Source organism: Zeus faber (assembly GCF_960531495.2).
Source record: "Zeus faber genome assembly, chromosome: 5".
Taxonomy (NCBI): domain Eukaryota; kingdom Metazoa; phylum Chordata; class Actinopteri; order Zeiformes; family Zeidae; genus Zeus; species Zeus faber.
The window spans coordinates 10,208,907-10,351,846 of NC_137192.1; the positions used below are offsets into that span (position 1 = coordinate 10,208,907).

At 44.7% G+C, this 142,940-nt stretch overlaps 9 protein-coding genes across 13 annotated transcripts; 2 read left to right on the forward strand and 7 right to left on the reverse strand.

Annotated features, from left to right (window-relative positions):
* Positions 1-11,820: 11,820 nt before the first annotated feature.
* tada3l (transcriptional adaptor 3-like) lies at positions 11,821-20,335 on the reverse strand. Its single transcript, XM_080000330.1, has 9 exons — positions 20,316-20,335; positions 19,322-19,558; positions 18,965-19,212; positions 18,568-18,673; positions 17,667-17,802; positions 17,465-17,568; positions 17,255-17,361; positions 12,685-12,876; positions 11,821-12,345 (listed from the first exon to the last, which is right to left on the reverse strand). The coding sequence occupies exons 2-9, from the start codon at positions 19,529-19,531 to the stop codon at positions 12,153-12,155; spliced, it is 1,296 nt and encodes a 431-aa protein (XP_079856456.1). The 5' UTR covers positions 19,532-19,558; positions 20,316-20,335; the 3' UTR covers positions 11,821-12,152.
* Positions 20,336-20,803: 468 nt separating this feature from the next.
* LOC307230831 (actin-related protein 2/3 complex subunit 4-like) lies at positions 20,804-24,710 on the forward strand. The gene is made up of 6 exons (XM_080001281.1): positions 20,804-20,943; positions 21,778-21,896; positions 23,011-23,122; positions 23,236-23,331; positions 23,453-23,623; positions 24,181-24,710. Exons 1-6 carry the CDS (start codon positions 20,941-20,943, stop codon positions 24,184-24,186), a joined length of 507 nt encoding a protein of 168 aa, XP_079857407.1. The 5' UTR covers positions 20,804-20,940; the 3' UTR covers positions 24,187-24,710.
* Positions 24,711-25,319: 609 nt separating this feature from the next.
* On the reverse strand, positions 25,320-41,014 carry pfkfb4a (6-phosphofructo-2-kinase/fructose-2,6-biphosphatase 4a). Of its 4 annotated transcripts, none has more exons than XM_080001270.1 (14): positions 40,740-41,014; positions 34,147-34,263; positions 32,988-33,084; positions 32,821-32,887; positions 32,630-32,704; positions 32,490-32,546; positions 32,263-32,384; positions 31,712-31,919; positions 31,410-31,556; positions 31,209-31,313; positions 30,384-30,513; positions 29,670-29,732; positions 29,514-29,578; positions 25,320-26,015 (listed from the first exon to the last, which is right to left on the reverse strand). In XM_080001270.1, exons 1-14 carry the CDS (start codon positions 40,789-40,791, stop codon positions 25,956-25,958), a joined length of 1,365 nt encoding a protein of 454 aa, XP_079857396.1. In that variant the 5' UTR covers positions 40,792-41,014; the 3' UTR covers positions 25,320-25,955. The 4 variants fall into 4 exon arrangements, with proteins under 4 accessions (XP_079857396.1, XP_079857398.1, XP_079857397.1 ...); XM_080001272.1 differs by lacking the exon at positions 40,740-41,014 and adding an exon at positions 35,952-36,433; XM_080001271.1 differs by lacking the exons at positions 25,320-26,015; positions 40,740-41,014 and adding exons at positions 26,522-27,504; positions 35,952-36,433.
* A 2,067-nt stretch (positions 41,015-43,081) lies between these two features.
* Positions 43,082-55,358, reverse strand: mapkapk3 (MAPK activated protein kinase 3). 2 transcript variants are annotated; one of them, XM_080001265.1, is made up of 10 exons: positions 54,683-55,358; positions 49,882-50,021; positions 48,309-48,373; positions 48,011-48,090; positions 47,042-47,168; positions 46,764-46,839; positions 46,517-46,693; positions 45,031-45,116; positions 44,669-44,749; positions 43,082-43,962 (listed from the first exon to the last, which is right to left on the reverse strand). In XM_080001265.1, the coding sequence occupies exons 1-10, from the start codon at positions 54,980-54,982 to the stop codon at positions 43,637-43,639; spliced, it is 1,458 nt and encodes a 485-aa protein (XP_079857391.1). In that variant the 5' UTR covers positions 54,983-55,358; the 3' UTR covers positions 43,082-43,636. The 2 variants fall into 2 exon arrangements, with proteins under 2 accessions (XP_079857391.1, XP_079857392.1); XM_080001266.1 differs by having other exon boundaries at positions 43,654-43,962; positions 46,569-46,693.
* A 556-nt stretch (positions 55,359-55,914) lies between these two features.
* On the reverse strand, positions 55,915-90,284 carry dnah1 (dynein, axonemal, heavy chain 1; the record flags this gene model as incomplete). Its single annotated transcript, XM_080000448.1, has 77 exons — positions 55,915-56,036; positions 57,274-57,508; positions 57,645-57,851; positions 58,175-58,319; positions 58,804-58,934; positions 59,186-59,356; positions 59,648-59,824; positions 59,901-60,080; positions 60,547-60,717; positions 60,927-61,058; positions 61,636-61,794; positions 61,916-62,060; positions 62,138-62,334; positions 62,951-63,102; positions 63,209-63,404; positions 64,051-64,276; positions 64,430-64,590; positions 64,740-64,889; positions 65,110-65,229; positions 65,335-65,460; positions 65,594-65,725; positions 66,416-66,607; positions 66,719-66,886; positions 67,091-67,282; positions 67,404-67,589; positions 68,162-68,272; positions 68,393-68,584; positions 69,386-69,557; positions 69,648-69,856; positions 69,956-70,091; positions 70,276-70,472; positions 70,555-70,785; positions 71,405-71,583; positions 72,880-73,053; positions 73,146-73,303; positions 73,403-73,563; positions 73,736-73,876; positions 73,967-74,068; positions 74,145-74,303; positions 74,395-74,514; positions 74,617-74,811; positions 74,906-75,083; positions 75,171-75,325; positions 75,725-75,816; positions 75,899-76,085; positions 76,207-76,293; positions 76,458-76,607; positions 76,715-76,828; positions 77,146-77,251; positions 78,667-78,855; positions 78,944-79,057; positions 80,131-80,294; positions 80,558-80,698; positions 80,838-81,017; positions 81,131-81,236; positions 82,021-82,142; positions 82,305-82,469; positions 82,877-83,089; positions 83,203-83,456; positions 83,591-83,789; positions 83,892-84,047; positions 84,137-84,278; positions 84,407-84,489; positions 84,596-84,715; positions 84,894-85,119; positions 85,748-85,941; positions 86,092-86,242; positions 86,343-86,641; positions 86,767-86,978; positions 87,090-87,247; positions 87,389-87,638; positions 88,288-88,416; positions 88,544-88,676; positions 88,794-88,953; positions 89,247-89,421; positions 89,943-90,015; positions 90,096-90,284. The coding sequence occupies 77 exons, from the start codon at positions 90,282-90,284 to the stop codon at positions 55,915-55,917; spliced, it is 12,576 nt and encodes a 4,191-aa protein (XP_079856574.1).
* A 21,458-nt stretch (positions 90,285-111,742) lies between these two features.
* Positions 111,743-116,017, forward strand: LOC307230216 (netrin-4; the record flags this gene model as incomplete). The annotated part of the gene is made up of 10 exons (XM_080000451.1): positions 111,743-111,818; positions 112,238-112,734; positions 112,825-113,124; positions 113,300-113,426; positions 114,081-114,269; positions 114,826-115,042; positions 115,207-115,334; positions 115,455-115,520; positions 115,604-115,774; positions 115,881-116,017. The coding sequence occupies 10 exons, from the start codon at positions 111,743-111,745 to the stop codon at positions 116,015-116,017; spliced, it is 1,908 nt and encodes a 635-aa protein (XP_079856577.1).
* Positions 116,018-116,546: 529 nt separating this feature from the next.
* chchd4a (coiled-coil-helix-coiled-coil-helix domain containing 4a) lies at positions 116,547-118,675 on the reverse strand. The gene is made up of 3 exons (XM_080001282.1): positions 118,511-118,675; positions 117,900-117,998; positions 116,547-117,790 (listed from the first exon to the last, which is right to left on the reverse strand). Exons 1-3 carry the CDS (start codon positions 118,530-118,532, stop codon positions 117,435-117,437), a joined length of 477 nt encoding a protein of 158 aa, XP_079857408.1. The 5' UTR covers positions 118,533-118,675; the 3' UTR covers positions 116,547-117,434.
* Positions 118,676-118,810: 135 nt separating this feature from the next.
* LOC307230823 (protein transport protein Sec61 subunit alpha) lies at positions 118,811-124,817 on the reverse strand. The gene is made up of 12 exons (XM_080001268.1): positions 124,729-124,817; positions 123,827-123,894; positions 123,658-123,723; positions 123,448-123,526; positions 122,893-123,024; positions 122,693-122,802; positions 122,421-122,574; positions 122,159-122,319; positions 121,362-121,559; positions 120,553-120,744; positions 120,324-120,400; positions 118,811-120,241 (listed from the first exon to the last, which is right to left on the reverse strand). The coding sequence occupies exons 1-12, from the start codon at positions 124,733-124,735 to the stop codon at positions 120,055-120,057; spliced, it is 1,431 nt and encodes a 476-aa protein (XP_079857394.1). The 5' UTR covers positions 124,736-124,817; the 3' UTR covers positions 118,811-120,054.
* Positions 124,818-132,348: 7,531 nt separating this feature from the next.
* Positions 132,349-138,703, reverse strand: LOC307230820 (inositol hexakisphosphate kinase 2-like). The gene is made up of 5 exons (XM_080001264.1): positions 137,936-138,703; positions 135,875-136,109; positions 135,027-135,211; positions 134,551-134,726; positions 132,349-133,758 (listed from the first exon to the last, which is right to left on the reverse strand). Exons 1-5 carry the CDS (start codon positions 138,198-138,200, stop codon positions 133,093-133,095), a joined length of 1,527 nt encoding a protein of 508 aa, XP_079857390.1. The 5' UTR covers positions 138,201-138,703; the 3' UTR covers positions 132,349-133,092.
* Between the last annotated feature and the right edge of the window lie 4,237 nt (positions 138,704-142,940).

Below are 142,940 nucleotides of genomic sequence, written 5' to 3' on the forward strand. Positions count from 1 at the left end.
AGCTAAAGCCATGTTTCTGGAAAGCTTTGACCTCTGCCGTCCAGATTTACAGCGCCGCTTTTCGCCTATCAGCTTTATCTCCCTCCCTCGGCGCTGCGCGACGACTAGGGAAATGCGACCAAGGGCGCCGTGCCAAGGGGCGGAGGCCTCGAACAATGTCAATAAAGTTCAGACGATAGGGCCGATCAAAAAATAGGTTTCGAAAAATAAAAAGGCATAAAAAAAATAAACAAACGTTAAACACGGAGGTCCGGCAGCCGACGTTGGTCCCGCGTAGCGGGGGGCTCCGCGTCACGTCGCATCGACAGCCTTTAATGACTCCGCAGTTTTGAGAGCAGGGCATGTGTTGCCTTGATGGGACGCCAACGTCTGCTGCGAGCGATTGGCTGGGCTGGGGGCCGACCGCTGGTGCTTATCTCTTCCAAACGCTCCTCGTGTGCGACATCAAAAGGGTTAAACAAAAATAAAATAAATAAATAAATATAAAATTGATTCCCTCACGTCTTGAACCAAACAAACAACAAATTGAGGTTAAAAAACAGAAAACCAAAAAAAAAAAAAAGATTTGCATGCGAGTTGTACAGGGGGGCCATCAACTGCCATGCAAATTAGATGGAAATCACATTCAAACTCGGTTGGATCAAGAAAGGAGCAAAAGGCACGTGTGAGTTATGCCACTGAATAGTGGATTCCAAACCATAAAAAAAAAAATGTACACCTTTCTGTCGCTGATCTTGTTTTTTTATCCGGATACCCCCGCTGTTCACCCACAGGCCTGCTTGGCCACAAACAGAAGCGTCAGGCCTTGGGAGAATGACAAACTGTGACATCACAATAGGGGAAGCAGCGGCGAAGACAATGGCCGCCTGTTGCAGGAGCAGAGCCGGGGCGTGGACTGGACCGAGGAGCCACTCTCCGGGCTGAACCAGACCACAGCAGCCGTCTTAACCTCTCTCGCTCTCTCTCGCTCTCTCTCTCTCTCTCTCTCTCTCTATCTATCTCTCTCTCTCTCTCTCTCTCAACTGCAATTTCAATTCTAAAGTACTTTATTGGCACGATGATGGATCCATTCCTATTGCCAAAAACGGAAGAGATTCTCCAGGTGATTATCTGAATAGTGATGATAACAATAAGAGCAAAAAAAAACAACCAGTATTGAGCGTTCTCTCTCTATCTCGCTCTCTCTCGTTCCATCTTTCATTCTACCTCCGCTCATATCGCTGCCTGCCTTTTCAACTCTTCGACGTTCTTGTATCACGCTCTTTGTACGCCTGTGTTGGCGGCGTTGTTTTGCAACAACATATGTGTGTCCTCCTCCACCCCTCTTCTCTTTTTTCCTCAGCGCCGGCTCTCTGGAATGCAACGGACGGAGGTGGAGTAGGAGGAGAGCCCCGGAGAGATAGGGATAGAGAAAGACAGAGAGAGAGAGAGAGAGAGAGAGCGAGCGAGGGAGAGAGAGAAAGCGAGAGAAAGAGAAAGAGAAAGACGGTTCGTACAAACTGGCGAACAAAGGACCAATGGATGGTGAGGTCTCGACTGTGAGGAGATGGGGGGGGGTTGCGTGTACACATAAGCACATTCATTGGTGTGCGTTTGTGCACACGCACACACACGCACACACGGACACACGCACACACACACACGCACACACACGCACACACACACAAACACACACACACATGCTCTCTCAATGCAGATGATCACATTCTATTTAAACTGTGTTCACCCACTCATGTGATGCTGGGGAGTCTTCCACAGCCTCCGCACTCACTCACCTGCCGCTTTCTCTCTCGCACCCCTCTGACCCGCCAAACGCAGCGCAGAGGGCCGCCGTTATTAACCCTGACCCGAGTCTTCGGCAAACAACCGTCAAACTTTACAGGCCGTGGCGGCGAGGAGCGAAGAAGCTCACCGGCGAGTTGAATTTCACATCAGACGGGAGAGGGGGGCGCCGGGGGGGGGGGGGGCACACACCCGCGCGGTCCAAAAAGGAGGTCCGCCGAGCCGCCCGCCCGCCCGACACAGGTTTTTTTTTTTGCGGAATCGCGGACGAGCATCGCTGAGCATGTTTGAGCTTTGTATCAACATAAGCCCACCTGCTCTTCAGTTGAGGGACAGGTGAGGACACAAACAACAAAAGCAGAGCCCAGCCCGGAGGCGCCGCCGCATTCAGCTGTTCAGCATCCTGGCTGCCTTTGATGAGGACTCAAAGGTCCATCTGTTATCAAACCTAATAGCCCCAACGTTATAGATTTGCGTAGAAGACGCAGTCGCACCAGGTTTTACATACATCCACAGGCGGTCTTTTCCTATGGTAGTTAGGCAATTGCCCGTGAATTTGTGTAGATTTTATTTCTTTTTTCATAAAAACTCAGTTCTCTTTTGTCGGTCCAGCGATCGGTGCTGGGCAACACTCACATCCCATGAGCATCCCATTAAGAAGAATGAGAAAAAAAGTCCCATTTGAGAATGTAGAGAGTGGACACGGACATGGTGGTTGGAGGCGCCTAAACGCGCACTTGTCACGTTGGGACTTTAGCGATGAAAGGCTTGAAACTCACAGACCAAATGTTCCTCGTCTGTATTGATTATATAGGATAAATCAACCAGGTGAATAAGCAAAAGTAACACAGCACTCCAATGATTATCATCAGTACAAAAAACCTAGTCTGATAAATTACATTATTATACTGTTCAATTTATTTGGATATTATGAAATATTGTAATTTACATTGTATAAAATTACCCATAATTGCTGTGATAAAATATATTCCTCTATATCCGTTTTTAGGCAGGCAGACAGATAGCGGTGTTTGCAGGTAAGCACCCCAAGGGCACGTTTAAAAGAGCCCAGAGAACAGGGTGAAACGTGAAGTCCACCCGTTGGCGTGGTGATTCGGACGCTGCCGCCACATGTTCAAGACCTGCTTTTTCCATCCCAAGTACCGTTTCCTTTTAGCGAGTGATTGAAGGAGGTGACCTGGCCTCATGAGACTCAGTGGCCCCAAGAGGTAAGCCGCTACAGTAGGGCTTCAGGCGTAAAGGGGGCATGATGGACTTCCAGACTTCTATCCAAGGCGCGTTGCTTTATGACCGGAGGAGACCTGCGTTCGATACCGAGCGAGATTTTGAAAGGCGGCACCTCGGGGAAAAAAGCACCCGGAGACCCAAGGCCGAGCGCGAGGCCGTTTCGGTGGCACGATGTGTTTTCGGACGCTGTCGCCACGGGTTCGAGTCCGGACTTCTCCATCCCGGTCCTGTTCCGTTAATCAAATAATCGCAGCAGGCCAACCGAGCTCAGTGAGTCTCGGTGGCACAGGGAGATAAGCCGATGTCGGAGGGCTTGAGGGCTCAATGCCGAGTAAGCTTCTGCAAGCCAGCGTACGTATGGCTGCGACGTGTTTTCATGAAACCCACCTGCTCCTTCGGTTGAGGCACCAGTGAGGACAAAAAACATCAAAAGCAGAGACGCAGTATGTCCAGCCTGGAGGCGCCGCCACATTAACCTACAGTATATATATATATATATATATATATATATATATATATACAGTATACGCCTATGTTCACCAATAAATAGTCACAATTTACATATGATGGAGGTGACAGGATGGAGTCTGTGTACAATCTAGAACAAGAAGTTTAATTCTATTCGGAATGTATATTTATAAGGTAATGGAAAAAGTGTTCCAACTTTTTCTATTACAATAAATCAATGTGTATTTACACGTAGGAGTACGCACAGCATGGATAACATTTTTTATAAAACAGTTTGAACACTTTCTGTCCAGTTTAGAGATCCCATCAGCGGGTGTCACGGCCTTTCGTTTAGGACTCAGGACGCTCGGCTCTTTTCGTTCCGGATTGGAGTCTCAGTTCAGCCTGCGAGTCGCAAGCGACTTAACTTGCTGTTGTGACTCCTGAGCCATTTAATATTGTTTTTAAAATAGCATTTAATATTCATAATGATTTTCTCGTACCATCGTCGTCTTCTAACGGAATCAAGAGCGTTTGAATGGTTCCGTTAGAATTTTCATTTGACTTTACTCACTGAAAAGAGCTCTCTTTAAAGTTTTTGTGTACTAGCCATGCTTGCATTAAGCGAGGTGGAGTGAGGCCTCACATCGCTCTCGCCTGGGGCCTCCAAATCGCTGAGACCGCCCCTGCATACGTGTTCAGACGATATCATTTTCAGCAAAAAAGGTCATAACAGGCTTCTCCTGAATATGACGCAAATACGGATAGGGCTTGTTTAAATCCAGTGGTCAGTATTCTGGAGTAGAGTCCGTATGAAACACGTAGTGTCTTGGGGAGGGAACAATCTGGTTTGAAAGCTGGGTGATCCCTTCTGCGTCTGGCGAATGGCCGCGCTGGTTTCAGCCCTCGGAGAACGCGGCTCCTCCGCAGGGTTGAGGTCTCCAACCTCCCTGCGTTCGTCTTCCCACGGAGAGCCGTGGAATTCCCAGCCTGTTAAAGTGGTAATCCGTGAGATCGTCCGTGTTGGGTGGATCGCACTACGAGTCCCAGAATTCCATTTTCAAACGGCCGCCTCCAGCATCCAGGCTTACGCCTCGCGTGGACTCTTAAGACGGTGACTTTTCTTGGCTACTTTGAGGTGCTGGGGATATTTATTTCATCCGAGGGTACTGTTTGCTCCTTTTTGTGAACGTTCATCCATATCAAGCGGTTACTCAGGAAAGGCGGACCCCGCCACTGACAATAGAAACAGAGGAGTACATGCAAATAGAGGGGCACATGCACAATGCAAATACATGGAATGGCTGCGTTCATCTGGTGTTGCCGGTGCTTATACTGGCAAGTTTGAGCAGAAAGACTGCTCAGATTAATAACCCAGACAGGGAGACGCTCAAGCTCATAGCCTTCAGTTGTAGATGTTTACCGCCACCTAGCGGCGTGTCGGTACATCGCAGGGAATGTGTTATTTAAGTGACGTAAACGGAAACCAGGCACGCACGCACGCACACACACACACACACACACACACACACACACACACACACACACACACACACACACACACACACACACACACACACACACACACACACACAGACGTGATTTGCCTAATAACTAGACGAGTGGAAATCAATTGAAATTTTTCTAGATTATTAGTATTTATCAGAATGGCCGTGAATAAATTCAGTAGTACCAAAGCACATTGAAAAGGTAGAAAGAAAAGGGATTCCATTACGTCATTTATTAGACACTTGTCTAAAGCAAAGAAAGAAAAAGAATAATAACAGTGAACACATAACATGTGATGATAATGTGGAATGGCTAGAATAGTGAGCGCAACTGATAAACACCAGTAAATTATAAGAAACAGTAAAAAAACAGATGCATAGAAGAACACACATGACATGATGAAGTACAGTATCCTACTGCAAACATATGCACACATGCACATATACATGTACCCACACATGCACACGCATACAATGTACTTTCATGCACATAAACACGTACACACACATACAGTGTACTTACATGCACATATACGCATACACACATATACAGTGAACTTACAAGCACATATACACGTACACACGTATACAGTGTATTTACATGCACATACACACGTACATGCACACGCATACAGTGTACTTTCATGCACGTATACATGTGCACACATATACAGTGTATTTACATGCACATACACACGTACACACACATGCACACATACAGTGTACTTACATGCACATATACACGTACACACACATACAGTGTACTTACAGGCACGTATACATGTGCACACATATACAGTGTATTTACATGCACATATACACGTACAGACACATGCAAACATACAGCGTGCTTACATGCACATATACAGGTACACACACATACAGTGTGCTTATGTGTACATATACATGAACACACACATGCACATGCATACAGTGTACTTACATGCGCATATACATGTACACACACATGCACACGCATACAGCATACTTACATGCACATATACACGTACACACATATGCACACACACACAGTGTAGTTACATGCACATACACATGCACACACATACAGTGTACTTACATGCACATATACATGTACACACACATGCACACACATGCATACATATTCAGTATACATGCACATATACATGTACACACACATGCACACACATGCATACATATGCATACATATTCAGTATACATGCACATACAAACTTATACATACATTCATAATATGTATGAATGTACACATTGTTGCATGTACATTACGTAAAAATTATCTATCTATCTATCTGTCTATCTATCTGTCTTATCTGTCTATCTGTCTTATCTGTCTATCTGAGAAGTGTGTCGGCAGCTCTGCACACTGTCTATTATTACGCTTACTATTAGTAAAAATTCCCCACAATGTTTACATGTGTTTCCACAACGACTGGATTTCTCTTATGCTTGCTACGCTAACTATTACTATTAGTGTTAGAGCAAAGGTTTGCCGCGCTACTCCTCACACAGTTTTAGAGCCACATCGATGTAAAATATATCAAAACAACCGTCTCGATCAGGAATTGTGAGATATTTGTGGAAAGTTTCAGTCAGTTTTGGGAAATATTCCACTGTTTGTGCCTCAGTTTTCCCAATGAGCTTTTCCTCAAATAGTGTGGCAGAGAAATACGGTCGTCATGGAAACACGCATAAACACATCAGGGCAATTCCCGGAATTAGCCCAGCCTACCCTCGTTGAACGGGGTGCATCATCATGTGATGTCTTTGTGACGTCACAACTCTCTCCTATAAAACTCAACGTTTGGCGACGCACCGCCGGTTTACACCAAAGAAGAAGAAGGCACATACATGCACGCACCCACGCACGCACGCACATGAATGTACGTACACGCACATGGCCAGCACACCTTTAAAATTTCACCAGGAATTGTATTGTGGTTTTAGTGTATTTCTTATTTTAAGTGTCCCAGCGGGGCGACACACTTACTAATATTCCTCACTATCATTATTATTATAAGCAAAGTTCAGCGTGCTATTCCTCCCACAGTATTCTGGCCACATCACAAAATATATCAAAACGGCAAAAAAACACGATTCTGTCCTCTCGCTCGATATATATAATATTTGTAGTGTGAGAGAAGTTGATGAACAGTTTGATGTATCATTTGGCCAAAGTCGGTATGAATTGTGGAGGTATTCTTCATAATGGGCCTCATCAACAAACATGCGCGGAGAAATGTTCTTTGAGCACTGAGAACCTGCATACACCAGATTCAAGGCCACATTTGTTCCCCCATGTGTATGTCAATGAATATGAACCATTCCAAAGTGATAGGCTTCGATCAAAAAACACGCCCTTATTTTTCCATATAAGGAAGTTCCTGACGCCGCTGCTCAGAGATGGAGAAGTGAGAGAGGCGACTCCTATAGTGCAGTGAACAAGCTTACCATGACCCCCAACGGTAAAAAACAAAGTCTACATTTCACTCAAATGGGAGTTCTTATTTCAGAAGTTGAATCCAGAAAAAAAAAAAACTTTTACATAGCGTCCCCTCTGAAGTGACTGATGTAGGGGGTTTGGAATGCACTAACGGAGGCAGTGGATGCTGCGTCCACTGATGTCAGCACCTTGGCTGAAATGTAAATATAAAAAAAGTAGATCGATATGATTTGATTTTTCTACTTGTAAATTGAATGACCGGACAGGTCCCACAGTGTTGCAAGCACATACACATGCAACTAAATGTAGACCACTTTGCCAGAGTTAATGAACAGTATGATGTATCATTTGGCTAAATTGGGTAAGAATTGTAAAAGGTAAAAAAAAGAAAAAAAAAAAAAGAAAAAGAAAAAGGGGTGAAAAATGCAAAAGTTGCGTTTAGATTTTGTTTAAAGTTCTGTAACAATATGTTATTTCTCCGTTCCGCCAGTCATGACCCGCTACAGCGCCCGCCTGGTGGAGAGTGGTTACTACCAGCCACTGGAAGACGGCTACCAGCGCAATATCACATATAAAGAAACAGCACCTGTAAAGTAAGTCTGTTTTTTATTTGACCTCACTGAAAAAATGATCTCTGGCTTGAGACGAGAAAGTACAAAGTGACTACTAAAGACAGGCTGTACATATAGGCAGGGCTCAGGTCCAGGTGAAGTCATTATGCAGGTGCATATATGGCTTCATGTAGGTTTTACACCAAACCCACACTCGGATCCATGAAATCTAGATTGAAAATAAAAGTTTTAGACATTTCAATTGAGATTGGTCAATAGTGGCAGCTTTTTCTGGGTAATGGTCGCTGTCTGGTAATAATGACCGTTGTCACGGGCAACCTCTTCTCTCTGGCGCTACATAGAAACGACAATATTATATCTTATTTTCTGTTCAATTCTCTAACTTTTTCTTATCCCCTCCCACACCCTGCTCTCAAGTGATTCATAATAAAGAACTTGACACCAAATCCAATCAAAAACCTTTGTAAAGTGTACAATACTTAAAAGAAATGTTCATGACAATGGTCCATTATCTATTTGTTTTTCGCTTTTCGGTTGAAATACAATCTGGCATTTGTCAAGGACATCATGGCTGTTGAGAAGGTGTACTAATCTTATGTCTCTATATTTGTAAATTGCCGTAAATGAGACCAGGTCCCAGTCCAACAAACAAAACAATCACACCATATTGGTTCAGAATTGCCTGTTTTTTTTCATTAGCCCGAATGTCTAATCATTTTAATTCATCCGTTTTTGTTTTTTTTCCCCCAGACTTTTTAATAAGCGGAGGACGGGATCGGAGAAAGGGAGGGAGTTCATGAACAGCTCTGGCGACTCCAGTGTCGAGGCCTCGGTGTCCGTAGTGCAGGGAGAGAAGGAGTACTACAACGAAGCCGCCGCTCCCGATCCCGGAGTCACCCCTCTGTTCCTGGTGAAGAAAGAGAGGGATTCCCTAACGGATGTCGCCGGCACCAGCTTCCAGCCCTTAGCCCCGGCAGTGAAGAAAGAGAGAGAGTCCTTCGCCGCCATAGCTGGTTACAGTGGTAAACCCTTTTCCTGCTTTATTCCTCGCGGAAAGTTGGCCTTCCCCGGGAGCAGAATTCGGTCCGAACGTCTCATTCTCCTTTTCTAAACTTCATTTGTCCGCCCTCCCTTTGCCGTCTAAGAAAGGGCGAGTGCAATTCAAGAGGCTCGAAGGATACAGACTCTCAGAGAGCTGCTGGAGCAACCGAGTTGCAGGACGCCCCCAATGCCGGCCATGGCCCCTGTACAGATGAAAGAATTTGCCATGCCCAGTCGCAGTGAGTGGAACGAGAGAGAGACGGAATGAGGGTGTACGCACGTCATAGTACACAAAAAAAGTTTGTTTCGTTTTTTCTCTGCAGCGATGACCCAACCGCCGGCTCCAGTGCCAGCCCCAGGTAAAATTTGAGAAGTTGTGAATGTCGAATGAAGTGACGTCGGATCGTGAGATAACCCGACCTGTGTATTGTCTAATCTGCAGCAGCAGAAGGACTGTCTCCTGCAATGAAGGTCTGTCTCTCTCTCGTCCTCTGCGTCATCTTGTTCACATGTGGTGAGTAGGGGAAATCAACACTTTAATGGATCCCACACCCATGCGCAGACATACGTTGGTATTTTGGCCATTCTAGGACTTGCGATTATAACCTTCCCCTCTCGTCTTGGGACACTGTGCTCCGTATCAGGAAGACACTTTGAGCTGTTTTCGTCCAGCGTCCAAAACGGTGTGACCCAGATCAGCATGGCCAGCAACAAGATGCCTGACACTCCGCCTGGGGCTCCTGTCGGCTCTCCTGCAATGGTAACTCCTGCCTGTCTTGCTCTCGTTTCTCCAGAATTCCCCATGGCCCACCATGTGTAATGGACAGCAGGTAGCATTTCCGGCGAAAATGCTACCTAAAGACTCCAAAGTGTTTTAAAATAATCACGTTGACGTAATGACATCAGCCAACTTGTGTTTGTGTTTGAACAGGAAAACACCATCAAATGTTGTCACCATGGGTGTACGACGCCAATGGCAAACATGATGCACGACTTTGCTTTGCAGAGTAAAGGTCTGTAGTGACCGTCCTAAACCTCATCCTGTACATCTCTAGTATCAGAACACTTCTAGATGTGGATGGATGTGTCTTTGTGTGTGCATAGGTGCCAGAGTGGTTATGTCTTCAGAGACCTACAGTTCAAGGCCGTACTCATTGTTTACAGTCCTTCTCTGGTACTTCGGCTGCAGCGCGAGGAACCCCGCACTTGTCATCCAGGTACCGCCTCCCTAATCCAACCTCTCCACTCAGTTTATATAATGTCATCCCTAAGGCCGCCGTTGTTGAAGGATTTCTCTCCTCTCCTCAGGAAGACCCAGTCATGCGACCTCGCAAATGCTGGCCCTTCTCTGGTTCGAGAGGCTTTCTGACCGTGGCGCTGTCCCATCCCATCAGGATAACCCACGTCACTGTAGATCACCTGGCCCATGGCCAAACACAGAACAGGCGCATGCCTTCCGCCCCAAAAGATTTTGCCGTTTATGTGAGTGATCCGCAAGGGAGTAACAATCTGTAAATCCAAGATAGTCACAAGAAATGCTGCTTAGAAGCGGTTCAGTGCTATAAATGTGTGGAAAGTTTTGGGCATCGGTTTACGAGTATTCCAAATATTCAAGTTTTGCCAAAGGGGTTTCCTGTGGCAAACAAATATAATTGCCATGAAAACATTACAGTACATTACATTTAGTCATTTAGCAGACGCTTTTATCCAAAGCGACTTACAATTGTTCAAACACCGACGGACGCAGCCATCAGGAGCAATTAGGGGTTACGTGTCTTGCTCAAGGACACTACAGCATGCTAGCAGGAGCCTGGGATCGAACCAGCAACCTTTGGATCACTAGACCACCAGCTCTACCTTCTGAGCTACCATCCCCTAAAAACATATGTAAACATAGAGTATAAGGGGAATTCCCCACATAACCCTACACATACATCCACGCAATTTCACCAGGAATTGTTTGGTCCCACTTATAATATTCATTAGTGAGTTATCTTTCCAACCAGCTTTAGATCTGTTATAGCCACAATCTATGGATTACACACTTACTCGCCAATTACTTTCTTATACACTCACAGGGCTTGATAAAAATGGACGGACAAAAAACTTTCCTGGGAGAATTCCAGTTTGACCAGGATGGAGGGCCCACTCAAACCTTCCAGATAGCTGTAAGTTTGAAGCACCATATTAACATACTGTAGATTATCCAGTGGTGACCCATTCATTCCATTTATAAGCACAGTCTCTCTCCCATCTATCCCAGAACCCCCTGGGGGTGCATCGGTTCCTGGAGCTGCAGGTGAAGAGCAACTGGGGTGAAAGTCAATACACCTGTCTGTATCGTCTCAGGGTCCACGGAGACCCCATGCATCACCGATAACCCATTCCAATGTGCCCTCCTCTCCTTCCCTTCTCCTAAACATAAGAACACTTTATTAGTCACCGGAGAGAACTTGAGGAATTCCTTGCATTCCTTATACTCTCACTTCCCGCACACCTTAGAATCAAGCCAACCAATGATAATTAAAAAAAAAAGAAAGAAAGTGATTATCCACTTGCAAAAGGTGTTTCTTATTCTTTTGTTTGTTGTCTATTCCGCAAAACTGCTTTTTCTTTTTTTCCCTCAATTGGGTACAACAATGTCAGAAAGCTGGGCAAGTATTACCAGGTGACCTAGTTGGTGAAGATCATTAAAATGCGGCGGTTGGAGGGAGACCGACAACCATACACTCCTCACGTGAAAATACGAAGCTTGTAAAGGATCCAACATATGTGCAAAACCTGTCTTTTCCTGACACTGATTTATTGGAACATTCAGTTACTGTTTTTCATTGTATTTCAAAACAAAGACATGGATATAAAAGTTCAAAAACAAAAACAGAAGAAAATACAAATGGTCCATGCTCTTATCTTTTTAAACTGAAAGGATCAAACCAGTCTTAAACGTCTTATAAACCACAAATGCTACAAATATTTCACTCAAAAATGTAATGAACCTTCCGTCCATTGGTATTGTTCTTATTTGTCTGGGTACAGTTCTTCGCCAATGTCACATTACCCATAATGGAGAACAGCAAATGTTTTCCTCCCGTCACCTTTTTGGCCATCACCCTCTTATCCGTCCAGCAACTTCAGGATGCTGTCCCTCTCCTTCAGTGCTTTCCACGCTTGGTCCTTCTCCTTCTTGGTGGGTGTTCGCTTCTTCTGCCTGGCCGCCATGATGCGGCGGAAGCCCTCCATGACCTCGTTGTCGGACACCCTGACTCTCTGTCTCAGCTCCTGCTTACGCATCTCCTCCTTGGCCATCCTGTGGAGCAGCGGTCACGCAGCTTGAAGATTCACGTCGACTCAAGCTTGGTACAACATGGAACATGTACAGCAAGCTATGCAATGAAATTACGAATTTAATCTGTACAGACTAAACTAGGGGAGGAATGTTTGTGTGTAGCAGGTGAATACATAGATATGAAACTGCTGTTTTTCAATTTATTTTACACTTTACAAAACACATGGGGCAACCTTAATTTGTTGACTATAGCTAAGCAGCTGTGAGTTAGTGGAAGCCAGGAAAACTGCATTTGTGTGTTGAAATTCAGCATTTCCATAGTGCCTCTACGTGACATTGTGGATCTTTCATTTTTAATACCTGAGCAGCTCCTGCTTGCGGGACCTGTTGTGGGCGCTCAGGGCTTTGAGCTCCGCTTGCCTCTTGTGAAGCTCGGCCAGAACTTCGTCCTCCGAGTCGCCCCCTGTACCTGGGCGCTCATCAGAGTCCAGCAGCCCCTGGGCCACCAGCTCCTCCTTGATCCGAGCTTCCAGGGAGCGTGTGTGGGGGACACTGGGAGGGTTGGAGAAAGGCGGGGAGTCGGCAGAGAGGAAGAGATGCAAAACAACGAGATAATTCTATTATATGCTATGGGAGAGAAACAACTACTAGAGGCAGTTAAAGCTAAAATAAGCCATTAAGATACTTTTACAAAGACGTGATCTAAAGTGTCTTAGTGTATCTAATCTGTATCCTGCATAAAGACTAGGTGTTAAAAGTACCTGAAAGAAGGGCAGTGACAGTATGAATTTTTTCTTACCAATGTGAAAAATAAACGTATTCCCGTGAGATCGCAGTTAACCGTCAGGGGGGGCACTTTTTTCTTTAATTTTTTTTAGTCAGTGTGCATTACAATAACGGGATTAAACAGAAGCTTATAAAAATACAAAGGGATAACCATTTCAATGAGGAATTAAAAATATAAGGGGAATCAAATATATTTTTATATGTGTGAATTGTCTGCGTCCCCGATGCGCCTCTCCATATGCCCCTGTCTCCCTCTGCAATCCTATATGGGCTTATTTTGATTTTCAACCGGCAAGCCGAAGGACGTAAAATAAGTAATTTGGCACCTTTGCAAACACGGCCCGGGATAAAGCACCGGTTCTCAGCGGCCACAGCACGGAGCTTCAGTTAAAACGTTTGCTTCATTTGCTTAATTAGGCGTTTTAAAACGATAGCAAAATATAAAAAAAAAAAAAAAAAAAAAAATGGCCAAAAAAAACAACCACTGATGAACTCAGCCAACAAACAAAGAACCCAAGGGGTTTGCTTTTAGGGTGGAACATCGTTCTGGGAAACTACACGGCAATGCAGATGCCCTGTCCCGGAGAGACGAGTGCCTCTGGGTGGACGCCCCCTGCCACGGTATGGAGCTGGGGAGAGGGATATGTGGGTGTTCCCTCAGGTCAAACCACCGGATGGAGCCATAGAGGAGGGCGGCACCCAACTAGGAAAGGCTGCCAGCTGGGGATTGTTGTGGCAAACAAGTATATCCACAAGTATATGGTGGCTGGAAACGTGGAGAAACCAAGCTGGGCCAGATCAGCAATCAAGGGGCCAGCGTACAAAGGGAGAAGGACTTACGTTTCGCGAGAGGAGAAGGTGACCAGAGAGGACACCGCAAACGGGACAGGAATGCTGCTGATTCCCCGGACCGGGAAGAACCTTAGTAGTTTCTGGTCCGCCACCCTTTCCCCCTCACGATATAAATAAGTGGACTTCAGTTGATTGACCCTGAAAACGCAACCCTCTGAGAGTCATTCCCCCCATGAGGTCAACACAATAGGACTATGTGTGCCACATACGGTGGAGAATGCAGGCATAAGGATCTCTGCCATCTTAGCCCGATATGGGTTCAGCCATCCCACTCGGGCGCAACGCTTCCATGCTTGGCAGTTTGATTCGACCAAACCGGCCCGGCCCCAACTTGTAGACCTGTGCCGCAGGGCCAGGACGTGGCTACCGGAGGGGAATGGCCCGTCTTTCGTGGAGAGGGTGGTCCTGGACGGCTGCCTCCGGTCCCTACTCACGGGAGCCAAAAGGTATGCTGTGCAGACGGCCCCTAACGCAGTAGAAGCCTTGACTGAGCTGCTGGAGAATCACCAGGTGACACAGGAGATGATGCAGCCAAAAAGAGAGGGCAAGTGAGGCACCAGCAGTCCCGCTGGAGGGGAACTGCGGCCCTCAAACCCCCGAAAACAAAACCCCCCATGCCGACAGACCCAACCCGGCGGCACCGGTCCCTAATCAATCCAGACCGCAGGAGATGCTACTCCTGTGGCCAGGGACACATCAGGGACACATCGCCTGGGACTGCCCAGAACAAGATGTTACCATGCCCACAGTGACCTCTGGTGGGGATGGTGTAAACCACTGTCTGCTTGTAACCTCTTGCTGGGCACATGAGGAAGTGGAGAAGCCCGGTATTCCGGTTAAAATAGGCAATAAGGACACAGAGGGTCTCCTAGACTACGGTAGTGGAGTCAGTTTAATTTGACCGGAATTTGCTGGTGAGCTGACCCAGGAAAGAGTCACGGTATCCTGTGTACATGGCGATTCTAGGTGTTATCCAACCATACTGCTACCAATCATTGAAACCCCCTATGAGCGCCTGGCCATGGACAGAGTGGGACCCTTGCCCCTCGGAGACACGGCTTCATCCTGGTCATTATGGGTTATGCCCCTATTTCAGAGGACATCCCCCTACGCACTGCCAGTACCCGGACTGTCACTAGAGAGGTTCTCTTGCTGTTTTCCTGTGGGGCCATAGCAAGGAGATTTTAACCGATCAGGGCTCATGTTTCATGTCATCAGTAATGCAGGAGCTCTGTAAAAACCTAAAGTTGAAGCAACTGCGTACAGCGGTGTACCACCTCCAGACAGACGGCTTAGTGGAGAGATTTAACAGAACCCTAAAAATTATGCTGCGTAAAGTAGCCCATAAAAATGTTAAGAACTGGGACCAGCTATTGCCACATGTGCTTTTTGCCTTCAGGGAAGTGCCCCAGAGCTCTGCAGGGTTCTCCTCCATCGAACTGCTGTATGATCGTAGACCTCGGGAATCCTCGACCTGGTCAAAGAAGCCTGGGAGAACCAACCGTCCCCCTACAGGTCAGTGATCAATCAAATGTCTAACATGTACCAGCAGATGTCGCGGGTCTGGCCTATAGTGCGGGCCAGCATGGAAGAATCCAAAACGGTCCAGGCCCAATCTACAACAGGGGAGCCAGAGTCAGAGAATTCCAGCCGGGGGAGAAGGTATTAGTCCTGGTCCCCACGAGTGAGTTGAAGTTCTTGGCCCGATGGCAAGAACCGTATGAGGTTATGGAGCACAAAGGCCCAGTGAACTACAGAGTGACACAGCCCAGTAGGTGAAAGTTGCACCAAATTTACCATGTGAATTTGTTTAAAAAGTGGGACGAACTACAAGAGCCCCCAAATGCTGTTGGTAATAAACTTGTCCTCCACAGAAGTGATACCATCCCCCTGGGGAAGCAAATGACTCCACACCAGAAACAGTTAAAGTATATCCCAATACAGGGACGTGTTTGGGAAATACTGGCATATGCCGGCAACATTTTAGCGAATGATGGACAGAATCCTGCGACCTCAGAAACTATGCGGCTGCGTATTTGGACGATACAGAAATTCACAGCTGGGACCGGGACAAAAGACAGTTACATGCGGTGCTCACTGCCCTGAGAGAGATGCAGGTTTGGTGGCAAACCCAAAGAAGTGCCACCTGGGACTAGAGGAAGCAGAGCACCTGGAGGACACCATCAGGAGAGGGTTAGTAAAGCCCCAGAAGAATAAACTGGAGAGCATCCGCTGCTGGCCACAACCAACTACCAAGAGGCAAGTCAAAACGTTCTTGGGGCTAATGGGTATTACAGTTTGTACCTGCTCTTTCGGCTTCTCTCCATGATCTGACCCAACATAGGCAACCACACCAGGTGAAATGGACAGAGGACACTGATCGGGCCTTCTGGACCCTTCGGGAGACCCTCTGTGCTGAACCCGTCCTGGTGGCACCGAACTTTACCAAGCACTTCATCCTACAAATGGACGCCTCGGACACAGGTTTGGGAGCGGTCCTTTCGCAAGTGGTAAATGGGGAAGAGCACCCAGTGACTTTAATCAGCCGAAAAAACTGCTGAAGCACGAAAATAATTACGCAGTGGTGGAGAAACAATGTCTTGCCATTAAATGGGCAATGGCAAAGCTGAAGTACTACCTGCTAGACAGAGAGTTCACTTTAGTAACAACCATGCACCCCTAAGATGGATGGCTACAAACAAAGAACCCAAGGCGTTTGCTTTTAGGGTGGAACATCATTCTGGGAAACTACACGGCAATGCAGATGCCCTGTCCCGGAGAGACGAGTGCCTCTGGGTGGCCCCCTGCCACGGTATGGAGCTGGGGAGAGGGATATGTGGTGTTCCCTCAGGTCAAACCACCGGATGGAGCCATAGAAGAGGGCGGCACCCAACTAGGAAAGGCTGCCAGCTGGGGATTGTTGTGGAAAACAAGTATATCCACAAGTATATGGTGGCTGGAAACGTGGAGAAACCAAGCTGGGCCGGATCAGCAATCAAGGGGCCAGCGTTACAAGGGAGCGAGGTCTCACATTTCGCGAGAGGAGGAGGCGACCAGAGAGGACAACGCCAGCACGATTTAAATAAATGGATTTCAGTTGATTAACCCGGAAAATGCTTATCTCTGAGCATCATTGCCCCACCGAGGTCAACACCATAGGACTAGGCGTGCCAAAATATAAATATATACTGTATATTTCATTAATCGCGGGTATGACGGTAATGAGCTCAACCCTGTGACGACATCATGTGGCTGCGGCATTGCGGTAACGTGGTTATCATCACAGCCCTACCTGAAAGCTTTGCCCTGGCTGCGAGGAGAGGTCCCAGCGCCGTCGTTGGTGTCCTTCCCACCAACGTCTGGAATGGGCGAATCCTCCATGGGGGATATAATATTCTCCTGTACAAAGCCATGGGAAAAAGTTAAGTCGCGACAGAGGAAAGATTAATTAAATCTGCTAGTGTTGATCTATGCAGCTTCTTTGTGGGGCCAGTTGTCTCACCTCAACTAAAGCCTGGAGCAGACGCTGCGTCAGGGGGCCGAAGGGACAGCCATCCTCTGGAGAGTCGTGCTGAGCTTCTGACTTCTTCAGCAGGGATTCCATGTCTACAAAGAACAGCAGATGCACCATCAGCAATGTGACCATTGTGTAACGAGACAAGTGTCCAGCACCTCGGGACTGGCTGCGGCCTCCCCTGCTTCACCCTTTGCATCCAGCTCGGAGAGGGGTCCTCCCATCAGGCTCTTCTTCTTGTCATTCGCTCTGGCTCCTTCCCTCTGCTCCTCCAGCAGATCCTCCTGAGCCCAGCGCTGGGAGTAGTGCTTCCCCAACGCTGGGATCTTGAAGGCAGAGTGGTCATCATAATACTGGTCACCTTCATTTCAATTCATTATTCAACTTTTTCCCGCAGTACAATAATGCTGAAAATATTGAAGATAATTTGAAGTATTATACCTAGGGCTGAATTATTAATCAAATTCAAACCGCTATCGCAATGTAATAGAACGCAATTAAAAAAATAAAAAATAAATTATGTTACACAATCTTACCAATCAGAGGGTGGGAAACACCTGGCCACGTGGGGTTCATGTACACACATGCTACCCTACACTCATGTCACATGCCAATGTCAGCAGCAGATAATGATGGAAACAACTTGCCATGCTACGCTCTGATATGGTGATATATTGTGAAAATGGATTCGATCAATCAATCAGTCAATATTCTACTGTGATTGAAGGTTTTTCTTTATAGAATTCAATAGTTAAATAAAAATAAATAATTCACATCAATTAATCTAATTTAATCATAACACGTAGGCCTGGCCTACAGAGAGAGCATGTGTTCACTGTATCCGATGTTGTGTTGGTCATACTATGATTTATTGCTTGTGTTTAGTGAATAATACATAAGGAACCTTAAAAACATTGCATACTAAATAGCAATCGCAATGTTGGTCCAAAAAAAAAAAAAAAAAAATCGCAATTAGATTATTTTCCCAAATCGTTCAGCCCTAATTATAACATACATCAAAAGTTATTAAGAAATACTAAATGGCCTTTATAAAGGGGGAAAAAAGGATGAAAAGCTTTGTTATGCCCTACTTTGTAATATTCAGCTTCATCCTCTGGGGGTTTCAGAAGCTCTTCTAGCAAGCGGATCTCCTCGTTTGTGATATCAGCACAGTAAGGCTCCACCGACGCCCAAAATCTAAAAAGGAAAAAAATAAAAATAAATATCACTTCATAAATAAATATACTAAATTACACTCAAAACATTTATATACACTGAAAAGAGCAGCGTATTTATGTGACTTCATCATGGATGTGCGATCCAGTCTCAGTAGTAACATTGTCTACATTACTTCAGGCATCTCTGCAAACTAATTCAGGGATAGCAGAAAAATAAATGAAGTAGCGAAGCCAGGTGTAAGTTCCACAATGAATATTAGGTACGTGTAACAGAACAATAGGAATGTCATGTGGTTGTAACGCTGCTAACCTGTTGGGCGCGTCGTTTTTAGGGGTGCGAGGAATGTCTTGAGGATCCTCTGTGAACTCATACTCCTGGACTTTGGGCTGCAGGTTTTTGGACTTGGGTCTTCCTGGACCGGGGCCTGGCCCGTGACCTCCTTTCCCGTCTAACTTCTGCTTCTTGGGTTTGTGTCGAGATGAGGCCGAGGGGTCCGGGTCCTTGCCCATCTTGAGGAAGCGCTTGTCTCCCTTCTTGTCCTGCCAGTCCGTGAGGATCTGAGGAGAAACACCAGGGGATCGGGGTCAGCGAAGACATCGGCATATTCCTGTCCACATAGCTGTGGATGGGGAACGCAAACAACACACAATCCCATTTAGTTCCCACCTGTCTCTGCTCCTCCAACGCTCTGAGGCGGCGGCTGGCCGAGGACAGGAGCGTCTCCAGCTCCAGTTGGAGTGTGTCCAGCTCCTCGATGCCGATGCCATCGTCCTCCGAGCGGCCGAGCACGGCGGTGTAGCGCGGACACACCTTGACGTGCTCCACCGGCTTGAAGTCATAGTACTTCAAGGGGGGGCAATCCTTCAGCTCACTCATGGTGCGGTCTAGTGAGCAGTGCAATATCTAAAGCAACAGACAAATAAGGAAAGGTGGGTGAGTGCCTCAAGTCATGTTCAATTTTAGATTTCTAAATTTAAATCTGTCTATTTAATTCTAGTGTATGTATGTATGAATATACATACATAGGTACACATATATACGTATACATATGTATATACATGCATACATATACATATGTTTATACATACATACATACATATGTATACAAACATCTATATGCATACATATGTATATGTATATACTGTACATATGTAAACATAATGTATATACATATGTAAACATAATGTATGTATATACATACATACATACATATGGACGTATTGTATATACATATGTATGTATATACATACATAAATACATACATTCATATGTATACATATATGCATACATTTGAATGTAAACAGGTTTCCCTTGTAAAAGAGATCATGAACTCGATGGGACTTAGGTTGTAAATAAGATTATAATGAGTTGATTTAACTTGACCAATTACACACACGCACGCACACACACATACACACAACGCATTCAATTACACTAACGTGCACGCAAATTCGCATACGCGCGTCAGAGCGGCCAGTCGGCTAGCTAGCCTCACTCGCTATCTAATGACAATAATTGATATAAAACGACGACACACAACTGGGTACGGACCCAAAAGGCAACGCTTAATTTATACTTATAATTTACTTATAATTTCAAAACAAATGGAGAAGTTGGTTGTTTTTAAGACGTTCGTTTTTTTTAGAGCAGCAATATTTACCTCTAGCGAGCAGCGTCCATTATGGGCGAAACCATCTCTGCGAGGTAAGTCAATGTCTTGTCAACTTAACACATTCGTGCTCAAATTTAGGAAGTTGCAAAACTTGAATTCATATTCATGCGTTTTTGTCGAATTGCGACGTTAGTGAAGCAAATACACCGACATTAAATACAGAAACGGCAAACCTATCGATAAAGTGGTATCCGCGGAAGAAACCATATCGCGCGTGGCGATATCATTTAGATTGACGGCAAGCGTTGCTGAAATATGATAATGTTTTTTATGCATTTCAAAATCCTTCCTTTTAGATATAACAGCTGATTTCTGTGAAGGATGCTGTACTTGGTCCTTGCGACCACTTTATTTTACAAATGTATTTCAACAGTGGGCGTCACCCCTATCGCAGTACGTGATGGAAACGTTCTGAGGGTACGCCTGCTTTGGCCCTCGACGTGAGCCCGACGCACGGGGTTGGTGTCAGAAGCCTGGTACGCCCGGTGGGCCGCTCTCCGTGTTCTACCGCGGTGCAAATCAAACGCCTCGTTGGTTGGACTCGGAGATGTAGAATTTACGGAAGAGGAGACCCAGGCGTGGCAGAGCGACTTCCGTCTTGTGCGACGACAAAATGGTAAGTCGATCCAGAAACAGAGCGGACTCATTTAATCATTGATTTCCACACAAAGCACGAGAAGAAGTAGTATTTCGTGTTTTATCCAAGGGGTCGGCTGCGTGTGTGCAAAGCCGTACGGGCGGTGCTGGGCATCCAATACCCCAGTGACTGGAGCTCGTCCGTCCCTGGCTCTTGCTGCTGAAATGAACACGAGACCTCACGACTTATGAGGCGATTCGAGAAACATTGTAATTGAAATGCCACTGTATTTACGTGATAGCGTCTTAGCGACATGATAATTGCATTACATTAACATGACAATCACATTATTCTCGTGATTAAATTGTAATTAGAGGATAATTGCGTGATTGCGTTGCAATTAAATGATAATTACATTGTTGTTACATGATCATCAATCATAGTGCCGTTACATTGCATTTGCCCTGAGGACGCCGGGGTAGCTCAGATGTGGAGAATCAGAATATATTGTCATAACATTGCACGAACTTATCTTCAGACATTTTAGTATTTTATTGTGATCCATACTCATTATTATTGTATACATATTCATTCATCCTGTACAGAAATAGCCCAGCTACTGTTTACAGTATTTATATGTATACCCACACCTGAAACCATACTGACTAAGCCTCAACCATTGGCATTATCCCGTGCATAGGACACATTTAGTATATTCTGTATATTTTTATATGTATTGTTTTTCTTTGTTCTGTACAACAATGCACCAAACCTTTCCAGGACTCTGATCTTGATGATGACCCTTGTCTGCGTGCATGCGGTCGGTTTTTAATGTCTAATGTGTGGCTTCTGCAAATGCCTTCGGCTTCCCAGACTGCGACTCTGCGTCCCTACTTGAACGCCGTCAGGGCCACCCTGCAGGCGGCGCTCTGTTTAGAGAACTTCTCCTCTCAGGTGGTGGAGCGCCATAATAAGCCCGAGGTGGAGGTTAGGTAAGTTCCTGACGGTGAGCTTCCGATTCCTGCGCTGTGCAAAGCAGTGTTACAGTAATGAAAATGAGATAATGCTCACAAATCTGGATGCGGACCCATAAGATTACGTTTCTTACAAATGTACATCTAAAGTCGTGTTAACTCTCCTGCTAGAACACAAGTGTCGACTTGCTGCAGCATGCGTTTGAAATCCCAGCATGCAAGGAATTATACAAGGAAGGGCAGGACGGCTGGGGGGAAATAGGCCAGTCGGGACTTGTGGAAAAGCCCCTTTATAGGCATGTTCGCTACGACAAACTACCCTCACAAGTTACTACAACTAACTAGTGATGAAAGGACTTTTTCTTTTTTGAGGGTCGTTTCTTGACGAGTCACTCAGTAAAAAGAGTCATTTAATTATCTGACCCTTCGTTCGTCGGATTCAGTGGTCGAAGGCTTCCGGGGAACGATGAACGAGTCAGAAGAGTCGGTTCAGCTCTGGGTTGTGAATGGAATCAATGAATCAATAGGGTGAAAAGTAAATTTTTTATTTTGGTTAAATGCAAAGTGCAAGTCAGTCACGTTTAATATGAATTGTACAAGGCCTTGGTCTTTTTTTCCAAACTAATTAAGTCCTCTGTAATTATTTTTGATTTTGAAGATTCAATCTTTTGTCAGTGAGTCCTTTCAAAGATTTGTATGAATCATCTGCGAGTCTTGCATCACTGCAAGTAACTTGGCGATAACTTTCTGCTTTTCAAGTTGCATTCAATGTGCCAAGAACCTTGTATTACCTTGTTTCATTTTCCTTTAAAATATCACTTATATTCTCATTATTATTCCTGAATATCACCCTGGGGATTAATAAAGTGTTAAATAAAGTCAGAGAAATCGAAAAGAAATTGTCCCCATATATATATATATATATATATATATATATATATATATATATATATATATATATATATATATAAAATAGAGAAAATTGGAAATAAACCTTAAAATATAGAAACCAATGAAGCTCTGTGTCGACAATTTAAAATGTAAAAGCAGGAAGTGCATGTATACATAAATACATACGTTGATAAAATGGTGGATTTCAGTCTTTTGAGTTGTAGTTGTTGTGTCCTCACAGAAGCAGTAAGGAGCTGCTGCTGCAGCCTGTGGTGATCAGCCGCAACGACAAGGAGAAGGTCCTGATCGAAGGATCCATCAACTCCGTCAGAGTCAGCATCGCCGTCAAGCAGGTCAGAGGCAAAGAAAATGGCAGCTTTCATTCTGCGTCCATCTCCCCAGATTATTTTCTATGACAGGGGAGTCGTTTATGACCCGCCCCCCACCCCCCCCCCCTACGCTTTAGGCGGATGAGATCGAGAAGATCCTGTGCCATAAGTTCATGCGTTTCATGATGATGAGGGCAGAGAACTTCTTCATCCTGAGGAGGAAACCGGTCGAGGTGAGACGGAAGGAGAAAAGCAACATCACAGTTATCAATTACAATTCAAATGGTTCATTTAAAAAAAAAAAAAAAAAACCTCCTTTCTTGCCCCCCACCCCACCCTCCTCCTGTGCTGAAGGGGTACGACATCAGCTTCCTGATCACCAACTTCCACACGGAGCAGATGTACAAGCACAAGCTGGTGGACTTTGTCATCAACTTCATGGAGGAGATCGACAAGGAGATCAGCGAGATGAAGCTGTCGGTCAACGCCAGGGCCCGCATCGTGGCCGAGGAATTCCTTAAAAATGTAGGACCTTCTCATGTATATTCTTCATATCCATGAACAGAGTTATCAAATCAGAGAATAGAAAAAGTCTGATTCAGCACAGTTGCTCGGCTTTACAGTGACACCTGCTTCACTGTAGAGGCATTAGGGATTGAAAGAAAAAAGTTTATTTTCTCAAGGTTTGCACCCGGCCCTTGAGATGCTTGAAGAGCATGAATTTCATCCTCAGAAATTCAAGTATTGGAATACCTGGAAAATAGCACCATTTTGTTCTGAAGTGCTTGAAAAGTCCTTGGAAAAAATATGCAATCATTGAAAACCTGGGATAGTCCCCATTTTTGTTATCAAAATTCTAACGTATTAAAATGTTTCCAAGATCAGAAAAGAGGGAGAGGACACTGAAAAAATGTTTTTCTCCTGAAATGGATAGATTTTTTTGATAATAAAAGCAGACGATTAGAGTAGGATTTTAATACATTTAAATCAATAAAGATCACAGTCCTTGAAAATGTTGAAAAATTGTTCTTAAAAGTCTTTGAAATACATTTTGTAACACAAACCCTGTGTTTTGTTTCCAGTTCTGAGAACGAGAGGTCCTCCCACGGTTCTGTAAAGAAGGAGGCGAGGCTCCCGAGGGCCCATTGGCACCCGAGGCGGCACCAATCAGCAGTGACGTGCTTTGCTGTCTCTCAGGCATCTCTATGTACTCATGAGTATCAACGGCTGTAAATAAGGAAATATTTAGCAGTTTAATTTCTCAGACAAATCCCTAAACCAAGGCGGGTCCTTAAAAGTATTAACGATAGTCATGGGTGCCGGGACACTGAGAGTGTGTTTGAATGAAGATGGCCATTGTTTCTTTTTCTTTTTTACATTTTATGTACATCTGTATGTGCCTGCTTCTCAGTGTCCCTTGTTTGAAATTTGCTTCTAAAATTTGCCCATGTTTCAAAGGAAAGTTAAAAAAAAAAAAAAAAAAAAAAGATCTGCAAGGGATTATATTGCATAGATGAAATATGAACTCTTTACAGAAACCATCATAAACATGACGTATTGAAATTATATGAATATGAATGGTGAACAATAAAACCCGTTGTTTATATTTTCATTTTCCGTTTATGTTATGTTTTATATTTTCATCATTTTTCATCAACTCAACCCCAACGCCATTTTGACTAAAACCAACACCTCTCATTTCCCATTCTCAACAAGAGACCTTGTGTTAAGATCAGCACTTCTGTCATGCATGTTCCTTATATACCAGAGTTTTGTTATTTCAGGTTTCATTGTGGGGCGAAGTCCACAGTATAACCCAAATAGTATGAGAACCACCATCCACGCAGTATTTTCTGTGGTGAATCATTTTTTAAAGGAAGCAGGCAACAGATGTTGCACTGTATGTGGGTGTTTGTGTTATTTACTAACAGCATTTTTGTTATGCACGCTTTATTACAGGATTTATAAACATGTGATTACTGCCCCCTTCTAGACTCCTAGCCATTGACATCTCAATAAGGTTCATTTATGTCTGCCTATCCCATTCAGAAGGGGACAGTATTTTTTCTTTTTTTTTTAGTTCTCTAGAAATGTTACTCAAAGGTTTTTCATAATGCATCAGTATTGCTGTGTTAAGGGTCCTGATAAGGCTGGAAAATAAGATGCAAAACATGGAAATCGGATTGGAACTAGGTCTGATGTGAATTTGTGAGAAGATAGGTCTGTGTACAAAAATAACTTTTATTTTTCAGAAATTGAAAACATGGAAACCCATACAAAACAGCCAACAGCTGTGCTGAATTTGTGCATTAAAAAATGCCTTATAAAACTGGATTTGTTCTTTAAATATCGATTATGCGTTCAAAAGTTCCAGTTGCATAACACCATAAAAAATACTTGATTTTTTCACTTCATTAATCAGTCCTTAAATCAACATTATAACGATTAACATTTTCACATTGGAATCACCGCTGGGAGGGAACAACAACCGCAGACCCATTATGGAACCAGTGAGTCAATCACCACCAAGAGGAAGTGTGAGCTTCAAAGCCTTAAAATTGCACGGGACATCTTCAAAAAAAACACACAACAGATTTGATTAATACAGTAAGGAGTGAAACATATTTAAATTAAATCACGTGCCAGGGCCACAGTTAAAAGACAATAAAAAACACGTGAACCTTCAATAAGAGTGCGCTAACCCTGACCCCTAGCACCAAACCATACTTCCATCCTTAAATGAGCGTAACGAGGCGAGTTCTGAGTCACTCTGCGTACCCCGTGGATCAGAAACACTGAGGCCAGAAGTGCGTCGTGGTCTTGAACGTCTTTAGGGGTCACGTTGCGCCTTCGGGGGTCAAAGGTGAGCGGGGACGGTCTGCAAGGCGTCCTTAGTGGTACGGTGCACGTTGACGTTCTGAAAAGAAGACAGCTGCCGTCAGATCCTCTGAACACCTGGGTGCGACCCAGATCGCGTAACCTCTGCAAAATTGGGCTTTTTGAGATTCATTAAAATGCACACGGAATAAATGTGTATATAACAGCCGCCATACACATTGGAAACTACCTGCCAAGACACAGTTGGAGGAACGATTTTGAGCTTTGCAGAAAGCTTCCATGCACCACATAAATAAGTAATTGCATCCCATTAAAAAGGCATGATGCACATCAGCCATACATGAATGTAGAGGTTTTTCTGAGTACCTGGCTGCCCAACACTGCCTTGTGCAGTTGGATATAAAAGCCAAACTGAGTGAAGGAGGGCATTTAATTCAAATTGTTGCACTGTAATATACGTTCATGCCTCACCATATACCTTTCACTCTCAAACGGACTTTCAAGGTGACCTGTACCTAAACTTATTGATGGTTCCGCTTCCACTTGTTCAAACAAAACAAAACCAAAAAGATAACTTCCATATGTAGACTGGACTTTTTTTAATTTTATTTTTATTGTGTGAATAAAACAAGTGTGATCCGGAGGCATGAAATGCAGCAGCACTGACCATGTTGAGTTTATTCAGAGACAGTAAACAGAAACGAAATGACTTCCTTTTTAGTCCAAACAAGAAAAAAAAATCAAATAATAACCCAGGTTAACAAAACTTTTCTGATTCGAGAGTCCTCCTCAGAAGGGACCGCCGCAGGAAATATCAGTCACCTCGACATTAACAAATCAACAGATTTAAAAAAATGAGTGAAAAAAAAAAAAAAAAAAAAAAAAAAAAAAAGTGCAAAATGTGACAAACGCACGACTTCCTGGACGCCGCACAACGCAACAGAAGACGCTTCAAAGTAGTTTTCTGATCCCCAATGTGCAAAGTGCAGAAAACAGTGACGCAACGTTGTGGAAAAACAGTTTTAAAGACTGAATCATTGACTGAAGAAAAATCACCATCTGTCAGTGTGAACACATCATCGTTTGGAAAAAAAAAAAAAAAAGGTGCTGGGGATGAATCCTTCACATTTTTTGGAAAGATCGCCGGCTCCCGGGGCCGCTCGGCCTTTTTCATAATTCTCAGAAAATGAGATTACAGGACGTCACACACACAATGCATGTCATAAGCTTGATTTCCAAAGCTGAACTGGATTCCAGTTAATTACCATCGTATACAAATCAACAGGTTTTCAAAAGGAAAGCAGGAGGAAGTGGAAAAACTAAAACACTAAAGACTTTAAAACAGTGGAATTTGTTTCAATGTAAATCCAATCGGAGGAAGCTGGTTGGGAACGCAAGGCGGTGGTTGGTTGGGCAGGAATCTGGCTGAGCGAGCTGGGGGAGGGGGGGTGTGTTAGGGGAGAGAGGCCGCAGTAGGTGGGGGGAGGAGGAGGAAGAGCAACGCGGTGTCACTGATGAGCTGGCACTGTTAGCAAAGCCTCCGCTGACATCCGCGACACGTGTACGTTCTGTTTCAACGATAGAAAGCACACACAGGGAGAGGGGTGAGGCGACGCACAGAGACGTGAACTCTCAACTATGGTGAAAAGGGTGGGGCATGGGGATGGTTATTGTTCACCGTTTTCTCCAACTGGCCGGTCAAACCGGTCGAAAAGGGATGACCCCAGACCAGAACCCCCCCACCCCCACCCTCATTGACTAAAATATTTTTTAGTGTGCATTACAATAACAGGATAACACTGAAGTGTAAAAAATAAAAATAAATGAAAATGCATGGGGAGAATATTTCAGCTGAAGTGACAAGCGGAGAGAGTTTTGTTTCTCCAGAAGCCCTTGAACATGCGGTGGAAGACGGTCAATGATAACTAAAGAATGATTGTTGTGTTTATATTTCACATCACACAACATATGTACGCATGTAACTTTTGCCGGCAAAAAAATTAAATACAAAAAAAGATATATATTTATATTTTATTTTTTGCGGTGATGACGGTAATGAGCTTAACCCGGCGGTGACATCACACGGCCGCAGTATTGCGGTTATCATCATAGCCCTAGTAAGCCGATAAGTGTTAAAAATATCATCATTAGCCCTATCATTTTCAAGTTCAAGCGATTATTTGTCACATACATATCAATAAAATAATACATCGCATATAAACATCATTTAGTTGCACATTAACTACAATGTTTCCAGGACATTTTGGCCAGTTTTGTCATATTCTTGAATCTATTCCATGACTAGATAACGACATTACAAAATCCCAGATATTCCAGGGCACAATTATATCTGTGATCACATCTTCCTCACCCTCCTCCCATTTCTAGATTAGATCACCTTTGACCTGAAACGCAAAGTTAGCTGGAGGATGAGAAGGTGGATATGAGAAATGAAAATCAGGGCTCGCTAGCTTTAGTAATGATAATCTGAACGCAAACAGAATTGAGGAAACGGAAGAAAAAGTAAAAAATAAAAACATGGGTCCATTTAAGTGTTGAAACCCATGATGTGTCTCACCGGCATCCATTCACCCAACATGCAATGAGTGGTGACCTCCTTACTTTTTGAAAATAAAAGGTCTAGATGTGTGCAAATTAGGGATGCAACAGTCCAGTGGGCTCGCGGCTACTGAAACAATCACGAATGTATCACAGTTTACCGTAACGGTATGTTTTCAGTATCTTTATATGTAAGATTTTATTGTTTTTATTAAAAAAAAGGTGCACATTTTTTTTTCTTTTTTTCATAGTAGTCTGCCACAAAGAACTAGTGACGCTCTGTGTGTATGACCGTGTGACTTTGCATCAAGTTCATCTGATTGGAGGGGATCCGGTGTCCAGGATCGTGGGTAATACAAATATACATTTTTGTTGCGCTCCTTTTATAGCATTGGCCATCTCTTACATAGAGGGGGGGGGACATCTGCCAGCGGCAGGAGACGGCAACTTAAACAAACGCAACATAAAACTTGACCAAAAAAAAAGGGCTCATCACCCAGCGAGAGTCTGTTCCCTTCGTTTATACAAAAGTGCCATTCAAAAGAAATGGATCGTTTGTGAACGCCCCCAACACTAGTGCAAGTGGAAGCGAGACAGAGAGTCTGAAGTGAAGTTCATAATAAAGAGGGACAAGGCCATCCTAGGGGTTATTTTACCACAGGACACATTGATTGATTGCACTCTTTACTAACACATTACCTTGTAGTTTTATCTAGCATTTCTTTGGAAAAGGCGGCGTAGCCGGGCGACGTCGAAATAAATAAATAAATAGGAATAGACCTCTCTCGCAAAAATAAGAGAAATGCTGCGTGGCCTTGCGTGGACCCTTCACAGATTTGGAGCTGCAACAGTGGATTCAATAGGAAGCAGCACTGACGGCGCTGCCGGAACGTGTCCGGTGGACTTCTCCCATGATACCGTAATACCACAGCTCACATGTGCGCTTTGAACCGAAGGGGGCGTTTGATAACATACTGTGTACCATTGCATCCCTAGCGCAAATGTTTTTAATACACACCTCTGGCTTTTCTCGGTGAGTGTTGACTGCGTCCACATTTAGGCAGATGGACTCCACCTTACAGCCTGAGGATGTAGAACATAGGATTAGCCTCTCCGTACAATAGAGGTGGATGTAGTTGTAGCGGTGGGAGCACACGGTGGCGGCCGCTCTTACCATAGGCCACTGGTGTTAGTTTGAGCACAGTGTGCAGGGGGCACTTCAGGTACGGCAGCTCCTCTGTTTCAAAACAAATCAAATGTCATCTGGTTAATCCTTCATGTCTGGGATGTCAGATTACCCGACGTTATATAACTGCCAACCATGTTAACGGATCGGGCAGCAAAAACCATTTGCTGTGCTGTCTGAATCCCGACACACCCATCTTGATTCAGACAGGTGTGGTTGCTAACACACTAACCCAACAAGTAAGTAAAAATAAAGAAAATGTATATTTTACATTATTTTACATTAAACTGTATCAAAGTAGTTAATATAAAAAGTGCAGACACATTCCAACCTAAATGTGTTCAACTCTAATACTTAAGGTGTTGATAGTCCAGTCTCTTATTGTTGGAAGGCTCCCGAAAGATTTAAAAGGGGAGAATTTTTAAGCCTTTCATAAACTGGTAGTGTTGCTCATATGAAAGCCACTTTAAACAAAAAAAAAGTACTTGCAGGTGTTATAGGTACAGGGAGCGGATTAAAAAGTAAAAGAGCAAATGTGGAAATTGCCCTATAAATACTCAAGTAAAGTAAAAATGCTGCAATAATGTACTAATAATTGGTTTTCAGTGCATCACTCGCTTTAAATAGATCCCAGAGGGAAGAGAAGGAAAAACAAAAACAAAAAATTGTTCCTTTATTTGCATACTACTAAATGTGTCCGACCTGCGGTTTTGTCCAGGAAGTAGGCCAGCAGGCAGCGCATGACCGCCTGGTGGCAGACGACCAGCACGTTCTCCTGCCGCTCCAGCTCCATGATGACCGGTTCGAGACGCTGGACAAGATCCTCGTATGACTGGGAGACATTGTGAGATAGTACTTACACGTCAACAACAACAACACACTTGCATTCAATATTAAATCGGTGAACGTGCCAAAGGGGAAACAGTCCTATCAAGAACAATTAAGAACAATCATGACATAATAAAAGTCAAAAAAAGTGATGAAACACCTTCCACCACATTGGGCTACATGCAGTGAGTGAGGAGTATTGCGACTAATGGCAACATTCATCTTCGTGTGTGTGTGTGTGTGTGTGTGTGTGTGTGTGTGTGTGTGTGTGTGTGTGTGTGTGTGTGTGTGTGTGTGTGTGTGTGTGTGTGTGTGTGAGAAATGGGGAGGTAATTGGATGGCTTAATGGTGGGAACATGCCACATGACACTCAGACCTGCAGTAAACTACCTGTACCCTGTTTTTTTTGGCAGAGACTGAGTGTGTCACTGAGTAGGCGTGCTCGTGTTTACAGCGCCCAAGCCAGGTGTCATATTGGTGGTTATCAGGTGGTTATCAGTGTGTTGAAGTGACAGTTTGCCATCTGGGCGCAGTCAAAATGTGTGTGTGGGGAAGAGGGTCATTACGTCCGGACCCAAAGAGCGGAGTGAGCGGGCATGAGGAATTTCAAAGTGTGAGACAAAAGAGAAGCGCACGCTGGATACAGGACATGGCGTTGCTCAAAAACACATTTCAATAAGAATAGTTATCGGTCCTCACCTCCCCCTTTGGGTAGCGGTAGCGGTATTTGTCCTGGTCCCTCAGGGCAAACTCGAGCGGATAGTGATCCTGAATCTCCTCGTACATCATCTCCTCACACACCCCCTGAGGAAAGACATACACAGACGTGAGTCTCCTACAGCCGGTCCCCGATCGACGGGATGGAAATTGCACCGCTTCATCCGCCCGTCTAGCACTCACGGCATCGATCTCGTTGAGGACCTTCCACTGCTCGTAGGGCACGTTGAGAGCCTCAGCCGTCTGGATGGTCCTCTTCATCTGGCTGGTCCACACCTTCAGGTCGCTGATGCCCTGGGCCTGGATGAACTGGCTCAAGTACTTGGCAAACTGCCGGGAGACAAAACGGAGACACGGCAGCGTTCAAGCACGCTGGCCAGGTAATTGTCGCGTAAAGAGCCGTTGCCACTGGGAGCGCCTGAGCATTTCGACAAATGCGGTTCACGCCGGCCGCTCTGCATTCCACTGGAGACTCTGCGACTGACCTCTTTGCCTCTGGCGGAGAGGCCGGAGTCGCCCCCGATGCGGCCCTTGACGTTGAGCTCGCTCTCGCCGTGGCGACACAGGTAGATGGAGCGCGGCGTGATGTGGATGTTCATGAGGTAGTAGACGATGCGGCTTTGCACGTGGTCCAAGACCCGGTTCACCAGGTAGCGTCGGCCCACGTCCATGATCTTGATATAGGACAGGTCTCTGGGACACAGGAGAGAGAGAGAAGGCAAACTCATTATTTGGATAGAGCCTCACATGTTGCTACTTTGCAAAGTGAGGAATAATGGTGTGTGTAATCCCTCCTTAGGGGGACACTGTGTTTGCTTTTCCTTTTAAAGTGGAAAGCCTGCTCTATGATGGATTGGGTTTTTAGGTCACAGGCGAGAAAAGCCATTATCCCTCCTCCGTGCCGTAAGCCAGCAAGGTGCATTTTTCTCACTTCTAAGCAAAGCAAATGAACGCTGAATTATTAACCACAAATGACCTTTTTGGCTACAGAGCCGCACATGTTCCCCTCCGTTGTACGATTCCTCCAAGCGCTCACCTGTCCAAAGCTTCATCTAGTGTCTCGTAGGAGTTCTCGTAGCACTGTATTCTCTTCATGAAATCTTCCACCGCCTCCTCCGTGTTGCAGTTGGTGTAGTCGGGGCTTCCCAGTTTCACTTGCTGGACAAGGAGAGCGATAAAGAAGGCAGTTAAAATGAGCCAGGGATGGAGGACGGCCTGGATTTTGCTTTCTGCCAAAACAAACAGGCGTGTTCAGCCACTCACCACGATGTTCTCCTGTATGACATCAGGGTCTTCACACACCGACTCCACAAAGAACACCTGAGGACAAAGGGCCAAATATCGGTCAATATGCAAGAGTGCACGACGGCGTCCACAAACTGCATAGTGATCCCAAGCAGTACCTTAAATCCATTGTGTTCAGCAAACTGGATGATTGTCTCTCTCCTTTCTCGGGTCGTGTTGGTTGCGTCAAATACCTGAACAACAGCGCGGAAGAGAGCAGAGACGCCGTCACTCAAAAAGACCATCGCGTCCATCACTTTGAAATGAGTCATGCAGCTTGGTTTGCAGTCGAGCGGCTCGTCCGACTCACCGCCACTTGTCCGCCTTCGTCGGTAAGGTACTGCCGCACGTCGTTCAGCGCTTCGGAGGCGCACTGTCTGCCGAGGGGGCGGGACAAAGGCGGTCAAGAGACGGCGGACACACAAATAAGACCCAGACCCCCTGAAGACTCTACAGAGACGACCCGGCGAGCCTTACTGTCTGATCTTCAGCCCCTCCTCGTTGTCCGGCCGGAAGAACTCGAAGGACTCGTAGATCTTCACATATTCCCTCCGGTACTGGCCCACGTTGAATTCTGTGGATTAAAGAAGAGCAAGAGGGCGATGATACAAACAACGCTCAAGGCCAAAATAGATTTGTTGCCTAACCTACACCGCTGAACCGATAACCAAACAACCAAACACTTTTCCCTCCACTCTCCCTCTCCGGCTGTCTCGACACACACACCCGGCACCAGAATGCTCACACGCTCATTTCCTCCAGCGAGACTTGTGAACCGCCCGCAGTAAAACCCATTATAACTGACAATTAACAATACTCCAACGCATCCAGGGTCATTAAAATATAACATGATATATATTACTATATCAGAATCACAATATTTTAGATATTATATTCAAATGCCATAAAGTAACTAAAGTACTCGGGATTCCCTGGTCTTTTACGAAATATACATATTTCAAGGTAAGCAATGCCACTTTTATAGAATTGGCTTTTTTCAAATTATAATGGAAAATGAACGTCTAATGTCTAATGGAAAAATGAATGTCTACATTAAACAAATGTTAATAACTGTATCAGATAGCCCCTAGTTAATAAGTCTCTACCAGTTAAGCACATCTAGACATTCTGGATGCCATTGCAAAAATACTCAGAAGTCAATAAAACAGCAAAAAACACCCTTTTAAGACAGTCCCTGTCATCGATGAAAATAATTAATATATAGATTAATTCCTGCGCTGACAGAGCCAAATCAGGAACCTGAACCTCCAGCTACCTTTGGTTCATTTATCTCATATTATAGAGTCTTGCCAAACTTGCAGAAAAAAAAAAAGAATATTTGTTCACATGGTATCTGGAAAAATCAGGTGAACATGCTTTGAAAGGTGATTGTATTCCATTTAATGTCAGATTTAATGTTGATTTTATTTACTTTTATGGCTTTAAGGGAAAGGTTTGTGAGGGTGTTTAAGATTTTCAATATCAAGTACAACTAACCGATGACAATAAAATATTGAAGGTAACTGAACAAATGATCACAAAATATTCTCATACAACGGTGTCTGTATAGAGTATGTATGTAGAAATGCAAACCGAGCAACACGTGCCCAGATCCACCAAACGTGGGAGCTCGTACCTCTGGTGGGAACTCCGATCCAGTTGAGATAGCGAGTCAGCTTCTTGGAGATGTAGGTCTTCCCTCTGGCAGGAAGACCCACGGTCACGATCAGAGTGGGACAGTTTGTCATACAAACTGGAACGAGAAGAGGATTGGGACGGGGGAGAAAGGGTTTGGGTCAAAGGTCGGTCATAACGCAAGATTGCTGCTGGGAATAAAGTCAGCCAGGAACAGAGGTTGTGTCACAGCAATTTGTCAAAGCTGCGAAACTGTGCTGGAGGCAACGTCTGTGGAGACCTCACAGCCAAGCTTCAAGCACTTTGGTACGAGCCACGATGTGCAGGGCACTCGGACAGAGGGTAAAATGCACTTGGTGGTTTGTAAGAAGACGACCCTCAAGAGACCTCCGAAGGGCCAGAAGAGGGAGGCGAGACTACAGACGGACCATTAGTCTATCCATATGAATCAAGGAAACACAGAAAAATAAAATCGGAAGATAATATTTTGGTTAGTTCATTCGCTTCAACGCGACCAAGGAAATTAAGAATAATAATAATAAGAAGAATTGGCCCCTTTATTGTGATATTTCTAATATTAGCTCATAAATCGGTTGGAAACACATGATTCAAGACTCTACTGAGTTTACAGAATGATCCCAATCAGCTCAAATAAATGCAATCAGACGATCATGTGACAATTGTGACGAGGAGTTGACATTAAATTATGTATAAAAAAAAAAACAACAACAACAACAACAGGCTATACAGATAGGTATTTCATATATAAACCAAATAAACAAATATGAAAAAATAAGTGCCTATTTCATGATGTGATGTCGGCCATTCCGTTCTCATATTTGTTGCCAATGTAATATTATTACATTGGCAGGGATTTGTTCGCATGACTGCAGGGAGACAATTCCTGTTTACCAACCAAGTGGTGATTGCTTTTGCACAGTGAGCCGGAACCCGACACTAGTCCTTTCTCAGCCCTGCGGGAAACCTTGGATTGTACCGAACATCCAACCATCCAAATGCTTCTTATATAAGCAGCTCAGGCAGATGGCCGCATCACAGAGACCATGAAACGGGGCTCATCTGCTCGGTGGTTTCATTATTAATAATTTGCTGGGGACACCATCCCTGGAAGCTCCTGAAGGACCCCCGAGGGGTCCCCGGACCCCAAGTTGAGAACCACCGCTCTAGAATTCAAATGGAAGAGATGTGGTTACAGTTTTCTACCACATTGTAGAAAATGTAACCATGGGTTTTTAGACAGATACTCTATTTATCCCTGGAGGGAACTCGCGATGTTACAGCAGGACCACAGCACACATCAAAACTATAGGCAATAACAATAAAGCAGTAAGAATACAAATATTAATTGGAAGTATACAATATAACAAAAAATGTAGTAAAATAGAAAACATGTAAATACGATAAGGGAAAATTGCAAAAAAAGGAAACATACAATAAACCTAAAATTTTACTTGGAAAATAAAAAATAGAAATATTCAATTAAGCTAAAATCAACCAAAAAAAAACCAAATTACAATAAAAACCCCAGAAAAATCGGGCCATAGAATAAACCTAAAAACAAACAAAAAAAACCCCCCTCTGTATCATAACTAACACTGTTAAAAATAGTAAATTGAGCAAGTTTGCATACACACTTAATAAATAAACACATGCGCTCAACCTGTACGTCTATTGTGGGCGGAAAACGACACATCAGTTGAAATCCCTAAATCCTATTCAACATTACAAATACACCGTAACAGCCCAAAGTCATCGCGGGCGTCGCTGCCACGTCGCGGTACGCACCCTTCCTCTGCGAAATGTAGTTTTCGGGAAGGCCATTTTTGCACGGCATCCAGATCTTCTTCAGCGGGTTTTGGGTGAGCTCCCGCGGCGTGGCGGGGCTCGCCTGGGCTTTGTCTTCCATTCCTGCTCCGGGTGGAGTCGAGGCGGAGGTGGATGAGGAGGAGGCGGCCGCGGCCGCGGCGGCGACGCTGGGCCTCTCCCCCCGGAGCTGAGCGGAGGGCGACGGGTCCTTCATCCGTGCGGCGCTGCGGCGTTCGTCCCCGGTCGCTCGGCTTGTCACATGGTCTGACTCCAGCAGCGGCGACACGAGAACCAAAAAAAGAAAAAGAACTACCGGCTAACTACCGGCTTTCCGTAGAAACGGCGCGCAGGCTCACTCCGCCCCCTAAAACAAATACGCGCGTACGTGTTCGCCCACGCGTAATTACGGTAAATGAACGGCGATCCACGCGGGCGCTCTAAACATTTGGAGCCGCTTTCAAAAAGTACAACTATAACGGACAGGATGTCAGTCATACTTATAGTTGCAGTGTCGTTGTAGTGTCACGTGTTGAAGGTCAAACAAAGGGCCTTGAAAACAGCGGCATCAGACGCTTGCACAGATGTACAGTTTTGTTTCTAACGACCTACGCAGGGTGTTTGCGGAAACGTGTCGAAATCGTGCAACGGCGCAACACGAGCCAAGATCCACGCAACTCAACAACTCGTTTTTTTTGTTTTTTTTTTCTCAACTTACCATTGAAATCTCCATTTCTCAATATGAAATCGCCAACAACAACAACAACAACAAAATACAAAGGTTTTGCAAAGTTGAAGCTTCTTTTTTTTGTAAATTGATCCCACGACTATTTTCTTTCAGTGTAAAGTCTTAGTTCAATCAATTCAATCTTCAGTTTTCCAGGTTGTACTTTCTTTACATTTACAACAACAGGAAAGAATTAAGTACCAACATAAACAAAAGTTGCATAAGCTTTTGCAGTGGTTAGTATATATATGTATTTAATTGCCAAAATTGTAATTGAATTCCGACAAGCATAAAAGTGCATGGCAGACTGATATTACAAAGGTAAAAGTAAAATTCAGCAGAATATTACTTAAGATTAACATTTTTAATCTCATTAGAAATACTACGTTTAACAGTAAAACCCATGGGTTTCGCCTATCAATATTTTCTAACCGAAAATTTCAAAAATATTTCCATTCGATTATATTTAGCTGACTCTAAAGTTAATATGACACCATTATTAGTTAATTGAGACTCCATTTTAATAATTATTTGACTTTGTATACAATGTATGCAAAAATGTTGCATCCAATTTGCAATGTGGTTTCGTCATGATTCTGGGCATTCTACTTTTTTTTTTTTTCATTCAATACCGTACCTCAAATCCTCCTTCTACCTTGGCTAAACTATCTAAGATTGTGTGTGTGTGTGTGTGTGTGTGTGTGTGTGTGTGTGTGTGTGTGTGTGTGTGTGTGTGTGTGTGTGTGTGTGTGTGTGTGTGTGTGTGTGTGTGTGTGTGTGTGTGTGTGTGTGTGTGTGTGTGTGTGTGTGTCGAAATGCTAAGCCTTATAGGGGAGAGTTGTGACATCACAAACACAGCACGTCCATGTTGGCCGCAGCAACCAGAGGTGTCACTTCCATTACCTCCCTCTTCTGTTCCTAAACGCTATACCCCTTGTATGTTTCCATGTGTTTCCATGATGACTGGACTTTTCTGCTGCACTGTATTTTCAACAAACACCTTTCACAATGGAAAACTATTTTAAATGTTAGTCTCACGTCTCACGCAGCTCTTTAGGTCTGAATAAACTTTGCAATAGTAACACTATACTTCTGCCTTAAGCAACAGATCCAAAGGGCCTGCATTAAAAGAATATGTTCAATAACATCAAATGCCTTGTAAAAGTTAAGGAATGCATTTACAGCATTTGAATCGATATCAATAAGAACTAACCTCACCTAACTAACCCTAACCATGTGATATTGGAACTGATGTGGTAGACTATTTAGTTCAATATAATTTGACTCTCACTGCTAAATTCAGGACCTTTCTTCAAATGTTTGCCACATACCTGAGATAAAATTGCATTATCTGTGAGATAGGTCTCCGATTTTCAATGGAGAAACCTTATCTGGTTTAGGTAATAAAGTATTCAAGCCCTGGTCCACTGTTTTCAACTTTTCTTTCCTATCTATGCGTTCTTTATACCAGCTTGGATTGTTTTTAGATTGCTAAGTTTTTTTTGTGCAACTTATCTGTGTCCGACTGCACAATAACACACGTACAACTCACTGTCTCGAACATGAACATGAATAGATTCTGACTCTGATTCTGGTTCTTTAATCATATCCCAAGAATCCCCAATTGATTGCAAAAGACAAAAATGAGTTCATTGAATTTGCAAACAATATACAGAAAAACAAAAACACACACTTGCACACTGCTTCACTTTAGCTGCCTGGTTGCAGTGGCACTTTCATCCCCATTCTACATCACTGCCCTCATTTACTTCATGTTGTTCTCATTTACCTCATGTTGTTTTCCTCATTTACCACATGTTCTTCTCACTCGCTCACTCGCATACACACACATTCACACAACTTGTGCAATCACACTGGTATTACAATGTACATACTGTTATAACTTGTACATAGTCATAATTCATGTTTATAATTTATGCCCTATACACCCATAACAATAATTCATCCTATGTATAGTATTGCATTTTGCATATTCTGTATATTTTTAAATATCTGACCATTTTTTATTTTATCTCCATTTTTTTTCACACTGGTAAGCTTTTGTAAATTCAAATCGTCTGTAGTGAAACGCATCAAACCTCACCAGAACCAATTCCTAGTATATGTAAATGTACATGGAGAAAGAGAATACTACTGATTCCCATTTAGATTGTACATATACCTGTTGGATACATTATACATTTTTTTATTGATATCTTGTTTTGCTTTAGAATGTTGTGACTGGCTCTTTATATAAGAATTTCTCAGACGGCAATACTGAACTATTTGCTTCCATACTGTTTTGTTGCGCTTACGACAATAAAAATCTTCAACACTGTCCATGAGATGGCAGCATTGCTTGAATATACAAGTGTCTGTGTGTGTGTGTGTGTGTGTGTGTGACTGCGTGTGTGTGTGTGTGTGTGTGTGTGTGTGTGTGTGTGTGTGTGTGTGTGTGTGTGTGTGACTGCGTGTGCGTGTGTGTGTGTGTGTGTGTGTGTATACAGTTGTTTACTTGTGTACTTATTAAAGTCTCAGTTTTCGCAGTGTACAGGAATGAGACTTTACTCATTAGGTCAGATCCAACATTAGAATGTAACGTGAGGGAGCAACAGGGCCTGTGACCCAAATTTGAGGAGATGAAGTTTTTCTAATTAAACACTCTCTCTTTCAAATTCCCAAACTGCTAATAGACTGGAATTATACCGGGCACATCATTTCCAAAAATAGATGACACGCTAAAGCATGCAAATGATTTCCTAGCATTTTCAGGGGACCGCAAATAGCCATAATTAAGAGCAACATAATGCCTTTTTTTGTGAACTATTTAACATCCAGGCAGAGAGGTACTTGAAAATATCAGCTTCTGCCAGGAGTCAAGTTTGTAAACTAAAAAAAAAAAAAGCACCGCAGACCCACACGATTAATCTCTGTTACACATTGCCCTGATTCAGCGCAAATAGATGTCTATGTTCATGTTGATGCATGAGATTAACTACACCGACTTCCTCATCAGTCTTGTGAATTAAAAACATATTCTCACACTCTGGAAATATTCTTAGAAAAAATATAATTAATAAAATATTTTCAATGGATTGCAAAGGACGCATAAGAATTCTACTCATATATAAGTAGTATAACTACTGTATATATACAGTATATATGTATGTATTTATGTATGTTTATATATATATATAAATATATATACAAAATGTAAAAAAAAAGCCGGATTCTGCTTCTTAATCATAGATCATCATTCTTTTTTTTTTTTTTTTCTTCCCTAAATAACATAAAGATATATGTTTTCATCTTGTAAAATCAGCAGGAAGCAGGTCTCGGTAGCCCCTCCTCCCTCTCCCTCACTCAGCGCCGAACCAACTGACGTTTATATTTATATTTATCTATGTCGTACTCTTCAGCATCTCCAATCAAACTGTTAGACCGCGTCGCGGGGCCACATCTGGCTCTGCATCCACATTGCACGAACAACACACACACACACACACACAAAAAAAAAAAAAAAGATACACAAAACAAATCACAAATACAATCACTGTTAAGAAGATCCCGACCACACACACACACACACACACACACACACACACACACACACAATAGTAAAGCGATGGATTAAGACTAGAGGCTGCAGACACCTTACAGCATGAATTCCTCGATTTCGACCGCGTACACAAAAGACGAACTAAACGCATGAATTATTCCCCATCCCGCGGTGATGAAACGGAAGAAGAGAAACCGCGACACGGCGCCGCTCTCATGCTCATGCTCGTTCTGGTTCAGTGTTATTGTTATTATATAGGGCAAAGGTCTCCACGTCGGCTGGATTGTTTACGTCTCAAAAAGCCTGCGCACCGCGGGGCTCTCATTTGCTGGGGGGGTCCGCACACACACACGTCGAACAAAACACGATGAAATACAATAATTGAAAGAAATACCATCACATAAAACACGAATGAAATCAAATCAAACAAAAATAAAATCAAACAAAATAAAAGAAAAGAAAAGAAAATGACGCCGTTCCTTACCGGTCAGATCCAGGTTCTGCGTGTGTTTGGATCGGCTGGAGCCCCTCATCATCTGTGCCCCGCTCTCTCTCGGTGTTGCGCTCGGGTAAAGCTCCTTCTCCTGCAACGGCGCCCAAGTCCTGAGCAGAATGATGCCGGCGCCGCACTGCACGCCGACTACACACCCACTTCTTTCTTTATTTATTTTCGCGACCCCACTCTCAAAAGGAGCATTTCTTCGCGGTTCCGGCCGGGGAGTGGACGGGTGGGGTGGCGGGGAGGGGGGGGGGGGGACGGACGGACGGACGGCGGTTTGACAGCAGCGAAACGTCACCGGTTTGTATTTTCCTTCTTGCCCTCCCTCAACACGCCTCCCCCCAGTGATATTTATAGCTTGGCTGACATTAGACCACATGTATCACCAACTATTCAAAAGGCCAAAGAAAATCATGAGGCGGTCATGCCATGTGGTGGAAGAAGTATTTCACAAGTACCCCGACGCCAAGAAATACATTAACATTTCTACTTTTCCATGTATACTTGCTCTTAAATTCACTCAAAGTATTAAAAGCAAAAGTCACATTGGTGTTACTGTCATCATCATTATGTTATAACCAGTGTCCTGGTATAATTAGTAGTATGGCGTGAAGTGCTGTATTTTCTTTTCGGAGTGCTCATGCAAATACTGATTAGAATATATCAAAACAAAAATAGACTATAGTAACATTCTGTGTGAGAAATGTAGTCTAATAAGAGATAAAGATATTAAATAATAGAGATAATGGAGATATTTGCCTTCAATTGTTGTACTGTAGTACTTGCACTTTGTGACTTTCCACCACTTCATTTCCTAATGATTAGCAGGTAGGTGTCACAATGTTTTGTGAGTCACTATAAACTGAGAATCATACATATACAGACAAACAATGTCACCCTTCCCAAGAAAACAGACCGCAATCTGTGCGGACCTGAGACTATTTTGGTGGCTCTGATGATACCCTCATGACCCCCTGTCCTGAATGACAATACCCCCCCGCCCCCACACACGTACACACACGTACACACACGTACACACACACACCCAAGCCTCGGGCAGTGTGAGACACTCACATAGGACACAAGTGCTACAGGTCGGACCAGTCTACAAGCCCTCGTATGGATGCCATGAATCATTGGTTTTGGGCCCCTAAACGTATAGCCTGACATACAATATGAAACAAACCTGGAATCTAGTCCTGTATGTTTGTCCGAGACAATAGTGAGAAAAAAAGATAAACATATCATAGCGATATATGCAAACCAGGTATTTTTTTGTTTCCGCTCTGCTTCAAACGTAATTTGGAAATAATGGGACAACCCACAGCTGTTGCCAGTTGAGATGAACTGCAGCCAGTGGAAAATGAAAAGAAGGAAGTACAAAAGGCTGGTTTGTCATTTGCAATACTGAGGTTGCGCCTGATCCGCGCCGGTGTCCTGTCAGGGCTTGACTCTGCTTGATCAATAGCTCAATCATAGCGGAAAAAACACAAGGGCGGATGCGATGTGTAACACGTTGTGCAAATTATGGCCACAGGAAGCCCTGTGTTTCATAGCTGTGTTCCCTTCTTGTGGACAAGACATTTTATAGTCAGGCCAAAGTAGCGTATGATACACACAGTCCCGAATGACAGCTGTGGGATCTATTTGGGCTACGTCTTTGCATTGCTGACATCCCGTATTTACAGTTGCAAAGCCAAATACAAGCTTAATGACCAGCTTCCCTTAACCCTTTGCCTAAATACTACACAGGGTGGTATGTGCCCAAAGTGGGGGAAAGGTCTCGCTATATAATCTATCCCCAATAATGGTGACCTTTTCAGCGAGAGTGCCAAGTCAAATGGCTCTGTCCCAAATTCGAGCTCTGCTGTCCCTATTTATAGCGATCCCGAGGAGCCTGAAAGCCACGATTAGATGAATACATAGAGGACGAAAGCAAAAACATCTTCAGCGGGATCGCTTTATTATGTTTCTGCGCTCAAGTCATGCAGGTCGGAGCAGCACACTGTATATACCTAAGGATCCGCTTTTCCATTGTTAAAGGCTGCAGTGTCCCACATCTGGCTTCACGTGAATTCACGCACACGTCGACTTGGATTCAATATCAACCGCGAGCGTGGATAGTAAACCGTGGAAAGGAAAGGGCAAAGTGGCGCAACTCCCACTGTGTCACATATACGCAACCTTCAACCGCCGCGGCTTACGTAAACTCTCAAAGTCTCAAAATTGTCAGTCGGTCGCCACAGGTTCCTTTTGGCCTCTCCTAGCAACATAAATAAGACCCAGATAAAATTAACAGCGATAAAAAAAAAATATATATATATATATAAAATAAAATAAAAAGTTGAATCGCGGTAATATCAAATAAATTCCTCCGTGGATTCAGGGTTCCATTTCGGAGGAAGTCATTCATAGTCAACAACAAGGTTTCAATGTTTGCTTTAATAACTGAAGTGGGGGAGCAAAGGAAAGCCAACACCGAGATAATACAGGTTATCTAGAGCGTGCTGCCTTCACCACATGGAGCACTTTACCCCAGCTACTGGGTTTGTTTGTGTTGTGTATTAGTGTGTGTGTGTGTGTGTGTCCCTGTGTGCATGTTTGTACGTGACACTCCACACATGCACTTTGCTGCATGGGTAGAATAAAGGAGCTGAAAGGGGTAATTCATAGTGAAGAGTTAGCTCTGACTGTATCTGCACACATACCTGCATACAGTACTAATACATCCACACGATCAGCTGCAACGGACCTAAAAATCACTCGCACCCGCATACGCACGTACGTACAAAACATCCTGTTAAAAAAGGGCCTCCAATAACGAAGCCTGCTGATTTGCATTGCATAGAGGAAACACATCGACCATCTTTTTTACACGGCTGCTAAAGCATCCTCGCTTTATGGTCGTTGCTCCCCAACCGCGCCCCCCTCCTGGCCGCTGGTCCCACGCTCCCAACCGGTCTCGACCGACTCCGTCTCCGACCGGGCCCGTCCCCCCGCTCGACAGAACCAGCAGGTGTTCTGGCCTCCCGGCGGCCTCTCTCTCCTCTCACTGGCTCTGGCAGACGGTGCCTCCGCCGCTCTTGCCTCCCGCCGCCGCCTTCTTGCGCCGCTTGTTGAGCAGCGGGTTGCTGGAGGTGTCTAGGTCCTTGATCTTTACCTGGTCGTAGTCCACACGCATGGTGGCCAGGGCGCTGGTCATCTCCTCCTGGAAGGGACACAGGTCAGATCAGCCACGGCCAGTTTGGCATATTGGGGTTGGTTTTTTTTGTCCGATTTTCTACAGGCCGGTTGCTCTACGTGACTGACCGGCGATGCTGCTGATTGTGGTCATTTTCAAAGCAACCGTAAAAGTTGCTCCTGAAGGAATGATTGCTCCATTTCTAAACTGTGGCCGTTTCCGGTGATTGTGAGTGACTACTCAATGCATTCAGGAATGCTGCACACAAAGAGTGGAGCTTTGGCAAACATGATTAGTTTAAACTTCAAACCCACAGATTTGGCCATATAGCCACGGAGATTTGGGAAAAGAGGCTTTCAACAAAGGTGTGAAAGGAGGCGTATGACGCGGGAAGCTCGATTAAAACTGAGGGACTATAACGTTGCGAGGAATGACACGTAACCGTGAGCTCTTTTGTGTTGAGGTATGTGGGATCTTTATAGAGGGGGGTTATACACAAGGAAATTAACTGTGGCTTAGGCCGTTCTGTGACGACTGCTCCCCCCGGTGGCAGACAGATGATCTACACAATAACAACAATAAGTCACACATATAAGCGAATATTAATCATCTGTCTTTTACGTAAAGATACTCCTTATTTGCCTGAGGGAAGCTCTAATCTCCTTGACAGAGGTAGGAGGAGGTGTAGTGACAGTGAACGTCCACCAGGTGGTGGTGCTGCCGTGCTGCTGACCTTTACGTCGTCCCACATCTCCCTGTCCTCGGTCAGGACGCGGGTGGTGTGGAGCGGGGTGGAGGGAACCACCATGGACTGCTGTGGGAGAGGAAAACCCACACAGAGCTGTGACAACAACACTGAAACATGCGGACGTAACTGTAAACACGCGACGCGCACGCACACACACACACACACACACACACACACACACACACACACACACACACAAACATACACAAACATACACACCAGAGTGCAACCACATACACACAGACAACCCGGGTAGAAATAGAGTAAACCGACAAACATGAGGAGATGCATGTAAATATAACTGTTACTCGTAAAAAATAACAGTTGTTTGTGTATGAAAGACTTACGTTGATCCATGGTTGGTTCATGAACTGAGTGATCGTCATTCTCTCGTTTGGGTCCGTCTTCAGCAACTGGTGAATCAAATCTTTGGCTGTAAAGAGCAAATAATATGAGCATTAGCAAGGTATATCTAAACATCAAGAAATACAGTCAATAGCCTCACACAATAACGATTGGGAAATAGGACTTTCCAGAAAGGGGTCAAAAAGGCCGTTTCGTCATCATTTGAGAAGCATCCAGCTGGTCAACATCACTATGATAAGTTGTTACTGCGACGCCTCATCATTTGCCAGAAATTCCGCAATTTGGAATTTGCTTATCAGCACTGTTTTTCAACACAGAGCCCTCGTGTTTGAGACCTCCACCAGACTTTACAGCCACATGAGGCGTTTTTGCACCGAGCAGTTCTGGGCACTCCCTGAGGAGAACTAGGAACTGGAGATCTCCCCCGAGATCTAGATACTGTCAAGGGCTTTTTTTCTGGTCGTATTCGCAGCGCACTGGAACTCTGAAGTGACGTCATCCAACGGGGTTTCAGCGAGAGTTCTGTGTTTTATTTACCCTGTAACTTTCACTGATTTCACCTGATCAATCCACTACAATCTATTTCTAAAATAAGCAATCCAGTTGCTGAATCTTCACTCATATTCAATCTACATGATCTACACATTTAAAAGTTCCGGCTTTCGTGAGGCATGGGCACACATCGGAATAGCGCACCCGGGCGCACATTAGTTCATGCAATCAATTAACGACGGAAAATAAAATAAATGAAATAAATACATCTGCAATAATGTTTTTGTTTTTTTTATTACAGCTGAGTGTACGTGAGCTCGACCGGGGTGGACTGTCCTCAGTGCGCCGGGGGCCAGGGACCGTGGCCTGACATCTGGATCAATCACCGTGCACTTACGTCACTGATGATTCCTTTTATGCAGGTCAGTCCCTGCCCCGGAGCAGGAGCTAAGAAAGTTCCTTAAAACGGAGTTGTGAGAACTATGATCATTCCTTGTTCCTACAGTGTGGACACCAAAAAAATGGACGGTTCCTCCAAAAGGCTCTTAGAACTATGAAAAGGTTCCTGTGGTACGAAAATGGACAGGCTTACGCTGAGGCCAAGAAGGGTCATTTTGTATATAGTTTTCTTTTGTTTGTTTTTAAAGAAAAATATCACAATTATAATTGAGTTCATAATTTGCAGTTCAGTTATTATGCAGAATGTCTCTCCCTCAGAGCTGAACAGGCCACTTTATGGAGTGCTGAGAATATTACCGCGTGATCTAGCTTTATTATCTCTCGGCTGCCTGTTTGTCGCTGCACAAATCAAGGTAGGCGGAGTCTAGTGCTGAGTCGTGCAAATGTAGTGGTTATTTAAAAATGTTCCTTCAGCGAGGAGCTCTGGCAAAATGCCAGATTTCACATTCTTTCCCAGGCCTATCGAGACATTTCAGACAACACAAACGACGATGTATTTGGAAAATGTTCAATCACGTGATTCGGGTCACTTCAGGGTAAGGGGTGTGTACTGTTGGGGGTCCCTCACCCTCCTGGGACACCTCGGCCCACTCCGGGTTGGGGAACTCGTACTGGCCCATCCTGATCCTCCTCTTCATCCCGGGAGAGATGGCCTGACCCGTGTTGGAGTAAAACGGAGGGAAGCCGCACAACCTGCAGAGCGGAAATAATGAGAAGGGGGTTCTGGCATAATCGAATGCACACGCAGGGCAACGGCACTCACAAGATGTACATGATGACGCCCAGGGACCACATGTCGCACGACTTGTCGTATTTCTCCGGGCCCAGGACCTCGGGGGCTTATCCAGGACAATGCACGCACACACAGGAATAGAAACACACGGAGCAGAGAGTAGGGTTACACAGCGCCGGCAGAAATAATCGACCATGGCTTCCACCTCTTGTCGTACTCGTCGAGAGGCAACGTGGCGTTTCAAATGTCCGAACCTCACGGAAACAGCGGATCTGTCAGTGAGGGAGGAGATCCATATTAGGACTCACCCACGTAGTAGGGCGTATAACAGGGGGTCTGCAGAGGGTTGTGCAGCGTGGTCTCCTTAGCAAAGCCAAAGTCTGTCAGTTTCAGGACACAGTTGCTCTCTTTGCTGGTGTAGAGTAAGTTCTCGGGCTATGGATAAAGGTATAAAAAAAGGAATTGGAGTGTATAGTTCAATGAGCTCAGAGGTAGTGTACCCTCTATCGCGATACAAGATTCATGTCGAGATTGCGAAAGAAAAATCGGATAATTTTTAAAATGGTTTATTGACTGAAATACTTAGTTAAAAGTCACATAGTAATTGAAATAAAAATTGTCTGGCTTGTATAACTCATATTTATGCATGCGGTACAAACCATATTTTTGATAAATCAAGAGATTAACTACTTAGGTATTTATATTTTCTGTTGTATTTCATAGTATTGATGCAATTTGGTCCATGTGCAAGTAATTTTTACAATGTTCCCGAGATCGGTGGTTCTCAACATTGCTTCCGGGGACCCCAAGGGGTCCATCGAAAGGTTCCAGGGGGTCCCCAGAAAAATGACTACGAGTTCAACTTCACCATTATTGAATTTGCAAGAGGTTAGCACCGATAGAGAATGTACAATAATGACTGTGTTGATCACTGCTATCTCACTACCATTGGTATAGACTCGTATAGACATTTGGAATAAATCATATCAAACAATAAAGATCTTCATTGTGGTCCCAGAGTCAAAATCTTGCCAAATGGGGTCCAATGTGTGTCACATTGAGGGTCCTTAATGTGAACAAATCTAGAGAACCACTGGTCTAGAATAGATCACAAAACTCCAAAAAGCTTGCGTCAATACCCTACTTTGAAAACCGACCAAGGCTGCTGCAAAGTTCTATTTCTCAGGATGTTCAGGGAGGTACGGGAGGGGGCAAGGGGGGTTTCCGCAGGGGCATGCACAGCCTTTTCTCGCAGAACGCGCTGACGGGGCGTGTACCTTGATGTCCCTGTGCGCGATGTTGACGTTGTGGAGGAACTGAATGGCCGTGCCGATATCCCTCATGATCCCTGAGCCCTCTAGGAGCAGGGAGGAGAGGAGAACCAGCGGACCGTGACAGGGTAGAGAAGTAGGAAGAAGACAAGAAGAAGTCTGTTATATTTTTAATCCGCCCTGATTCCGCTTTCACCTTACAAGAGTTACCCTAGAAGACACTTCCCTGGGAATAAAGGCTTCCTTCCTTTTTTTTTTTATACACGTGTCCCGTGGCTTCTTTATTAACTCCTCCATCCATTACCTTTCTCCGTGAAGGCCTGGTCCCCCCTGGCCTGGATACGGTTGAACAGCTCTCCCCCCTGCATGCTGGGGAGGAGAAGGCACACCATGTGAGCTGTGTGTGTGTGTGTGTGTGTGTGTGTGTGTGTGTGTGTGTGTGCGTGTGCGACAGAAAGGGAGAGAGAGAGAGACAGAGAGAGAGAGAGAGAGAGAGAGAGAGAGAGAGAGAGAGAGAGAGAGTCAAGTGCTAGGGAACAGCTCCTCAAAAAAACGCAATATATCTTTGTATTTGTCCGTACCCGTAAAAGGTTGCCGTTTCAGAAGCATGTGTTTCGTCTCGAGCCTTCCTAGTCTTCACACACTGAATTTGAAACTTTTAACATTTCTCAGGACTGAGTGAGTGTGCTTTTGTGCCGTAACCACACTGAGAGCCAGAGCCAGACGGAGTTGGAAGTGGGAAAATGTGACTCTTTCTGCTTGAGTCGCCTGCTCAACGTCTGAGGTACTGTCCTGTGACGTGAGCTGGAGCCGGAAGGAGCTGACAAGTGGAAGAGATTACCAAGACACCCCCACACACACACACACACACACACCGCATGTGTGTGTGTGTCTGGAGGATTTTATTTATTTATTCTTTTTTTCGGGGCCAATTTCAACAAGGTGGAAGAACCTTGGCAGAACAAAACCCTTTTTTCAAGATTAAATACTTTAATTCCAGTCTTATCTCTATTAAATGTTGGCCGTGTAACATGTAGTCTAAGCCAGTATTACCAATTCAAAGACAGGTGGTTTGTGAAATGTGATGAAGTGATATGTGATATACAGTATAGGCATGAGCCATTTCTCAACCGAGCAATACGTAAATGAAAGTGAATTCAACTAAATCAAAGAGTTGAACTCTATTGCACAACGATTACCAAAATAGAGAGGCAGTTGCAAATCACACTTGTAGTGTATTGGGACTGTCTATGGCTTTAGCAAAAGTACAACTCTCTCTCTCTCTCTACATAGATATAAATACAGATACTCCTCACTTAACGGCCGAGTTCGGTTCCTACGACCGGGTCATTAAAGTGAATTGGTCGATAAGCGAGGACCTGCCCCCTTAACGTATTTCAGTCGTTAAGAGATTGCGAATGCTAGTGACGCTAGTGTAGTGAATACAGACAGACTGTGGGAACGAGACTGAGAACGGTGATGTGCAATGACATGTATATAGTGTATATAGTATATATAGTATATACAGTGTATATAGTATATAAAGGGTGATGCGAGATATGATGCTTGACGCTGAGACGCCACGCACACAGCATATATATATATATATATATACACACACACATATATTTACACACAGTATATATATATTATAATTTTTTTTTTTTAAAGAAACTTTTGATGAAACCTGTCACTATCATCAACTTGTCAAGAAACTTAGATACTTAGATACTACTTAGATACTACTTAGACTTGTGTGAAACTGAGTTGTCGTATGTTTTTGTGGTTGAGCAGATGCGGGTTTGAAACTGCGTATATTTGTAAGTCGTTTCTCTCGAAGCACAAATCAGGGATGTTACCTCGTCTCTGGCTCTTACCACTCCATGATGATGAGCAGGCACTTTTTCCCATGGTGCATGTTCTCGTAGAGGCTGAGAATGCGAACGATGTAAGGTCCTCCGGAAACTCGCCAGTGGAGCTCCACCTCCCGTCTGGCCTTGGGACTGTCGTAAAGGATCTGCAAGGGACGCCGCAACAGGGGGCCATAAATGGAGAGATTCAGCTCGCCATAACATGACCTGACGCGGCACCTTCATTTAGATTAGATAGATAGATAGACAGTCAAGAAATAAAACACACAATAAACCTCATGATAAACAATAACTAATAAATATAGAATAATAAGAAATATAAGATAAAATACATTTAATATAATCTCAAACTGATAAAACAACTATGAAAAAAATAAAATTATAAACAATCAAAACATAAAATAATAATGAAATAATAACAATAAAACAATTTTTTTTTTTAAATAATGTTTTATTTCTGGCAATTCTGAATTCTGTGCCAGTTCACATATTGGGACATCAAACCCCTGTGAGATACTCAGTGGGACACTAAAAAGCTTGAAAAAGCGATCGACTGGGACTGTCTTCACCGCTCTCTACCATGTAAGCAGAGTACAAATGCGTGATGTGAACGTCAGCTCCGGCACAGAAACACACACGCAACAGGTGTGTGTGTGTGTGTGTGTGTGCGTGTGTGTGTCGACCTTTTACATAGTATTCCTATTGCATCGTGGTGTATTCTGGGATGTGACAGAGATGGAATGATTTGCCTGCCCGTTCACAAGGCTGTCCTGGCCGTCACACACCAGGGTTAGAGAAGACGGACTCATAAACACAGGACGTGCTTGTCGGCTGAGCCCACGCTCAGTCTAAGGCCATATTTATCAGGAGGTAAATACGCTCGTTGTGTATGTCCATGTTCGTTGGAAAGGTCCTGCAGGTGCTCCTAGGTCTCCAGTGACAGCAGAGGAGTAATTCTTACAAGGCGACGTCGGGGGAACAGTAAAGCGGAAGCGCTTTAGGAGCAGGGTGTCGAAAAGTGGAAGTCGAGCTCTTCCGTTGACTTGAAACCACGCTATTAATAACACTCTGCTTTATACGACTCAAACTGTTAAACATCACAGCTGTCTGCTTTGAGCGCAGCCGGGAGTTAAGGTAATTCTTAGGAATTGAATCAAGGCACACATCGACGGACCCAGACACCAGGCCATTATTTTCTTGTGTGACAGAATTGGCTGTAATTGGCTGAATACGTGTAGACAGACAGACAGACAGACAGACAGACAGACAGCCATAGATAGATAGATAGATAGATAGATAGATAGATAGATAGATAGATGGATAGATAGATAGATAGATAGATAGATAGATAGATAGATAGATAGATAGATAGATAGATAGATAGATAGATAGATAGATAGATAGATACACAGATAGATGATAAAGAGAGAGAGAAAGAGAGAGTTAATCTACTGGCAGACTCTAATGTGAGACAACATTAGCCATGTGACGCTCCCCAGGATCGCACCTGCCCCCGATCCCCCTCTAAACCAATCAATGACATCCTCATCAATTACTAGGCCAATCACACAGGACTACAGCAATAACCCGACCCCCTTCATTACATTTTTTTCTTTAATATTGGGAGACTGCCGGACAGCTTATCTATCCGCCGCGATAAAGAAGTTGTTTATCCTCCCCATTCCATTTTGTAACTCCTATCAATAAATCAGTGGTCATAAACTCGACAGTTGAGCCGACTCAATCGAGATGAGTTTTACTGCCTACCAGCCAGAGCTGACCCATGGCTGATAGCAGCGTACAACCAATAGGACCCATAGCAATGAGAGGGAGGAAGGGCCTCTGGGGTTTTATTTGGATTTTATACTGTACAGTCACAATTACTCTCTTTGGATTTAATGAATCAGGGGTTTTTCTTTTTTCATTTTGTATTATGTTTATGACGACGCAGTGTTTGCTGTGGTTCCATGAGCCACCGATTGTTTTTAGATTTCACCCTTTAAGGGCGAACGTTGGGAAAACCCTGGAGATGACAATTCTTTGGAACCCCACCACCACATGGGCCCAGTGAGTGAGAATTGCCCAACCACCGCCTGAAAGCCTGAGTCATTGGACGATTAATCTCACAGACTGATTAACCGCAGTTACAGTGTGGAGCCGGCGGCAGCTTTGACCCCAAGGTCGGAGAGCGGATTCCTCCACATGGCATCCAAGCAAAAACTTGACTGGTTTCAATCATGGCCAAGGCCCAGAACAACACCCAGGTACCAGAAGCAAAGAATTGGCAGAGAATTGATGTTAAATATGAAGTTGCACACAAACAACTGGAGTAGAAGCTTTTTTCCTGTGAATCAAAGCAAAATATAACCCATGTAGCTGATTTGCCACTCGACATTTCATGACTGGAACCTTCCCCTGCCAAATACGAGCTTGTAACGGAATAATTCATAGTTGATGGCAGCACTCAAGCCTCCGCCCATGGACTGGGCTTTCCGAGGTCCCTTTAGGCAAGTCAGAGGAGTCCATGGCTGGAGAGTCTGAATGGAAATAATTGCATTATGTTGAAAGGATGGCTTCCCCCCTGGGCTGTCGCAAAGTGAATTAAAATCCTACAAATCCATCATGTTTAGCACCCTCAGCCGTATTTAATTAAAAAGCGAGTGACGGCCCCTGTCCTTCCTCTACTTTATTATTTCCTCTTTCCCTACCTGCCTATTTGTCTGGTGATTAAAAGCATAGGCACATAAATTAGCAGGCGGTGCCAATATTGTAGACAGGCAGTTGTGCCAGACTTCTATCAGGCAATTCTGGCTTTTAATCACATTGCACAAGAAGGGCTCCAGTGCAAACCCAGTTGCCCCTCAGCAGACACACAACAAACGCCATGAGAGTGTCCAAGCGGGAGCTAGAGAAGATCACTTGTTGAAGGCAATTGGTCCATCAACACATGACACTGTTTGTGTTTTTGTTTTTGTGAGTGTTGCGTGTCTCTGAACTTAGAAGCTCGAACAATGCCCTCAAACAGGTTCTTCCGAGAATGGAGGTGAGTGTGGTGCTGCCCAGTAGCGGCTACTGAACCTCTCTGCCAGTGGTTGAGGCCATTGTCACTATAATGAGTCAATTGTGCCACTGCACCGAAATGCTTTCTGGTTGATGGTAGTCAACACAAAGACTGACTAACAGGCTTGGATCCACTTCATAATATCTACTGTGGATGCATTAACCCTATAGAATGAACTTGAGGGGCTGCAGCTCCTCTGCTATGAAAGTCAAGAAGCCTCATGGAGGCGGTGCATCAAGTTTGCCACCGTTGGTGTAGATTCGATGGCTTCCTTCAGTGGTTGCTACTTCTCGCTAATTGTCCGATGTTACTGGTCGTGCCTTTAAGAAATGGGAAAAGTGTCTGTCAGTTTTTAATTTTTTTTTTTTTTTATGGGGATTATGTTGGACCTTCGGTTTGCTTTGCAGATCATAGCTGTATTGTTACAAAGCATGAAATAAGCCCAAACAGTACATACATTAGTCAAAATATGTTATCTTCACCACTGTTCTGTTTTCATATTTTACCCTTTTTCTCTCTATTTGCTATGATGTTGCCATGGGTCCCATCCATCTCACAAGTTATATTCATGTCACTGTTTTCATTCCCCCAGGTTTGCCTCATTACTTCTTCTGTCTCCGGCTAATAAGGCGGAGTTCTCTGATCTGACTATGACACTCTGGGTGCCTGGTTGGGGTCGCGCTGGATTACTGTAAACCCATAAATCTCTCCGTCTCTCCCCCATGACCAAGTCGTGACAGGTGATAATGCTGATGGTCCTCTGTGTGTGTTTGTGTGTGTGTGTGTGTGTGTGTGTGTGTGTGTGTGTGTGTGTGTGTGTGTGTGTGTGTGTGTGTGTGTGTGTGTGTGTGGTGCATTGATATGCCAGTTTCCACTGGTCTAGGAATACTCTGCCTCCTTGAGGCAGTGTAATATGTTACATGGGGTGACCACCTTCTAATGCGCCAATAGGCCAAGGGAGGACCTCCTTCCAAGAATCCAGTTCCAGGTGCTTGGCAGTGTGCATGAGTCATGCAGGACAGTGCCGGGCTCAAGGGGAAAACATGTGCAAAACAAATATGGTCAGCATTTCAAGCTCAAATTCAAAACATTGGCTACATGTAATTATGCACTATTCACATGGAGGCTCCAAAATGAAACCAGATCAGATGGAAGCTGAAGCAGGAAGCTTAAGTATTGTACACCTTTACATTTAAAAAAAAGTTGTGGAACGACATGTTGACAGACTTAATAAATGGTTTATTTTGCACATGTTTCATGGTTAAAGTGGAAATCCATACAATGACCTGAGTAGGGCGGAAACTCCCAGAAGTCCTAGAATTCTATTGAATTATCTATTGAAACCTGGTTTTTTTTTACATCCGGGTTTACCCTGGTCTTTTTGGTCGGCCTTCACCTCTTCATTGATTTCCTTCTTCTTGGTAACTTGAGGGGGTGGGGGTATTTATTAATCCGATAGTGCTTGGTTTGTGAATGTTGATCTATAGCCTATCAACAGTTTACTGACCCCACTGCTTTATCAAATTCACAGCGGCTGCCTTTCACTTCTTGTGCGCGCCTTGATTAAGGCGGACCCCGCCACCAACGATTTGAACAGCACAGAGCACATCCAGCACATAACGGAAATACACTGGTGGCTGTTTCTAAAAAAAAAAAAAAAAGCCTCTTTAAAAGTGAAAAATATGGATTTTTCTTTTTTATTTTTTATCAAAAAAAATAAAGAAATACGGATGACCGTTTGCGTACCTTCAGCGCGCACTTCTCTCCGGTCTTCTTGTTGAAGCACTCCAGCACCTTCCCGTTGATACCCAGGCCCAGGACCTGGCTGGAGATCTTGTAATCGTCCGTTACCGCGTTTCGCTTGATGTCCAGCTTGGGGTGGACGGGCATGGGGAAGTGTGTGGACTCCGCAGCGTCCGTCTCTGTCTTTCCGGAGGCTCCCCCGCTCTCACCCGGAGCGGCGGGGTACTCCGCCGGGGAGTCCGGCTCCGGTTCAGCCCTGGGCGCTTGCAACGCTTCGTCCTTCGCGTTCCCATTCTGTAGCATGGTCGGTCGCGGTGCTCCTCGGAGATCGTCCCGGAGCAGAAAGCAGGATGGTGGTTCTCTGATCCGCTGTGCCGGCGAGCGCAAAACTATTGCGCAAAGCAGAAGCGCGCCCTCGTTGCGCACCGTGCGCTCCTAAGCACCGCAGTTTATAATCTTAGCGGTGACCCGAAACAGAAAACACACCGACGGGAGATCTATCTAAATAACAAACAAGAAATGGACTAACTTCACATGGTAGTTCACCTGCTTTATCAATATACATTCCTGGCGTCACCAATGAAAAAAAATATCCCTGTATGAAGAACTGGGAAGATATATAATAATAACAAAGTGTAATCCAGTCGTGGGTCCTCGTCCACTGAGTTGTGGTGAAGGTTGTCGTGGTTCACACGAACTCTCACATGGACAGTCACTCAGCTTGTAAAAGCGCCACCCTCCTCAAGGTTAAATCATATTCTCAGCAAGCCTTAAAGGAGAAGGCCCTCACTGGACTGTCTGAGTGGCTTTAGGACTGATTGAGTGGCTTAATCTCAACATGGACACAAGTGTAGAAAATGTGGTGTGTTTACTGTACATCAGGCATAATGATCGGGTAATGAAAACACTATCTGAGAAGAGTCTCCCCGTCGTGATTCGTCTCGGATTCTTCTTAGAAACAACTTGAGCTTTTAATCCCAGCACAATTAAGGTAAATCATTCCAAGAATGCAACAGTACATTAATATGGCATAAAAGACAATTTATTACACAGACTCAATTTAAAAAAAAAAATGTTTTGGCAATGGATACAAGTTGAAATGGAATTAAGTTTATCCGTGTGATTTGATTCCTTGTTCATTTGGTTGTTTTTTTTTTGCTACAACTGCAAATGCAGTCAACATCAACATTTTTTAAAGTGTGAGAAATGTCCTGTACACCTATACAGGTGCGTCTTCAGTAATCCAGTGCGCAGATGAGGGCCACTCCCTGTTTGATCCAGTGTCTCTGAGTGCGATCCGTGGGCAGCTCCACAGCCATCACATAGTTGGTGGAGTGACCGGTGGTGGACAGGGTCCCTATGTTTGAGCACACACACACACACACACACACACACACACACACACACACACACACACACACACACACACACACACACACACACACACACACACACACACACACACACACACACAAACAATAAGATTTAGTGTGTGTTTTGTCACACTGTGCGCTGTGCCAAGTGTTTCCCAGCACTGCAGCACCCGATGCTGGCTGCGAGCTGGGGGTGGAAAATACACTGCCGCACTTTCTGACACCTACTGAAACTGGACACTAACTGGGGGATATTTTTGGGTGAGTAATAAAACCACCTTAAAGAGTCTTGCAATGCACGCTCACACGCAGGAGCAAGCAGTCTCTACACTCAAACACAAATAACAGCGCATGGTTTACAAACAAAGATTGAGACAAACAATAACACTATATACACATATAAGACTCTCTCTCCGTCTCTCTTTCATACCTCTTCATACAGTATATTCTCTACATCAGGGATATTAAACCAGCAAGTTGACCAAAAAGGAAAATCACTTGGGGTTGTTGGGCCACACAGAACACTTTATCAATGAAGCGCTACAAATAACTATAATAAAAATATATTTCTACATGGAACAAACTAGTGATGCGCGTCCCCTTTCTTTCACTTTAATTGTATCATTATAATAAATTCCAGACAGCAGCCAGTCAACACATAAAGGTCGGAAAAATATGGTTACAAGGCTTGATACTGAAGTGCATCAAGAAAAGTTGCATCTTTAAAACCAAGGAGACATGAGGTGTTTTTTTTCCCGACAGGTCCATATCCACAAATGTAGGAAACAGTTTCCATCACACTAACAGTAAGTAGGCCTGTTTATAATATCCTCAACAACACCTCTAAGTACGGTGCTTTTAAAACAGGGCCATATCCATAAAATGAAATGCTAAATGCAAGATGAATGTAGTAAAACAGTAGCCATCAGACTAACAATAAATGGGCCCGTTCATGATACTATAAAAAACAGCTGCTAGCTTGGCTAACGTGAGTTTCTCTGTGGCCTGCCAGGCCAGCGTGCGACATGAACTTGACTGAGCCAATCAGGTGCGGAGCAGGTCATGTCTGTGGGTCCTGTTGCAGCCAATCTGCAGCAAGCGATCTGATGCTGCGTCCAATGGGAACTCGGAAAACAAACTCGGGCGTGGGAACCCTCTGGCAGGCCGTAACATTTTTCAAAAGGCCCGCTAGTCGAACAGGCCTGCTCTACATGTACTAACCAGCACGTGTGAGGGTCTTGTAGATTGGACAGAGGTAGATCCCAGAGGACGGTGCTTTGCGTTCTGGCTCAGGGATCATCCAGATGACGGCCATCTCTGTGTAGAGCTCCTTGGGCCGGGACTCGATGAGCTGGCCAGCAGCGGTGTCCCAGCGAGCCCCCTCCATGAACAGCCCGTGGATGTAGCAGCCCATTTCCGGTCTCTCTGTTATCTCGGACAATGTCATTGGCATGACCTGTGGTGGTGGTGGAAGGTGGGGGTGGAGGGCAGTGAAAAAAATGGACCAATACCAGGGTACAGACCCAGGCATGCCAAACATCTAACAGCAGTTCTTGACATTGAGCAAAGACGGCATGCCCGCTTGTCCCGACCTTGAAGTCAAAGCCGATGGTGTCGATAGAGATGACGGAGCGCCGGGCGTAGTTCTGGAGGGTCCCGGTGAGGAAGGCCTGCGGGAAGAAGAAGCCGCTGATCCAGAAGACGGCAGGGATGCCGTCGCTGATCCAGCCCGTCATGAAGTCGATCCTCTGGAGCAGGTCCAACACCCAGGAGGCCAGAGGCTTCAGAGACGGGTAGGCCTGCGGGAAACAGACGCAAGACGCACAGGGATTATAAATTCTCTCAAAGCATGACGGGAAATTGACATAAGAGCAGGGGTGTTCATCAGTTCATCTTCTCGTGACCAGCAGAGGACAAAATCGGGGGAATTAAAAAGAAAAAGTCAACTTCCTACTTGCTATTCCTGAGCAATCCAGACATACAACTCTTGATAATTATAAACCTTTATTGTTGAGTATTTTGAGAGTATCCTAGTATTTGAGTGTGTGTGTGTGTGTGTGTGCGTGCGTGCGTGCGTGTGTGCGTGTGCGTGTGTGTGTGTGTGTGTGTGTCTGTGCCTTGCCTTGGTTTTCCACATGTCTGGCACAGCATTGATGAACAAGCTGTTGGCCATAAGCTCCAGCTCGGATGACATCACCACTAAGCCCTTCAGAGCCTTCACGATGTCACCGAGACTCTGGGAAATGACCGCCAGCAGCGTGTTGTACCTGGAAGAGGAGGGGGAAGCGGAGCTCGGAAATTCAACAGCCAATCAAAGCAGAGTGCTCCAACCCCCAAAATACACATTTGGAACGCAGGCTTCAATACTCAAATTTAAACTCGGAATAGGGAATCATCTCCGGTATCTCTTTGGAGAATTGTTTACGTTATAATTAAACATGAACTATATCAGATAGTAGTGTAAACAAATGTAAATGGAGATAACGATAGTTATAAACGTCAGAGGAAAGAAAGAAAAATATGAATCAGGGCGTGTAGGTCCTTGCATTTCATTCTAAATTAATTTGCAAAGGAAAGTTGCGTCGCATCATCAGAAGTAGAATCTCCTTGGGGAATGGGTGGACTAGTCGGAAAGAATTTGGTTGGAAATTGGCTGACATCTTGTGTTTTCATTTCATGTGTAGACGTTTCAATACAAAAGTCGTCCCAGTGTAAAGTGAAGTCAGTCGTGCACGGTGTCCACGGTGTTACCTGATAACCTCCTGGATGAGCACCGTGTTCATGGACTCTTCGTAGAGAACCGGGTACTTTGTCATCACCTCCTTGATACTGATAGGCTTGGGAATCATTTCAACGATCCCTACCACTATCTCCTCCACTATCTGCGGGTCAGAGAACATAATGGAGTCAACCCTCTCAAGCCCACTGAGTTTAGTGCCCCTGAATGTAAGGGAGTGTTACGCGTTACGTTACACTTTTGGCCTAGCTTGAACCTGCAAACCGGCCTACGTCGATACACACGCACTCATTCAATGCACGCACACACACACACACACACACACACACACACACACACACACACACACACACACACACACACACACACACACACACACAATTCATCTCACAGTACCTCCTCCCGAGCTTTTCCGCCGCTAGATGCGGCTCGAGGCTGGAGTTGAACCACAGCTCCCAGCAGGGCAAATGTCTCGTTCTGGGCAAAGCTGATGTTGGCGTTGTCATGGAGACCAAAGACATCAGGGGTGTCATTGATGGGCAGCTCGCGAATGTACACCATGTAGCCCTAGGGACGGAATGTACTCCAACAGGTCACCCACTGCACCGAAATGTAAAATATGATGGTATACATACATATATACATATATACTGTATGTATATACTGTATATACTGGAAATACATGTATTACACCATATTTAAAAATCGAATCATCATGGTAGAATAACTTGTTATTCTAATCACAGACACCCTGTGCCTATGACTGGAAGGCTACCGTTATCAATGACCAAGAGTAGTTCTAGCTTTAGTTCACATTTGGAAAAGTAAATCCTTTCCACGGTCCTGCGGATATCTTACCTTGATATCTGAGCTTGTGTCTATCTGCCTGTAGATGCCGGAGGGGGAGTAGAAATGGTCCTCTTCGAGCACTGTGGGGCAGTAGAAATCGGCCAGTATATTGAGAATGCAACGCCTGTCCCAGTCGTCCGTCACACGTCCGCCGTAGTTGATCTCTCCAGCGGTGTATTTCAACACCTGGGTGAAAAGGCCCGGACACTCGTGAGTGTGCTAAAGCTCAGAAGACCGGCCCCAAACTCCTTCAGCCCCTCACCTTGTATGGGGTGTCCTTGTACTCGTCCAGGAACATTTTCAGCTGGCTGATGCAGATGCGCAGGTCTCCGTCGGTGAAGTCGTAGGGGATGTTGAAGCCCAGCGGGCCAAACTTCCTGCGCTCGATGGCGATTCCGTGGAATAGGCAGAGGGACAGGAGCAGAGACTTGAACTCTCTGGCCTGGTGGTAGAAGAGAGGAGAAGAGGGAGGAAAGATGACAGTTTGCCACAATTACACGATGAAAACACTCAATCTCAGATTGCAGACATTAAGTATTATATATAGAAATGTAGCCGATCCAAAGAGGGTTTTTTAAATCCCCCGCTAAACTTCGACATTTGTTATGCATAATGGCATGAGAACACACTGTGCTGTGAGGGAACTGTGACTCAAAGACTTTTCAGTAGTTGTTCCCTACATTGGTGGTGGCTAATTCCCCCTTTATAAACGTTGGGGACAAAAGCAGCCTGTATCTTATCACCTCCCATCAATCTGCCTCATTGCTCTGGGGCTCAGTTCAGCACCTCTTTCCATCACATACAGTCTAACATGGAACCCAAAATAATTGATGGACTTGGGATCTAGAAGTAGAGATCAGCTATAGTAGATTTCATATTGGGTGGGCCAGCGCAGAGGAGAGGCTGACTTTGGTGCAGGAGGAGAGAAAGGCGTCGCTGAGGCTAAGATAGGTCTTCAGCAGGTTGGCCTTGATGCCCTTCGGGGGCTCGATGGTCATCTTGGAGCCGTTCTGTAGGATGGACACAGGGAACTTGTTGCTGGGCAGACTGGTCAGCCACAGACGGAAGTCCTTGTGCACCTGTGGAGGGAAGAGGCAACCTTGTGAAAAATGGGGGGAGGAGTCTGAAGAAAGACTGCAAGACCTGTCGGATTACGCCAGGTGAGTGCCTTCTGTAGTTTTGCATTATTTTTAATGTCTAATTATAAGAGTGTGGGTGTGTTTTTGCGGTGCATTACTGCATGTAGCAGCGACTGTGTGCGTGGACACACCGCCGTCTACGCCGTCACCTTATCTGGGTCAATGTTTTCGATGAGCCTCTCCAGTGAGGGCATCCAGCTGGGAGCCAGGTGACAGTTCTGAAAGAACGACCATTTACCACTTTCCATCGCAGCATGCATCATGGCCTCTGCCCAGGGGCCCTGAGAGACACACACGGACACACACACACGAAAAGCATAACGTCAGTGTGATAAGCTCATGATCACATGGCGGACTGTAATTGAAACATTGCTTAATTCTTGTTCTGTTGCTTAATTAGGACAGTTCCTGTCTTTTCACTGGGTTGATGATCTTTCTCATGCCACAGTTACAATGGAATGGCCATAGTCAAAGAACTGAAAACAAAATAATGGAAAGGACCCCTTTTGATGCCAGCATTTCAGTTCACAGTCGCATACATTTGGCACACACTGCAGACCACCTCCCATGGGAACGTGGTATTTTTTGACAATTTGTTCTCACGCTGTCACAAGGCTGAGCCTGGGTCAGACAACCGTCTCTGCATTTTGACTTGTTTTTTGTCTGTGCGTGAGGCAGGGTCACGGTGAATGTAGCACCTCCGGACATGCAAAACGCACAGCCCTGTCCTCTGGCTTCAAAATCATTAGCACTGGGGTGGTCCTTCTCATCCATACAAATGAGAACAGCCTGCTTCTTAAATGAAAACACACTGAGAATGTAAGGGGGGGGGGGGCATTCCTCTAGGCCCTTTATTACCTGGCCTTGGCCCAGAGAGATGGCGTTCATCTTTTTGGAGAACTTCATGACGTCGGCGAACTTGTAGAGGTCAGCAGCGGGGTCGGTTCCGGGAGAGAGGACGAAGATGAGGGGGATGGAAGGGGAGGACTCCTTGAAGACCACGGAGAGATCTGTTGACTGAGAAGGGGGGGGGGGGGGGTCGACAATCATCACTGTTCTCACACTTTTGCAGAATCTGCCAAAACGTCCGTTTCATATATCACACAATACAGGATGATAACTGGGTGATGGACTCCACCTGAGGCTCTATGAAACGCTGCCCCAGCTGAGATGCAACAAAGTCCTGCAGCCCCTGGGTTAGACAGTCGGCTCTCAGGCAGCGCAGGACCAGGATCTTCTGGAAGGAATCCAGCTCGCTATTAAACTCCTCCGGAAGAGGCTCCCTGTGGACACACACATGCATCGAAATGTTCCTCTAGACAGACTGCGCTTCAACTAGGCTGCAGGATTCACTCCACACCTGTGAGGCTGGTTGCTGTCAAAGATCGTCCTGTAGTTCTCCAGGTGCTCAGGGAAGGTCTCCGCCATGCTGCTGAAGTTGTCCAGAGCGCTGAGGGCCAGGATGTCCTGCCAGGAGCGCTCCGACAGCCAGTCCACCGCTGGGTTGGCCAGCTTCTGCACCGGCATTCCCCCGGATAACAGAAAGCGCCACTCCGACTGGCACGCAGGCACACACAAACAAACAAACCAGATGGGGTCACATTTAGTGCTTAATGTAATCCCCTGGGTCTGAAATGCTATCTTATCAGAATTTAGGATGAAAGTTAGGCTTCTTGGTATTACACTACAGAATCGTGTTCCTGTAGTTATGACAAAATCCCATCTTATTGGAAGATAAGAAGTTGACGATTACAGAAGCGTCCTAATTTACGAATATCCTACATTCGTGGTCCTATTTCAGAACGGCACTGAACCGGTCGTAAAGTAAAAAAATAACCGCAAAAAATAAATTGCAGCCAGAGGGCTGCACCGCACACAGGCTTCAGTTTCGTTGTGCCTAAAATCACCCCCCCCCCCCCCCCCCCCCCTCATTTGTGTCATCCACTGTGTTAGCTAAAGATTTTAAAGAGCTTAATCTTGAATTTCTCCTTAGAATTTAGCAAAGTAGTTTGACGTTGAGACAAGATAGGAAGTCAAAGATAAGATGAGTTGAGAATTGGCTTCCGCACGAACAAAATACGATTTTCCTTATCTTTCAAACTTAAGATAAGATAGAACACCTTGGATTTATTTTTTCTGCGACAAGGACCCCAAGGTGACGAAATCCTCTCACCATGTCGATCTTGTTCTCGTTCATCAGGATGCGGACGGAGAGGAGGAAGGCGAACATCAACTTGTGTTTCTCGAACAAGCTGCGGCACACGTTGCTGTACAGGCTGAAGGTGAAGAAATTGTTGATGTTGACGATCCTATCCTGCACCGTCTCTGCGAGGAACAATTCCAGAAACGGTCAGCGCGCGGATACGTTTGTTGTTGGTTTTTTTCGCTCCGTTAATAGTTTCCGTTGTTATTCTTTGCCGTCGTGTTCAACCTGCGGACTCGGAGTTGGCGATGCCGGACGTGAAGATCGCCAGGAACCACTCCAGGGAGTACTGGTACATGGGGTCCACGTTGGACAGGTCCGACACGCAGAAGAACAGGATCTGGGTGCGCACGGCCACAGGCACGTACTCCAGGCGGGTGGCGTCGATGTTCCTCTCCGTCTCCTCCGCCGCCACCACTTTGGCCTGTCGGCGACATCAGCTGCTGTTATACCGCAGCGTCCTCCACCAAAATATACATAGCAGAGTGGGATCTGCGGGTCAGCCTAATTGAAGCAACTGTCTTTAGAATACAATTAAGATAAGATGCTGTAATTAACCATAGGAAGAAAAAAAATGAGAAGAGATATTCATGTGAGGAAAGATGGCTTACGTGACAGAACTCTTATTTTTATTGTTTGTCGTTAATGTTTAGGTTTTATTGTATACTGTCATTTTTTTGTTTGTTTTAGGATTATTTGTCTTTGTTTTTTAAGTTGATTGTATCTATCTATCTATCCGTCTGTCTATTTATCTGTCTGTCTGTCTATCCATCCATCCATCTGTCTGTCTGTCTGTCTATCCATCTATCTGTCTGTCTGTCTGTCTGTCTATCCATCTATCTGTATATCTAGCCATCTGTCTATCTATCTATCTATCTATCTATCTATCTATCTATCTATCTATCTCGCTATCGCTGGAGGAAAAAATATATTGACCATGTGGTTTGGAACTTTGACCTGCACTCCATTCACTTACACAGACTTAAGGATTTTTCCGGAACCAGCTTGTGGTCAGCACCACCAACCCCCCACCACCAACACACACTACTTTTTCCGCAGCGGCGTCTGACCTGGATCTCTCCGGCCTTGACCTTGGAGGCCTCCAGCACCCTGATGAGCTCCTCGTCGTCCACCGGGTTCCCTTCGGAGGAGCTGAGGCGGAACAGGATCTGGTCCTCGATCTCCTTCAGCTCCTGCTTCATCCTGGCGTTGCTGACGATCAGCTGGTTCTTGGCTTCCTCCAGGTCGGGCCGCTCCTCTGCCACCACTCGGCCCAGCAGCTGGTCCTCCAGGCCGCTTGAAACACGCAAACACACTTCATTACGAATCCTACAACAGCACAAACGTATGTAACTGCTATGCTTTGTGTTTTTAATACTGTTGATAGCAAGGAGAGTTTACTGCTTGGTTTATATTGCGGTTTATGCAGGTAGGCCTGGATAATCTTACCTGGGTGAGAGGGTGAAGTTGATGAGGGTGACCTTGGTGGAGATCTCGGGGGTGTAGTGCGGGTTCGGCAGCTTGGTGGTGATGTACATCTTGAAGTCGTCGTGGTAGGGTACGACTGTGTCTCCCAGCTTGATTGCTGTGCTCCCCTGCTGCTTAAAGGTCTAAGGGCCACAACAGGACAAAGCTTGAACCACACAGTGTGTGGCCACACCCAGTGGACAGTGGACATACTCCTTTGTGGATGATTGCCAGCATGGTCACGTTCAAGTATATGTGTACAAGTGTGTGATAAGAAGTATGAAGTACGCACCTGTCGCAACAGGACCGGTTCTAGAGCGGGGTCCATCTCTTCGCCGATGTTTTCCAGCAAGCAGGGTTTACCGAAGCGGATGGCATTCTCGAGACTGCGCAGGAAGTCCCGGTCGCTGAGCTTCAGGACGTCCAAGCCGCTGTCGCGTTCCTGGGATGACAAAGCAGGAAACACAGACGGACGAGCAGTGAAACCACTCAACTTGTACTAAAAGTGTCAATCTTGGACTTGGCCTTGTAAGGTTGGCGGAAGTAATTTAAAAAATTCAACCTCAACTGCTGATTTTACTGTCAGAGGTACGTTTTAGTGTGCTTTTAGACATGGATAGGTTTACACGCGTTAAGCCCCCCCGTCCCGTCCCCGTCCTCACCATGTTTTTGATCCACTTGTTGGCTTGTCCCTGCGGGTCGATAAACAGAGCCCAGCGCTGAGAGTACTGGGTGATCACACCGTTCTCCACCGACAAGTTATCCTTGGGCAACCCCGTTATCTGAACACATTAACATGACAAACGACGATGACGATGATACCGATACAGGGAAATAATGGCAGGAAATGTTAGTCTCAGAGGCCATTTCAAAATCTGTCCGCTGACCTGCCAGGAGCGGATCTTGACGGGGTCTCCCAGGGTGCTGATCAGGTTGGGCGCTGTAGTGTGTGGAACGTTCAGCTCCTTAAAGCTACGCAGCCACTCCTCCACCATCGACGCCCGGTACTCTCCCTGAATACACAACATGCATCGTAACGTGCACCACACACATCTGTCACAGCCGTCCTGCGGGCTGAGTGAAAGAATGCAGAGCTAGGATAAAACTATGCTTTGTCTGTTTTGTGTGTGTGTGTGTGCTACTCACAGTGAAGGGCCCCAGGTAGGCCACGTATCCCGCAGAGAGGAGCACGTCTCCAGACACGTTTTCCACCATGTACTCCAGATGCTGCACCGTCTCCTTCCAGCGCACCTTCTCATCCGCCAGCCCACCTATCAGCTGGAGAGAGAGCATGTATTGTCAGCCAACAAGCAGCGCAGACAGGAAGTATCGACGTGGCACTGGCTGTAATGGGTGCATCCTTTAGGCTGGTGGTTCCCAATTTCTTTGGGAACCACCTGGCGTAGAAAAGTGTTCACATCTCCCTTCCCCGCTACAGAAATAAAAATAAATGACAAGTGACAAAGCAGGTCCTATTGGACATCATTTGAAAAACAATGACATTATAAAGAACACAAATGCTCCATATGTCATTCTGCTGTACCTCATACGCTGTGGAGCAATACAAAATATAAGTTAAACTCTGCTCACTGAGGCTTTTATCAAAGATGCATATTTTTTTATGTTTTGCCATTATATTGCTCCTTTAGTATGTGAGCTTTTGAGGATGTAAAAAATACAACATATATATATATTTATTTATTTATTATACACAAAAAATAAGTGTACAATATATGATTTAATTTCATTACAAAAAAGTATAATCAGTCATCAGTTTTTTCTTAGCTCTGGCATGGCATGATTATAGCTATGGCATGATTATATCAGTTCACACTAGTAGGCTTTAGGGTTAGGGTTAGGGTTAGATTTACCCAGTGATAGTAGAAGGACGGTGCATTACCTTCATTAGCATTATTATCAGCATACCTTCAGCATCACGTCTCCTTATCTCTGGCTTATGTCTCTCACCTTGTCTGCTCGGACCAGGCGACCCTCGCACAGCTGGCAGTTGTTGTCAAGCTCGTCCCTCTTGGCCAGGCAGGCCACGTACTTGGCCTCCAGAGTGGCGATGCCTTCCCGCACCACAGCCAGCTTCTCATTCGCATCATCCAGGATGCGCTGGGTCGCAGCCAGGTCCTCCTGGGCTTCTTGGAGAGCTTGCTGTACAAACATTGACATTTGTCATTTAGACAAGGCTGGAGTCCCTGCTATCGGCGTGACGGCATTATCCTCACTGTGTAAATTAATAAATAGCAAATTTGCGATCTTTACCCTTTTTGGCTCTACGTTCTTGGACACAAAGTGGTACACGTGCATGGCCCGCACCCACTGGCAGATAGAGGTGCAGGCCTTGGATACCTTGGCAATGGAGGCTGGCTGGAACTCCTCATTGTCGATGTAGGGCTGCACTAATTTGATGACAGCATCAGGAATATTCTCCTGTAGAAAGTCGAAAGAAAGTAGGTTCTTCATACAACTCACTGACGCAAAATGTGCAATGTTCTGATTCACAACAGGACCCTGAGACGTAGATTAAATAGTAATCTTTAAACTGTATATGTTGTGTATTACTGATTATGATATAGAGTCACTACATGTGTACTATTGTGGAACAGTCACCAAACCAGAGAAGTGTTGCTTAACCTTATCAAACTTGAAGAGGCCCTCCAGGAACTTGCCGGGATCTTGTAGCAGGCCCTTCCCAGGCTCCCAGTAGTCATCTATCTTGGTACCAGGCTTCTCTCCGGCGACCTTTTTAGGTTTGATGCCCTTCATAATGCACAGTGCCTCCATAACCAGTCTGACACCGTGAGGAGGACGCTGCATGGCACGCACCTACTTATACCAACACAGAAACCCAAAACATATATTAAGAGGTCGTTATATGAACATATGCGAGGAAAGCGGTCATACTGTGAGATGACAAAGGCCTTGCAGTAGGAGGAAATTCCCTGACCTCCACGACGTCGTTCTTATTGAGGGACTTGAGGCTGGTGAGGGCGGATTCCAGGGCCGGCAGCGCCTCGTCCAGATCTTTTTGGGCGTCCGCAGCGATGCCTCCTGCCACTCGGGCCTTCTCCGAGGCTTTGGCCTCCTCCGCCTGCACCGCTGTCCGGGTCTCCTCCGCGACCACCGTGTCTTTCTGTCGACGGGTAAGCACACTCTTAGCGGAACGCACAGTATCTAGGATGGCAGGGTGTTATTTTTACAGCATGACCAGCGTCACATAATAGCCCAGACATTAAGGTCACTACTTTCAAGTTGCCAAGAAATTAAAAAATGTTATTGTCTGCTGTACCATACGCTATTGCTGTTGCAGAACAGTTAGCACTCAAATTGGATTTCTATGAGGGACCCCAGAGCTTATCAGAAAACAGAATATAATTTTCGTCAAGGTTTTTACTTTGTGGACACGTGAAAAAAAATGCATATATTGCAGATACATATGGGATTTAACTAATCACTTGAATCACAGACACCCCACCCCCCCCCCCCCCCCCCCCCCCACACACACACACACACCCAGTGTAACTAATCTTGTTGTAATAGGACTAAAGACACTTAAGCTGTTGCTAAGTGTCTACTAAATCCTCTCCGCGAACTCAAACTATGTGACTGACCCATACAGTTAGGGCATGTGAAAGAGAATACGTTGCATCTGCTGTCAACCAATATGTTCGGTAATTTCTCCCCTATTCCACCATGTTCCCTTACCTTGATCTGCTCCATGGTGACGACGGTGTCTTTGGCGGCCTCCTCCAGGAGAGGCCTCATCATCTCCAGCTCCTCCTGCATCTTGCTCACATCGTCGGCGGTGCTGAGGAGCTACAGGATCCCAGGTCAGCACCCGGTTAGACAAGAGTACTGGCAAATGCGATACTCAAAATACACGCTATGAAGAAACCATCTCTGCTTGAAAGACATATTGACTATCATCTGTCTAACCTTGTCGAGGCCGGTCTTCATGCGCAGCCGGGCGCCATGCAGCTCCTGCTTCTTGCCTCCAATGAGGGCGGAGAAGATGCTGAGCAGCTCCAGGTAGCTTTTGGGCGTGACATAGTTGTAGCGGGACAGCTCGGCCAGAAACTGCTCGCACTTCTTGGCGACCATCTGATGGATCTTCATACACATTACAGTCTGGAAAGAGGGGGATCAATTCAGAAAACCATCGTTCTTCTAAGTCTACTAGTCTGATTGGCTCTTATTTGGAAATGTGGCAGTAGACGTTTTTTACACCTTACATGTTGTTAAAGTCATTATTTAGCTGGTTTTCCTTCGGGATGCACTGAATGTGGGCCACCGAAAATATTTGGCCAACAATAATGAAAATAGCGTATTACCATATTGGGTACTCATGTGAGCAGTATAGAACAATTTAATGAAGAAAAAAAAACACGTCAAAAGGCAAGATTTTATGTTCTTAAAATCTTTGTAAAATCGTATTTTATCTTGTTTGAGGCTCACATTTTACAGGTTATCACTGTCAGGTTTACTGTGGAGTGAAAGTGCAGGTTAGGTTTTTTTATTCAACTATTGTCAGGCTGAGAGATGTGGTCGAAAAATACTACTAGTCTGGAGTCTGGCACAATAAACATAAACCATGCATTAGAATCATTTACTTGTTTGAGAATACACATCTGGTATTTCAAAGCGAGCAGAAGCATGCTACTGTGACAAATTCTCTCTTGTTTACGTTGAGGGAATCGAAACATCTGCTTTCAATGCTAGCAAAATAAATAGCCAATGTGAGTGAAACCAGAGTCAAGCCAAACATGGCGACTTCATTTCATAGAGGAGAATGTATTTTGCGGCATTGAATTTGCATTGACAATCATGCATTAAAAAGAAACCTTGACGTAATTTACGCAACGGTACAAAACCATATTTTCATTCGGACGTGAGCGCTCAAGATGCCCAGGCCACACACAGCGTCCGTACCAGTCCGGCCATGACTTCATCGCTGGCTTCTAACTCGGGTAGTTCGTTGAGGAAGGAGGCGGCCACGGACTGCAGGGCCTCCTCCGGCCAGGCACTGAACCAGTCGATGGTGCAGCAGGTCACCAGGGAGGGAAACTGCCTCAGACGCACTCTGAACACCTCGCCGATCGGACTTTGGCAAGAAGGGAAGACGTGAGGGAATTTGGAATGATAAACACAAGAGGTTGATATACAGCATGTCATGGAGCTAAGTTGGCCACACCTCATGCAGAGCACAGTGTGGATGTTGCTGCGGACCCTCTTGATGTAGGCGGCCATCAGGTTGGTCTTGGTGGGCTGCTGGCCCAGGTCCAGCACCACCGGCTTCATGGCCCCCATGATGCGTTCCTGTTCGTCCGACGCATACAAGTTGGGAACATCCCCAGAGTTCAGGATGTTGTTCACATCTTCCAGGAAGGACTCGCTCTTAATCTAGGGAGGTACATACATGATTCATGAACCCACAGATACGAGAAACTGTGAAGCTCGTAAACTTCGGTTCAAACCACGTGTGGCGCACACGCAATTTACCTGCGTGTCTACAAACAGGAATGTTATCTGTTGGTTCAGGGTGCCGGCTTTGATCATGATGCCCTTAATGTCTTCCCTCCACTCCGCGAGGCCGTAGTTCTTCGACAACTCGATCTGGAAACACTCGTAATTTGATCTGGGGGCAGACAGAAACCACGCTGAGGTCGAGCTAACCGGATCGCCTCCGAGCAAACGTCTAATGTCTCGTCTACCTCCTGATTTCAGCTCTACATTATTTATACAAATCCAACTTGAGTCACATCTGAGGAGCTGCCACGGGAGCAGAAGGTGGTTGTGCAGATGAAGTGTAGGAGCCTCACATGTATGAGGCCAGCTTGGTGAGCGACTGGCGCCCGCTGCCGCCCACTCCCAGCAGCAGGGCATTACCGAGCGGCTGGCGCAGGATGCGGCTGATGCGGCACACATGCTCGATGGCGTCCATGAAGAGCACCAGCTTCATCTTGGTAGTGCTGATCTGGTTGTAGTCGTCCATGTACTCCAGCATCACTTTGACCAGCTAGAGAGAGGGATCACTTTAAAGCTAAACCCTAACGATTATTTTCTATGGGTGAAAATGCTGTTTGACGTGCTGCCCTCACCTTTTCCTTGTCCTCTATAACTGTGTAGACCCTGTTGTCGTCTCCAGGGCTCATGAAGTCTCCATATAGAATGGGTCTGCAGGGCACCGCCTCCTCAAAGCTGTAGCCCAGCTCCTCAATGTGGCTCTGCAGGAGGCTGTTGAACCACTCTCTGTCCTCAGCGTTCACGAGGCGGTCCTGGAACACCCGGCAGCTCTCATGGTACCACAGCTGCAGCAGCTGCAACTTGCCCTGAACAACATTTCAATGGCATTGCAATTTAAAATCATAAAATCCTCAAAATACATCAAAATCATAAACCTCTCCTCAGCATTCACCTTGTTACTTTACATGATTACTACTTTACTACTTTACAACTCAATATGTTACGTGATTATTTTGGTGAAATATTTTGAAGATACTTTTTCCCTGGGATTGTACCTTCACACTCTTCACAATTAGTAGCCTATAATATTGGTAATCTGGAAAATTGGGACTGTTGCTTTTATTGTATTTAGTGGTTAGATTGGGATTTTGGAGGTGGGTGGACCCTATTGCAAGTTATTTTTTGCAAACCTATTCAAGCCAATCTATCACTCCAGAAAAAGTGATCCATCTTACCATGATTGCTCTAATAGTCGCACAACAACAATTTAACAGCAGTGGTCGAACTAACTACACCCTACTAGATCTTCCTTATTTATCATATTTACAAAAGGAGTCCACGGCTATCTTAAGCCCTAATAGTTAAAAATGATATTGATTATAATCCCAAGGAGGATTCCTATATTTTCGAAGTCAATAACACAGCCAGCAGAATGGTGATGATTTACTGTAGAGCGTTTTGAATATGTCGCATTTAACCTCCCACCTCAATCCTGCCAGCCTCCGCCATCAGGATGCCCTGGAAAACCTTGGAGAGGTCTCTCAGATTGAAGGTGTAATGGGACTTGGCTGGTGTGGGGAGAAGCTGGGAGGTAATGGCAGTGTAGACTTGCAGAGTAGCGTCAACAAGAGGCTCATTCAGTGGCTGGATTTCTGTCACGGGTTCTGTTGGAAAACACGGCGATGGTTGAGGTAGAGGGTGCGAAAGGAAACAAATCGGAGTCAAATAAATCTAATCAATCAATGTGATTAATAATCTGAAATACAATCTGCTTTTAGCATTCAAGCTCCACATACTGTGTTGCCATAGACTAATTTACAGTAGAACGCTTAATTGATCTTGCTGGGGAAAAAAACAAAATAATAATGGCAATAATAGGGTCCTGTGGGCTGGACCCCTTATAAAAATAATAATAATAATAATAATAATAATAATAATAATAATATAGCTGTAGGCAGAAATACCCGGTCCAGTATCGATAAAAATTACAATTTGTGAACGTATCCCATGGAACGTAGCATCAGTTTGTGATGTCCTCTTTACATCAGCATTACTACTAAAACAAGTTTCAGTTTTCAGAGTTTCCCTTGAAGGCAGCATCAGCTGACGTAATGACGCAGTGACGCAAGTTTTCCGAATCCTGGTGAGATGCATAATTACTACTACGAGCCACTTGGTGTGTGTTATGACTTTATCCTAAAAATTAGAAGGTGGCCTTCTACTACCTGTAGTTAACAGAGTCCGACTCCTTCACTTTGTGTGTTAGGACTGGCTCGAATGTCGCAAAATAAGGAGAAATTTGTAGCTACAACCTGCAGCTTTTGAATTTCATTGGTTTTTCACTAATTCCTGCTCCAAATGTGGCTCAATATGGATGAAACTTGAACGACAAGATGGCTGTGACGTCCTGATTCTAACGAGACCTCAACCGTCCGTAGCTCCACTGATTGTCGTGTTCCAGACACTTTTAGCCCGAAAAATGCCAAGGAGAAAATAATAATAAAAATCTGAACAATAACAATAGTAGGCTGGACCCATTATATGTATACTGTATATTTTGTATATAATATATTGTATTATAGAATATATATCATAAGTGAGGGTGACTTAGGTGAAAAATATCAACAAAAGGTTTGGAACCAAAACCCCAAATAAGCAAAAGAGCAATATAAAAATAACTATTTTGTTTTGGACCCTTCTTCTGTTTTGGACCCTGTCTTCTTCATAGACCCCTAGGGTCTATGAAGAAGACATTTTACCCTATTCACATTACCCTATTCACTTTCTTTTAGACTTACTGCCTGTATCCTTTGTACTCATATTTCCACCTGAAAATAGAACAAAAAACTCTGTTAGACACTCAAACCTGACTGTTCACACCTCAGGCCAACTCTGTCAAACCTTTACACCGAAACCGTTGCCTAGAATACATCCCGACATTCCAAGCATCGTAGGCTCACCCATCCAGCTGCCTAAAATGGTGGAGAAGATCTTTTTCTTGCTGGAGTCCTCCATCTCGGTGAGAGACAGGAAGTTAAAGTGGCGTGTGAAACGCTGGGTGATGGGGTTTCGGCCTCCACCCGGGGGGCCCATGGCACAGGCAAAGTTAATGTCCACCAGCTGCTTAAAGGTCCCTGTTGGGGGGAATTGGATGGACAAAATGTCTCGATTTAAAAAACAACTTGCAATGAAAAGGAAAACAGGATGTCCTCTGAACTCTTCTCACCTATCTGCTTCCTGTCGTACCAGCCTTTGTGGTCCATCCATTGACGTAGCAATTCAATAGGAGGCTGGGCCCCATAGGTCTCCAACATGGGCATATTCAAGTCATCAATAAAGAAAATGAAATACTTCCCCAACGGTGGCCCAAACACGCCCTTACGTCTGACAAAAAGACAGAAAGTCAATTATGGCCGTGGGCAACAGAGTTGAGGGTTAGAACATATTGTAGAGATGACTTTGCACTGTCATAGATTAGTCTACCTTTTATCTAGTTTGCTGTCGATGTAATCTTGAGTCTGGTTGGCTGAGGTGCGGGCAGAGAAATTGAGAAAGTGTGTGATGTACTCGTCAGCCATGTTCTTCAACAGCTTATCTGATATTGTCAGAGTCTTCCCTGTGCCGGTTGGCCCAATACACAGAACCTTGCAAACATAAAACACAATGCTAAGGTCTCAGCACAGGGAGGCAAAAAATGGATCTTTTAAAGCATCTGTAGCATCTGGTTGGTCACTAGGCTCTTTAGTTTTGGTAAGCTGTGTTGGTTTTCAGTTAGTGTTAGTGTTGAGTGGAATTAAAAAATCCCAAAGCACTCACTGGTTTTTTGTTGGACAACAACATGTCGATCAGGATAGATATTCTCACTGTGTCAGGGGTGGGCACAATGATGTCAGCGTAGCTTGTATCTGGGGTGATGACCACGCTCTTGGCATATTTCATCCAGCTGATCCACTGGATCTACGCTCCAGAGCAGAAATAATGACTCCATCACATGTCATAGTGGTCTCTACGATGGTGTCTCTGTTATCAGGCCATATACATACATACCTCTCTCTCTGTGTCGTCATCATCATCCCCAGAGCCACAGATCCCAGCATCATCAAGGGTGTAGTCATAGACCAGACCTTCCTCTGGAAACAACAAATTGATCTGGAGAAAAGAAAATGTTAAAGCACAACTCTTAGAAGCACAATGGGCTCTGGATAACTCTGAGAAGATGCCTGACCTTTTCCTCTGCCATTTTGTCCCGCAGCCAGGTGTCAAAACGCTCGCGGCTGGCTGCGTCTCCTGTGGCTCCGACGCTCCACACCAGAGAGAACATGAACCAGGGCTCAATCAGATCACCCACACGGTTTAGTTTATCTTGGGGCACTTGCTTCGCCCCCTACAAACGCAAATGAGACAGTAAGAGGAGCACTGTCTGTAAGGCACATACATTTAATTGACTTTAAAAGAGCTGGAAGGCATTGTCAGACCTCGCTGGGGACTAAAGCTTTGAAGAAGCAGTCCATCAGGTTAAGAAGACTGCAGGTCAGGTTGCTGTCCATGGAGCTGATGACCTCCCTCACTGACTTGCGTACAAAGGTGATGGAGTCCTGTTGGGAGAAAGATAGAAGAATCTCACAGTCATAGTTGGTCAAATGGCCTGCTTTGTCTTTTCCCCCTTCGTGTCAGTCGAGTTCAGTGACGGCATGGACCTGTAGGAACCTGGTGAAGAGGGAACTGAGTTGCTCGGTGTGTGCTTTCAGGAGCTCTGGGACGATCTTCAGCCAGCAGTCTGTGAAGGGTGTGAGGCCCAGAATGTTGGGCTCTAAGTAGACCATGCCACAGCGAGAGACAGTGGCTGGCGACGCCACAGCCAAGTCCTGAACCTCAAACATCATGGTCATCACCTGCAGGGGGAGGACACCATTCAAACATTTGCTGTGAACTGCAAGCTGTGTGAGACTCAACAGAGAAGGACCTTAGGGAACATGAGTCACTGACATCTGTGAGCTTCATGATCTCGCCGGAGCTGAGGCAGAGCTTTTTGTTGTCGTCCAGCACGGTGTTCATGTTCTCAATCCACACGGCATCCACGGGCCCGTCGAACATGTACCACTTTTTATCCTCATCCATGGACCCCGCCCCTCCGCGAATGAGAGAGGACAGGATACCGTCAGTCCTACGGGGAAGATGAGGCATGGAAGACGTACGCTTTCTTGCTCCATTTTGTTTTCTCTGTGCTGGCTGAATTAAGGACTTAACTTACCACTCATGTGTAAGCAAGTCAAACTCGCCGTAGAGCTGTCCCATGGTGATAGACTTTGGGTTGAGGACGTATGTCTGAACCACCTCGTACACACCACCGCCCACAGAGGGCTGGCCCTTCAAAGCAGTCATGGCTGCCCCTAGGATCTTGTAACACTGGCATATGGCAAAATAACAGACCATTATTACATTGACATTAAAGTAAATATTTAAAGGATAGGTTTGCCAGGACTTAATAAAATATTGGTTCCCGTCATTTATAATTTTGTATGGCACAAAAATGTAATAGGCTTTCCTATAAAAAACCACAAGATCCCAATATAGTCAGACAGGAAGTTGTGGCTTTAATGAGAGTTTCCGTTTTCAATAATAAAGATTAAAGATTCGCCCAGTTGGACTGGGTTTAATCATAGAGAGGTTGTGCTATGAACAGTTAATGGGAACTGACATTCGAATAAGGTCTGGATTGAAAAATAGAAAACCTATCCTTTAATACCTTCATAAAAGGAATTCTAAACTGTAAGGAATATGCGGAGTACAGCAGAAAACACACACCTTGGTTTTACCTGATCCAGCTGGTCCCACCAACATCAGACCATGCCTCACCACGGTTGTCTCATACAGCTGAATGCACTTTGTTATATATCCTGACGGACGGAATGAAGACGTGAGGACACTGCCTCCAGAGCAGAACGATCAACATATCGTTACATGCTTACAAACACTGACCATCAACGTCTTTGAGGTTGCTCTTGGCACAAACGTCTCGCATGGACATCTCCAGGGTGCCGTAGTCGATGGGCTCCTCTTTGATCTTGGGGAACAGATCGGACACGATGCCAGTGAAAAGCTTCAGGTCGTCCTGGAGGAACTTCGGTACATTGACATCTCGGATGGCCCGTAGACAGATCAGCTCCTGCAGATAAGGGTGTGGGTGGGTGGAGGGGTCAAAGGTCACTTTTGGAGGTATTGTATGAGTGTGGTTTGAAAATATATCTCTATATTTTCTTGGCAGCAAAGGTAAAAGGTAAACAAACCTCATTCATATCTGGATTCTCCCTCTTAAGGTTGCCAGCAGCTGAGATCACGGTCTTCACAGCTCTCATGCCAAAATCATAGTGATCCTTCAAGCAATCAGCATATGTTACACTTCTAGGGATGATGATGATGATGAAGTGAAGCCTGCACACTAAAAATGCTTCCTGTACCCCTTCAATAGATCTTTTCATATGAACACATCCGCCTCCAGCTCAAACTAATTCGGATCAGTCCCACTCCAGTTCTCTACCTGAGAGCTCAGCTGTTCCGAGGAGAGCTTGAAGGTGGTGGTGATCTTCTTGGAGAGGAGTTTGGCGTCGCTGAAGCCGAACGAGTAGAGGGAGATCTCAGCTATCATCGTGTAGTCAGGGACCATCATCGCCACAGGACGGAACAGGGCCTGAAGGTTTTAGCAATTAAATAGATAAAACTGCAATCTTTTATATATATATATATATATATATATATATATATATATTGTACTTTAAGGTTTGTTATTATGAGAACCTTGAGGTTGTCCGGCAGCTCGGTGCGGCCGGCGTAGCCAGGGTTCATGGTGATGAAAACAGCACAGGAGGGGACCAGGGGGATCTCTGCCCCTTCAAAAACAAAGCGCTCTGCCTAAAACCAGTCACATTCACATGGTTAGGTAAGTGTTGTAATCTGTGTGCCCATCCATGACTCGAGCCCTGCGCTATTATAATCATGCAATAGAAAAATATAGAAAAAAATGACTTGATAATTTTTGCAGGCATTGTCATTGTCATTGTCAACATTTCATATGCTAACTGTCTATGTAAATATACCACTATTGCATTGTTTTTGAGTGTGATAGTAGCACATCTACTGGGCTGTCGATGCCCCAGTCTTGAATCGTGCTGTTTTGTTCCGCAATATAAAGTCAATTTTTGGTTTATCCCTCTCGGGCAGCATCTCACCCTTTGCTGTTGGGCCTTCTGTATAGTGGTGATCTGCTGAGCCACCACAGACAGCACCTCCACATCAATACGATTGAACTCATCAAAACACGCCCAGGCCCCAGAGCTGAAAGGAAAAAAAAGGAAAGTCAATAATAATTGTCTATGAGCCCAGAGTAAAACACCGCCTGGCGTCAATGACATTTGTGTCCCACCACAGCAAAAGCCGGCATCTCGCACATTTCTAAAATCACCAGGAGCAGCCAAATAAGTTGGAAAAAAAACTTTAATTCTGTCACTAACGTAGTCCATTCATGGTTGAATGTTGACTCCACTGGACATTCATTTCAACAAAATATGTGTTGGAGATTTTTGAATCATTCAGTTAAAGAAGAGTATGGTGCGGATCACTCATGTTATGTATGTAGTAAAATCCCTCACTCAGTGCAAGCACCATTCCTCCTCAGTTCACTTATTGAGACGCCGAATAGCGCTGAACAAAGACGATCGATCATTTCCTTTAAAGCAACCGTCCAGGGGAAGCTCATTCCTCCATATTCCATGTGATTTGAAGTCACAATGTGAAACCGTTTTGATAGAGTTCAACCTTTAAATCGTACTACTTTTACACACATGAAGCCATTGTTGTGAAACGGCGAAGAAGATGAACCCTTTGCATCACGCACCTACGTCACTTCCGTAAACGGGTGGTTAAAGTGCAACACGGGGGTGTTTCGTTCCCACTTGTCCGTGAAAACCTTCTTCCCCGTATCGTTATGGATTATGTGAAGTGGGTGGCGGAAGAACTAAATCATGTTTCGGACCTTATTCTGACCAATGCGATAGATCCAAGTCAGTGTTAGCAGCGCGTACTGGAGTTCAATTTCCGTGATGAGAGTCAGTTCTCCGACAGCGACGTGGAGAACGACAGCGCTGCTGAATCTGATAATACTCCGGACTTGGAGAACATTTCGAACAGCGGTTTTCAAACTTAATGTGACAATGAAACGGAATGTTTTCAAGAACCACCGGAGGAGACGTCTGTTGTTGTTACAACGTAAGAAGTTGGTGACGTCATGAAGTCCGTTGAGGTTGGTGACTCATAATATTGATAGACTCTACTCTACTCTACTCTACTCTACTTTTTAACTTCAAAATTATTCCAATTTTATAAAACATGTATATTCTTACTGTTAAGTGAATGCTTTTTTAAAAACAAAATTAGTTGTGTGTTGTTGAGCTGTTCATGATGGGCCCATTCAGCTGTATGTTAATTAGCCTTGAGGCTTTGTTTGTCCACCAACCCCATTTGAATTCTGGGAGCTGGCTGAATGAACCCGGTTTGGGTAAAACTTTGGAGGTGAAACACGATTTGCCACACCCTTGTAATTAACAAGTCATAGCTCTAAAAATATTTCCTTGATTTGCACAAGTGACACCTTGTTTGGAAGCTCTGATTCTCCACTTTCAAATGATGCGGGAAAAATTAGAAAGCCGCCAAATGACCCTAAAGTACGCGGTGGGTCACATTTCACAACTCACCTGGCGAGCCCTTTGAGGAACTTGCCCATGGCTATGAAGTCCAGCTGGTCGGAGCAGTTGAAGACCACTGTCTGGATGGCCAGGGCCTTCCCCAGGTCCTTGGTGGTCTCCGTCTTCCCTGTGCCAGCTGGACCGGCTGGAGCCCCACCGAATTTCAAGTGCAGGGCCCCTGTGAGGGTCAAGTAGCATCTAAAGGAAATTGTGAGTGTTGAATTCAGAGTGGCATCTGGGAATAAATGTACATAGTGATCAGTAAAGCAAATGGCTCTGAATTTACCTGTCAGTCAACGGGGTAATGACCAGCCGCCCCGAGTTTCCCAGGTACTCGTATCCATACAAGAACTCTGCGTTCACTGCTCTGATGTACAAGTCCTCCTCGGCCCAGTAATATCTGAACATTAAAGGTAAAATATTGCGCATTGATAAATGTAAAATGACATGGCAGTATGTATCATTGGACCTCATTCACAAACATGTGAATTAATTAATTCAACCATTCTAAATTGACAATAGTTGCCTACAACTTCTAATTAGCATAAGTCACGCCCCCATTCTTCTATATAAGTAAGCGCGAGTTGCTGCTCAGAGCTGTGAGTGTGAGTGAGTTATAGTGTGGGACGATTGGTCTGGTTAAAGCAGCACAATGTAACTTTTGGTATTTGGGATTTGGCACCCCTAGAGTTTCTGAGTGCAGTTTTTACCGGGCAAATTTGAACCTTATCGGTCTCGTTTCAATAACAGTCAATGTTTCAAATGCAAATATAATGTACACCTAGGTTACAGCGGCCCTTGCGCCGACCTCGCCGCTGCAGCGACCACTCAGCCCATGGCTCGCCCGCCGGCTGAGGTGCGGGTGCCGGGCGCACCACTAGCCCATCTCGTCCACACTGTCAGGGAGTTGGAGCAGCTATGTTCTCGATGAGCAGTATTACTGGACAGTTTGACCGGCAAGTTTATAATTTAAATTTTTTTTATTTTATTTGACCAGCCAAAAAAATGGTAATTACCGGAGCTAAACATCAAGCAAGTGATGTAGTGACATAAAGTGTAACGCACTTTTCCTGTGGCTTCTTACACGAACCTGGGGGGGAGGGTGGAAATGAAAGAGGTGCCATCCTCCATATTACAAGTTAGTGTACCATCAAAATTATTCTGAAGCTGTTATTTTAAGGTAAAAAAGTTACATAGTGGTGCTTTAATGAGTTACAGCTACTGTATATGACAATATAATTATTATAGAATAGTATACTATTGAATATTTACAGATTTTTACTGTTTACTGATTATTACATTTAGTTTTATTTTAAGTCTTTATGATTTGTGTCTTCAAGTGATCTGAAGCATTTAATCTGTAAACTACATTTGTTCACAAATGAAATAATGCCAAATAATAGTTCTTTCTTCGTGAATGACGCCCATTGTCACTATCAATTAGGAAAAAAGAAAACAAAAAAACAGTTAAACCTGAGCTGGCTGATCCACTCAAAGTCGCTTATACTAGACACACTCTCCGCCACCAGGTTGGCTGTGACATCCTTGGCGTGGACCTCAATGACGATGAGAGCGGAAAGCACAGCTCGCTGCATCTTGGACAGACGCCCCCTCACCAGATGCACCAAGTCTTCCAGCTAGGACAAAGGAGGGTCATTATTTTATCTTAATAAAATAAATAAATAAATAAATAAATAAATAAACAAACAAACAACAAACAAACAAACAAACAAACAAACAAACAAATAAATAAACAAACAAAAATAAATAAATAAATGTGTGTGTGTGTGTGTGTGTGTGTGTGCGTGTGTATATATATATATATATATATATATATATATATACTGTATATACTGTATATATATACTGTATAAATATAACTATCGTGGACTATCCATGCCTGTGTCTGGAGGTGCGGGCAGAGGCGCTCGGCCAGGTCTCCTTGCTTCAGGGACTTGGAAACCTCAGTGGTCCAGAAGATCTGACAGCCGGCGATCACCACCTGTCCCGGCCACAACAACACCCACTCTGTACGAGGTTGCTGGGGGAGGGAAGAGACACAGGTTGCCGTTACAAACATTACAAGTGAATAAGAAGATAGAAAAGGGAGGCAGGGGTGACTGATCCAGAAGAGGAAGTCGACTAAGATGTTTAATGTCGCAGATGTTAGGTTCCCGTACCTCGGCGTAGACCTTGAGCGAGCGGTCGATATTGTCCCTCAAACTGGCCTTCATGGAGTTCTCAACCTCTTTCAGCCAGTTCTCCACGCTTCCAGTGGGCCACACCGACACGAAGAGCTCCACCTCCTCTCCCTCCCCAGAGTACATGTGTGTGATTTGGAGATCCGACTGGAACTTGAGCTGCGGGGGAACATAGAGGCTGTGTCATGTGGAAGTCGTATAATGCCCTGAAAAGGCTTTCAAGGGGCACGTTCAAATGACATCTCATCCGATACGAGGGTGCCAGGACGCACCCGGGCGATGTTCTCAAAGCACTTGCGTAGGTGAGGCTGCACAGCGGTTGGATCTTTGGACTGGGACAGAATCTCCAGCAGCTCATCATCTGACAGGAAGTAGAACCTGCAAGAACAAAACCATTTACAGCACACTGCCGTAGATCACCAGAAGTAATGGCTAGTCCTACAAAGGCAAGGATCGAGGTTCCATAATTCATAACTGTAGAGTGTTTGAAACAATGAAATATTCACTAGGTATATATATACAGTTATTTTGGCATGGAAATTGGCGGATGGCATGGTCATTTTTAATTGACATACTTTAAACCCCAGAGGGCAGAATCACCAATACGGGTGTGTAGTGCCAAGTAGTTATGGCAGCAGGAGCAGCTGCTGTATATAGATAAAAACTAGTAGAATAGATAAATAAATTGATACCATAATAGATACTTAAATTCACTATTTTTGCACATTATTTTTGCAGAAGGAATGAAGAGGGAATTTTCTACAGTCATAATATTTTTTTTCCACTTTCCATTCAAAAATATTCTGACTGTATCGAACTGTGAACCGTGTACTGCCTATTGTACCAAACTGTTGGCTGAGTGCATTGTTACACCCCTAGAGGTCACAAATGAAGTAGAAAATGTTTAACAAGCGACAGCGAATGATATTCAGAGATAAGATATGAATCCAACTGTCAACACCAAGAATCTATGACGATCATGATGATAAGGTGCTGAAAAATAACAAATCAGGAAGCATTCTACAGGCCCACAGATGGATGGTGGGATTACAATTAAATGTTTATGAAACACAGACTCAACAATGTCTGGTTGTTGCCATGACAACTCGAGAGTTGCATGGTTTAAACACATAAGACGATCCCTAAACTGTTGGGGGCATACCTGGGAAAGGAGCCTCGCTTGGTCTCCAGGTATTCACTGAGACCCTTCTGGACGAGCTCCAGCAGCTTGTTACACTCTCTGAGATTGTCCAGCAGACGGGCATCTGGGCACAGCTCGATAACCTAGACACACACACACATGCACACACGCACACACACACACATGCACAAACACACACACACACACACACCATCTCTCTGTTATCTTATCTCATCTGTAATAAAAATATTCATTTCCAGACGGTTAGGTGGTGATGGTTTGGTGACGTTATCCAGACACCCGACCTGTCTGTGGTCGAAGGCACTCTTCATGATTCTCCTCCAGATGTGCTCCATGGTCTGATATCTCTTCGCCTCAACGGGTAGCTGCTGGTTGATGTCGTCTGAGCTGAAGATGGGCTCCAGGTAGAGCCAGGAGCGCTGGCCCATCAGCCACTCCTCCAGCACGTCCTGCAGTGACCAGCACGACGGTGTCAATTGTGTGTACAGTGCATATACAGGCCATACACACCTTTTAGCACAAGTGTATATGTGTGAGCTTGTGTGTCTAGACCTAGGGCTGTCACAATCATGACATTTTATCAACATTTTATCATATAAAAAATCATATTTGTGTGTCTACCTACTGCAGCAGAGCTATCTTTTGACTTTGGAACAAAGCATTTTCAGAAGACTGTTAATCTGCCTACGATGGAAACTCACCTAATTCATATTCTATTTGTTACAACATTTCTAAGATTGGTTTAACATTTGGATGGAAATGGAAATATTATTGTGGAATCTGTGGATTTAAGATGATCAACTGGAATAGTTGTGATCAGGCCAATATGTTAAAATGGTGAGCACTCTATGTGTACCTGGGTCATCCTGAGCTTGTTCTCCCATGTGGTGATGCGCTTCTCAAAGGGCTTCTTGTAGGGGGAGAAGGACATGCTTTGGGTCATCACAATGTGGTCGTCCAGAAGCTGGGAGGCCTCATCGGGACTCAATAAGATGTACGTCCCCGTGTCCTTGTAGGGCAACACGTCGAAAACCACTGACGACCACTCCTTCTCCATCTTGTCCAGAGCCTGGATGAGGGAAGAGAACACACTGGTTGAATGCAATAGCCATCACCTTCAAACTTTGAGACATCGAAACAAATCAGTTCATGGAAATCCAATCCCAAGATCGGCTGTGATACCTGCTCGATGGCAAACTCCTTTCCTGCCATCTCACCCACGGTAGCGATCTCATCCGCATAATTGTGCAGGCCCATCTGCAGGCAGCCTGAGAATGTCAGGTTTACTTTGGGCTTGACGTCCTTCTGGATGCGATCTGAGAGCACCTGCCAGTGGCGGGTCCTCATTCCCGGGTTCCTCAGGCCCTGGATCAGTGGAATGTGGGGGCGGAAATCCTCGATCTTGCTGCGGACAGTATTGGCAACATTCAGGCAGCCTTGGTGTTTGGAGGGGACAAGGGGAAAAAAGACAAAAGGGCAAAGGGATATTAGCCAGATTAAAAGTGAAAAGCCTTGACTTTATGTCAGGTTCGATCCCTTTGATTACACTATCAATGCTTCGATTTCTCACCGGGGATGTCGATGAACATTTTGTGACACTTGTGCATGGTTTTGAAAGCATCATTGACATTGCGTTCCAGCTGCTCTGGGTCAATGATCGACAGCGGGTCGTGGAGCCAGCTCTCATGCCAGTGCAGCCAACTAGATGTCGTGGACCACAGGTCCATGAACGGCTGGAAGTCCTTCACCAATTTCTGCAGTCGATCATACTGCAACACCACATTGTGAGAAAACAGCACAACAAAATTCTTTAATAAATTCTTCATAAAATATGAATAAAAATATACTAGATATATTCTTCTTGCACTCACATTAGTGATAGGAATTCCAAAGAGGCGCTCCCGGATGTTGTAGGTTTGAGCCATGGCCTGAGACTCCTTGAGCTGCTTGCCAACACGGGTAACCTCGATGGCTATCTCATGAGCCCTGTCTATGTCTGAGTTGTTAGCAAACCCAGCAACCAGCATCTGTAAAAAAAGTCCTGGGGATTCAAATATAAATTCCACTTTAAAAGAGGCTTGCAATCAGCCTTTGCTTCTGCTTCGTTCCAGCTGACCTGCAGAGAGTCCAGTCTCTCCTGGAAGTTGCTCTGGTCGGCCAGCTGAATTTTGCGTAAGCGCTCCTCGTCCTCCATCTGCTGAGCTTCCACTGTTTCCACCTGGATCATGATGTTATAAGGCCAGGCAACAGCCGTCCACCTACACGGACCATGAGACGGGTCAGCAGGAGTCTCTACCATTCAATTAAATACTGCTTACACCCATACAGAAAAACATACACTCTCATTTCCCAGCTCATCATCCTGTATTGCAGTGAACAGCCTTACTTTCTCTTAAAGTCTTCGTTTGACAGACCGTAGAAGAACTCATCCATTAGATCATAGTCCAATAGGACCTTTCCTAGAAGATCCTGTTGTGGGCAGATTGGAGAAACAAGACGTGTTGGGGTGTATAACTTTTCAATAGGTGTTTAACTGCAATGGGAGACTTTTTTTTGCACCTGCATCTTTGCATACCTCCTGGACTTTCAGCAGGTCTGGGATCTGCTTCATCCATTCCCTCAGTTCTGACAACTCCTCGATGCTGTTGGGCTGTTCATTCAGCTTCCTGCTGATGGCTTTGTACTGTTCACATGCCTGAATGCACACATGCACACACAATGGTTTATAATGCATGAAGATGCTCTCAATAAAACAACAAAGTGAAATCTCTGTTGAAATCCAAAGTGAACTTATGGGAAAGCCTGAATAAACGCTTGTACTCATAAATCCACCAACATCTCTTAAAAACATTCCTCATAAAATTTGGACTTGCCTCATCTATTTTTTTCCGCAGCTTGATGGCAAAAAAGTCAAGGATCGTGCTGGCCAGAAGACTTTGTTTCTTGGCGAGAGCCTGGCGCACAGTCTCGACGTTGACTACGAAGGGGCCGATGATGATGGAGGAGGGCAGAGAGTGCTCCAGATTCTTCTTCTCCGCCAGGTGCAGAAGCACCTCTTTTTTCACCTCCTGGACTTTCTGTTCCTCTTCATTCTGATCTCTGGAAGACAATAAACAAAAACACATGCATATTAATCATGCACTGACAGAAATATACGTTTATACTGGTGCAGACTGCTTTTGATTCAAACAAACTAACCAGTCAGTTGATCGTGACAAATAATGTGAATAAATAGACATAACCGATAAGGATAATCGATAACAAGGGAAAACAGCCTTAGGGTAATGTAAACTTTGATTAAACTAGATAGATACCCAAGTACGGGTTGATTAGGAAGTAATAAAGGAGTGTGGTGTGTCTATAGGATGGCTTGAGCAGCCACACCTGACCTGGATCTAAGTGATTGGGTCAGGGTGGCTGCATACCAGTTGCTCATTGGTTGGGCTAACGAGCAGCAGGTTAAGACTCCCATTAACACACACACTCAGGATAGGAGCCTAGTCATGACATGTTTGACCTGGTCCTGGCTAATTCCACCTAGCCTCCTCTTTACAATAAACTGGAAGATGCCCTGGAGCCACCAGCAGGTCAACGGGCGGCCCCAGCACCAACCCTCTCCCAACTGGCAGCAGCAGAACAAAGTAAATGCTACTCCAACTGAATCACACTGCAGTCCATGTGGCTTCAGTGATAGAAATCTGCTGGTGTGGTTTGAGCAGGGTCCTACTTGAGGAGGGATTTTATATCCAAGTTGTGCAGCTCCAAGTACTTCTCGTAGGCAGCAGCATAGGCCCTTAGGGGTACGGTGGCTTGACGCATAGCCATGCAGACCTTCTCTCTCAGCGCACACACTCCCGGCTCCTTCAAACCCACTGACTCCAGCAGGGGAGTGCCACTGAAGAACATTTGCTGCATCACAAACTGGTGTTGAAAACAGAGCACAGGTAAATACCATTAACATTCCAAGCCTCATTGCCAACACCGTTCACCTCCATGGAGAGAAGATGGAGGACGTGTCCCGGCTGCTTCCAGCGCTTTGCTTTTAGGATGGAGATTTGGCCGGACGCTCACCTTGTCAAGCTGTGGTATGTCATTTGTAGCCTGAATGCCTTTATCAAACATGCTAATAAAAGACGCCTCAAAGCTCTCCACTGGAGTGTTGTAATGCGAGCCGGTCGGATCCAAAACCAAATCCACCAAAAAAATAGGGTTGATCTTGGGCCTGGAGTAAGACGAAAAACAGTAAAACATTATTTTTTGCAAAGCAATTTAACGTGTGTAAGGCCATGTGTGTTCAGGTGTGTGCAAGCTTGCTCTCCTACATGTAAGGGCTGTTGATGAGGTCATGTCCCCAGACCAGGTCTGCAGGACACTGCATGACGCTGTGGCACATGTCAAACATCAGTTGAGCAAGGCTGGCCAGCGAGTCCTGCACGAGGAAGCGCAGCGAGTCCTGTAGGCTGTAGCACACGAGCGACAACATCCTGTAAAGTTTGGACATCTTGTACATGTCCCAGCGAGTCTCATTCAGATTGTACCATCCGGGACCTATGTTCATCAGATCAGAACTGATGCTTTTGCACAGCGTAGTCACACAAGAGTCCCGCAGAAACAGCACCATCTGAATGAAGAGAGGGAGGCATGGATGAATTTGACGGAAGTCTGAAGGGAATTGGAAGGTACAGCGCAGTCCTGACAACATACGGTAAATGGCTACAAAATATACGTTTGAGTTTACGGTTGCACCTGTGCCCGTGTGTGAGACTGGGTGACCTCAAAGTCCTTGAGACGCATCGGCTTAGTGAAGGTGAGGTGGAACAGACACATGCCCGTCACTCTGTAGCACTCGGTCCGCACTTTAAACAAGGCGGCGATCACTTCGCGCTTAGTCAACAGGGAGTTGAAGGCGAACGCAGCTCGGTTGGTCTCATAGGCATAGGGAGGGACGGCCACAAACCCTGTGGAGAGGTACAGCACAGGTACTGTTCACTGTTTACGGTTCTCAACGTCAACGCTGGCTTGTGGATGACACTGCATCCGTAGCTTACGCACAAAACAAGCAGGATCACCTTTCTGCGGCACAGGCCGAGGTTGACGCTGCGGCAGCGTGACAAAGGAGTACTCTTCCGGTTGAGCCATCACAATTTTCTCAAAGCTGATACGGTTGATCGTGCGACCGTACTCCAGCTCGACCTCCTGTTTCAGACGGTCGATTCGCTCCTCCAGACTGAGCGAAAAGGGTTTGTGATGAAGACCTCGATATAACTTCGGTATTTAAGAGACGGCCATTGGTGCTTTCGTTAGATAATTACTGTACACACAATAAATATTTAGCGTTTAGCATTTAGTGTTGAGCATTAATACTAACATGTTCAGTCCAAGGCCGGGAGTGGAGAGTGTGAGTTTTTTGATGTTCGCAAAGCTTTTGGTGTCGAGGACACTGCAGATGGGCTTGCACTCCACAGACCGGTGGTAGAGGAGCAGGGCCTTGGTGATCTCCCTCCAGCGATGGGCAAACTGGACCCGCTCTGCAAAGATACGGGGGTCCTCGGCGCTGAACAGCAACCGGATCCTGGGCACCCAGTACTGAGAGTCCAACAGCGGCATGTCTACTTCTACTAAGTAAGGAGTCAATGTGAGAGGTGAATATGGAGCAAAGAAAAAATCAGAAATGAAAGAGGAAAAAGAGCGCAATGCAGAACTGTCATTTGGCAGGATCAAGACCAAAAACTTGCAGCACAAGAACTCGTGCAATAACTGTGCAACATATTGTAATAGTATTGTAAAAACAATGTAATGACTTAAGACTTTTCACACTGTGACAATTTAGTAATAACATAGGAATAACTTATACATACTCATCCATTGTTATCCATGCCTGTATTATTGTATATACATATTTATTAATCCTGTACAGAATATCCATCTATATTTAGATTCATAATCACAGCCATAAAGCAACCATACTGCCATTTATAGCTCTAGCCCTAGCCTTTTAACTTAATTTATCCTGTGCGCAGAATCACATTTGGTATATTCTGTTATTTATTCTGCTATTCTGCTATTTGCTTTTGTTTTTTAGACTGTAAAGCTTTTCTTATGCTAATTGTCTGCACGGCAACAAATCAGTCCTTACCGAGACAAATTCCTTGTATATAGAAATGTACTTGGCCGAATAAGCAGGTTCTGCTGTTTATTCTGGTAAGAGTCCAAAGTAGAGAGGGGACAGGCAAAGGCAGCAGATTGTTAGAGCGGATTGGAACTTACAGTTTCCAGATTCTCCTCGTTTGACTCTCACTCGGCCTATTTCATCGGCCTTCTGCACCAGGTACTGTGCTGTCTCATGGGAGTATTCAAGAACTCCAACAAAATGCCAGCTGTATTGCAGAGGGTCGCCTGGTGTTTGCTCTTCAGAGGCAATGATGAAATGACCAAAAGTACCAAAAAAACCAAAAAAAAAACCAACTGTAAAGTTACAGAAGAAATCGCTCTGATTGCGTTTTTATTTCTGAAGACAGCTTACCTTGTGGACCACCGTGAGGTGTAGGCAGCAGTGCTTTAGCGGGAACAGGTTTGCGCCGAGAGGATCCCTCCGCACAGCCAAGTTCGAGCCAGTCCTCTGGCGTGCGGCAGTCATACTCATCGCTGTCAAACATCTGGTGTAGCGACCCATAAAAGAAGAGTGTGTCTTAGCGCTTTCAAAAAAACTCCATGGTGCTACATTTTCACAACCACAGCGCTGCGGTGAGTGCTGGACTTTGAGCAGGGCTCACCTCCAAGGGCAGATATTTGAACACTGCTGGTACAGGTTTAGCGACGTTCTTCTGATCCTCTTCAGGTTGTCTTAGATGTGTCTGCATGAGGAGGGAAGAGCTTATGCCCCGCTCTTCCAGGAGCTGTTTGATGTCCAGCTTCAAGTACTCCCTTCTCCGCCTGACAGAAAAAAAAAGTATAAAAAATGAGCATTCCATTCTGATCCCATACTGATCTGGCTGAAGTCATAATTTTCCGTACCAGTACAATAACTTTACTTCAGTTGGTTAAATTTGCCGTGGATCACCACAATTTCCTTTGGCTCCTTTTTGAACGGTGTCAGCATACCTCAGTTCTACACCCGACTAATCCACAACACGGTTATAGAATAATACAAGGTGATGCCAGTTACACTTAAACAGGTGTGGTGGAACCAGCTTTCCTATTAATGTCGTTCAAATCACAAAATGTACCTTTCTGTCTCTATCTTGCGCGGAGTCTTGCCAGGTACGGTTTGATAAGGCAGCTGGACCTTCGGAGCATATGCCCACGGGTAGAAGTCAGTGTTGTGTGGTAGCCGCGTGGTGGGTCCATCTTGCTCCTGCTCGACCCGCTCGTACAGGTTAGCCGGAGTCTGGAAGGTGTTGACTGAAAGAAAACAGGATCGAATATTCAGATGACAAGGGAGAAATGCTCATCTTGGATACGCAGCGTGCACTGGTGTTGCTTGGGGAAAATCTCAAACAATGGATAAACCTGTATTTTTATACATCATATTTGGCAAGTACGAGGGGGCGCGGTTAAGCCACGGTCTGCAGGTGATAGTGCCGGCTTCTTTTTTTTCCGCAACGGCGCAGCTGTACCGGGTCCGCCTAATCAGCCTCAACGGCGCTGATTGGCCGGACCCGGCTGGGAGAGGTTTCATATGTGTTGTTATGTCTTGAGGTGGGGATTGCGTGGTGCAGGAGACGTGTCCCTGCGGACCAGATCGCAAGGCACACGAACCCGGACGCTGATGATTGCAATATTGATTTATGTTCACGTTTTTTTAGCCAGCCAGCCTTTTGTTTATAAGTTGAATTGAGTTATCAGTGAGTCGGCACCTCACTGCCCAAGTCTCCGTCTCCCTCCACGAACCCGTATCCGTGGGTAGAGCCTCCCACACTCACCTTTGGGTGTGTTGTAGTCAAAGCTTGCTTGGCCCAGTAGACATTGCTCAATCTCTGGTCCGTCTCTGCAAGACTAAACAAAAAGGCGAATAAGTGCATTCTAGTCATTTTGCGGGAGTGCGTGTGTGCATGCGTGTTGTTATTTGGTCTCACCTGGGCGCCAGACTTGTCCACCGCAGTGATGATCTCTGAGTAGACCCCTTTCAGCTCGTTCACTGGGTACTTCCTAATGGGAGGGAGGTTCCACCTCTCACTTCGAACAAAGGGATTGGTCTCTGGGGATTTGCTTGGAAGTGGTTTTGGCACCAAAACCCCAACATCAGGAATGCGCTTAGGGTCCATCCTGTCAAAAGAGGAAGAGGAACAACGACCAACGGGTAATTTCACTATATATAAATATAATGCCACATCAGAGCACCATCCTGAAAGGCTTGGTACGTTGTGATGAGGAATTTCAAAGTCAAAGTACAACCAACTATCATACTGAAGACATGAATAAAAAAATAAAAAAAAAAACAATGAAGCCCTGTCGTCACTTATAGTCACTTAATTAAATATAGACACGTGCAGGCGTAATTTTTTCGTGTGCGTCTATGATGAGTATTATGGTAGTTTGACAGTCTTTGTTTTGACCGCAGTGGAAAAACACACTACACGTACATACAAAACGAGGCTTAATACATTGTTCAAAACTCAATAATAATAACACTGGAAAGTTGAAATGCCAAGCTCGGAATTAAGGCCGATTTTCTAAAATGTAAATCTGGTGTGTGTATGTGCGTCTAACTCAGATAAACTGCCCCATCCTGACCGCACTTAGAATGAAACCTAAAATCGATTTCTGATTCGTAATTCAATATTGAATGCATGAATGACACGCGGATTAAAGCCTCATACCACATTTTGTTTGATTTCGACCGCTGCTACCTTGTTTCCAAGACACAAAACTTACCCAGGAGTGGAGCGCACACTTTGGCTGTGCGGAAATCTGGTTTCCAGGGGGGTCGCAGGTTTGACGCGGCGCGGCCGGCAACCGTTGTTAGGGAGGTTGGTCTGACGGCCAGCAGAGGGCGCCAGAGCGCTCTGACTTCAGCACCGCCCCCCCGCAACACAGGAGCAGCGAGCGCACTTCTCAAGTCTCACCGGGAATTGTCCAGTATCTGGAGTGAGCGACATCATACGACCATTCATTCAAATATCATCCAGATCTGGACAAATGCACACACTTTAATGAAAAAAAACCCCAAAAAAAACAAAAAACGAGGAAGGATAGTTTTTTTTCTTTGCAATTATAATTATTTATTATTAGTAATACTACCATTATTACAATGACTAATACTATTATTAACATTGGTACTATTATCGTTATTATTGTAGTTATGGTAGTTATAAGACTGCTGTTATTACTTAAATGTGACATTTTCACTGCTATCCGCCCAGGGTAAACTGTGTATCATCTCTGATGGTAATATCGTAAACTTGTGTCTCCTACTATTGTAACTCTGTACTAACTCTAGACAACCTCTTGTTGTTGTTGTTGTTGATGGGTTGTTATGGCGGCTCGCATCCTGCGCATACTTTGCGTTAATAGAAGTTGCTTTGTTATTCCTCATGCATTCTTCTTCTTCATCTATATACCTCCTTTAGAATTCCACACGTGCCATGACAACGCTGACACTGGTGTGATGTCATTAAAAGTAAGCCAAGCCAATAAAGAGTCAGTAGTGAGGGACGCCAGTAACACCGTCGTCATGGAAACACATGTCAAATATTAGGGCAATATCCCTAATTAACTTAGCTCCTGTCTCCTACATAGTCTCCTTGTGCCCAGACCTGGCCTTATGTCTTAGTTTAGTATCATAGTATCATGGTATCATAGTACTATAGTACTAGTATAGTCTATATTGTGTCCTGTATCCTGGACTATGTTCTACAGTGTCTCCTAGCTCCTAGACTATATCCTACACTGTGTCCTGGATCCTATACTATATACTGCACTGTCCTAGCTCCTAGACTATATCCTACACTGTGTCCTGGATCCTATACTATATACTGCACTGTCCTAGCTCCTACACTATATCCTACACTGTGTCCTGGATCCTATACTATATACTGCACTGTCCTAGCTCCTAGACTATATCCTACACTGTGTCCTGGATCCTATACTATATACTGCACTGTCCTAGCTCCTAGACTATATCCTACACTGTGTCCTGGATCCTATACTATATACTGCACTGTCCTAGCTCCTACACTATATCCTACACTGTGTCCTGGATCCTATACTATATACTGCACTGTCCTAGCTCCTACACTATATCCTACACTGTGTCCTGGATCCTATACTATATACTGCACTGTCCTAGCTCCTAGACTATATCCTACACTGTGTCCTGGATCCTATACTATATACTGCACTGTCCTAGCTCCTACACTATATCCTACACTGTGTCCTAGATCCTAATAACAATAGTATAAAAACGACGATAATAAAATATATAAAAGAAAGTAGCAATATGTGGAAAAGGTGAAATATGCAATAGAAATTCACAGTTAACTGTACACTATTAAAAAAAAAAAAAATTCATTTACAATATGGCAAGATAATGGAAAATAAACCTGCAAAATTTTAAAGCCGTATAGAACTCAAGAAAAAATGCTACAGATGCATTTTAAAGGTTGCTTATTAACGACCATTTGGGATTAAACACACGGTAGTGACATTCTACCATGAACCTTGCGGCACAGATGCACTGGATGAATGAATGAAACTTGTTTACTACCGCCTGCTTACAAACCAGCTAGCGTTAGCCTCCTTGTTACAACGTAAATGTTACAAATACAGCGACAGCAGAAACATTAACGTGTTTATTTCCCGGCAATTTGTGACTGCACTGCAATAATACATTTAAATGCAGACATCGTTGAAAGTTTATATGACGAAATGTCGGCCTAATTTTAAAAGATAAAAATGTCAAACCCTCTCCAGGTTGAAATGGTAATATCTATTATTATTATTATTATTATTATTATTATTATTATTATTATTATTATTATTATTATTATTATTATTATAAAATATATTATTATAATTGTTCTAATAATAATAATAATAATAATAATAATAATAATAATAATAATAATAATATATTATTATGAATAATAATAATAATAATAATAATAATATGTCATAATAATTAATAACATAAATTAGCAGGACTCAAAAATATTAATTGCTGTCATATATTGCTAATATGAGTTAATATTTGTAAGACAGTCATAGTGATAATATGGAGTATAGTAGTGTTAATAATACAATATAAGGTTGTTTTTCTGTTGGACTGCTTATTGTATGTATATATTGTGAATTGAGTGTACATTCCCCTCTTGTATCTCTGTACTTTATGCTTCCCCAGTGAGTTGCTGCAACGCCTGAATTTCCCTTACCTGTCAGTAGAAAGGTACCCGGTACTAGAAACCTAATCAAGAGGCCACTGATGAGGGGAATCCCCCCCACATAGCCCCTGCACCCCTCGGCAGCAGCCCCATGTGATTACTTTGTGATGTCATAGCTCTCCTCCAATAAAGCGTCAGCGTTTGAACGAGGCTAACAGTTTCCAACTGACCAATTATTGCGCCCCCTCACTGACGGTTACCAAACACAACAGCAGAAAGACGTTGGCGCCCGACCAGCTTGGCAGTTTCCAGCATGGAGGACAGCAAGAGAGAGATGGCGGTCTACTTATCAGCTACTGGTACTCCCGGTGGCCAGTCCGCCCCTGCTTCTGACGCAAGTGGATGGACAAATCGTTATGTGTCGACAATTGTTCAGATTGTAGCCGCAATTGAAACAGCTTTTGATTTCGTCATATGGACAAAAAGCAAATTTCCCGGAAAGAATAGTGTGATAGAAAGGCTGAGAACCACACTCAATCCTCACAGCCAGTAAGTGGTGACGTGTGCATACCAATAAACTATGAATTTATAATCACAAAAAAAAAAAAAATAATCATTTGTTAAATTAGAAAGTTTGAAGTTCTTTGTTCTGTCAACACCCAAACTGACAAACTGTTGTTGTGCAAGGGTTTGAACCAAGATGTTTAGCACGAGCAAGTAGCCTTGTTGACCCTTTGAGCAAAACATTTTGAGTTCCAAGTTGAGTGCCGACATTCCTTGACATTTCAACGTTGTTCAAGCGTTTTTGCTGAAGTTAGTTAAACCGACTCAAAAATATGAATTTCACATGAGTCAATTGCTGTATGACACTCAAGACACAACCACTGTGGAGTCTGCTGCTGGCTATGTAAAACTATAATTCATTCTAACCTTCTTTTCTCTGTCTGTCTCGTGATCACCATGACAGGACCACTTTGCAGAAGTATTCGGCGGAGAGGCGGTTGCCAAAGCCAGGAGGTCGAAGGAGAGCATCAGAGGATGGACGCTGGTCGGGGCCGTGCTACTCACGGGAGCGCTATTCAATGGTCTTTTTTGCCGTTTGTACAGTTATTTGCATGCTTCAAAATAAATATATATTTTAGAAATGTCGAATTTTGATATCCTCTTTGACCTGCGATACTATTTTTAGAAGAGGAAGAACACAAGTACAGAAGGTTTACATTTCGTGGTGAGGTGACGTCTCTGAACTATCACAATTCAAGTTCAAGTTCAAGAGATTATTATATGGTCACACATATCTGCAGTGAAATGTCCCTTTGGGACTCTGCAATTTCTCTAGTTGTAAATGTGCCTTATTACTTAATGGAAGAAATTTATTTTTTTCCTTTAAATTAACTTAACCACACCATTGCTCTGTATGTTTAATTATTCTGTTATTATTATTATTATTATTATTATTATTATTATTTTAGTATTTTTAGAGCTTATAGAGCTTATTGTGCGTAATCAATTATGCACAAGTGCAATAAATGTGTAAAGTGGAAATTTAAACGCACAGTTCCAGTTCAGGTTTTATTTGTGTTGAGTTAATGCTGCAGTCTTCACACCTCCCTAATTTTGAACATTGGGAGGCTTTGAGCAATAATGGCCACATGAAGATGATTTCACACCATCTCTTACTGAGGAAGGTTAGAGGAGGTTTAATACATTGTGTGCACTGTCTCACACACACAAACTCTCAGTTCAAAAAGTACTGTTGTTTATTTATTCATAGAGGGGGGAATTGGACTTCGGGTTTAATGATAAGGATGTATTTTTTTCATGTTGGGTCAATTTATTCAATAGTGTCCCTTAAACCCTAACCTTTAAGAATCAGTTTTGGCTCTTGCCTACCATACACGATCTGATGCTTTGGCCATCCACATATACCTGGGACTAGGTGTTCCGGAGTCCTGGCCACATTTTTGAAAAAAAAAAAGTAAGTACTGTAAGTACTGAAAGTACTGCGTTTCCGCGGTATACCTCTCAGTTCAACCAAGTCCCACAAACAAAAATATAATAATTAACAATAGCGTTTTTCTCTTACTATGCATGTTGCTTAGTGGGACTTCTGGCATTCCTTGTCTTGAACAATGCTCTTCAAATCTGGCTTGAATTCCGTTGTTGCCACTCGAAGCAATTCTTTCACATGGGTGTCATTGACAGTATCTTAAGCGCAGCCCGTTTGACATTGGGGCATTTTTCCATTGGCACACTTCTCCAGAACTCAATGGTCCCTTCCCTTAAAGCAGCTTTCAGTCGGTCCTCCTCCTGCAGCTCGCGAGTCGCGACACACACACACACACACACACACACACACACAAACACACACACACACACACACACACACACACACACACACACACACACACACACACCCCTCCAGCCTTCACAGTTCTCCATCGGAGATGTTCGATACGCAACGCAATTCACCGGCCGATCCATCTTATATGTTGACTACTAACCATGTCAATAGTGTTGAAAATAAACTACAAATTTTTTTAAATCTTATTTGGTGTTTTATTAGTCCTAATGCCGCGTTGACTTTGTATGGAGGCGCGCCGCCCCGGCGCTTTTGGTGTACACGCGGCATTTGGACTAATAAAACAGGCGTTAATGGGACATGACTCCTGCTGCTGTCCGCTTTGAGTAAATGAGGAAGTGATCCGCGGTGGAAAACGAGTGATATATCATAGCGATTTTATAATCATAATAGGGAATGAATGGCTGCGCTTTTTTTTTCTGAGTTTTTGACGCTTGTTATGTGAAAGAGCCGCATGAAACCAGCCAAAGAGCCGCATGAGGCTCGCGAGCCGCGGGTTGGCCAGGCCGGATCTAGAGTATATCATACACTGTGGCCTCGCCCTCGACAATATCGTACACTGTCTCCTAACTCCTACACTACATCTTACACTGTGTCATATCTCCTAGACTATATCCTACACTGTCTCCTAGCTCCTAGAATATGTCCTACACTGTTCCTCGCACTTACACACAGAAATGGCCACACAGAGCCACTACACTTTCACAATTTCACCAGGAACTGTCTGGATTACTTCTATTGAAAAATGAGCTTTGTTGTGTTTTCTTCACCGTTCAGCTTCACATCTAGTCCTCATTCTAAACTGTAACCTTGTGTTCCAACTGCAATAAAGCAACATGTCACCCAAGAAGTCATAGAAATGTGTTTTGTTCCTCCCTTGGAACAGTTACTGTAGATAACTCCCACAGGTCGCATCCTCATTTATCACGGCACTATTTATGAGTGAGATCTAACATCTAAGAGATGTGATGGTGTGGATCCCTCCTCACGGCCCAAGAAAATGTTGGGCTCAATCGCAGCTTAGATCACATCACATATTTGATGTCGTTTAATCAGGGTGGTGGCGTCATAGATGTACGAATGAGGGACTCCAATGGGGGAAAAAAAAAAAAGTTTGGTACCTTTGCTTTATGGGGATTTCTTAACATTGCTTCTGTGATTTGTCATGCAATGTTGTTCCAGAATGCACTTAACCTGATGTTATATGCCTGCCACCTTTAACTCAGGCTGGTTGCTTTGTGTAAATGGCCGGTTTGAACATAACAGCTGGGCCTCTACAAACCCAGACTGTGTCTTAAAACCGGACAAGTTACTGCCGCTGTGCCAGATGTTTTCCTCCGAATATCACATCATGTGCGACCCCAACTTTGGAGGTGACAAGGGAAGCGGCGTAAAATAAAAGTCTGAAGCGGCCGCAGGTGGCGGATACATCAGTGTATTCTAGCCAGGAAGTGTTTTTGAGATTCGAAGGTGGGGGTCACAGAACTCGGTCCCAAAAAGGAAGGACTTTTCATGTAACGCCCTTAATATGCCAATGTTCAAGCATGGAGGTGCTCCCTCACAAATCATCGAACATTACGATTAGATCATATGTACACACAAAAAACGTGTTTTAAACAGATTGTTTTGAACAGGTTATTTAAAAGGTTGTGAGATTCCTCCGGAACCATTGCCGACTAAAGAACCATTTATGTTGTGAATGGTTCCTTGTGTTCCTCATATGGTTCCTTGGCATATTGAATACAGACATTATGTATTAGAGCGGCCCAGACTGCTCTGTAAAGTTTGGTGCATTTTCAATCATCGCTGCCCGTCTACTGCTCTGAAAGCCTAATAACATTTTAATTGGAATCAGAACAGCCTCGGCCGCAAAGGAAAACCTTTATAATCACAACAATCTGCCATATACAGATCTATGCCCTTGGGTGAAGTTTCAGGTCACAGTGGTTATACCCCAGTAGAAGTAACTTGAGTAAATGAAGGTAACCCTGTTGAGAAATAGGGACAGCAGTAGTCAAGGAAGAGCGGTGTGTTTAAACAGCATTATTCCCCTCCACTACCGCTGCACTTTTATCCACCTCCACCCCATTCCACCTGCTTTTATACACATGTGGGGTGGATTATACTCTCCTAGCTGCTCCAGTAAGTATGCGTTAGGTCTGGGGGTACATAAAACCAGGCCTGTGCTGCCGAAGCAAAGTCATTTTAACGTGTTTTATATTCACTCAATAAGAGCTCAGTCAATTATATTATTATGGTAATTGTTGTAATTGTTTATCAGTTGTCCTGAAATACATTTTATTGCACTAGAAAGATATAACTGGGTTGAGGGAAATTGATTTTTAATCACTCGTCAATATTGCGTATTACGTTTGAAGCAACTGTTGCTTTGTTCCTTGTGATTCCTCCCGTATTGTTTCGACAGCTTTTGAAACTGTGACGGGCTAATGGGGCTATAATAGCATAATATATTTCACAACACATCCCTGAATTACTAAATTACCTCTGCCCAATGATCGAATGACAGTCTGTCTATCAGCACTTTCAGAATCAGAATCGTCTTTATTGCTAAGAAAGTTTACATGTACAAGGAATTTGTCTTGGTGTTCGGGGCATACAGGAAAACAATATGTAAAATATATAAGAATATGTAAAATAAGGCTGTTTTAAATTTTTTATTATTTTTTAATTTTTTTAAATAGAGACCTATACAGTTTGTGCAGGAATGTGCAATGAGTATGAAGGATAACAGTACTGTATGTGCAATGTGCACGGATAATAGTCCAGAAGAATGAAGAACGTGCGTTAATGTAACGCATTGACATAATTTCAATTCAAGCTGTTCAGGTCCGTGAGATGTCTCTGGGGGGAGGGAGTGAGGGTCTGTTTCAGTGGGGGCGTCCCGGGCCTTGCTGATGAGGCTAGTTGCAGACGGGAAGAAACTGTTCTTGTGGCAAGAGGTTTTGGCCTTGCTGGACCGCAGCCTCCTGCCAGAGGGAAGAGTTTCAAACAGTTTGTGTCTGGGGTGGGAGGGCTCAGCCACAATCTAACCTAGTAGTAAGTAGTAAGCAGTAAGCGGTACTTAGTATCTGCTTAAACCTCTCAGCTGTTTTATTCTTCTGTACTTGCATTTACTGTGAAACAAAATATTCACTCCAAGTTTTAAACATATTGAAAAACACAAGTCAATGAACAAGTATGAGACATCGACCCATGGGGAATCAAACCTAGGTCTACTGTGTAGGAGGACAAAATCTGATATCATGTTATCATGATATCAGTCATGGCAAACGCTTCACTTCTATGCGTGTGTGGGGATGGGTGATTTAACCCATATTCATCGATTGCTTTGCTGAGCAACAGGTGTACAGCCACCCAATTAACTACCCGGCCCAATTAACTACCACCGCCGACCCAAGACTGGTGGGGCTGCTTAAATCACACCACCCCCACACCACAGTCTTTTATGATGGTTTTCTGTTTGATTCTCTATCCAGCTCAACAATGCGTGAGTAGATAGAGTGGATAGGATATCCATTTCAAATTGCCGTTATCCTTCTGGGTTGTTCAATTAGCTTAGCTAAGCATAAGCATAAGCTTGTCTCCAAATGCATCAGCAGCTTATTGTGTGTAATCACCGGGTGTCATGACATTTCACTGCATATATGTATGACCGTATGTATATGTATGTGACAAATAACCTCTTGAATCTTGAATCTTGGATCTAGTGCCATATGTCTATAAGACTTTGTAAAACATTTTACACAGGATACAGAACATTTACTGTTGAATAATGAATTGCAGTGACAAAGACACTAAGGAAAGTTGACAAATTGACTTAACTTTCTCTCCACGGGTAAGCTTCCCACATCCCAGGCTGTTAATGCTGAAGAATAGTGACGGTAATGGCAGTAATGATAAGCTGGTGAATTCTGACCGAAACCGATAAGTTCCTGCGCCCAAACCTGCCGTCCCTTCCCGGCGCAAGCGAGGCCGCCGAGATCTGTTTGCAAGGGGGAGGACCCCGTCGACCCATGCGATCCCCACACTCCCGGGTCACAAGGGCGGCGTGTACCGCCCTTTTTCCCATGGCAGATGACAGGCGTCATGCTTCCCGCCCTAGACGCTGGCCTCTTCAACGGAAACCAAACGGAGCAGCCTGAAAATGTGTAACAGGCAAAAAAAAACAAAAACAAATGGTCTCATGTATCCAAACCCTCACGTGTCCTCTGCTAAGGACAGACTGCAGCGCAGGTAGGAGCAGGGTTAAGGTCAACAGTGTGCAGGGAGTGTTTAGAAGAAATGGCACAATCTGTGTGAGAATCCAAATGGACACCTTTACTGTATCAGAGAGCTGAGAAAGGAACATGGAGATAATGAGTAGTACTCATTATAGTGAGTTGAAGAGCAGGGTCAACAACATAGATGCAACTCAGTCTGTGTTAAACTTGTTATACTAAACTATTTAATACATGTTCTGAAGCCGGAAATCGGTCGGATAACTCAAGGTTGGTCTTTGTAGGCCCCTCTTGATCTGTTCTCCATCTCCAAGTTATGACCTCAACTTCCCAAACCCAATGAAAGACTTCCCTCGGGGACAAACTCACCCACATCTAATTATGCCATTATCATATCAGAGCGCTCTCAGCCCTCTGATGCCAATAGGCCCTCCTGACCAGAGTGGTTTATTAAACATTAGCATGTGCCTAATTGTAATGACGTCATTGGCGAGGGCAAAAGAGGATCTGAGTCTCTTGATGAGGCGGTGGTCCTCACAAAAATGGCCGCCTCGCTAGGACCTGATCGGACAGATGTGGGCTAGCAGCTATGGCTAAGTGGAGCGAATTAAATTCTTACAAGCTTGTTATGGCTTTGATCCACTCACTCCCCTCCGTCCTCGTCAGCTCCTCCCTTCTACCCAACCGCCCAGCAGCCCCTATATCCCCCTATTAACCAGCTGGCCAAACGCCAACCATCAAACAGCTCCGGTATTAGGTCTTTAACATGCCCACCCAGTTCCTTAATCCATCCCCCTTGGTTCCTTCTCACAAAATGCGTCCATAATTCATTCCCCTTTCTTCTTCCTCCTCTCCTGTTTTTACAGTATTTGGCTGTTGTGGAGGACACGTCTGTGCTAATATAACTCCCATTTCACAGTAATGAAAGCAGCATGTGCGCCTAACTTCAGCTCCTCCTGAGGACCAGATGCAGACTGATAGGATCAAATGCGCTCCATTCTCTTCTTACTGTCACATTGTCGGGAAAGCCAGGAGGGCTGATGCGCTCACACGGACGTTATTTCCCTTCACAAACATGCCAACTGCATATGTGGACACAGTCTTTCATGCGAGACGCAAAAGCAAGGAGGTATGTCATCACTTAAACCTATGTGGCAAACAAACTAGCCCTTCCCTTTGTCATTTTCAAGACAATGGTGGAAATACATTTCTAGTATACTCTAACCCAACCACAAAGGTTAAAGGTTAACTTACACATATTCTAAACATACTTTTTTTTCCACGGGTAAAAGTAGCCACGGGTCCACCACACCTGGATACAGTCTAAGAATGGCTCAAACAGACCTTTACGATCCATCGTTCACCATATAACCCCAGTTTCAAAATGCCTTTCCTTCCTTTATGAGACATCTGCTCTGAGCAACGATGCCGCTGCAGACTATGAAAGTCAACGATGCCTGTAATTGGATGAAATAGATACACCGTCAGGGCGCCTATGGCAGCTTCGTGGCTGTGTGTCTTTCTATAAGCGAGAGGTGGCACCCAGATAGTGGAGTGGGCTTTTGGCCGCCAACATTGAAGTGTCCCTTCCGAGGCGGCTGAACGCAGGTGGACCTTGGGCGCGGAAGTAAAGTCGCGGGCTTAGCGGCCGAGGGAAGGACCCTAGAAGCAGCCTGGTGAGCAAGACACGAGAGACCGGGACTGGAACAGGACAGCTGCATCTGATTTCTCCTTTCATTTGGTCGGCTTCTCAGTGTGACTTTTAAGGGGAAAACAAGAGTCACTGCGGCATTCCAAAATCAGAAACGTTAAAAAAAAAAGGTTTGCCTGCCGTGCTGCTCACTGATGTACGGCTCTAAACTACCTGCGACCCGCGTGCCGCCTTTTATCGTGTGCGAGGGTGTGGGTTTGTGTGAACATATATGAATTATGCACGGAAAAGACGGAGTACTAGCCCGAGCTGTGGGAGTGATTTATGGACGCTTGTCGCACGCTTAGGATTTCAAGATTTCAAGAGGTTATTTGTGACATACATATACATACCGTCATACATATGTGCAGTGAAATGTCATGATGATTACGGCGATTACGCAGAAAAAGCTCTAAAAATACTTTAATAAAGAAAAGTTCCTGTTCAACTGGTGCTCTGGTCCTCTTTTGAAAGGTCACTACCTGGTTGGTATTCTGGGTATCCACTGAAGATGAGTCAAACAATAACAACATAATCAACAAAAATGTATTGTATGTCTAAGTAATTATTGATTTGTAATTGATTAGGATAAATTCCGGAAATGGATGAACAGGAGATCAAGACTTGACAGAAGCTGCAGTGAGAATGTCGTAAAACGTCCTTGTGGGTGACGATTTGCCGCTTCGTATTAAATGGTGGGCTTCAGCTGTATATACTGTATGTCGCCGCCTCTCAGAAGAGCTCTCTTCCACGTTCCAGCGATTCTCGCTGTGACGAATCGATGAAGACTGATTGAAACAATGCAGCCCACACTTCTTGGTGAGCTCACACACGTGTGGGTGGGGTTTACGACAGCGGTTGACACGTGCGTCAAAACAAAGTCTGCCCGCGCACACAGACACACACACACACACTCACACACACCAGTGTACACACGCGCTGAAACACATTATTTGCTTGGCAATCTACCCCGGCTTGTCATCCAGCCTCATCCGGCCTCTATCACTCACAGATCTGACAGTTTAATCTGCATTGTTCGCTCTCTCATATTAAAGAATTACGTGAAGACATTTAAAGCCATTGAACTCACATGCGTCTAGGCAAGCAGGAGACAAACATATATTCAGGGATTCAAATGAAAACCTTCTTAAACCTGACCACCCTTTAATTTTAAGTACCCGGCTATGGCAGGTATCACCACGCCGCATTCTCTGCAGGGCTTTCACAGCGATCATAAATATCCCCAACATGAGAGTCAAGGCCAAACCCAGAAGAAAGATAAAAAAGATGAAAACATTTTTATGAGATTTTTTTTCTAACTTGACCTTTGGAGCCGAACTGCCACGTTGACGTTTCAGCAGCAAACCATGTTGGCAGACATTCTTTATTTTATTTTTATTTTTTTTTAAGGCCGGGTTCATGTGTTTTTGGTGCCAATACCTTCGCCAAAAAGATCACTTTTCACTATTGTGTGCGTTGCAATCCTGAAGTGTATAAACCGCAATAAGTTTCATTCCTGTGTAAACATTAGCGACGTTGGTATTATGTTGGAGCTTTGGCTCCCTCTTAAAAAAGTTTTCAAGAGGGCAATTAAACTTTGACCTTTGCTCTAACACAAGCGCATACCAAAACTGCCCTGGCTCACTTGGCGTTCTTCTGAACGGAGGATGTCTCTGGCTGCCGTGATGCTATATTGTAAATCCCACGGTCTAACAGCAGAGTTATTGTTTAGTTACCTATAGATTCCTGTACTGAGCTGATGTTTTGTTTCGCGCTGACGCTGTGACAAGGGGAAGGGAAGGGAGGGAGGGGAGAGCGGCCAGGAGAGACAGGAATGGGGGGGGGGGGCAAGGATGGACTCCATGTTCTCCCCAGCACACGCACGTGCAGCCTGGGCAAACATTGAGGATTAAAGGGGAGAAGGAGAACGAGAAGGAGAAAGGAGGAGGAGGCGGGGCACTGGGGTCTGACCCAGACTCCCTCACCCCAGCCACCGTTAAGCCTGCTAAATGAGAGAAAGAGGAGCAATTAGAGGGACGGTCACGGGGCAGGTAGGAGATCGCTGCGACCCCGGCCGGCTGGTATTTGACCCCTCGCAGCCGGAGGGCCGCGATGAGTCCACATGCACAACAGCGAGGGCGTCTGAGCATGGGGGAAACCGGGAAAAAGAGGATTGCATGGATGGATGGATGTATGCCGTGCTCTTTCTTTATATAATAAAGCAAGACTTTTATTGGTGGTGGGCTGCCGGATTTTTTGGAGTTCCAATGAGCAGCGGCACAGATGGCCCGTGGAATATGCAGGTTTCATTGGCGTTCTGGTGGATATGTTGATCTGAGCTTCAGCGGCATTAAGATATCAAAATATCTCCTATTTAAATGGTGCATACAGTTTGTATACAAGTCTCCATATGGATCAAATGCATCATTACAATGTCTGTTTGTGACACTGGCTCCTATAATAATGTGTATTGCTGCTGGCAGCAATACACAGGGTCCAGTTTAGTGGTGTTGGGTGTGTTTTACAGTTTCCCGGGTTCTCTGAAATTCAGTACAATTTTCTAAGTTTACTTGAACACAGGGGTCTTCCCCCGGTCTGTCGTCTCCTGGTTGCTCGTCTCGCAGACAACCACTTTGTGGTCTAAACGGCGCAACCCTCCTGTCTTTAAAACACGTCCATGTTTGCCTGTAAACCAGATCGTCTCATTGTGAGAACTCATCGTGTTGTCTGTGGAAATAGAGGCGCACACTCAGTGATGGGTGGCAGTTTGGTGCCGTATCGCGCACTTAATTTATTTGTTGAGTTTTTTCCTTGGATTACAATTTCAGTAAGTTACGTTGCCATGAAATACAAAAAATGTTGTGATATTTCTCTGTGTAATTACCATTGCACCGCTTCTATTTTTCCGACGCCATGCTGGATTTTGAAGGCATCACTGAGTCTGACATTTCACTGTTTTCGAGGGACGCGCTGACGATATTTTAAGGATTATTTCCTATTATTTTTTTCAATAATCCGGCAAAATAATGGGGACAACAGATTTAAAATATCAATCTAACAGATCTACTGACATCTAGCAGGGAAGAGGCTATAGAAATATACACGTAAATCAAGGGTTTACTTTAAAAGACTACAGAGTGACCGAGTCCACGACGCACACTGGAAGCGGTCCAACTCGACATTCTCAATCGGAATCTGTACATTTATAGTAAATAATATGATGTCAAAAAGCATCTTACTGTAAAACTTATCTTGTTCATTTTAGAACGAGACATGTGACCTGTCAGTTAACCAAGACCAACTGAATATTTTGCGTCAAAGGGTTTTTTCACTTATATCAGCTCCGTACATGGATCAATTTGGATGAAATTTAAACAAGATCATTAGTAACAAGATCCTTGTTACATTGCGGTTTAAACGACACCTCAACTGTGTTTCTAGCTAATGCTGAAGTATGTCTTCCAGATAGTTTTAGCCAGGTTGGACATATTCTGGTGTCAGAGGTACTGGCTTGTCGGGCTTAAAATTGCTCAAAACTGGATTGGTTTTTCGCTAATATCTGCTCCATATGTGGATTGATTTGGATGAAACTTCAACCACGAAGTCTGTGACAGCGCGGTTCAAACAAGACAACAATAAGGAGCTGCCAAACAATTACGATAGGGATTGACCCCTAATAATAATAATAATAATAATAATAATAATAATAATAATATTAATAATAATTAAAATGGTAATAATAATAAATAAATAAATCTGCTGGCATCAATACATGGCGTCCAGTTTAGTCGTGTTACGTACGTATTATACTTTTCCGGCTTCATTGAAACGCAGCACGATTTTCCGAGTTCACCTTGAACGCTGCATTAGCTCCCCCTATCTTTCATTTTCTGGTTGCTCATCTTGCAGAGCAACCACTATGCGGTCTACACAGCGCGACCCTCCGAATGCGAATGAGCAAAGACGGAAATCTGACTTATGTAACTTCGGATGATGATGTCACAAAGCGGCCCGCTCCTGAAACTAATGAAATAGTCTCAACTGTCTTCTACTTCAGGTAAAATTACTTTTTCATTTATTTTTCACTAATTTCTGCTCCAAATGTACATCAATATTGATGAAACTCGCACGATAAGACGTCTGAAACAGCACAGGTCTAATGAGACCTCAACCATGTCTCTGCGTGCTGCGGTTGACATGTTCCATATACCTTTATAGCGAAAAACTTTTTCGCAGTGTGGGGAAACAATGACGGAGTGCCGTAATGATGGAGTGACGAAATGACGGAGTGACGAAATGACGGAGTGACGTGATGACGGAGTGACGTGATGACGGAGTGACGTAATGACAGAGTGATGTGGTGATGACTTTCTGTGGATTGTTTATAGTTTTCAGGGTCCGAGTTTCCAGATGGGTTACAATTCTATGAAATGCATTACGGACTCCTACAGTTTTGTACCTTATGACATCTTTGAATCCCGAAAAGGGCTGACGTCTTTCGGTGATTATTTATAATTTTCCGGGTCCTAGTTTTCCGTTGCGTTCTGAATGGTAAGGACAATAAAAAAAAAACAGACTAATTTACTGTCACTACTGACCGTACCGAGAATGTTTTAGAAAATGAAGGCATGAAAAAAAAAATCTTTAAATAGTAAAGATACTGAAACTAAATAATGTGTCATGAAGAAACACAACAAACAAATTAGAATGTAATAACAAATTCATATTCACTACAAATGACTAAAAAGCAGGACAAAAATGTATGAATACTTCAAATATTGCGGAGAGCACTAAAGATGAAAGAAATTTTAATTCAAATGATAACATTTCTCATTCAAATCAGAATTTTAAAATACAGAAAGCTATAGCAATGAGTGACCCTTGTGAAACAAAATCCATTTTGTCTGAGGGTAACAGCTTCTTGAGTGCATTATCATGTTCAAGTGAAAACGCAGGAAATCACAGGAAAATTTGACTTATGATAGTGGCAGTAATTATTTAAGACATGACAGTGATATACATTGGAAGTTGTGCAACTGAAGTATAAATACAAGCAGCAGCAAATGTACTAGGTTTGTATTCACATACAGTAATTACAAATGGTTGAGATATTGTACATCAAGGCCACAATTAAAAATGGAAACAGGAATATACTTGAAACACACTATTGAATGTCATTATCATGTATGTTTTTATATGTTGTTACATGTGTTAAACGTCGCAATACACAAGATTGTGCTCATATGTGCAATAAATAAAGGATAAACACATAAAAACTGATAGAGCACATTCAATAGACATACAACTTCCTTTCTTTTCACATGCAATTGAAACTGATCTATCCTTTTTACATTATATAACCAAATTTAACATAGCAACAATGAAAAAGAAAGGATTGTACTCCCTATCATTAGTTAACTCTGTTTGTCTATATGTATGTATGGGTTTTTATGTATTGATGTTACAATGTGTGTAATTCTATTAGTTCGACACCATTACTAGGAGCAATTCTCGTCAAAATCCAAAATGAAACAAAACAACCTGAAAGTTTATTATGAAACCACATAACTTCATAATCAATAACAAAAACACTGCTTTTTTGGTTTTGATACAAATCACACAGCAAAACAAAAAAATAAAATCCAACAGTTGAGATTTATGAGAATTACAAAAACTTCTTTCCATTTCACATAGTTAATTCTGATATTAACTCAGTACAAACAACGTATTTTGATAATTCACCACAATTTGTTCCTGAAACACATAATTTACGGCGCATTGACTCTGCAAAAATGACATCTGTCGATTGAAAATCATTTTTCTTTTTGGAATTGGACTTAGATTATGGTTCATTTCAATCAGGTCCATCTGTTGATAATACATCACAATACAAACTCTGGAATAAATGTTCAAAGACCTACACAAACAACATCAATAATTTCGGTAAGAACATATTATTCCTGGCATCCTTCACAAAGAATCCAATCACCAACCGGAAAGAATAACAACAAGGACATTTACTACGGCTCATTGTACAAGAGAAGAACCACACAAATAAGGAAATGACATGAATGATATCATTCACAAATTATTCTTGATGACACATTTCAGAAAGACAACAACCGGACCAAAATGGACGACCAAATTGATTTTTGTGTCAAATATCAACAAGAACTGAACACAACCTACGGAACATCCACAAAACATTAGAAACACAACTATTAACACACAAAAGAACCCAATCGGCCACCGGAAAGAACAACAAATGGGACTTACAATACGGATGATTGTACAAGAGAAAACACCCACAAATTGGGAAATGACATGAATGATTTAATTCAAAAATCCTTCTTGAGTGCACACATCACAAAGACAACAACGGACGACCAAAAAGAACAACAAATGGAAATATATAATGGATGATTATACAACACTATAAACAGATACATTCTGGAATTACATTTGACGTACAATGGAAGAAATAAAACTTGACAATGTCCATAAAAATGAAGACTCCTTTCACAATTGACAAAATTCAATACAGCACAAAGAACAACTACAACAAAAACAGGACATAAATTACGGCAACCACACAATGATTGAGACAAAGACACAACTTACGTCAAATAAGAAACGACATTACATTTACTTTGGACGCCTGTCAACGAAGTCACGGCAAATTTTGAACTGTTATTTAAAACTGACTTATCTCATCCAACACTTATGTCACATTACAATTGAAATGGGAATGCTTCGTACGTAATGTCAAGAAAGTTTGATTCGTGGAATTACATGAATGTAACTACATGATGTTTGTAAGGGCAGTAGAATTCGCTGCATTTTACAAAAAAAAACAACGAAATATTAAAACGAATAAACTGGACGCCGTGTCCTTGCGGACGTTCCCACCAACACGTTTCCATTCAAATCGATTCAACACTGCATGTCCCTCAGAGACATTTGATCAACTTTTTCATCCGTTGGGACGAAAATAAAAGGGACACGATTTGGACTTGTTGCTCTGGAGCTGCAAACGAACTCCAATGTGCGAGGACACAAAAACGGAATATGTCTTGGGCTGTTTTGGACTACTTCAGTTTGCGGGTTAGGACTGACGCAAAAAAAGAATGCCGCAAAATAAGGAGGGACACAGCACCGGGTTATATGGAACAGAATGACTTTATATTTACAGAAAGGGCGGAAGAATAAAATATCAAACGAAACGCCCCCCCCCCCCCCCGACGCCAAGCAGGTAAGACAATACACATACACACGCTCACAACACACACTCTCACAAACACACACGCACACACACACAGTTTGTGACCACTGCAGAGAGATGGACTCCACAGCAAGTAGCTTGCACGATGCGAATGGACGTTCAGGGTCACAACCTTCACACAATTAATTGGATGATGATGTCACTAAGAGTCTTACTCCACAAACTCATCTCGCTCCAGCACCCCCCGGAAGTTTGAGAACCCCAGCGTGTCGGCGATGCACGAACGTTCGACTACTTCTGGTCACTTTTCATTTTGCGTTTTTCACTAATTCCTGCTCCGAATACAGATCGATATGGATGAAACTTGAACATCATCTTGATGTCTACAACGTCTCGGCTCTAACGACACCATGACCAGTGCTTGTCGTGTTCCAGACACTTTCAGCCCAAAAAGTGCCGAGGAGCATAACAACAACAAAAGTCGGAACAATAACAAATATAGCTGCAGGCAGCAAAACACGGGGTACGTGGTGATTCTCCCCCTCTTGGAGGAGTGATTAAGTGTTTAAAACCCAAAACATGGTAAGACGGTTCTCCAATGAGGGGGATTGGTTGTGGTCTTGTAAAGCAGAAAGCTGTGCTCTTGTCATTCTACAGGTCGTCCACAGGACAGCGTTATTGCAGCGGTTCTTGATGATTAAAGAATTAATAAAGAGCTGTATTACAGGCTCCACTTGCAGACTAACTCTGTCCTAGATGCAATGGAATACAGATACTCTGTGTTGTATGCCCAGCATGCAACACAGACATTTAATAAACATTTAATGTATATGTTTATGATGCCTAGTATGGTATGCTGTGCTTTGTTTAATCCAATTGTCTTCTAGTAATATTTTAACCAAATTCTTTTCAAACATAATAAAAGTAAATAGTAATAAAGTAATACATGTCTGCTGAAACTATGTGTGTAGTCTCAACCCACATCCCCAGCGAACAGTTAATCCTTTAAGAACATGGATTAGTGCAATCCCTCATGGAGCTCTCTGGGGCTCCATTAGCACTGGAGACCAAAGGAGAAAGGACGAACTATGTTTGAAGACGATTGTGGAAAGATGTCAAAGATAACAACACAACATCATCATACAACAGTCGTGGCGCCGCCCCTTGCACCTCGTGTCGATTACGCACATTTTAGTATTTTTAGTATTTTTACAGCTTATAGAGCTTATTGTGCATAATCACCGGGTGTCACAACATTTCACTGCATATATGTATGACCGTATGTATATGTGTATATGTATGTGACCAATAATCTCTTGAACTTGAACTTGAACTTGAACTTCATCCTCTTCCACGATCCAGTGGAGGCAGATTCTAACTCTTGGTGCAATTTGAAATAGTCAATATTTTGAGGCGGGGTGGGCGGGGGAGACTTATTTCCTGGCGCAGGGAGTGAAATTGATGATTATGTCACAAACAAAAAAAGATTGTCTCAGTAATTCCCTGCCTGTGTGACATTTTTTAGATCTTACCGCTTGCTGTAGGCACTCCACCCGATATTGGATCTTTGCGTCCAAGACGTCTCAAAATGAAACACATAAGAATACACACACAAACACATAAGAGCACAAGCCTGTGTGTGCCACTCCGCGGTGATCTGGTGTTTGTTTTACACTCTTTGGAATAGCGTTTGAGCTTTTCCTGTAAAATCATTTGTTTGGCGTTCAGGCCAATCCGTGGAAGCAAATTTGATCGTGCGTGTCGACTCCAATTCTCTGAGCTCCATCATCCTTACACTAAGCCGTAAAACCGAAGAGACGTGGTGTTTATTCTACGGCTGGCTGCCAGGGAGGGAGAATACACCAACAGGTCCGGCCCGCAGAAACCATTGTTCAATTTCCTCACACGCCGCGTGAATGGAATAGATTCACTTTGATACGTCAACACTATGAGGAGGGCCATGTGTTCATTATTCTCTTGAGGCTTCATGTCACTCACATAAAGCCTCATTGTCCTTCTCCCCCCTCCCCTCCACCCCCCCCCCCCCAAAAAAAGCCACAAATCTGTCTGGACCTGACTGTGAGAGCGTGCGGCAGTGGCGCTGCGAGGCCTGATCAGAAATTCTATTTTTGGGATCCTCCATCTCCAGTTTCTCCCCCAGCTGGACTTCAAGGACGGAATGGCCGCGGCTTGAAACCAGGAGGGAAGAAGCTCATTTCCCGGCTCCTATGATGACGGGGCCCCGGGTCGGGTGGTGGGGATGAGGGGGGCGGGGGTCACACCAACCACGTTCACGAGCGTTCCACTCACACGTCGCCCATCAGCTCGTGCTCGTTTCGTGGCGTCCCCGTGGGAGGATGAGTCAGTGTGGAGCGTGTGCGTGCGGGGGGGGGGGGGGGGGGGGCTCTGGATAAGTGGAGCGCTCCGTCTTCTGCTGCGTAAATGCGCGTAAAAAATGGACACTCCTCGCGGACTCCGACCGCAGAACGAGTCAATGGGAAAACGTGGTCGACCCGGCATAGGGAGCTTTTTGCAGCCTCGTGGCAATTCATGGACTAATTGCCTCCCAAATGTGGCCATTGTGCCGCCGACAGGCTGCGACCAGGACGCGGAGCGCTTCCAGGATGCTGCAGACTTGCGGTTGTGGATGTTCTCAATCTGAATGGGATGGTGATTTTTTTTTTTCCCTCCAGCATTAACTTTTTTTTCTTCCGTGGGAGGACTCGCGGATTAATCATTATTACGCACGTATTGTGCGCGTGGGCCCCCCCAAGTTAAAAAGAAAAACGAAAGAAAGAAAATGCGTTCATTTGTTGCACGCAAGCAGATAATGTAGAGCCTCGTCTCACATGCTGCGTGTATTGTAAATAAAGCAGATACACGGCAGCATCTATGGCCGGGAGACGTGGACTCCAGATGCTGGCCACTGTGTTGGGGATGCTTTTTGCGCTTACACACCAGGGAGCAGGTGAGTAGGACATCACGTCTGCATGTTTTGTGACTTGTTCTATTTAAGATGTACTTATATTGAGCGGGTACAGTAGAAACCAGAATCGTTTGGGTTATAATCCGTCGCTTGGTTGTGCAGATGGTCCCTTGCAGCTTTCATTTAACATTTTGCTATCGTTATAGTAAACCAGGAGCAAAAATCTAACGTGCCAGCCTGAATGGTTCCCGTTAGAAGCCTTTCAGAATCTTAATGGTTGCACATGAGAAAAGAGTAGGATTTGACGTCATGTAGAGGTAACACACTGCTCTGGTGAGGTTAATATTTAATGGTCAGCAATGATGTTACCCATGATGCCAATGCAAAACTGATGAAGCCTCAAGAAACAGGTCACTCCATCCCTTTGCCCTCTGTCATTCTCCCATCACCATTTGCCTCAGCCTCCAGGTGTGCAGAGAGTGCCTGCAGTCCGCCCGTAGGAAACCTGGCCAGCGGCAGGACTCTCACCACTCTCACACGCTGCTGTGGAAACGGCTCCCACCACCCGAGCCCGTGCCCATCTCCACTTCCCACCGCTCACAGCCTCTGCCCCGAGGACGCTCACCCACCGGCCCACATGGCCGACGACCCTTTCTTGCATCCGCACACTTGGTGGGCGTCGGGCCACGTCAGTACCCATCACCAGAATCAGAAGGAAGAGATCCGTTTGGATCTGGAAACCCAGTTCTGCCTCTCCCACCTGGTCCTGCTCTTCCGCTCGCCGCGGCCCGCCGCGATGGCCGTGGAAAGGTCGACGGACTTCGGACACACCTGGGAAATACTCAGACTGTTTGCCCGGAACTGCAGCTTGGAGTTTGGGTTCCCAGATGATGCCAGCCAGCCAGGCTCGCCGTGCACGTCCCGTTACACCAGCGCTCTGCCCTGCAGTGGTGGGGAGGTCCGGGAAGGCATACAACATCTTTAATGCACAACCTTTAGAATATGCACCGTGTGACTCTGTATTGATGTCAGCTGTTTTTCAATCCAGGTGATTTTACGGACCTTGTGGCCCGGCGGAATTAAGATAATGGACCCGTACAGCCCAGAGACGCTCGCCAGAATGACCCTCACCAACCTCCGCATCCGACTCCTTGAGGCTCAGTCCTGCCCGGCGCCTTCCCACTCTCCTGTGGAAGGGACAGGGACAACACCTGCACCCACAGGAAGCTCGGGTTCAGCCTCTTACGCCATTTACAGTTTGCTTGCCAGAGGGACGTGTCTGTGCCATGGACATGCGGAACACTGCGTGCCGTACAATGATGGCCAGCGGCAACAGGACAGCAATGTGGTGAGAAGCTCGTCCTTCCTGTGTCTGCAGATATCACAGAAAAATAGATGATTGAATGATGGGGAAGCGATAACAAAGGCCAACGTTCAGCCGCAGGTGTCCGATGTTGGATACGGATGTGAAATGTATTGGTGATGTGTTTTTATAGCCTCTGCCTGGCTTTTGTGTTGTGCAGGTGTCTGGTAAGTGTGTGTGTATCCACCACACGGCAGGGGACCACTGTGAACGGTGTGCCCCACTCTACAACGCCCGTCCCTGGAGGCCTGCCAACGGCAGCAGCGGGGAGCCGAACCCGTGCCAGAGTGAGTGGCCTCCTGCTAAAACGAGACCGGAAACTGTTGGATCAGTGATTCACAACCATGGCGAATGAATACAGCCAGTTAAGAGGGCTAATTGCTGATAGATCCAGACCAACAGGGGAGCGGAGAATAATACACACTGAGCCTGTTCAAGGGCCGCAGGGGAGCGAGTGTCTTCAATTATTTCGTACTGTGTGGTTTCACTGCAAATTGAATGCAGTGCCTTGGAAAAGCATTCAGCGCTCCCTATCCATTGCTTCACATCAATGATCGTCACAACTTGTGACAAAAAGAGATCACTTTTTATCTCCCTTGTTTAGTACTTGGTTGAACCATCTCTTGCAGCTTACAGCCAATAGTCTTTTTGGAAGTCTGTTAATTCTGATGAAAGACAAACTTCCTCCTCGGTTATAGCTTCCTGGCAGGTTTTTATACATCTTCTCATCGACCCTGACCTCCAATACTTCCCAGTGGGGATGGTGTTACCTGGCTGATGTGCAGCATTAGCACTTACGCCTCACATTCCGCTTAGTGTCTAAGCCGAAATGTAGCGAAACACCACAGCATAGATTCCTGTTGTTTGGTTTCTTGATAGATATTGACAACTCCATTGGGATTTTGACATTTCTGACTTCTTCCCATGTGTGATGACCTCAGAGTGTCAGTGTCACGGCCACGCAGACAGTTGTCACTTCTCCCAGCGGGCCTGGCTGTCCTCCGGTGGCCTCAGTGGGGGGGTGTGTAACGACTGCCGCCACAACACAGCGGGACGCCGGTGCCAACGCTGTCGCCACGGCTACCACCGACACTCATCCCTGCCGCTGAACTCCCAGCACGCCTGCATGCGTAAGAGACCAGAGTCAATGAAAATCATTATTGATGCATTTTCTGTTGGTTCCTGGAAAGCAGAACAAATGAAAAATGCGAAGCAGTGAAGCATTTTCGCAATCAGGCTTTGTTGACCAAGTGTGCTCACATATTGGACACAGGGAATTGTCAGTGACTATCAATTTTCATATATGGTAAATGGTAAAAATAAAAAAAAATAAAGACAAAGTACAGCAAAGTTTAATTAAAAAAGCCACACTGAGATCTTTAATATACAATATTTAGAAGCAGCATAGGCCTATCCGAAGAGGTAGAGTGCATGATCGTAATAGTGATAATACTTTTAAATAAGTATTACAATGTTAACAGGGAGTGAATTTTAACTCATATGCCTTCCAATTTATTTTCTGCATAAGTAATTGTGAGAGGGAAGGATCCTTCTACAGTAATGTGTGTTGGGACCATGGGACTGTCCAGTGTCGCGCTACATTCCGGCTGAAGCCTCCCTCTGCTGGCTGAGATGTGTAACAGCAAGTGATGACGTTGACCCAGTATGCGTCGCCCTCTTCCTCAGGGTGCTGGTGTGATCCGCAGGGCTCACTCCCGGCCCATCACGGAGAGCAGGGGGCTTGGTGCCACCCCAGGAGTGGCCAGTGCCACTGTAAACCCGGAGTGGGAGGCGTGACCTGCAGCTACTGCGTGCCGGGATACTGGGGCTTTGGAGAGGAGGGTTGCAAACCCTGTGACTGCTCCCAGACCTGTGACCCAACCAACGGACTGTGCCTGGACAAGTGAGCCGCACAAATGATCTTTGCATGTTTTGATATTAACAAGAAGAGAATGTTCATTGTTCAATGTTAAATCATCTGTACTGCCAAATGTACTTCAGCCAATGCATTACAATGCATAATATCAATATCAATTAACCTTGACTAGAGCTGTTTCATTTTTGCAGCTTTGCAAATAATCAGGTTTTTAATGTGCCCATTGGCGGAAAAATCCCTGGTTTGGAGCACATGTTCACCCCTGAAGGGGAAGCACCATGGTCAAAGGAGCTTGCAGTCTCTGCCCTGCATTACACAGGTAGGAAGCGTAAATTTGAGTGAATACGCCTTAGGGTTTGGACAACATTAAGTAACTGAGCTTCCTTTGCAATTGTTACGAAATGGTTGAAGCAATCCATATCCTGACGCTGGTTCACAGGGAGGTGCAGCTGCAAAGAGAGGAAGCTGAGAAGCACTGACCTCTGCAAGACCAAACACGACTATGGTAAGAAAGACCCTGAAAAGCCTCCTGGGTGTCCCTCTGTGGTCTCTAACTGGATAAAATCTCCCCTGGTCCCACCACTGCAGTGATAAAAGCCAGTGTGCTGTCTGCCCATGACAAGGGAAGCCACGCTGAAGTGCAGGTCAAAGTTCACAAGGTCCTGCGTTCGGGACAGATGCCTCTTACTCTGGGGACCATCAGCCTCTACCCTCTGTCCTGGACCAGCCGTGGCTGCACCTGTCCCGTCTTAAACCCTGGTAGGAACCCGACCAACGCATGAAACAGTATTCTATTGCTTGGGGAATATAAAGAGAGACCAGTGTATTGTTATGTAGTAACGTAAGTGACCCTCCTCTTCCCCAGGTATGGATTACCTGCTTGCCGGCCCGGAGGAAGCTGGCACGGGGCGCTTACTGGTTACTATGCAGAGCGTGGTGGTCCTCTGGACTCCCAGACTGGGGGCACTCATATCACAAGGCCTGAGGCACAGCTGTCCATAATCCATACCAACCCAAACCATGGTGGGCCCATACAGAAATGTATTATACCAAGGAGGGTCACACCAACTATCCTGCAAATAGAGTGATAACCAGCAGAGAACAGCACAAAACTATTCTGGTTCCCCAACTTGGATGAAACCCTGAAAAGACTGAAATAAAAGCTTAAACAGCTTTCCATCAGTACATGGTCATTTAAATATAGACGTTATAGTCTTTACACACAAAAAATGCTTGAACTGTCAGCTAAATCATTGTATTGGTATGCTGAGGGGTTGTAAGTGCTCTATAAAATGTCTTAATATCCAAATCCCAACATCTACAATCATTCCTGACTTACAGTATGACACTCCCCATCAATTTACCTCAAAAAGTTGGGTGTGTGGTGTATCATCGCTGCGATTAAATGAATGACATAGCAGAAGAAACTGGGCAGAATGGGTATAGTGTTCCAACTCTACTAACTCTCCATTTAAATCTAAATAAATGTTTGAAATTCACTTCTATAAAGCACACAGCACAAGGAAGAATGTCAGCATACACGTTGAAATGCTTTAATATGGACAGGATTAAAGGATCAATGTGTTAACCAATAAGGCTTGATTGATATCGGTTAAAAAGATTTGCGAGCGGACCCATATATATATAGAACTTTGTCGTTTGTCTCCTCATCAAAACAGTCAGGCGCACCGTGGCACCAGATCTGTGTTATTTGTGTTGACATAATTTGCACCCAATTCTGATGAAGCCACATGGTAATTTGCCTGCACAAGAAGAATTCTCTTTTCGGACAAGGGCAATGTTTTCTACAAGTTACAGAATTGAGAGAAACAAAAAGAGAACAGAAAAAAAATGCATTCTCCAGAGCCCTAAAATGTAGCATGTTTTGGTCTCTTGAGCTGGAATACACAAGAACAATATCGTGTAAAAGATTCCACTTCTGTAAGGCCGACGCGGATTCGTGACGTGCCGACGTTAAGGCCTAACACTCTAACACACTGTCTTAAACCTGAGGCAGGGCGTGGACGCCTCATCCAAACACAGAGCGAGACAAACACACAGTAACACATATTCTTAGGTCGGTCTAAATCTTCCTTTGTCAGTGAAACGTTATTGCAGGATTGGAGGTGCTCAGCAGGCTTAAGTAAAAAAAAAAAAAAAAAAAAAAAAAATTCCTTCTCTCAGGCGACACCATCCGCCTCCCTTTGGCCTTGGTGAATATTCCCTGTGAATAACAAGTGCTCGGCCGCTTTCGGGACTGGAACTCTTTGTTTTCTTTTCTCTCCCATTCTGTGAAACAGAAGACACGTCTGGTTCGACCAGAGCACCCTCAGCTGAACTCCTTCTTGAGAGTGTTCTACGCTGGGCAGTGACTGTACACAGAGTGACCCGGTGACCGTGGATGGAGGGGTGTCTGTTCTTAACTGCCGTCCCGTCTGTCCGAAGTAGAGTCGCTATCGGAGGAAGGGGTGGATTGGGATGTTGAGGGCCCCGGGTTAGGATTAGGGTCAGTGTCGGGGGGCGGGGTAGAACCATCTACGGGGGGTGGGGAATCGCTACTTTCGTTGTCTTCCTCCTGGGGGTAAAGCTCGGGATACTTCTGCATGCACTCCTGCATGCTGCGGAAGTTGTCGATGCACTCGGAGCCCTTCACCTCTTCCTTACTGTAGTGGAAACAGGAGAACGCTTCTTTGAACTGAGCCCCGCATGGTCCGCTGGCCATGCCGCCTAGGCAGGGGCAGTTCCAGTTGATGTCTCCATTTGGCAGGATCAGGCCTAGGGTTGAGAAACAAGCCGGAAAATAACGGTTTCAGATCTACGGGATGTTTGCAATGGAAACCCGAGACAATGGTTTCGGATGTTTAGAACAAACCTAACCGCTGACCTTGATCGTCATAAGGATCATTGGGGTCATCTGCAATCAACTCAGCGTTGCTGGGTTTGTCATGGTCCTCCTTGGTGACAAAGATGATTTGGTCTTTACCTGAGGTGGGGGAGCAGGGTTCGTGAAGTGTTTCGAGCATTTTTGCACATGGATAATGATGAGGGGAAAAATAATTATATATACATACACACACAATTAAAAAATAAATTGACACGGTGAAGGAAGTTAATCATGAATATGACTATATAATGAACTACATGAATTTCCTTTAAGTGATCACTGAAACCACTGTGCTAAACTGGAGCTTCCTACTCAATATGAAATCACTTGACCTGCTTTTCAATTTGGCCACACTCCCAAGAGTGACACTGAAATACCCTGGGATCCCATTTCTAATTAACGGATAACACAGCAAGTTACGAGGGGGGGGGGTGATACTTGGTAGCTTATGGACTACTGCGGCGGTGAACACATCTAATACCCGACAGAGAAATGAATGAAGACAAGTGGAAGCGTTGACTCCCAGCTAGCCAGTTAGCCACAGGTGCTGCTAGCATGCCGCCTGCCTCAATGACATTCAGCATGGAGGGAAACGAACGGAAGCGCCGCACCTTCCTGCCTGCAGTAGGACATGCCTGTCGACTGCCGTGTCGTCCGTCGCTCCGCGGGAAAGGCTGGGTGTTGCTTTCGACGATTGACGCGGCCGATAGGACGGTTTACATTTGTTACTCAGGCGGTTCGGGGCCACTCGTAATACCCTTCCGCAGAGGCGAGTCGAGCCGTCACACGGTGATGACGTCACCGGGGTTGCGAAGACTACAGCCAATGAAATGGGACCATGCCACTCTGGGCGTGTCAATCGCATAACAACGTTCACGCGATTTAATTGCGTTTGTTTTTTTTTATTCTGGTTTCTCAGATGAAAGTCTTCTCATTCAAGTGAGAAGTAAAAGCACGTCACTTGTAGAATGTTGTATAACTCCAACCTGAACATGTGGCTTAATGTAAGATTTTATTAGTCAAGAATATACTTTACGCGGCTATTTTCCATTCCTTTATTTCTGATGCTGTATCTCTTAAGACGACCAATAAAAAAGGGGTGACAGGTCTGACATGTTCAGCTATGTTATCATTTCAAAACTGACTTACGAGTTAGTATCTGGAACAAAAGTAGAGACACATATTGGATAAATAAATTCCAGTCATATCCAAAGATCCTAACCCATACAAGGTCGAACACCACTGCATGAATAAAGACACAATGAATAACGACACAATGTCCAAATGTGTTGAAAAAAAACCTTTTTTTTTTTTATAACACAATTAAGTCTGGTACAGAAAGTAAAAACAAACAAAAAAAAATTTTTCAACCCATTTTCATCCCTACCAACCCCCCCCCCCCCCCCTCTCAGCTAACCACGTCCGGGCAGTAATGTGCTGCCACTCGGTCAGGATATAAGAGTATGATGACAAAGACAAACATCCTTTTAAGACCCAGAGACAGCTTAAAAGCATTGTGCCCCTGTTAAGACCAGCGTGAATATAAACATAGTCCATTTTAAAACATAGAAAGATGAGGGTAAAATAAAATGACGAGCATGTGTGGAGATTTGCTGGAGCCATATCATACATGCTAAATGAGTAAATTTGAACTCTACTCGGCACACCTTGCATATGGCCCATAAAAACCTCGAGCATGGCCTTCTGGTGACATGGCTTTCTTTTGACTCTTCCAAGTGTCCAACGTCAGTGCTTTTGTGTTGTGAACAAGCCTCCTCGGTTCACACGTCATCGTAGTCTGAGTGTTTTGTTTGAAAAACTGCAGTGAACAACGCCCGGCGACAGACACGGACAGAACCTCACACGTATGTGCTTTTAGGCATTCTTCAGCAGGGATGACCAGAGGGAAGGTGTGTGGCCTTAGGAAGAGACGGTTTACTACTTCTGAAAATGGGACAGAGAAAACGCAATACGAATGCTGAATCTTGGGACAAAACGCCAATCCAAACTCTCCGGGGAATAGGGAAAAAATCCCTGTTGCAAAATGTTTTGATTGTGCGCATTTGGTAAAATGCAAAATAAAACAAAACTAATGGGGAGAAAATGTAGAAAGAGATGCTGTGTCTGGATGTGTGTTTGGGAAGCTGGAAACTTTCTAGAACAGCAGCGCTCCCATGCTTCCCACTTCGCTCTGCTCTTTGACAAAGATCTCAAAGTACTGGTAGATGATGGTCACAGCCAAGAGGATTCCAGTGCCAGACCCAATGGCACCGAGGAAGTCTGCCATGACGGACAGCCCACCTATGCACAGGCCGCCGAAGGCAGCTGCTGTGGGGATGTACCTGCAGCAGGAGAACAGAAAGAACAGTCAACAAACAACAACCTAAAGAGATTCGGTATTAACGTGTCAAGTGGCCTTCTCACCTGTTCAGCTCGTGCACCATGGAGGTCTCTCTGTGGCCCCTCATAACCATCTGCTGCTCCTTTAGCTGCTTAGCCACCTGGGATGCACACATTTTAAGTATTACTCGGGGAGAAGGATTTAGCAGGGGCTATATCGTTATATCCATATTTGGTTCACCCAGACCCTCACTCGTCATGGTCACACCGCAAATAGTGTAAAAATTAGGAAACGGGGAAAGGCCAGACTCACGTCTTTAGCAGAGGACCCGGAGACCTCAATCCAGGTCTTTGAGAAGAAGGCGCAGGAGCCCAGCATGAAGACGATGTAGATGGCGGCATGGACCGGGTCGTCCAGGACGGAACCGAACGACTCCGGGGGGGAAAGGTAGTAACACAGGCCGCCCACTGGGTAGGCACGGGCCGGTCCGCCACTGGTGGCGTCCTGGACACACAGTCGCTTTTGTTAGGCTCAAATTGAGGTGCGCGCACACTGCGGCTAAATAGCGCATGGTTCAGAGAGATGTATTTGACAATTTCCATTTTAAATTGTCTGACACACACGCACACACACACACACACACACACGCACGCACCCACGCACCCACGCGCACACACACGTCGGGTGGAAAAAAAAACCCCCAGACTACTTATGCTTCTTTTTGTGTTAGTTTGCCAATAAACAGAACTAGGCTGCATAATTATAAGCACAATAATTTTAACACAGTACTCTGGTAAAAGTCCCAATTCAACATTCTACTCAATTAGTGAAGTATTTCATTACTCATAATAGTAATTAATAACAAATTGTAGACCTGAATTAAAAGTAAGAGTACTTTGGTTGTATGAAAACCAAAATGGTCATTTTGGCAAAAATTAACAACATTTTATGAGATTAAAAAGACTGCTCAGATTAAAACACAAAGTAATCATAAATGGAATGACTCCGACACAAATACCTCAGAAGCTGTACTCGAGCACTGCACTTGAGTAGAAGCACTTGAGTGCTGTGTTAGGCTGTATTAGTGACTTTGGTGCTGGATGTGTCGAAGGCATACTTACAGACCAGGTTCCCAGCAGGTTGACCAGGAAGTTGCCACTGAAGCGCGTGGAGAGCATCTGGGAGATGACGTAGAGGTTGGAGACCAGGGCGGACTGCAGGATGATGGGGATATTGGAGGTGTAGAACAGCTTGATGGGGTAGGTGTTGTACTGGCCACGGTAGCGGGCAGACTTGATGGGCAGGTCCACCCTGAAGCCCTGGAGAGCGAACCGACCAAGCAGACTGTTGGTTTTTCTGATCAACACAACACCTTCCATATCAATTCTTCTGATAATTGGCCTAGTATGTCTAAAAGTAGTGCACTCCCCCCCCAAAAATCTACCATGTCATAAATTTTCACCCGTTCATTTGTTAGTTTTTAAAAGAAGTCCAATACTTCAAGAAACCTGCAAAGCTAGTACCCTGCTCGAGTACCAGTATGCAAAAAGCTTCGTCGTTAATAATTGCTCCACAGTTTCATACTGACGATTGCTCTAAAAGTGATCGGCAGTTACAATCATGAAATTTTAGTTGACAATTAATTGTCATACAAATAACATTTATTTTAAATAATTGGTTCAAAATAACCCTTAAAAATGCACAGAAACATGATTGTGGATTCTAACGATTTCAGAAAAAGAATAATAAAATAATTGCGGTCAGACAATTATGTCGTGGTTGTGAAAGCTCCAGTAAATTCTACCAAGTGAGAACATTTCAGGTTGAAGTAAAATAATGTTGCTCTGGCCTTACCAAATATATACAGAATGCTGGAACCATTGATGTGAAATAAATCCAGATGTTGGTGTCCACTAACCTGGAAGTATATGACCACAGCGAAGACGAAGACGGTGGCGATAAGGTTCATGAGGTTGGGCAGGTTCTGTCGGTAGAAGGCCTCTCTCAAGGCGCGCACCTTGTCCGTGCGGGTGGCGAGTAAGTGGAACAGAGCGATGATGGCTCCCTCAAACTCCGTGCCTAAAATGCACAAAGCAAAACGCCCGGAATTAAATACAGGCTTTCCTGGTGCGATGAGAGTGGCCGCTCCCCTTCCTCCATCTGCGGTCCGCTGCTCGCACCTCTTCCGGTGTTGACGGTGGTCGGGCTGAAGGCCTTCCACACGATGGTCTCGCAGATGTTCGTGGCGATGAAGAGGGAGATCCCGGAGCCCAGACCGTAGCCCTTCTGGAGCAGCTCGTCAAGCAGCAGCACGATCAGACCCGCCACGAAGAGCTGCAGAGGGAGGCGGGAAGCCCGGCATCGAGACCCGTTTAATACGCTTTCCTCTTCAGGCACGCTGAACAGCTTTAAACTGCATCGGAAGACGGCGGCGGAGGAGGAGTTGATTTACCTGGATGATGATGAGCAAGCAAATCCCGGCCCCCATCTCTGAAGGGTCTCCATACATGCCAGTCATTACGTAGACAATGGCCTGTCCGATGGTGATGATCATTCCAAACACTATGAAAAGTGGAAAGAAATATTAAATCGTGCATCGTAAGAGAGGGGGCTTTGAAGGGTTTTTGGACTGTGGCAGGGTAGGTGACCTACACTTCTGTGCTCCGTTGAAGAGGGCTCTGTCCTTCGGGGTGTCCCCCACCTCGATGATCTTAGCTCCAGCCAGCAGTTGCATGATGAGGCCCGAGGTGACGATTGGCGAGATACCCAGCTCCATCAAAGTACCTTAAAAAAACAAAACAAGAAATGGCGTCACTATCTGGAAAACGGGAATACATCGCCACCGAAACAATTAATCTCGACCTGGCACCATTAGCACTTTTGATAAGGGATCACATGGGAGCGCTGTTTGCGTACCCATTTCAAGAGAAACTGTCTTAACCTACAATTATTTTTTTTTATAAGAGAACAAAGAAAGGGTTCAGTGCGGAAAAAGGAGAAGCACTCTTCTAGGGAGTGGCTATCCACAGGTAACCAATCACATCACTGTAATCAGAGTAATGCTCAAAGACAAATAGAATACGGCGCTCAAGAAATACACATGATAGACAAACTGAGATCCATGATGAAAAAAAACAAAAACATATTTCCTATTCAGCTACAAGAGGATCCAAGGAGACAGTATTTCAACTTCTCTCAGTAAATCACCTCTGTTGGAAGCCAGGATGACTCTCATCCAGTAGAAGGGATCTGCTGAATCTGATGACATGATTCCAAAAAGTGGAATCTGCGTGACAGAAAACAAGACAATACGTAAAATAACAAGCACCCCTTGCATTTCGTTATTTTTGGCTGTATTTGAGGGAACAACATTAAGCAACATTGCTAATTGAGCCTTGATGTTTTTAAGATACTAACCTGACAGCAGACAAGAAAAATGAAGAGCGTGATGGCGGTCCATAGTACTTTTTCTCTGAACTGAATCTTTAAGGACACAAAAGGAGGAAAAGATAAGAGTCACATTTTCAATTCGGATTTCTATGAGACTGAGATTTAGATAACCTTCAAATCACCCGGTCCAACCTACCTTTCTCTCAGGTTTCTGGATCTCAGGCAGGACCGCACAGAACGGCTTGATGACTTCCAAAAATTTGACTACAGAGAGAAGTTCACACGTTCAGATCGACCCAAACATTGTTGCGCGCAGAAATAGAAACGTAAAAATAGACACGGACGGCATGCCCCTTGTGACGGTCAAACGGTGGCGTCTGGAGTCTACGTCATCACATACAGTACTACTCAACCAAACATCTGGCAGAGAAGCTGCAGGCAGGCTGGAACAGGACGATGATGGGCCAGAACACTGCACATGTATCCACCTGAACCGTTTAGAAGCTCGACGAACATCGCCGACAATCACCCAAACATCCCCCACGTGATATAACTGACTCTCGGTAGCGCAATCAATCACGGAAATTGACTTCGACAGTGAGGGATTGGATGAATGCGTTTAAGGGGTTTTTTGCAAATTTTAGTCTGGCGATTGTACAACGAGATCCAGTGATCGATAATCGCGACCAATCGCTCCGTAATCGCCGTGGCAGCTCTAGTTTAAAGGGGAATAAAACGTGGATTTTAAAAAGGTAGCACAGTTGACGTTAGCTTGTGTCGCTAACTGGAGGCAATGGGCTAGCTGCTGCGCAAACAGGTCGGCAGCCAGCAGGTATTAGTCTATTTAAGTTAACTGGAAAGTACATCAAATGATAACAACTTACTGCTTTACTTAACTTGTTAGGCAAACCTTGGTAGATAACGCTGGAGAAAACTTAGCAATAGCTAAAGCGAGTGGCTAACGCTAGTGGCTACCTACAACTAGCTGAAGTGGGGCAGGATGCAAACGGGGGATAAATGCGGCTTTTGCCCAATATGAGATACGATTCCATCAAATAGCTCCCAGTGGCCGTGTACAAGTTTAAGGCAGTCACTCACTCCCCATGGTGTCCTTTGGCCGTTTCCCGGTGTCTCAGCACGGTCCGTGTGGCAGCTTCCAGCCGCTCCGCAGGGAAAGAGAGAGACACGTCACCAGTGGAGCCGCTACTACACGTCAGGGCTCCGGGCTGCAGTGCGCGCCACCGCCGACAGGGAGCGCTGCGTGGGCGCAGTTGCCGTGTTTTCCCTGGCCCTATGCGGCGTCCACGTAATACTCGGAATATCGGAAAAACCCGCGTTGTCCAGGCAAAATGTGTTTTATGGCGTCCGTACGCTCCGCAGCACACCCGTGTTTGTGTGGCAAACTCGCGAACTCTATAATCGTCCGCTTCTGCACGGGAGTTGAACGTACTGAGCGATAACGACTCTTCGACTTGCAACGGACATTCCCTCATACTTTTCCCCCCAAGTATGTGGGAGGGTATTTCTGAGTTTCGCGGAACGCAGCACGGTCCTGCGTGTTGTTTTGTGGAAACACACAAAGCCGTTGAATGTCATGTTGAATATCATGTTGAATATCATGTTGAATATCATGTTGAATATCATGTTGAATATCATGTTGAATATCATGTTGAATATCATGTTGAATATCATGTTGATTTTCATGTTGATTGTCATTTAGATTTTCTTTCAATCTGTCTATCCGCCTCGTCATCAGTGTGCGTAGAGTACGTTCGGGATGTCGCTTCAGAGAATACTCAAGCGTTAAATTGTCATATTGCAGAAAAGGCGGCGCAGCAGTTTAAAATAGGGACCGAGCTGCAGACGGTGCGGTTATTCAAACGATGTAAGAACCTGCTCAGTTGAACTCCTTTCCATTCTATTCGTTTTCATAGCATGCGGCGCTTTCAATGAACACTTGAAATCCATCAAAACACTTTTCCCCAAACCGTGACATTTTGACGCCATGTCTCCTTTTTGTCTCGTGTAGGGTTCACTCTCTGCCACCAGGGGTCAGTGTGGCGCAGTCGCAGCCAGTGCGTGGAGGCGCTGCTTTTTGCGTGCCACGCTCCAGTAAAACAATTATGTGGTGAGAATATTTCAACATCAACATCAACAATTATGTACGTTCTGTATATATTTTATATATAGACTATTCTTGTTTAGCCTTTTTTTTTCAGCTATTCGTGTATATTTGGCAAATTTCTATTTGATTTATTTATTACTTTTTTTTTAATGTACTTCTGATCCTATTTTATCTTATTACTATTTTTCTCAGACTGTCGAGCTTTTTCTATGTCTAGTCGACTGTAGACACGCAGCAACATTCACCACGACAAGTGCAGCCGGCTAAAGTCATCCTGATTCTGATTCTGATTCACACACACACACACACACACACACACACACACACACACACACACACACACACACACAAACAATCAGATGTTTAAGAACAGAAGTGGACAGCTGAGAACCAACCCATCTCCCTGTGGATAAAGAGATATTTGTCGTCCGCTTGGTTGCATAATAACCGATGAATCGTGAGCTGACGCCATTCGAAGAAGAAACTGCAAACATCAGACAGCTTCTCCTTCTCACAGCTCCACGAGTGTCCTGCCTCGAATCTCTTAAGCCTCGTGTTGACTGTGGCATATCAGTCATTTCCAATGTGCAGATTTATTTTTTTATTCACTATTATTGTGATTTTAACAGCTGTGGGGAGAAAAAACCCAAAACATTCTGCATTTGATAGATACTGTATGTTTGCGGCATATGGTCTTTTAATATGCCAAAATCAAAGTTAAATGTCACGATGCTCATTAATTTTTCGTATCGTGGTCATGCTTCCTCTCCCTCAAGCCTGTACCCGTGCATGACTTTATTGGAGAGTTCATGAGGGAGAAGAGCACCCCAACCTTCCATTATGTAAACATTGTCATGCAAACTCCACACAGAGAGGACCCTAATCGGGAGATAACCCCGGGTGGCAATTAAACCCAGGACCTTCCTGCTGCGAGGGGGCCGTGGTGAATCATGAGTGTGGTGTTCAGGTGTCCTTAGACTTTTGGCCATGTAGTGTATCAGGCTGCGACAACAACAACAACAAGCTGCGTCCAACGGCAGACTGACCCCTATATGACCCTGGACCGCCCACTGTCGGGGACCAGAAAGACGGAGCCGCAGATCGGTTGCACTGTTCGAAGCGTCTGTTTGTCGCCTCAAATCCTCAGCGTTCGGTCCCCTGCTGGCTCAAGCTGAACAGACACCAAAAACGGCACGACACCAGCACCACACAGAATTTATATTATGAGTATTTTCAACGATCTTTAGATTCAGTTACATCATTTCATAATATGTTGAGTATGAGTTTTATTTCTAGAATGAAAAAAAAACAAATAAAAGATCAATAAAATAAAATATCTAAAAATCGAATTATTTTGAATTTACAAAGATTAATAAAATATACATGTGGTGTGGGGGTGGTGTGGATTGAGCAGTCACACCTGTCATTGCTCTGGATAATTGGGCCCAGGACCAGAGTGGCTGTACACCTGTTGCTCATTAGACCAATCCACGAGCAACAGGTAAAACCCCCACCCCCACACACACGGGAGGAACCCTCTACATGACATGTTTTCCATCTGCTCCGGGCTTGTTCCACCTTGCCCCTACAATCAACTGATACCATTCAACCCAATTGCCGGTGTCTCTGTGTTGGAGGGCCCTGAAAATGCCACTCGGGTTGCGTGTGGCAAGCAACCGCCACAATACAATTATCAGTCAAATTTAAGAGACAGGTACTCCTCACTTAACAACCTGTTAAACGACCGTTCCAACTTACGACCAGCTCTCTGACCAGTGTGTATTGTACGCTGCGTACAATACCGCTGCGTGTGCGCTGGGTGCGGGGCGTCCCAGCGTTAAGCACCTCATCAAGCATCACCCCTATACACTATATACACTATATACACTATATATACTATATGCACTATATAGACTATATACACTATATATACTTTATATACTATATACACTATATACATCTCGTTTCATCACCGTTCTCAGTCTCAGTCTCTTTCCGCGTTGTCAGTATTAACTACATTAGCGTTCGCAATGGCCACGCCCCCTTACCGTGAAATAACACGGGTCCTCGCTTATCATCCATTCGTGCTCCAAAAGTGACGTCTTCTTTCAGAGCAGAGTTGCAGCTCCCACTGCTCTCTGTGTCGGGATTATTCTGGAATTGGGAAACGTGAACCTGAGAGTGAGCTCATATGAAACCTGTATCAAAGCGGTACATGTCTTATTTTGAATAATTACAATGCATCGTGATTTTATTACTTATAACGTCACTTAAAATAGATTTAAAAATGTCCCTGTTAGAGTGTGCATAGTAGCAAATTCATAGTGTATGAATATATGTAAATATATGTAAATGTACTTGGCGGAATAAGCTGATTGGGGGGGCGGGGATTGGGGGGTTAAGAGAGTGACTGAGAAAGTCTCCGTTACGCACAGGGCTTTTGTGTTTGATTCAATGGAGAAGTGAAGGAAAATACATAGTGCACATCTACAATTAAAACAGTTTTTATTTGCTTTGTTTGTAGTGACAGGGAGGCGCTGAGACATTTGATTGGGTGGCGCAAGACACACGTTTGGGTGGGCTGAGCCTGCCCCTGCCCAGCGCCGCCGCTGGCCGTGGGTGTCATTCAAGTCCATTTTGGAGTCTGTTTTGTTTTCAGGCTTTAGGTCGTCAAACTGCCCAAATCTGCCACGTTGCCACTACTATGGTTCAAATAATAACTCGTAACTCGTCATTGCTTATCTTTCATTTACCTCTTCTCAGTGAGGTAAAACACTGTTACTGTGATGAACGAGGCGGGCAGCACCCAGACGCAGCACACACCCCGGGGGAAATACGGAAGGTTTTTGACGTGGGAATGGAATAAAGGGCAGGCGGGTCGTTGGGGGCGCCAGGCGGGCAGGCTGAAGGCGCGGGGGTCGCAGTGTGGGCAGGCAGGCAAGTGGCGATGAGTGTGATGAGGAGCAGCTGTGCCAGCCAGGCCTGGAGCCAGGAGCCACGCCCGCACCCCACCGGCAGTGAGAGACATGGACATACTAAATACAAGAGGGAAAGGGAGGAGAGACATGAGGAGACCAGGGGACAGAAAGGCACGGCTGGGGCTGGGACAGTTACAAAACATTAGGAGGACCAGCAGGGGTTTTTGTTTTTTTTGCATGTGGCATGTTGTTCACGGCGCCCAATCACTTTGGCTCGATGCCAAAACCTTTGACACGACATAACCTCAAATCTCTCTGACCTCGCTGACCGAGAAAAAACCCCCCCAAAAAAACCCAAACCTAATGATTCCCACAGAATCGCACCCATAGCAATGTGCACGGCTTTGCCGACCGCCCGAGTTGTGGGAATGCGATACGTGGACAAGTAGACGCACGGCCACGGCGGTGCACTTCTAATTTGCGTCCCTTCTCCTTGAGTCAGAACATCTTTTCTTATTTTGTAGTCAGTCTAAATATACGCCAAGCCGCTCCCAGTGCCGTCCAGGCGTCGTGTGCGTGTGACTATGAGTCAGTCAATGGGCCCTTCTGCCACTAGCGCACAGATGGTTTTGAAGAGCGAGCCGGGGGCATCGACTGTGAGCTTGGCAACAACAATAACTACGAGACATATTCAGTTCAGCCCAGACGAGTCATTCCGTGAGATGGGTGCCATTTGGCCTTTCTATTTTCAGAATTTTTAATAACAAAGAATCCATTTTTTCCTAGTTTAATAAACATGTTCAACTTCCCAAAAAACGTTGTTTTTTTTTCCCACCACAGGCACAAAAGAATCCTATGTTTTCATAATAATATACTCTTTCATAAAAATATACTCAGGGCTAAATTCGTGAGGTAATAATTAACAGTAAATAACAGTCAATCGCACATTTTTTTCAGAAATATCACAAAGAATTTATATGAAAACTTTTTCTCTGTCTATTTTCAGCGACGGGGTGGAAAGATTATGCTTGTTTTATGGACTTCATCAAATGTTGTGGACACAAATGGCACTCCTTCCATGGAATGACTCACATATACAGCTCACAGCTCTCCGGGCGGAGAAGTTTGGAAGGTGGGAGTGGTGACGCACAGGGGGTGCATGTTGGATGTGCACAACGACACGGTATGGAACGCACACATTTTGATCCCCGACCGCGGCGGCGCGACCGCTTTTTTTTCCTCAGCGCCGTCTTCTCGACAACAACGGAGCTGCTACACCGTCCTTGTGCTTTCCTGAACCCACGCCAGTCTGCGGGCTAAAGGTCCACTTCTGCCAACGGAGTCGCCTACGTCCATTGTTTATTTCGTTGGTTGTTTTTCAAACCTAACGCGCGGCAATCCCCAAGTAATCCAATCTAGGCGCGGTGATGTGTAATAAAGAACCGTCGGGCAGGAGCCACGGCCATGCCCATGGACTACAAGGCCCTCAACCATGACCTTTCGGCGAGAAGTTGAATTGAAAAGCCGGTCTAACGTTGGCCTGCGTGCCTCTGGTTGTTCACTATGGTAATGAGGAGCTCAGTTCGACAGCCTGCCCCCGCTCCGGACTGGCGAACACCTCGGGCCGTTTGGAGGGTCCATGTCTGACATTCATTTGACTCTTTTATTCCCCCTTTTGCTCAATATATATCTCTTCCTCGAACTGAAATATGAAATCTGATCCTTCTTGTGTGCTGCGCTGTCCTTTACTGCACAATGTGTTATGTTGTCTTTCTGGTTTGCCAAGTTGAGTGTTAGGTTACATCTTATTGAATATTTTGCAATTTTTTCATATATTGCTTTTTCTTTTATATATTTTTATTTTTATTGTGAATGCTTTATTATTATTTTGTCTACTGTTTTGATGTGAGCTGCTGAGACAAATACAATTTCCTTTTGTGGATAATCTATCTATCTATCTATCTATCTATCTATCTATCTATCGATCTGTCTGTCTATCTGTCTATCTGTCTGTCTATCTGGAAAAATGTAAGGCAAATTAAACGGAATACTGGACTATTATGAATATATATTATGGATGAAATAGTAATGGAATACTGTCATACTTTTTAAATTTGCAGACTAAGTAAACAAACACACATATATACACACAAACAGTAGCGGCAGGCAGAAGATAAAAGCCCTAATGACAGAGCAGCATCAATCGGATGCTGGGAAGGAGACGTACTTATCTACTGCAGAGCCCACTGACAGCTTATCATCCCTCTTCCATCCATCCCCTCATCCCATCGATCTATCTATCCTGCGCTCATTCCCCAGGAAAACATCTTCTGCTTTGTCGACTCCACAGCCGCTCTCAGGGTCGACAAACCTGGCGAGGTGAGGGAGGCGGAGTGGAGTGGTCTATATGGGTTAGCTGGTGAGTCACACAGCGCGTGTGATCTGCACTCCATCCAACCACCATCACCACCACTGCCAAAGCCCAGGTAATTACAGCCGTGGCTATTTTGATTGTCATTATTTAGTGACACCATTAAAAACACGGGGATGTGACCAATCACTAAATTGTTAATAAATAATTTACAATAAATAATTTGTTTATAAATAATTGTGAAAATATTTTTTTTACTCTTTATTGTTTATTGTAGGTTTTTAGGTTTATTGTATATATTGCATTTTCTTCATCATTTTATAAATTTTTCTTTTGTATTTTGCCAATTTGTTTTTTTCATTTTAATTCGAAAAAAAGGTTTCTTTTGTATATTTGCATTAATTCCTCCGAATTATATAAGTTCTCTGTATTTACCCATTATTAACAAAAGGTTATTACATTATTACCACCTATTGTTATGTGTGCTGCTGTTTCAATGTCATTTCCCTTTAGAGATTAATGAAATATCTATCTACGAACACAGTCCAAGCAAAATTCTTTAATTTTGGTCTTTATTATATATCTATATTAAATATCTAATATCTATATCTATATTAAAATGAACCACAGCCTTAGTGACCAATTGGAAGTGCTTGGGTGAATTTAAATGAACATGAATGAGAGATTGAACTGACATAATTTCCTAGCAGTCAGAAATCAAGCTATTTCTGTGATGACAGAGAACTGATATTTTGAAGGACATGACAGAATTTCGATAGATTTTTTCTTTTTTTACTGGCCTGGCCAAATAACGTAAGGATTTGAAAGGATTATCTCCGCAGGCGTGACCCCAGATGGTCAGTCCCAGTTTAAAAACCTGTCCAGATCAGATCACTATGGTTGGATAACAGTGTAGGTCATCTCCACCAGCGTTAAGCTGAAAACATATCCATCACTATCTTAAATAAACATTTTGTTACCCATTACACCAGATAGCAACAGTTTTATAACTACAGGTTACCGCCGGCTTGGCTGGTGCTCCAGTTATTTTTCGGCTCAGCAGGTGTTGGGAGTGGAGAAATTAATCTTTCATCGAGAGCTGGCACTCGTGCTGGGAGTCTAGCGCAGTTATTTGGCTGCTCCCTCCATGTCACACACACACACCCATGCATCTCATGTAAATTACACTCCTATCAAATTTGTTTTGCTGCCCATTTGGGTTCACATCAGTTCAGCTGGGACTCGTCTTATGTTTCTGCACTTTACACCTTACGGAACAAACGAGGGAAGAGAGACGGTTTAACACAAACCAACTCTTTATTTCTCCTCCGACAAACTGTGGACAACATAGACATACAAGATAGAGGTATCCCGACATGTCAAATAACAATATTCATTAATATCATTATTGTAACATTATTAACATGGAATGTAGTAATTCTCCATTCAGATTCTTTTTATTTTGTTTTTTCCTTGCAGGTTATCTTAAGAAACAAGTCGATACATAAATATAATCTGTCTCTGACACCTATATGAATATAGTCTCTATGTGGAGGAAAACAGGAAATGGGAGGGGGCAGGGGGGCGAAGGACATTGAGAACGGAGGACTTCTTCCCTTCAAATATCTTCACACAAACTAAATGTGCACGACGGGCACTGTGGGCCGTGCCTGAGCGCAGGTGCAAAAAATATGCTTTTGCTTTTCTTTGGAATGAGACAAGAGGAGGGGAGGGGATGGGATGGGGGGGGGGGGGGGGCACCATGCTGAACCGTCTTGCCGCTTTGAAGCTGCTCTCTGCAATCCGACACGGGTTCTCGAAAAAGCAATAAACCAAGTTAACGCGTTAAAAGTTTAAAACAGGAGTAGATCGTTCTCCCCACTGCAGGCGCTCTGCGTCCCAAACAAAGGAAGGAAAAGTTCTGATCGCCTAGCATTACCGCTGTATTCCAATAAAACGTAAAAAGTGTTCAGCTGTGCATCGGTCTTTGTGTGTGTGTGTGTGTGTGTGTGTGTGTGTGTGTGTGTGTGTGTGTGTGTGTGTGTGTGTTAGTCAGTGCTGTGCTTCTCCAGTTGGGAGATGATGGTGATCAGGTTCTGGAGTCCAAAGATGTAGCCGCTGTCCTGGCCCTCGTGCACCACGCTGTCCTCCCCGTAGTGGCGGCAGGTGGTGTGGGCAAAGTCGATCATCCTGACGTCCACGGCGGCGCAGCGTTGGTCCGAGCCGCCCGCCCGCCCGCATCTGACTGCCGGTCTACCGCTGGTGCTGCTGCTCCCACTCGGCTTGGAAGGGCTGTGGGGAAAGCCCAGTGCCCCAGCTACTCCCTCTTCGTCGTCTTCATCTTCGTCATCGTCATCGTCATCATCATCGTTGTCCTCATTCTCCTGCAGAAGCTCCTCAGACTCCCCTTCATCATCCTCCTCCTCCTCTTCCTCGGAGAGGCCGTCCTCGGTGCGCCGGTGGGTGGGCATGTGGTGGGGGTCTCCATCGTAGATGATGAGTAGGGAGCTGGAGTAGAAGCGGTACGACTCGCAGGCCTCCAGCGCCGCCTGCATCTCCTGCAGCCTGAGCAGCACCGGAGAGAGGAGCTCGTGGCGCAGGCGCCGGCCGTTGTGGAAGAACTGGAACAAGGCCTGCTTGAAACCCGGCAGGCTGAGCTTGCGACCGTAGTACTTGTCCAGGAACATGAGCTGGCCGGAGTCTGACTGGTACACCTGGGATGGGATTGGGGGGGGGGGTGAATGGTCAGAAACCGCTGTGCTATACAGTAGAGCGACAGTCTTCAACCAGTTTAGCTTGAATCACATCCGCCATATGTACAAATACATATCTACCACATACCCATGTTCGAGAAGGGAGGCTCATCACATTCAGTGTTTCTCAACACATCAATACATTTTGCGTGTCTGATTGTGCGAATTGTGTGTGAATCGTCCACGTATTTAACGCGCGCCCCGATCGCCGTGCCCCGTTCCTCCAGATAAAACAACTAAATACAGTGTGGGGACGAGGCACGGACAACAGAGGCACGACTCGCAGACCTGTTAAAATTATTTTCTGCACATAACGCATGGAGAGGGGGTGATCGGCGAGAGAGCCACGGAGAAAGTGTCCCCATTACGTACAGTTTCGTTCCATACGAAGACTTAAAATAAAATAACCGACATCGAAAACAAAAACACAGTTTTGGCGTGCCAATCGTGGGCACTCCCCCGCATCATCGGTGCCGTCGGAGAGGGAGACAGGTTCGCAAAATGCACCCCGGTCGCTCCCTCTCCGCACCCCCACTCGGTATCGCCTATGGCAAGAGCCGGCCCTGCCCCCTTTCTTGAAGTGAAAACAGGAGAGAATCACTTAACTTTATGATACTATGGTGCTTTATAGTAATGTCAAGTACTTGACCAAAACTCAAATGTTTTCAAACTCAACGGCCTCTAATATTTCATATTGAGACAAACCCCAAGAAAAAATCTCATGGTTACTTCAGATAACAAAGTGGAGCCTACCTGCATGCCGCAGAGACGGACGCCGATGGATGCTGATGTGCTCTGTTGGCACTTGCGAATGTGCATGGCCTTCTTTTCTTCGGTGGCGTCGTCACCGTGCTGCCGCGTCCCCATCTTCAGGTCCAGCACGCATGGGAGGGTGTGCCGCCACGTCAGGTTCTCTAGCAGGATGAATTCTGGGAAACGAGCGAGTCAAGGAGGGTTCGGAGAGTTCGCGTGTGACATCGGACGCCTGGGACGCCTGGAACACCGCGTTGATCCGCCCTCCTCCACCGCTCGAGTTACGCAGTGGGTCATCGATATCCGCCCGCGTCACAGCGACTGCGTGCGTGGCGGGCGCTTCGGAAACCAGACCCTGCAGGCCATGGAAAATGACACCGAAACGGATTACGGGCCGCCCTGCTACGGGGGCCGTTGGACAAATAACTACTGAGCCCTCCCCGCACACAGTTCCAGAGAGGCTCCATAAAGGATACTGTACTGGTTGTGGAGCTTGGCATTCTCCTTCATTCTCTGCAGGTGCTGCTGGTGACACTTGAGGCTCCAGGGGTTGTGCTTCAGCTGTGGCGTGGCGTGGCTCTGGCTGCGCTCCAGTCGGTAGTAGAGCACCTCGGCCTGCTGCAGCCACTCCAGCTCCACCTCCTCCTGGAACTGATGGATGCTGCGGGGGGAGGAGGGGGGGGGGGGGCGGGACATTGCACATTAGGCTGTGGTTGGATAGAAAGAAAACAGTGACATTCAAGTGGCTGTCACCGTTTGCTTGTCTGTTGGTCTGAGCGCATATGCCTCCACGTGCTGATCGATTATCTGTTTAATAGAGTGGAAAAAGGAGGGCAGCGAATGGGTGCTAAAGTGTGTCATTCATTCAACACCATCCCTCAGACCAATAATCCCTCCCAGTTCTATGCTGGGACCCCAACACCAATTACCCGCCGGGCCTCCGCATGTTCAGGCTTACTACAGCAATAATCCGCTTGTGTCAATGCCTATGCGTGTGGATGCTGCATGTGCGTATGTGCATAAGTATGCATGAAAGTTATACAACACCCTGGGCTTAAGGCCATTCCAAGGCCCTAATTTCAGCCCTTCCACTACAGCATTTATCTGCATGAGACCGTTTGTGGACAAGCCATCATGAACCTCCTCTACAGTCTCACCCACTGTATAGCTACGGAGGGTTCAGGTGAAACATGTTACGGCATTAGTGTACATGCTGAGGTGCATAGAAAACATGGTTGGTAAAGCCTCTTTGCCAACCATGGCAAAGAGGCTTAATTTTCATCGCCACCCCCTTAATTTTCATCGCCACCCCCTTCTCACTTACCCCATGTCCTTGTCCTTTCGGGAGTGGCGGCTGCGGCCTTCTTTGACGTAGTTGTCGTTGTCGGTGCGGGGGGAGGACACAGTCTTGTTGCCCAACTTCAGTATCTTGCTCTTGGGTTGACTGACAGGCGAGGGCTCCTTGTTCTCTAGGTCGCCTGCGGGGTCACTGTGGAGCGGGTAGGCGATGAGGAACAGGTTTCCTTCCTCGTCCTCCTCGAAGCTCACAGACACGACACCTTGAAGAGAAAGAGAGTGTGTGAGAGACACAGGGAAATGGGACGGAGAGAAACTTAAAAGAAACAGATGGGTCGGGGAGGTGGGGAATTTATTCCTCCGTGAACAACAAACTCTACCGGCAGTTTAACACCTGGGGGATGAACATATAGAGATGCAACGTGCCGGGTCTGTCCGTCTCTCGCTTTCCGCTCTGTACTTAATAAAAGAGTTTGAGTCAGAACGGCAAGACCCCAACATGTAGAAAACATAGTGTGGACAGAGACAAATGGGGAGGGAGCAAGAAGGGGAGAAAATGAGAGTTAATGGGAGAGACAGACAGACAGACAGACAGACAGACGAGGGATGTAAACACTCACAGACAGACTGTTACATTTGCATATAAATAGCCTCTCTCGTTGTGTCAAATGTTGCAAGCATGGCAAAACAACTATATTACTGTACTAGTCTACTGCTGGAAGCATGCATCATGGACAGAATAACTCCAGCCCAAGCATGAACGACAAGAGGCTATAAAGAATTTAATCGAAGATGCTGTTTATTTAAGATAATAAAGTGAATCACGACAAACAGCACCATGAGCAACATTACAACCAAAATAAGACAGCATCACCTTGCAGAATCAGACATCAAAATTTCCCAAAAGGTACATATCAAGGCAGAGTTTCAGAAAAACCTCCTGAGCTGAGCCAGACCATGCAGCTTGTGGCTTTAATATGCAGTGCACCTCATATTGAGCCACACAGCATTCAGGGGGGAAAGCAGATTGCGTCCTTGTCTTTGCAGTTGACTTTTGTTACCCTCGTTTTTGAAGACGCTCTGAGAAAAGAGACAGTAAGCTCAACCTGAATGTCAGATTTGTCAGGGACGAAGTGGAGACTCATCCTGCAGCAGAATCCTGCCTGCCAGTGAGTGGGGGAAGAGCGCTGTGAGGTGGTTTGAAGTGGACGGATGTGAGACAGATAACTAATAATCAACAGATAACTGATAGTCTACATGACCTTTTAAGGAAATGGAAATGGCAAAAAAAATAATGGGGTTGTGTATTTCCTCAACTCGAGTATAACACATATACTCGCATGATGATTTGTTTAGAGATGACATGTTACACCAGTCCATCAACATTTCATCTCCTTGGCAGCCAGTGGGTGAAAGCAGCCGATGCACTTGGCCAGGAAGACAGTTCTTTCGATTCAGATCAGGAAGGCGGACAGTCTATTGGTTCAGTAAACCATTGCAATGGCCTTTAGGGTGGAGTTTAATTCCCACCAGTTCATTGGTCCCTTCAGGTGCCTTTCAGCACTCTTTGTCTCTGGTGGGATCCCTGCCGCCAAGGCCTGAGATGACAGGTAGGACGTCACCTGGCTCGGCCGTCACTTCAGGGCTTGGCAGAGAAAAAACAGCTCCACCTCCAGCGCCTACCTGTCTGGTTACCAGACTTTAGCATTTTTCTGTCTCAGCCATGACCACCTATAGAGACAGACCACAGAGGTGGGTTTCTCGCGCATGCCCTCGCAAACTGGGACTCACTGCTACAGCTCCCTCACGTGGGATGAGGTCTTTTAAAACACAGGCTGCTGCTGGCACCTGCATGGAGTCAGGCAGCTCGATTCACCTCACAAAAACACTTGACCCCGCCAACATCCCACAAGTAAAGACTTCTTTGCTTACTGTACCTCAGTTCTCTAAAAATTAATTATGGGGTGATCTGAAGCTTGACAGAAAGAGATGCATAAAAATAAAAACAACAACAACACCACCACCACCACCACCACAGACAGCAGCAACAGCACTGGCAGTCAGTCGGGTTAGGCCTAGTTTCACTTACCTCGGTACTGAGGGGTGAACTTCCTCATTGCGGTGGGGAGGCTTTTGTAGAACTGATGCTCGCGGGGGATGAGGGGCTTGCAGATGGTCTGCTCCCCGAATCGCAGCACGCAGGAGTGGCCCCCCACCTGGTGCACGAACGGCTCAAGCATCACGCCTTTCTCCGTGTAACACTGCTGATGCTGGAGCTGCTTCTGCTGTTGCTGTTGCTGCTGTTGCTCTGCATCCACAGCCTCCTGGGCTGGAGCCTCCACGGTCGGACTCATCCTCCTCTGGCCCCGACCACGCTACCGCGTGCATTAGCCTCCTTGCTGGTGTGCACTCACACCGTGGCGGGGGCCGTATCTGGGCAGAGAAGGGGCGCGCACGCTCAGGCACGCACGCACGCAAACACACAAAGATGCTCTCCTGGTGGCGGACTGCGGAGCAACGGAAAGCAGGATGGGTCCTGGTTGTCTTTTGTTACGGGATCCAACGGCAGTAGGCGGCTCTGATCCCTTCTGTGGAGACCTGTGTTTGGTCTATGCAGCGGGGGGGGATCCTGCTGGTGGAAAAACAAAGCAGGACAGGAAGAAGGAAACAGAAGAGAGGCTCAGCATTTGTTGGACTTTTAGTTCCCCCTTTTATCTTCTTAGGTGGCAGTTCTTATGAGTGAGACGTTTGTTTCCTCTTGGGATTTAGAAAAATAAAGAAAATCTTTAAGCTATCGTTTCTGCGCTGTAGTGGCGGAGAGGGCTGGGAGAGACAGATCCTGCTTGTGTCTCCACTGTAAGCTCCAAGCAATCTGACAGCCCAGCACTGACTTGCGACTGGTAAAGCTCGCCAGCCTGACGTTTGGCCCGCCTCCGTCAGCCAAAACCCACCAATCGGGAGCAGCAGAGGCAGGTTGTTGGGTGGTAACCCTTTGAGGGAAAAGAGCAAGCAAACAAAGACATGGGGTGCTTGGGGGAGGGGAGGAGAAAGCAACAGAGAAATACACAGAGAAAGACATAAAACCAGAGGGGGAGGGCTGAGCTGAACTCAGCTGTTTTTCTCTGTTTGTGACAGAAGGGCTTTAACGACTTGACAGAACAGTTTGCACTTTTTTTCCTTGCATAGAAAAAGACAGGGAATAAAGAGAATTCACAATAAAATAACACAGGCCCCTTTGCTCACATGTAGTGGAGATCAGACAAACCAAGAAGCAGCGAGAGACAAACTACAATGCGAGTCATGCGCTCGCACATGCTAAGAGCGGCCTGAGTGGGAAAACAACCCCACAGCTCATGATGGTGAAAAAGTACAAATGTTAAGAGTTGGATGCCAGATACCTTTCCAACTGCTTCGCTGCCTCACCGGGACACATTTTAGGCTGCACCGTGGCTACAAAGCCAATTCTGTTATTTTCTTGACTAAAACCTTGCCTTTGTTGTATTCCCCGCAGCTGCATTTACTGTTGACAGTTGCAGTCGGGCTACGAAAATCATATTGAGCTGAAAACTACATCATAAATAAGAAATGCATATTGTTAAAATGTATAATATAAATAATGTATAATAAATGTAAGGACAAAAGGACAAAACAATTGCAGCCCCCATTTCCCAATGACGTTTAAATGACCCCTTTTCTTTGAAGAAAAAAAAAACCCCCAATTTAATTCCTTTAAATTCCTTCCTTCTAAAGCGAGAAAAACAGTCTTCAAGTGTTAACGTACACAGTATTGAGAACATCACGCCGCTGGTACACACTGACCCATGCAGGCAACAATTAAATATGCCTTGTGGACTGCCAAAAAAATATATCAAATTCCATCTCCTACATGACGACAGTATACAGTGATGCTGTTGCTTGTGTTCATCCATCGTCACCATGCGATGTGATTGCTTCTTTGCATGCATGTATACAGTATAATTGGAAGCTACAGGGTTATACAGAGGCCAGAATTGGCACTAATCTCTTTGGTCCAGCCTCTTGGAACAGAGGATAAGGAAAATGGGCCATGGAAAGCAAGAAGGAAATAAACCTTGCTACACTTAATCCGGACACACGGACACAGAGACACATACAGACACAAAAACCGCTGTTTGATAATGAACAACTGGGTTATTGTTTGTATGTGACTTTTTCATCTCACCTTCAGCAGAATGTGAAACAAAAAAATATCCCAGGCCAAAATAATGCCATCTGCAGATGAGAGGTAGCTCTACAACCAAACCTTGTGATCTCAGCCTTACTTACTTGTAGACACATGAAGGTTAATCAGCCAAGCAAAGCAGCTGCTTCGGATGGAAGTGAACATTGAACATTTTCTACAATGTCAGGGGGAAACATCGGAGGTAGAGCCAGAGCCAGAGGGAAAAAGTGTCCGAGAATCACAACAATTGAGCTTCATGTGAACTTGAAGTGGACTGACAAATAGAGGGGCTGTGCTGGTGGATAGGGTGAACCTCTATCGGTAGAAACCACTTTGTGAGAGGTATAGGCTTTAGGCACAGAGACAAAAGGCTCCGCCATGAAAATCTACAGCAAGAAAAACTCTTTACTCATGAGGATCACCTCCACACAAACAAAAAAAGTATTGTAAAGTAAAGTAAGTGTTGTCTTCTTGTGAATACCAGAGTTTTTTTTTTTGTTTTTTTTAAATTCTTTACGCCTGTGGGCCAACCATGCCTGGACATGCTACAACTTAGGTTTTGTTTTTTTTGTTTTTGTTTTTTTTAAACACATTAAGATCTTTAGTCTATTTTCTTTATATTTTAGTGCTAGACTATAACCGTTTCAGTCCACTTATCAACTACTACTATTCAGATTCAGTGGTATAGCAACTTGGTTTGTGAAATAGGATGAACTAAAAGCCACTGGACTTGAATTTGACTAAGAAAGGTCCAGGTTTATTGTAAACCTGGAATTAAGAGATACTTTGGTGACTTACAAACGTATATCCCTTAGCAGCTCTTTTTATTGTAATTTTATTTGAGCAATTCCAATTAAACAATATACGGTACAGCAATTTATAAGTAAAGGTTACCATTTGGCCTGTTTAAAAACAAAACTATTATTCACCATAATGATATTAATATTAGGTTAAGAAAATCATGTTATTTGCAATGAACTAAGTCAACTACCCAAGCAGCATTGTATCTGATCTCTAGATGTGAGGTTACTACATGTCTGGTAAAAAGAGGTGCTCGCAAACATGGCCATGGCTGGTTATTGCAATAACAAAAATGTATGGTGTATCAATGAAAAAAAAGGTTTTCATTGAAACACATAGTTGAAGCACATGGTTTTTATCCCACCTGTTGTGACTATGGACGTCACAAGAACTGATCATTTAGTCCCAAGTCGATGGCCAAGAGGCCAAAATTAAAAGTGACTTTCCTAGTTGTTTCTACAGTGTTTCTATTGTGTTAATAGCAACTAAGTGGTCATCGCACTTCTGTCCCCACAAGAGAACAACATGTAAAGATGCCCATAACGCAGCAAAAGCTCTGCCAAACACAAGACTCGCCGGAAAAATGATGAAGATGAACCATTGCACGTCTATAGGACGTTGTGGAGAAAAGGGTGCACAGATTCCTCCCTCAGAACTTGAGACTTCGTCTTGATAATTGGCAAAATATCCCACTACATTGTTCTACTCAGGACTGGTATGGCAGCATTCAAAGAAGAATTACAGCTGTTCTGATGGCCAAGGGTGGCAGTAGACACTCCTTATTTCTGACTTTTTTGACCACATCAGGATCGGCAGTTATGCAGCCAATGTGTCCCCGATTTTTAAATAAGTATAATAAACAAAAAAACACTGATTATTTATCCTGTCTGTTTTACACTTCCTTTAAATTACTCACAAAAATAAGCGCAGAAGTCCAACTAGGCATTATAAATCCATTCAAAATAGTTTACACTTGCGTTAAGATACGGCTCCCAAAGCAGGAAGCGATGCTGCGTTCATGGGAAACTTTGAAAACTAACTTGTTTCAGAAGTGATGATGCATTCACCGAACTCAGAATTTATTTAAATTTTATTTAATATCATATCTTTTACATTTTTTTTTATCTATCAAAAAGTTATGTGTTTATTTTTATTCATTTGTTTGTTTATAAGTTAAATTTTCTAAAATCTAGAATCTTTAATAAACTATGTTTTTTTAAATTGATTTTAAAGTTTTGCACTTTGACAAAATTTTGGTTAAAACATCTGTAATCGGTGGACAAGGACTCTCCAAAATCAGATTTGGCATTGGACCAAAAAATCTGGCATCGGTCGGGCTATGTATGTGACAAATAATCTCTTGAACTTGAACTTGAACTTGAACTTGAACCTATTACGGTCCTTGAGATTATTATATTGCCAAGCGTTTGTTATTTTGTCCACCCCTATTATCACATCATCAAAATGATGATATAGTTGGTGATTCAGTCCGCTTTCTAAAAGTAGTATGCAACCCATACTGCATGGTGTGGTGGTATACATCGCAAAAACTATTCTTAACAAGAAAGCAATTTGGGTAAATAGACAATAAATACACCGCAAAGCGCACACAACTCCACAACTAATCATATCTGTTGTACATTGCCTCATCAAATATACTTGATGATGATCATGACCAATTGCAGCCTGCTGCATATTGGGAGCCAGGGACTTGAGTCAGTTCAAAAGTTGAGACAATTTAAATTCCAAAATCTGAAGTTTGAAACTCAAAGCCACACTTTTGGCAACAACAATGGCAACATGTCCAAAGCATACTGGCAGCTTTAAGTCCCTCTGATACCTCCAAAGCCTCCACTACATACCCTCACCATTTCTCCACACCCATCATTGGGTGTGATTTGTATCTTTTCTCACCTTCACTATCTTGCTCAAACTGCACTGAAAACTATAGGTTATGATTCATATCAAACTGAAGGGCAACAGACGAACCAAGCTGCTATCCCTGAGAGACTATGAGAGGAACTCCACTCAAAGTCACCTTGGGACAAGAGACAGCTACCTACAGTATTTGGAAGGCTTGTCATCCTGTCGG

Coding starts and splice junctions, on each gene's coding strand:
- tada3l (XM_080000330.1), bottom strand. CDS start 19,531: ATGAGTGAGCTGAAGGATTGCCCCCCCTTGAAGTACTATGACTTCAAG. Junction 12,877..17,254: donor AGCCAGGGCAAAGCTTTCAG/GTAGGGCTGTGA, acceptor CAACCCTCCCAG/TGTCCCCCACACACGCTCCC. Junction 12,346..12,684: donor CGCAAGCAGGAGCTGCTCAG/GTATTAAAAATG, acceptor GCTGCTCCACAG/GATGGCCAAGGAGGAGATGC.
- LOC307230831 (XM_080001281.1), top strand. Junction 21,897..23,010: donor AAGCCCGAGGTGGAGGTTAG/GTAAGTTCCTGA, acceptor GTGTCCTCACAG/AAGCAGTAAGGAGCTGCTGC. Junction 23,123..23,235: donor TCAGCATCGCCGTCAAGCAG/GTCAGAGGCAAA, acceptor CCTACGCTTTAG/GCGGATGAGATCGAGAAGAT.
- pfkfb4a (XM_080001272.1), bottom strand. CDS start 36,186: ATGAAGGACCCGTCGCCCTCCGCTCAGCTCCGGGGGGAGAGGCCCAGC. Junction 32,705..32,820: donor ACGAAGGCGGACAAGTGGCG/GTGAGTCGGACG, acceptor GCTGTTGTTCAG/GTATTTGACGCAACCAACAC. Junction 32,385..32,489: donor TCATACAGGAGAACATCGTG/GTGAGTGGCTGA, acceptor CTCCTTGTCCAG/CAAGTGAAACTGGGAAGCCC.
- mapkapk3 (XM_080001265.1), bottom strand. CDS start 54,982: ATGCTACAGAATGGGAACGCGAAGGACGAAGCGTTGCAAGCGCCCAGG. Junction 50,022..54,682: donor GAGAGAAGTGCGCGCTGAAG/GTACGCAAACGG, acceptor CGTCCCTTGCAG/ATCCTTTACGACAGTCCCAA. Junction 48,091..48,308: donor CCAGGCCTTCACGGAGAAAG/GTAATGGATGGA, acceptor CCCTGCTCCTAG/AGGGCTCAGGGATCATGAGG.
- chchd4a (XM_080001282.1), bottom strand. CDS start 118,532: ATGTCCTACTGCAGGCAGGAAG. Junction 117,999..118,510: donor GTCCTACTGCAGGCAGGAAG/GTGCGGCGCTTC, acceptor CCCCCACCTCAG/GTAAAGACCAAATCATCTTT. Junction 117,791..117,899: donor TGATCCTTATGACGATCAAG/GTCAGCGGTTAG, acceptor TCTCAACCCTAG/GCCTGATCCTGCCAAATGGA.
- LOC307230823 (XM_080001268.1), bottom strand. Junction 123,724..123,826: donor TCCAGAAACCTGAGAGAAAG/GTAGGTTGGACC, acceptor GTGTCCTTAAAG/ATTCAGTTCAGAGAAAAAGT. Junction 120,401..120,552: donor CCGGGTCCTCTGCTAAAGAC/GTGAGTCTGGCC, acceptor TGTGCATCCCAG/GTGGCTAAGCAGCTAAAGGA.
- LOC307230820 (XM_080001264.1), bottom strand. CDS start 138,200: ATGAGTCCGACCGTGGAGGCTCCAGCCCAGGAGGCTGTGGATGCAGAG. Junction 135,212..135,874: donor CGAAAGGACAAGGACATGGG/GTAAGTGAGAAG, acceptor CTCCCCCCGCAG/CATCCATCAGTTCCAGGAGG. Junction 133,759..134,550: donor TCCGTCTCTGCGGCATGCAG/GTAGGCTCCACT, acceptor ATCCCATCCCAG/GTGTACCAGTCAGACTCCGG.